The following is a 135,691-nucleotide window of genomic DNA, read 5'->3' as shown; positions in this document are numbered from 1 at the left end:
GCAAGAGGAGAGACCTTCCAAGGGCCAAGAACTGCCAGCTCCAATCCCTCTGCCAGCTCCACCACCTCTGCCAGCCGTGCCAGGCTCTGTGCCACTGCAGCCAGCCAAGGTCAGCCCAAGAGCCTGCACTGCCTCAGGTGAGCTTGGGCAGCTGTGCCCTGTGCAGCTCCTGAGGCTGGGTCAAGGCAAGGCAGAGCTCAGCAGCTCACTGCTCCAGCACTGCAACCCCCTCAGCCCTCTGCTGGGACAGCCTCTTGCCACTGTGAGGAAAGCCAAAGGCCAGAGACCAGCCCAGGCTTGAGATCCAACAGAGCAAACAACCCCAAGGAGCCTGCAAGCAGCAGAAGGGAGGGGAGCAAGAACTAAGGCTGAGAGGTAGCTCAGAGACCACCTCTGCCCTGCACTCCTCAGTCAGTGCCTGAGAGCTGAAGCTCTGGAAGCAATTCAGCTCTTTGCCCATCCAAAGCAGCCAAGCAGGGCACAGAGATCTGCCTGGCAGCTCCCCCCTGAGCCACTCATGGTGCTGAGCTGGGGGTGTGCACTGCCAGCACCAGCAGAGCAGGGCCAGCAACAGCCAGCAGGCTCCTGAGGAACAGAGATCCATGGAATGGGTTGGGTTGGAAGGGATCATTCAGTGCCAAACTCCTGCCATGGGTAGGGACAACTCACACCAGCACAGGGTGCTCAGGGCCTCATCCAGACTGGCACTGAACACCTCCAGGGAGGTTGTGGAGCACAGAAGCACCCAATGTGATCTTTGATCACATTGGGTGCTTCTGTGCTCCACAACCTCCCTGGGAAACCTGTGTCAGGGTCTCACCACCCCCAAACTGTGCCAGGGTCTCACTACCCTCAACCTGTGCCAGGCTCTCTCCACTCTCCCTCCCCCCAATCTCTCCCCTCTCCTAGCTCAGAGCCATTCTCCCTCCTCCTGCCACTCCCAGCCCTTGCCCAAAGTCCCTCCCCAGCTCTCCTGCAGCCCCTTCAGGCACTGCAAGCTGCTCTCAGCTCTCCCTGCAGCCTTCTCTTCTCCAGCCTGAACTGAGCCACTGCCTCCTGCTTGCACCTACCTCTGTCACAGCACAGGAAGATGGATCCATGGAATCCCAGCATCATTTAGCTTAGAGAAGACCTTGAAGCTCATTCAGGCCATTAATTAACCCAGCACTGCCCAGGGCACCACCAAACCATGGCCCTCAGCACCACAGCTTTTAAACCCCTCCAGGGATGGAGACTCCACCACTGCCCTGGGCAGCCAGGGCCAGGCCTTGGCAACCTTTCAGGGGACTAAATCGTTCCTGATGCTCTCTGGCTGCACACTTCTGCTCTGGCTGCTGCTCCTGCTGATTAGTTTCAGGAGGAGCTGAAAAAGAAGTGCAAGGTCCTGCAGCTGGGTGGAGGCAATGCCAAGCACAACTCCAGGCTGGGCAGTGCCAGGCTGGAGAGCATGCCTGAGGAGAGGGACTTGGGGGTGCTGCTGGAGGAGAAGCTCAGCAGGAGCCAGCAGTGAGCACTTGCAGCCCAGAGAGCCAAGCAGAGCCTGGGCTGCAGCAGCAGCAGTGTGGCCAGCAGGGCCAGGGAGGGGATTCTCCCCCTCTGCTCTGCTCTGCTCAGACCCCACCTGGAGTCCTGCATCCAGCTCTGGAGCCCCTGGGACAAGAGGGCTGTGGAGATGCTGGAGAGTGTCCAGAGCAGGGCCAGGAGGATGCTCAGAGGCTGCAGCAGCTCTGCTGTGAGCACAGCCTGAAAGAGTTGGGGCTGTGCAGGCTGGAGCAGAGGAGGCTCCCAGGGGACCTTCTTGTGGCCTGCCAGGACCTGAAGGGGGCTCCAAAAAAGCTGGGGAGGGACTTTTGAGGCTGTGAGGGAGTGCCAGGAGTGGGGGGGATGGAGCAAAGCTGGAGGTGGGGAGAGTGAGGCTGGAGGTGAGGAGGAAGTTGTTGAGCAGGAGAGTGGTGAGAGCCTGGCAGGGGCTGCCCAGGGAGGTGGTTGAGGCCCCATGGCTGGAGGTGTTTGAGGCCAGGCTGGCTGAGGCTGTGTGCAGCCTGCTCTAGGGTAGGGTGCCCCTGGGCATGGCAGGGGTTGGCACTGCCTGCTCCTTGTGGTCCCTTCCAACCCTGCCTGCTTCTGTGATTCTCAAATGGGCAGCTCCCATTCTCCCCAGTCCCTGCAGACACCAGAGCAGGTCTCACACAGGTCTGTGGCAGTGTCCTGGCTCATTGCCAGCACTGGGAGTTGTATTTTCAGCCCTTCTGTAATTTCAGCAGACTGTAAAACTCTTTGCTGCCAGGAAAGCACTTCCAGAGGAGGTAAAAGCAGCCTCACAGTGCTGCACATGATCCCCTCTCAGCCCCTGGCAAGGTAAGAAGATAGCAGCTCCTGGGGCCTCACCACTGTGCTGGGCTGGAGCCCTCTCACCAGCAAGTCACAGGCAGCCAGAGGAGCTCCAGCCTGAGCAGCCCCAACTCTGCCAGCCTGTGCCCACAGGGGAGGTTCTGCAGCCTCTGATCCTCTTGGTGCCCTCCTCTGGAGCCTCTCCAGCAGCTCCAGGTCCTTCTTGTGCTGGAGGCAGTGCTGCAGGTGGGGGCTGAGCAGAGCAGAGCAGAGCAGAGCAGAGCAGAGGGGCAGAATCCCCTCCCTGTGCTGCTGCTCTCCCTGCTCTGCCTGCAGCCAGCACAGGCTGGCTCTGGGCTGCCAGAGACCAGTGCTGGCTCCTGGGCACTTTGTCCCCACCTGGCACCCCCAAGGCCTTCTCCTGCAGGCTGCTCTCAGCCACTGCTCCCCCAGCCTGGCTCTGTGCTGGGCATTGCCCTGGGCCAGCTGCAGCAACCTTGCCCTTGGCCTTGCTGACCTGCATGAGGTTGGCTTTGGGCCCAGCTGTGCAGGCTGTGCAGGTCCCTCTGGGTGGCTGCTTCCCTCCAGAGTGGTGCCAAGGCAGTGAAAGCACTGGGCTGGAGAGAGCCTCTGCCCAGCTCACCTCTGCCCACTCTGAAAACAAACAGCTGAACAAAAGCCACTTCTCCACTGGGGATCTTCTCCATCACCCACCCCTGAGGGACACTCTGGATGCCACCAAGAGCCTCTCCTCCCTCCTGAGCTGCCCAAGCAGTTGGCTACTGAGCCCTTTCCAGCTCCACCTGCTCCACCCCAGGGCTCTGTGTGCCAGCCTGCCCACCCTGCTCGGGCACTGAGAGCCAGGGGACAGCCAAGTGCTCCTCAGCTGTGCCCAGGCACACTCAGGCTCCCGGGGCAGCCTGCAGGGCACTCTGAGCCAGCAGGCACTTCACTTTCAGTGCTCTGCTGAAGCAGGCACAAAACCACTCTGCAGCTGCACAGTGCCAAAGCTTCCCAGCCCTCAGCCATTAAGGATGAGGTCAGGCTGGGCCTTATCTCACCAGCCACAAGCACTTCCTCAGCGTTGACTTTGCCAAGTCCAAGGGGCAGGTCCCTCAGGGCTTTTGTTCCCCCCCCTCAAGGCAGGACACTCTGATCCAGCTGCAGGCAAACCCTCTGGCCTGCCCTGCACAGCCTCTCTGCAGCTCACCACCCCCAGAGCATTACCAAAACCGAGTTCCCAGCATTTATTTCCCTCACAGGCACAGGCACAGGGAGCTGCCACTGCCACTGCCCCTTGCCCAGCACAGGCAGCAGCACAGGCAGCAGCAGACCCACCCCAGACTCGCAGCGTGGGCAGGGGCTGCAAGGGACCTCTGCAGATCACCCAGGCCAAGCCCTGCCACAGCAGCAGCACCCAGGGCAGGGCACACAGGACACATCCAGGTGGGTTTGCAAAGCCTCCAGAGGAGACTCCACAACCTCTCTGGGCAGCCTGCTCCAGCCTCCAGCACCCTCACAAAGTCTCCACTTCTATTGCTGTGGCACCTCCTCTGCTCCAGCTGGCACCCAGTGCCCCTTCTGCTGTCCTTGGCCACCCCTGGGCAGAGCCTGGCTCCAGCCCTGCACATCTCTAGCACAGCACTGAGGGCAGCCCTCAGGCTCCTCTGCTCCAAGCCCCCAGCCCCAGCTCCTCAGCCTGGCCTCACAGGAGATGCTCACTGCCTGCAGCAGCTCTGGCTCTGGGCTGGGCTCTCTCAAGCACTTCCCTGAGCTCCTTCTTGAGCTGAGGGGCTCAGAGCTGGACACAACATTCCAGATGTGGCCTCAGCAGGGCAGAGCAGAGGGGCAGGAGAACCTCTCTGACCTACTCAGCACCCTGCTTCTGATGCACCTCAGGATGGCATCAGCCTTCTCGGCGAGTTCCTGACTCATTTTCTCTGCTGCTGTGCTGAGAACCTTCCTGCTGCTCTGCCTCCTCCCTGGCTGGCACAACACGAAGTCATTGCACACACAGACACCCAAAGCCACACTGCAGCCACTTCTCCCAGCCCAGTCTGTGATTCCAAGCTATGACTCCTACCATAAAGCACCCAGACACTGGAGCATCTTTGCCGGGGGAGGAGGTGGCTGCAGCAAATCTCATCTCTGGCATGGCAAACCCTTGCCCACAAGGGCAGAGGGCCCAGGAGCCCACTTTGGGCAGAGCTCAGCAATGCAAGCAGCTGCAGGACCCCCAGGCAGGGGCCAGGCTCAGCTGGCAGCAGCAGCGAGCGCTGCACGGCAGGGGACAGCACTTGGATGTGCTTCTCTCCTGCAGCTCCCAGCCTCACCTCGCCGGGGCTCAGCAGGGACAAAGCACTCAGCTGTAGGGCAGGGAAAAGCAGCCAAGGGGCCCCAGGGGCCTTTCCTCAGAGCATCAGAGAGTGCTTTGGGATGCAAAACCCCTCTGAGGTCAGCCAGCCCCAGCCAGCAACCCAACCCCACCATGGGCACAGGTTTTGGGGACACCATCACCTCCCTGGGCAGCCTCTGCCAGTCCCTGGCCACTCCTGCAGCAAAGAAATCTTTCCTCACCTCCAACCTAACCCTTCCCTGGCACAATTTCAGGCCATTTTATCTCCTCCTATCACCTGAGACCAGGGAGCAGAGCCCAACCCCCACCTGGCTCCAGCCCCGTCTCAGGCAGCTGTAGAAAGCAATGAGGTCTCCTCTCAGCCTCCTCTTCTCCACGTCCCTCAGCTGCTCCTCCTCATCCCAGACCCTTCCCCAGCCTCTCAATGTCCTTCTTGGAGTGAGTGAGTGGCCCAAAACTGACCCCAGCATTCAGAGTTTGGCCTCCCCAGTGGCCAGCACAGGGGCACCATCACTCCCCTGGCTCCTCAAACCACATCAGAGCTGCTCAGGTGCAGACACCTCCAGAGAAGCTTCCTCTTACTGCTGAGTATCCAGCACTGCTCCTCCTGCTGTCAGGAGGCACCCAGCAGCTCCTCGGAAGCCTCACTCTGTCCCAAGAACACAATGAGGGGAAGGAAAAGGAAGGGACCAAGCCCTTGCTGATCACATCTCCCATGTGAGCATCTTGTGCTTGCCTGCAGGCAGCTCCCTGCTGACCATCCCTCACCTGGGCTCTGCACTCCAGCTCCACTGCACAACTGCCAGAGGCATCACCACTGCAGTGCTGCTTCTCTCTCAGCACTCATCTGCACCCAGAGAGTCTTCCTGGGCTGCCCAGCAAGAGGCCACAGTGCAAATGGATGAGTTCAAATCTCATTCTTCCCCTTTTGGAGGGGATGTCTCCATCAGCTCCATGCTCTTGGCTGCCAGGGCAGGATTGGTTTACCCCCAAGAGAAGGGTTTGGGTTTTGTTCCCATAGTCACAGAATGGTTTAGATGGGAAAAGGACTTAAAAGATCAGCCAGGGGCATGGGCAGGGACATTTCTCACCAGCACAGGGTGCTCAGGGCCTCATCCAGCCTGCTCCTGAACAGCTCCAGGGAGGTTGTGGAGCACAGAAGCACCCAATGTGATCTTTGATCACATTGGGTGCTTCTGTGCTCCACAACCTCCCTGGGCAACCTGTGCCAGGGTCTCACCATCCTCAACCTGTGCCAGCCTCTCCCTCTCACCAATCTCTCCCTCATCTCCACTCTCCCTCTCCCTGAAGCCATTCTCCCTCCTCCTGCCACTCCCAGCCCTTGCCAAAAGTCCCTCCCCAGCTCTCCTGCAGCCCCTTCAGGCACTGCAAGGCTGCTCTAAGCCCCAAATCTCCCAGCCCATCCCCACAGGAGAACTTCTCCAACCCTCTGCTCATCTCTGTTGACTCCTCTGAAGCCTCTCCAGCAGCTTCTTGTGCTGGGGGGGTCCCAGAGCAGGACACAGCACTGCAGTTGAGGTCTCCCAAGAGCAAAGCAGAGGGGCAGGATCTGCTCCTCTGTGCTGCTGCTCTCCCTGCTCTGCATGCAGCCAGCAGAGGCTGGCTCTGAGCTGCCAGCAACCAGTGCTGGCTCCTGGGGAAGTTTGCCACCAATTTTACCCCTTGTTTTAGTTAACAAATGTGCCCCAAAGTGGGATCAGTGTTAGAGTAGAGTTAGAATGGGTTTGGTTGGAAAAGACCTCTAAGATCATCAAGTCCAACCATCAGCCTAGTGTGGCACAGGATTCCAACTGATTCAGCCCCTCCCAGGCAGGCCTGGCAGTGCCCACAGTGCCTCACCCATCCCTTAGCTGCTCTGCTCACACAGTGCTGTTGGAGCATTCTGCTTTGATAGCCAGCAAGGAACTCACAGCATCACAGTACCACAGCATCACAGTACCACAGCATCACAGCATCACAGTCTCACAGTATCACCAAGGTTGGAAGAGACCTCACAGCTCATCAAGTCCAACCCTTTAGCACAGAGCTCAAGGCCAGACCATGGCACCAAGTGCCACGTCCAGTCCTGCCTTGAACAGCTCCAGGGACGGCGACTCCACCACCTCCCCGGGCAGCCCATTCCAGTGGCCAATGACTCTCTCAGGGAAGAACTTTCTCCTCACCTCCAGCCTAAATCTCCCCTGGCACAGCCTGAGGCTGTGTCCTCTCCTTCTGGTGCTGGCCACCTGAGAGAAGAGAGCAACCTCCTCCTGGCCACAACCTCCCCTCAGGTAGTTGCAGACAGCAATGAGGTCTGCCCTGAGCCTCCTCTTCTCCAGGCTAACCAATCCCAGCTCCCTCAGCCTCTCCTCGTAGGGCTGTGCTCAAGGCCTCTCCCCAGCCTCGTTGCCCTTCTCTGGACACGCTCAAGCATCTCAATGTCCCTCCTAAACTGGGGGGCCCAGAACTGAACACAGCACTCAAGGTGTGGTCTAACCAGTGCTGAGTACAGGGGCAGAATGACCTCCCTGCTCCTGCTGGCCACACCATTGCTGATGCAGGCCAGGATGCCACTGGCTCTCTTGGCCACCTGGGCACACTGCTGGCTCATGTTCAGGTGGGTATCAATCAGCACCCCCAGATCCCTCTCTGTCTGGCTGCTCTCAGCCACTCTGACCCCAGCCTGTATCTCTGCATGGGGTTGCTGTGGCCAAAGTGCAGCACCCTGCACTTGGAGCTATTGAACTCCATCCCCTTGGACTCTGCCCATCTGTGCAGGCAGTCAAGGTCCTGCTGCAGAGCCCTTCTGCCCTCCAACCCAGCCACATCTGCCCCCAGCTTGGTGTCATCTGCACACTTGCTGATGTCTGACTCCATGCCCTCATCCAGCTCATCTATGAAGATGTTAAAGAGGATGGGGCCCAGCACTGATCCTTGGGGCACACCACTGGTGCCAGCTGCCAGCTGGATGTGGCACCATTCACCACCACTCTCTGGGCTCAGCCCTCCAGCCAGTTCCTAACCCAGCACAGAGTGTTACCACCCAAGCCATGGGCTGACAGCTTAGCCAGCAGTGTGCTGTGGGGGACAGTGTCAGAGGCCTTGCTGAAGTCCAGACAGACACATCCACAGGCTCCCCACAGCCACCAAGCAGGTCACTGAAGGCTTCAGGATCACTGAAGCATCTCACAACCCCTTCAGACAGAGAATCAGCATCAACACTCCTAAAGACAAACCCAGCAGGTCCCTCCAGGTTTGGCTTTAAGGTGGTTTGAGGTTTAATTAAGAAGCCACAGTAATGAGGCAGACTGTGCTAGGGCAGGGAAGAGGACACTGAGAGCATCTCTGCTCCGCTGAGCTCAACCTGGAACGTTCAACTCTGCTGCCACTGGGATGGAGATGGGCACAAACAGCAGCAACTGGCAAATAAATGCTCTGTTAAGCTCACAAAGAAGCCTGCAGTTGACAAGGGAGGTAAAAAAGCCAAAGCAGCTGCCCAGGGGTGTGGGGCAGTGTGACAAAGCACAGCAGCAGCAGCAGCAGCAAGCCAGGGCCATGCTGACACAGCTCACGTCCCTGAGCTCTGCTCTGCAGACAGCAGCTCTGCAGGCTGGCTCCAGAAAGCCAATCTGTGCTGGAAGGGCACCTTCAGGTGTCCAGCAGGGGAAGGGCAGGCAGAGACCCTTCAAACGACAACAGCCCACGGGAACAGACATCCATGGGGCTGAGGGCTCACTCCAGAGCCCTTCTCCTTACCTTCTGAGCAGGGCACAACAGCTCAGCAGCAGGAACTGTTCCCAGAGGGGTCCCATGGGTGAGGAGATTGAGGCACTCTCAGTATGCCTGCAGATGGCACCAAGCTGGGTGGCTGTGCCCATCTGCTAGAGGGTAGGGAAGCTTTCCAGTGGCCTCTGGACAGGTCAGACCCAGGGGCCAAGGCTCACTGTGTGAAGTTCAACAAGGCCAAGGGCCAGGTCCTGCACCTGGGTCACAGCAACCCCATGGTGAGCTCCAGACTTGGGGATGTGTGGCTGGAAAACAGCAACTCAGAGAGGGACCTGGGGTTGTTGGTTGGCAGCCACTGAACGTGAGCCAGCAGGTGGCCAAGAAGGCCAATGGCAACCTGGCTTGGGTTGGAGTCAGGGTGGGCAGCAGGGACAGGAGGTGCCCATGCCCCTGTGCCAGCACTGGGGCAGCCATGGCTTGAGTGCTGTGTTCAGCTCTGGGCCAGCACTGCAGGAAGGACACTGAGGGGCTGGAGCCTGTCCAGAGCTGGGCAGCAAGGCTGGAGCAGGGCCTGGAGCAGCTGGGGGTGTGCAGGTGGAGAAGAGGAGGCTGAGGGCAGAGCTCATTGCTCTCTGCAGCTCCCTGAGGGGAGGCTGGAGCAAGGAAGGGACAACCTCCTGGGGGCAAGGGACAAGAGCAGAGTTCCAAGCTGCACCAGAGGAGGTTCAGGCTGGAGTCAGGAAATACTTCACAGACAGGATTCCCAAATGCTGGAATGGTCTGCCCTGGGCAGTGCTGGAGTCACCATCCCTAGGGGGGTTCAAGCAAGCTGTGGAGCTGGTGCTCAGGGACATGGCTTAGTGGTGACTCTGCAGTGCTGGGTGGAAGCTTGCAGTGGATGATCCAGATTCCATCTGGATGCTCTCTGTGACTCTGCACCACAAAAGGCCCTGGCTGGTGCCAAGAATCCACTCCTGAAAGTGAGCATCAGATCTGTGTCCTGCTTTGGCCTGCTGGCAGCTCACTCACTGGCCCAGCCCAAGAGCATCTCCTGCCCCTCAGCTGTTTCTGTTTCAGGAGGTGTCTGCCACCACACAGCCTGCAGGCAAAGGGCACTGCAGCCCCCTCCAGCCTCACTGCACTTCACCAGGCAGCTGCAGGGTCCTTAGCATGGCCTCTGCTCTTTTCCTCCCCTTGCATGGCCATCTCCACCTCAGCAGCACCTCAAATGCTGAGCACTTTGGGCCTTCAGACTTTGCTTGCCCTGCAGTTTGATGTCTAAAAGAGAACCTGCAGGGAGGGCAGACAGACAGACAAGGGTTTTATTCCTGCCCCAGTGAAGTCCAGTGGAGGGAGGTCGAGGATCATCAAGATTAATGGCTAAAGGGAGGCCCTCTCCAGCCTCATTTCAGCCTCCCCAGCCTGCAGCAGGATGCTGGTAAGCAGCACTGGGCTGTGCCACCGAGGCAGTGTGGCCCTGGGCAAGAGTAGAGTTAGAATTGGCTTGGCTGGAAAAGACCTCTAAGATCATCAAGTCCAACCATCAGCCTAGTGTGGCACAGGATTCCAGCTGACTCAGCCCCTCCCAGGCAGGCCTGGCAGTGCCCACAGTGCCTCACTCATCCCTTAGCTGCTCTGCTCACACCTTCCCCACATGCTCTGCTGCCCTGTGCCCAGGCTGGTGGCTCCCTTCCTGGCACAAGTCTCACCAAGCTCTCCCCTGACTTGATTTCAACCTCAGATTCTTGCCCCAAAGCTACTGCCAGCTTCTCCACAGCCTCCTGCCCAGCTGGAGGGATGGTACTGGAGTGGCTTTTCCAGCTTCCCTGGCACAAAGAGCCCTGAAGCAGCAGTGGTTGGCCTCGTGCTCTCCTCTGTGTCTGCCTTTTGCTGGCTAATCACTCTGTGCTGGCCCTGGTGATGCTAGGAGGATGAGGAGGGGACTGGAGAACTGCCTGAGGAGGAGAGGCTGAGGGCCCTGGGGCTGCTTAGGCTGGAGAAGAGAAGACTGAGAGGGGATTGAATCAATGTCTGTAACTCTCTGGGGGCTGGGGGTCAGGAGGGGGGGACAGGCTCTGCTCACTGCTCCCTGGCACAGGACAAGCAGCAGTGGATGGAAGCTGCAGCACAGGAGGTTCCAGCTCAGCACAAGGGCAACTTCTTGGCTGGAAGGGTCCCAGAGCCTGGCACAGGCTGCCCAGAGAGGTTGTGGAGTCTCCTTGTGTGGAGCCTTCCCAGGCCTGTCTGGATGTGTTCTGTGTGCCCTGAGCTAGCTTGGATGGTCCTGCTCTGGCAGGGGCTTGGACTGGATGAGCTCTTTGGGTCCCTCCCAACCCCTGACAGCTGTGACCCTGTGACACTTGGGCACTGGGATTTCTTTAATGCCTCTGACTCACTCTCCCACCCAGTTCCACAACCCTCTGGGGTCCCACCAGGGTATTCCCAGGGTATCTGCCAGCCATGCAGGTGAAGATGATTCAGCCTGGCCCAGCACTCACACAGCCTCTGCTAGAGCCCTGCCTCACATCTCAGGAGCACAGGCACACATCTGGGCTTGGCTTCCCAGGACACAGGCTGCAAGAGGAGAGGTTTCTTTACCTAGGCTAAGCTGTGCCAACAGCTCACAAGCTCAGGCACACAGCAGTGACAGGGACTTGGCCAGCAGCTGAAGCAGACCAGGCTCATGGGCAGAAACCCACAGCTCCAAGCGTGACCTGAAGGACTCTCTGGAGGTGGCAACGAGAACAGCAGGGCAGGAGACACTGCAGGCAACAGGGCAAGCTGTGGAGCCTCTGTGTGGAGCCTCTGTGGCAGCAGGAAGCCTGAGCACAGAGCTCCTGGTCTCCCTCCACCCAAGCTGCTCAGTGCTGGTGTGCACACAGGTGCCCAGCTCTGGAGGAGGGCAAAACAAGCCTCATGCCCTGCCAGCAGGCTCCAGCCCAGAGCAGCAGACAATGAGGCTAACCCCAACAGGTCTGCCCTCAGCCCAGACTCTCACCTCACAGGAAATACCAAGCTGCACTCAGCTGCTTTGTTTTAAAGTCACTTGAGTGACACTGAAGCAACACAGAGCCAAGTTGAAGGGACTGCTCCAGCCTAAAAGGCCTGCCCCAAGCAGGGCCTGGAGCAAGCCAAGGTAAACTCTGTGCATCAGGGATGCAAAGCATTGGGCTCTGCAGGGTAGAAACTGGGCTGTCTCTGCAGTGCTTCAGCTGGAGGGCTCTAAAAGACAAAGAGCCAAGTTCTCAAACCCCAGGCAGGCCCAAAAGGCTGTGCAAAACAAAGCCCCACACTTCCCTTCATGCATGGGAGCAGAGCCCCCATGCTATTTGCAAGAGGCAGAGCTCTCAGTGCCTACCTCACCATATTCACCTGCACAGAGAGTTAACCAAAGCCAAAAGCCAGGGGAGATTGTGGTTGGTTCACCAAGCTTTCAGCTGTGGCTTGGTCTGCTCCTTTGAGCTGCTCCCACTGCCCCCAGACAGCACTTTAAAGGCTTTGTGCTGAAGGGGAGCTAGAGCTGCTCTGGGAAACTCAGCAAATCAGATCTTGAAGCATCAACCACCAATTGAACAGGCTGAACATCTATGAGTTATCTTGAGGGCAAAGGGAAAGAAAGCAAACCACTGACTCCAGACTGTGAAAGCAGCACTGGTGACAATCACTGCAATGTCACCCACGTCCTGACTGCCCAGGGCTGTGGGAGAGAGTCAGAGCTTCAGAACAGGAGGGAAAGGAGAGAGCAGCTTGAGAAAGCATAAAGCACACCTCAGATTTCATAGGATCCTAGAGGCAAGCAGGTTGGAAGAGAGCTCCAAGCTCAGCCAGACCAACCCAGCCCCCAGCCCTGCCCAACCAACCAGACCATGGCACTCAGTGCCCCAGCCAGGCTTGGCTGCAACACCTCCAGCCATGGGCACTGCACCACCTCCCTGGGCAGCCCATTCCAGTGCCAATCACTCTCTGCCAACAACTTCCTCCTAACATCCAGCCTCAACCTGCCCTGGCACAGCTTGAGGCTGTGTCCCCTTCTCCTGGCCCTGGCTGCCTGGCAGCAGAGCCCAACCCCACCTGGCTACAGCCTCCCTGCAGGCAGCTGCAGGCAGCAATCAGCTCTGCCCTGAGCCTCCTCTGCTGCAGGCTGCACCCCCCCAGCTCCCTCAGCCTCTCCTCACAGGGCTGTGCTCCAGGCCCCTCCCCAGCCTTGCTGCCCTGCTCTGGGCACCTTCCAGCACCTCAACATCTCTCTGCAATGGAGGAGCCCAGAACTGGACACAGCACTGCAGGGGTGGCCTGAGCAGTGCTGAGCACAGGGGCACAAGAACCTCCCTTGTCCTGCTGCCCACACTGCTCCTGAGCCAGCCCAGGATGCCATTGGCTCTGCTGCCCACCTGGGCACTGCTGCCTCCTCTGCAGCTCCTCTCTGCCAGCACCCCCAGGGCCCTCTCTGCCTGGCTGCTCTCTGCCACTCTGGCCCCAGCCTGTAGTGCTGCTTGGGGTTGTTGTGGCCAAAGTGCAGATCCCTGCAGGAAACTTGAGACAAGCAGCAACAGCAGAAGAAGCAGCTGAAAGCTGCAGCTCCCCACGTGAGATAGGAAGCAGATGGAAACTCAGCTCCAAAAGCACAGGAGCTGCAGAGTGCTCACACTCCAGGCTGAGAGGGACAGCAGCCAGCAGAGCTCTCAGCTGAGCTGAACTTGCAGGCAATGCAGCTTCTCCTGTGAACATTCCTGGGGGTCCTTTAACTAGAGGAACATCCATGCACAGGTTGGGTGTCAGGACATCTGAGGACAGCACCTTCTAGGGCAGGACCAGCTCCTGAAGGAATCCACACACCCTGAAAGCAGCAGCTCCCCCCCGGCCCTGCAGAGCACTCACAGCTGCCTCCTCCCAGCAAAGCTCTGCCCCTGCTGCAGAGCACTCACAGCTGCCTCCTCCCAGCAAAGGTCTGCCCCTGCTGCAGAGCACTCACAGCTGCCTCCTCTCAGCAAAGGTCTGCCCCTGCTGCAGAGCACTCACAGCTGCCTCCTCCCAGCAAAGCTCTGCCCCTGCTGCAGAGCACTCACAGCTGCCTCCTCCCAGCAAAGCTCTGCCCCTGCTGCAGAGCACTCACAGCTGCCTCCTCTCAGCAAAGGTCTGCCCCTGCTGTCAGAGGGGAGCAGTGCTGAGAGCCTGGAGGTGTCCAAGGGCAGGCTGAAGGGGGCCCTGAGCACTCCTGGGCTCGCAGGAGGTGTCCCTGCCCACGGCAGAGCGTTGGCACCAGATGGTCTTTAAGGTCCCTTCCAACCCAACCCATTCCATGCACCCAGGATGCTGGCAGGGCAGGGAGCTCTCCTGGGGTGAAACAAAGGCTGCAGCTGTGGGGTTGGACTCTCAAGAAGCATGAGGCAGGGCCCCAGGCAGCCCTGCACAGATTTGCCACAGCTGAGCCCTAATGTGATTATCCAACATTACCAGCATCATTACAGGCCCTTGCTCAGTGCCATCCTGCACTATCTAGGCCACGACAAGCCAGATTTAGATTCAGAGGCTCCACCCTCTCCTGGGCACAGCTGAAGCAGGCAGGATGCCACAGTTGATGCTGGTCTGGCAGCAACAGCCACCAGTGCCCAAGCTGGGCAGCAGGACACCACCAGACAGCAGGCAGCAGAGCCCTCAGCTCTCCTTGCTTGAGCAGAGCCAGGCTGGCAGTGGGGTGAGCAGGCAGGTGAGCAGCTGTGCTCACAACAAGCAGCCACAGAACATGTTTGTAACCACAGGCATGTGCCCTGCCTGCCTGGCACGGGGAAAGCTCCAAGGGCCTCTGCCCCACTTCCTGGGGCTTGCTTTGGATGGGTCTCCCTGAAAGCTGCTCAGCTGCCCAGGTGGCCAAGAGAGCCAATGGCATCCTGGGCTGGCTCAGGAGCAGTGTGGGCAGCAGGACAAGGGAGGTTCTTGTGCCCCTGTGCTCAGCACTGCTCAGGCCACCCCTGCAGTGCTGTGTCCAGTTCTGGGCTCCTGAATTCAGGAGAGATGCTGAGGTGCTGGAAGGTGCCCAGAGCAGGGCAGCAAGGCTGGGGAGGGGCCTGGAGCACAGCCCTGTGAGGAGAGGCTGAGGGAGCTGGGGGGGTGCAGCCTGCAGCAGAGGAGGCTCAGGGCAGAGCTGATTGCTGCCTGCAGCTGCCTGCAGGGAGGCTGTAGCCAGGTGGGGTTGGGCTCTGCTGACAGGCAGCCAGGGACAGAAGAAGGGGACACAGCCTCAAGTTGTGCCAGGGCAGGTCTGGGCTGGATGTTAGGAGGAAGTTGTTGGCAGAGAGAGTGATTGGCACTAGAATGGGCTGCCCAGGGAGGTGGTGCAGTGCCCATGGCTGGGGGTGTTCAGGAAAAGCCTGGATGAGGCACTCAGTGCCATGGTCTGGTTGACTGGATAGAGCTGGGGGCTAGGCTGGACTGGATGCTCTTGGAGGTCTCTTCCAACCTGCTTGATTCTATGATTCCCTCATCCCACATCCTTAAGAGCCTCTCCTCAGTACCTCTCCAACTCCCTGCCAGTTTCACTGAGGAAGTCCTCAAAAAGGAATCTGTCAATCAAATTACAGCAGAGAAAGGAGGGGAGGAAAAAAACTCACGGTGGGGAGGGGGGGAGGAAAGGAAATGAATCTCTGCCATACAGCATCACATTAGGAGCCTGAAACAATCAATGGGCAAGCCCCACACCGGGCATGAACTCTGCCTTGCCTTCTCCACAGCTCCACTGCAGGGGCAGCAAGAGTTTGCCAGCCCAGCCAGGCTGCCTGGGTACCTTCAGTCCAGGGGATTAAAGTCTCCCAGCACTTGTGACAGCAATTTCATAACACACAGCAGCTCTCCCGAGGCTGGAAGCCTGTTGAGGTGCTCACGTGGGGAGCTGTGCTGGGCATGTGCTCAGCTCCACAGCCCTGTGCATCCAGCTCAGCTCTTCCCTGACAGCCAGACCTGGAAACCCAGAGCTGGTGGAGCAGCACTTTATTACTATGCAGCAAGATCCTCTCTGCCTCCAAGTAGATCACTTGGCAAAGAGACTCAATCCCTCTCTATTGTGACTATTTCAGTCCTTCAACTTCCACTGCTAAGACTGAAGAAGAGCTAAATTATTGGCTGATGAGCAACTCACAGCTTGAATCAGAAGAAAACAATCAAGCAATCACTTGTTTAGTTATCAATCAGCCCTCTCCAAAGCACAGCTCAGCTGCTGTTACCCCAAGCAGCTGCTGACAGCATCCCAGACCTCCCTCAGCTCCAGTGAAGAATCACCAATGGCACAAACATGCTGCAGAGCACAACTGCTTTGGAGTGAAGATGATTGCAAGTGCAAAGCCAGCAAGAAGCTGCTGCAACTGCAGGCAGCTGAAGAGCTTCTTCGGTGACTCACATCAGCAGGAGAGCAAACCCAGCCGTGGAGCACAGGGCAGGGTGCAGCTGGAGGTGCAGGGGAAGCAGAAAGCAAGATGCAGGTTGGGCTAAACAAGTTTTTAAACTGGACTTGCAAGCAAGAGAGGCTTCCTGGGGACCCCAAGTGCTATGGAAACAGCAAACTGCCCTTGGGAAGCAATTATGCAGGGACTCAGAGAGCTCATGGCAACAGACAAGTTTGAGATGTGGGATTGATTGTGCTATGGTAGCACCCAGACAGCCCCACTGAGCAGCACAGGAACCTGAGGGGACCCCTCAAGAGTGCAGCAGAAGCTCAAGCTCACAGCTGACACCAGACTCAAGGAGCTTACAGCAGTGCAGGGAGGTTTGCTTCCAACAGCTGCTTCTGCTCCAGCCCAGGAACCCAGAGTCCAGCCTTGTCAGGGCTCCCAGGTACAGTGAGACACAGCAGGAAAACACAACCTGAGGACTACAAAACATTCCTCCAGCAGAGGAGATTACAGCATCACAGTGTCACAGTGTCACAGTATCAGCAGGGTTGGAAGAGACCTCACAGATCACCAAGTCCAACCCTTTAGCACAGAGCTCAAGGCCAGACCATGGCACCAAGTGCCACGTCCAGTCCTGCCTTGAACAGCTCCAGGGATGGCGACTCCACCACCTCCCCGGGCAGCCCATTCCAGTGTCCAATGACTCTCTCAGGGAAGAACTTTCTCCTCACCTCCAGCCTAAATCTCCCCTGGCACAGCCTGAGGCTGTGTCCTCTCCTTCTGGTGCTGGCCACCTGAGAGAAGAGAGCAACCTCCTCCTGGCCACAACCACCCCTCAGGTAGTTGCAGACAGCAATGAGCTCTGCCCTGAGCCTCCTCTTCTCCAGGCTAACCAATCCCAGCTCCCTCAGCCTCACCTCGTAGGGCTTGTGCTCGAGGCCTCTCCCCAGCCTCCTCGCCCTTCTCTGGACACACTCAAGCATCTCAATGTCCCTCCTAAACTGGGGGGCCCAGAACTGAACACAGCACTCAAGGTGTGGTCTAACCAGTGCAGAGTACAGGGGCAGAATGACCTCCCTGCTCCTGCTGGCCACACCATTGCTGATGCAGGCCAGGATGCCACTGGCTCTCTTGGCCACCTGGGCACACTGCTGGCTCATGTTCAGGTGGGTATCAATCAGCACCCCCAGATCCCTCTCTGTCTGGCTGCTCTCAGCCACTCTGACCCCAGCCTGTATCTCTCCCTACACACCAAGCACAGAGAGGTATCTGCTGCCCCACCAGGCAGGCAATCCAAGCCTCTAGGTGTGGTGAGGAGCACACAGCAGCCTCCCTTCAGCACGAGGAGGCTTATTTCAGCAGGGCTTTGAGTTTCCCCACATCTCCAGAGATGAGGAAGGAGAGACAGAATCACAGAAGCAAGCAGGTTGGAAGAGACCTCCAAGCTCATCCAGCCCAACCTAGCACCCAGCCCTGTCCAGCCAACCAGCAGGCTGCTGGGGTGGAGCAGGGATGGGGACTCTTGTGATGTGCATGGACTATTCCCTGGGGATTCCAGCCTGTGCTGAGTTTAGCTCTTGGGCTGTGTGCTGGCTGCAGCCCTTCCCCAAGTCAGGGAGTGGAAGCTGGAAGCCATCCCCTGGGGAGATCCTGCTGCTTCTTGTGTTCTCCTTCACTGCTGATCATAGAATCAACCAGGTTGGAAGAGAGCTCCAAGCTCATCCAACCTAGCCCCCAGCCCTGTCCAGTCAACCAGACCATGGCACTCAGTGCCTCATCCAGGCTTCTCCTGAACACCTCCAGGCACGGTGACTCCACCACCATCCTGGGCAGCCCATTCCAATGCCAATCACTCTCTCTGCCCATAACTTCCTCCTAGCATCCAGCCTAGACCTCCCCTGGCACAACTTGAGACTGTTGATGGTTGTCTAGGAGAAGAGCCCAACCCCACCTGGCTACAGCCTCCCTGCAGGTAGTTGTAGACAGCAATGAGCTCTGCCCTGAGCCTCCTCTGCTGCAGGCTGCACCCCCCCAGCTCCCTCAGCCTCTCCTCCCAGGGCTGTGCTCCAGGCCCCTCCCCAGCTTTGTTGCCCTTCTCTGGACACCTTCCAGCATCTCAACATCTCTCTTGAATTTAGGACCCCAGAACTGGACACAGCATTCAAGGTGTGGCCTGAGCAGTGCTGAGCACAAGGGCAGAAGAACCTCCCTCATCCTGCTGCCCACACTGCTCCTGAGCCAGGCCACAGGAGCACCTATGTGCTTGGCTCTTCACTTGTCAGCTGTCCAGGAACAGGCAAGGGCTGCAGGGCTCCAGACCCTGCAGTCTTGTGACAGTTGCTCACCATCCCCATCATCACCAGGGAGGGAATTCTCACCTCAGCTGAACTGCCATCACCCCTCAGAGGCCCATCTTAGCTGGATTGCATCAGCAGAAGCACTTCCAGCCTGCTCCACAGCAGACAACTCCAAAGGGACGACCTAAGTGCTTCTTTTGTCTCGTTGAAGCCAAAAGCCAAAAGGTAGGAAAGCTCCACCTGGCCCGCTCCAAGAACAGCTCCCTCTGCACTTCAGAAGGCTCCAGCGGCTGCTAAACCCTGGCGGGTGCTGGGTGGGTGCTGGGCGAGCCAGGCTGAGCCCCTGCACACCAGCGGTGCCGAGCGGCTCCCGCGGCACTGCCTGCGGCCACCGGCACCGAGCCTGCGGCTACGGCGCCACGCAGGGGCTCTCCCTGAGCGGCGCTCCCGAGGCAGCAGCAGCAGCACACCTGGGGGAGGGCAGCGGCAGCAGCACACCTGGGGGAAGGCAGCAGCACACCTGGGGGATGGCAGCGGCAGCACCTGGGGGATGGCAGCGGCAGCACCTGGGGGAGGGCAGCAGCACACCTGGGGGAGGGCAGCAGCACCTGGGGGATGGCAGCAGCGCACCTGGGGGAGGGCAGCAGCAGCACCTGGGGGAGGGCAGCAGCACCTGGGGGATGGCAGCAGCACACCTGGGGGAGGGCAGCAGCACACCTGGGGGATGGCAGCAGCGCACCTGGGGGATGGCAGCAGCGCACCTGGGGGATGGCAGCAGCGCACCTGGGGATGGCAGCAGCAGCACCTGGGGGATGGCAGCAGCAGCACGCCTGGGGGATGGCAGCGGCACACCTGGGGGATGGCAGCGGCGCACCTGGGGGAGGGCAGCAGCACACCTGGGGATGGCAGCGGCGCACCTGGGGGATGGCAGCGGCGCACCTGGGGGATGGCAGCGGCAGCAGCACCTGGGGGATGGCAGCAGCACCTGGGGGATGGCAGCAGCACCTGGGGGATGGCAGCAGCAGCAGCACCTGGGGGATGGCAGCGGCGCACCTGGGGGATGGCAGCAGCAGCAGCACCTGGGGGATGGCAGCAGCGCACCTGGGGGATGGCAGCAGCAGCAGCACCTGGGGGATGGCAGCAGCACACCTGGGGGATGGCAGCAGCAGCACACCTGGGGGAGGGCAGGGAGCTGGGGTTGTTTAGCCTGGAGAAGAGGAGGCTCAGGGGTGACCTTATTACTGTCTACAACTACCTGAGGGGTGGTTGTGGCCAGGAGGAGGTTGCTCTCTTCTCTCAGGTGGCCAGCACCAGAACCAGAGGACACAGCCTCAGGCTGTGCCAGGGGAGATTTAGGCTGGAGGTGAGGAGAAAGTTCTTCCCTGAGAGAGTCATTGGACACTGGAATGGGCTGCCCGGGGAGGTGGTGGAGTCGCCGTCCCTGGAGCTGTTCAAGGCAGGACTGGACGTGGCACTTGGTGCCATGGTCTAGCCTTGAGCTCTGTGCTAAAGGGTTGGACTTGATCTGTGAGGTCTCTTCCAACCTTGGTGATACTGGGATACTGTGATACTGTGTGATACATCTGGGGGATGGCAGCAGCACATCTGGGGGATGGCAGCAGCACACCTGGGGGAGGGCAGCAGCACACCTGGGGGAGGGCAGCAGCACACCTGGGGGAGGGCAGCCAGGCACGGCCCAAGAGCGTGGGCAGTCTGTGTCCCGTGTCTGCAGGACGTGGCACAGGCTCTGGTCCACACTGCAAGCCCCTTCCTGCCCCAGTGCCATGCATGTTAATGGCCCCGCGGGGGCAGCTCCGGCCCAGGACCCGCATTTAACGCAGGGCTCCAGCGCTGCTTCTCTGCAGGGCCCTTATCAGCTCCTGCATCTTCACGGCTTGGGTTTCCCGTGTGTAAGATAATGCCAGGAGCCTTTCTTGCACCAGCTGCTTGCTCTGCAGAGAAGGGAAGAGCCAGGCACAGAGCCACAAGCTGTGTGCCACCCACCGCGGAGGGAGGGGGTGGCCTGCACCGTGCAAAGGGCAGGCAGAGCCAAGCAGCAAAGCCCACATCTGGCAGCAGGGTGAAGAGGAGAGGAGGAAGGTGGCAGGCAGGCAGCTGAGCTCACCTGGTGCTGGAAGGTGCCCAGAGCAGGGCAGCAAGGCTGGGGAGGGGCCTGGAGCACAGCCCTGGGAGGAGAGGCTGAGGGAGCTGGGGGGGTGCAGCCTGCAGCAGAGGAGGCTCAGGGCAGAGCTGATTGCTGCCTGCAGCTGCCTGCAGGGAGGCTGTAGCCAGGTGGGGTTGGGCTCTGCTGCCAGGCAACCAGCAATAGAACAAGGGGTCACAGCCTCAAGTTGTGCCAGTGGAGGTCTAGGCTGGATGTTAGGAGGAAGGTGTTGGCAGAGAGAGTGATTGGCATTGGAATGGGCTGCCCAGGGAGGTGAAGTCACTGTCCCTGGGGGTGTTCAGGACAAGCCTGGATGGGGCACTTGGTGCCATGGTCTGGTTGACTGGACAGGGCTGGGGGCTAGGTTGGACTGGATGCTCTTGGAGGTCTCTTCCAACCTGCTTGATTCTGTGATTCTAAGATTAAGTGAAGGCCAGAAGAAAAGCTCTGGTTTTCAGCACAACTTTTCATGCCACAAATAGAGTCAGGGCACTCCAGGACAGAGCCTGAGCCAAGCCTGTGCTGTCCCCTCCCTGCCATACCATCCCTCCTTCATCCTCTGTCACCCCACAAGCCACACACCAGGGCTTCACGAGGTTCCCTGGGAGGTGGTGGAGTCACCACCCCTGGGGGTGTTCAAGCAAAGCAACTTGGTGCCATGGTCTGGTTGACTGGACAGGGCTGGGGGCTAGGTTGGACTGGATGAGCTTGGAGCTCTCTTCCAACCTGCTTGATTCTATGATCAGCAGGGAAGGAGAACACAAGAAGCAGCAGGATCTCCCCAGGGGATGGCTTCCAGCTTCCACTCCCTGACTTGGGGAAGGGCTGCAGCCAGCACACAGCCCAAGAGCTAAACTCAGCACAGGCTGGAATCCCCAGGGAATATTCCATGCACATCACAGGAGTCCCCATCCCTGCTCCACCCCAGCAGCCTGCTGACACTCCCACACTGCAAGGGGGACAGAAGGCACAGAGATGTCAGAGCTCAGCAGGGAACTCTTTGGTAGGTTGCCCAGCTCAAGTCACAGAAGCACAGCATTTGGGCTGCCCAGGGAGGTGGTGGAGTCACTGTCCCTGGAGGTGCTGAAGCCAAGCCTGGCTGGGGCACTTAGTGCCATGGTCTGGTTGAGTGGATAGGGCTGGGTGCTAGGTTGGAGTGGAGGAGCTTGGAGGCCTCTTCCAACCTGGTTGATTCTATGATCCTATTCTATGATTCTGTGGTAGGGGTTGGAAGGGACCTCTGGACCTCAAGTACTGTGCCCAGTTTGGGTCAGCACAGCACAGGAGGGACACTGAGGTGCTGGAGCAGGGGCAGAGAAGGGAGATGAGGCTGGGGAGAGGGCTGCAAACATGGCCTGAGGAGAGGCTGAGGGAGCTGGGGGTGGTTAGACTGGGGAAGAGGAGGCTGAGAGGGGACCTTAGTGTCCTCTACAGCTACCTGAGAGGAGGCTGCAGTGAGGCTGGAGCTGGTCTCTGCTCCCCAGTTACTAATGGTAGAAGAAGAGGAAATGGCCTCAAGCTGTGCCAGGGCAGGCTGAGGTTGGCTGTGGGAAGCTCTTTCCTGAGCAGGGGGTCAGGCACTGGCACAGGCTGCCCAGGGAGGTGGTGGAGATGCCACCCCTGGAGGTGTTTAGGGGGAGAGTGGCTGTGGTGCTTGAGGCTGTGGTCTGGTGATGAAGGATGCTGGGATGAAGGCTGGGCTGGCTGGTCCTGGGGGTCCTTTGCAACCACAGCCATGCACAGTGCTCAGCTGCTGTGCTGAGGGCTCTGGGCTGGGCAAGGCCCTGGCAGTGTGAAACTGATGATTGGACTCGAGGAGCTTGGAGGCCTTTGCCAATCTAAGCCACCCTGTGAGATCCTCCAGTCCAAGCCCCTGCCACAGCAGGATCACCCAGGGCAGGTCACACAGGAAAGCATCCAGGCAGATCTTCAAAGTCTCCACACAAGGAGACTCCACAACCTCTCTGGGGAGCCTCCTCCAGGCCTCCAGCACCCTCACACCACAAGAAGTTTCTCCTCATGCTGAGGTGGAACCTCCTGATGCCCACCTGTGCCTGTCCTCCCCCAGGGCACCACTGGGAAGGGCTTGGATGGGTGGGCAGAGGCCAAGGGGATGAGACTGAACAAGGCCAAGGGCAGGTTCTGCACTTTGGCCACAACAACCCCAAGCAGCTCCAGGCTGGGGCCAGAGTGGCTGAGAGCAGCCAGGAGGAAAGGGACCTGGGGGTACTGATAGAGAGGAGCTGAAGCTGAGCCAGCAGTGCCCAGGTGGGCAGCAGAGCCAATGGCATCCTGGGCTGGCTCAGGAGCAGTGTGGGCAGCAGGACAAGGGAGCTGCTTCTGCCCCTGTGCTCAGCACTGCTCAGGCCACCCCTGCAGTGCTGTGCCCAGTTCTGGGCTCCTCCATTGCAGAGAGATGTTGAGGTGCTGGAAGGTGTCCAGAGAAGGGCAGCAAGGCTGGGGAGGGGCCTGGAGCACAGCCCTGTGAGGAGAGGCTGAGGGAGCTGGGGGGGTGCAGCCTGCAGCAGAGGAGGCTCAGGGCAGAGCTCATTGCTGCCTGCAGCTGCCTGCAGGGAGGCTGTAGCCAGGTGGGGTTGGGCTCTGCTGCCAGGCAGCCAGGGCCAGAAGAAGGGGACCCAGCCTCAAGCTGTGCCAGGGCAGGTTCAGGCTGGCTGTGAGGAGGAAGTTGTTGGCAGAGAGAGTGATTGGCACTGGAATGGGCTGCCCAGGGAGGTGCTGGAGTTGCCATCCCTGGAGATGTTCAAGCAAAGCCTGGCTGGGGCACTGAGTGCCATGCTCTGGTTGATGGATAGGGCTGGGGGCTAGGTTGGACTGGATGAGCTTGGAGGACTCTTCCAACCTGCTTGATTCTATGATTCCTTGCCCCCCCTCCCTCTGATACTTATAACCACCCATAAGGTCCCCTCCCAGGCTGCTCCTCTCCAGGCTGACAGCCCCAGGTCTCAGCCCCACTCGAGGCAACAGCAACCCTACAAAGAAGGCTTCCCAAGGCAGCCACGGTGCCACCTGTGCTTCCCTCTGCTCCCCCCAGGCTGCTCTGCCTCCTCCCTCCAGCCACCACCTCCTCCTGCTGCCAGCTGCTGGCTCCTCTTGGTGCCTCAGCTGCTCCCCAGGCAGCCTCCTCCTCCTCACCTCCAAGGCTGCTTTCTGCAAGCATTTCACCCCCTCCTGCCACACCACCAACCCTCTGCAGGTCCCCTGGCACTGGACACTTCTTGCCCAAGGTAAAGGAGAGAGCTGAGAGGGCACAGGTCAGCAGCAGCCACGAACCTCTCCACAGGCCCCAGGTGTGGCTTTCCCACCCAGCTCACTGCTCCAGAGCAGCAAGCAGCTAGGGGCTGGAGAGGTCACTTCTGGCCAAGGCAGAAGCAATGAATCCTCCAGAGGCTCATGACAGGTAAAGCATCACCAACTGGGCAGGTAAGTCAGGGAAGGCACAAAGATAGATCCAATCACACAGAGTGGGTTGGACCACCCAGTGCCAACCCCTGCCGTGGGCAGGGACACCTCCCACCAGCACAGCTTGCTCAAGGCCTCACCCAGCCTGGCCTTCAGCACCTGCAGGGATGGGGCAGCCACAGCCTCCCTGAGCAACCTGTGCCAGTCTCCCCCTGCCCTCACTCAACAATCTCTCCCTCATCCCCACTCTCAGTCTCCCCTCTCCCAGCTCAAAGCCACTGTCCCTTGGCCTGGCACTCCCAGCCCTTAGCAGAAGTCCTTCCCCAGCTCTGCTGCAGCCACTTCAGGTACTGGAAGGCTACTCTAAGGTCTCCCTGGAGCCTTCTCTTCTCCAGGTTGAGCAGCCCCAACTCTCCAGCCTGTCCCCATAGGGCCATGAAGCAGTAGGGCTCCACACCCATGCTCCTCTCACATCAGCACAGATTGTCTGTGCTCATGGAAAGGACTTGCAAACACTCTCAGAGTCTTTGTTCTCCATCCTGCAACATCTCAGTAGCTTCCAAGTGGGATCCAGGACAGCAGTAAAACCAAACCAGGTGCACCCCATCGAGCCAAGGGCTCCTCCTGATTGCCCTGGTGCTTTGAACAGAAGCTGGGGTGCAGGGAAAGCTCCCAGGAGCCAGGCTGCAGCACACAGCCCAGAGCACAGCCCCCAGGAGCCAGGCTGCAGCACACAGCCCCGAGCACAGCCTCCAGGAGCCAGGCTGCAGCACACAGCCCAGAGCACAGCCCCCAGGAGCCAGGCTGCAGCACACAGCCCAGAGCACAGCCCCCAGGAGCCAGGCTGCACCATGCAGCCCAGAGCACAGCCCCCAGGAGCCAGGCTGCAGCACACAGCCCAGAGCACAGCCCCAGGAGCCAGGCTGCACCATGCAGCCCAGAGAACAGCCCCCAGGAGCCAGGCTGCAGAGCACAGCCCTGAGCACAGCCCCCAGGAGCCAGGCTGCAGCACACAGCCCAGAGCACAGCCCCAGGAGCCAGGCTGCAGAGCACAGCCCTGAGCACAGCCCCCAGGAGCCAGGCTGCACAATGCAGCCCAGAGCACAGCCCCCAGGAGCCAGGCTGCAGCACACAGCTCAGAGCACAGCCCCAGGAGCCAGGCTGCAGCACACAGCCCAGAGCACAGCCCCAGGAGCCAGGCTGCAGCACACAGCCCAGAGCACAGCCCCAGGAGCCAGGCTGCACCATGCAGCCCAGAGCACAGCCCCCAGGAGCCAGGCTGCACCATGCAGCCCAGAGCACAGCCCCCAGGAGCCAGGCTGCACCATGCAGCCCAGAGCACAGCCCCAGGAGCCAGGCTGCAGCACACAGCCCAGAGCACAGCCCCAGGAGCCAGGCTGCACCATGCAGCCCAGAGCACAGCCCCAGGAGCCAGGCTGCAGAGCACAGCCCAGAGCACAGCCCCAGGAGCCAGGCTGCAGCACACAGCCCAGAGCACAGCCCCAGGATCCAGGCTGCAGCACACAGCCCAGAGCACAGCCCCCAGGAGCCAGGCTGCAGCACACAGCCCAGAGCACAGCCCCAGGAGCCAGGCTGCAGCACACAGCCCAGAGCACAGCCCCCAGGAGCCAGGCTGCAGCACACAGCCCAGAGCACAGCCCCAGGAGCCAGGCTGCAGCACACAGCCCAGAGCACAGCCCCCAGGAGCCAGGCTGCAGAGCACAGCCCAGAGCACAGCCCCAGGAGCCAGGCTGCAGCACACAGCCCAGAGCACAGCCCCCAGGAGCCAGGCTGCACCATGCAGCCCAGAGCACAGCCCCAGGAGCCAGGCTGCAGCACACAGCCCAGAGCACAGCCCCCAGGAGCCAGGCTGCACCATGCAGCCCAGAGCACAGCCCCAGGAGCCAGGCTGCAGCACACAGCCCAGAGCACAGCCCCAGGAGCCAGGCTGCACCATGCAGCCCAGAGCACAGCCCCAGGAGCCAGGCTGCACCATGCAGCCCAGAGCACAGCCCCCAGGAGCCAGGCTGCAGCACACAGCCCAGAGCACAGCCCCCAGGAGCCAGGCTGCAGAGCACAGCCCAGAGCACAGCCCCAGGAGCCAGGCTGCAGCACACAGCCCAGAGCACAGCCTCCAGGAGCCAGGCTGCAGAGCACAGCCCAGAGCACAGCCCCAGGAGCCAGGCTGCACCATGCAGCCCAGAGCACAGCCCCAGGAGCCAGGCTGCAGCACACAGCCCAGAGCACAGCCCCAGGAGCCAGGCTGCAGCACACAGCCCAGAGCACAGCCCCAGGAGCCAGGCTGCAGCACACAGCCCAGAGCACAGCCCCCAGGAGCCAGGCTGCAGCACACAGCCCAGAGCACAGCCCCAGGAGCCAGGCTGCAGCACACAGCCCAGAGCACAGCCCCAGGAGCCAGGCTGCAGCACACAGCCCAGAGCACAGCCCCAGGAGCCAGGCTGCAGCACACAGCCCAGAGCACAGCCCCCAGGAGCCAGGCTGCAGCACCCAGCCCAGAGCACAGCCCCAGGAGCCAGGCTGCAGCACACAGCCCAGAGCACAGCCCCCAGGAGCCAGGCTGCAGCACCCAGCCCAGAGCACAGCCCCCAGGAGCCAGGCTGCACCATGCAGCCCAGAGCACAGCCCCAGGAGCCAGGCTGCAGCACACAGCCCAGAGCACAGCCCCAGGAGCCAGGCTGCACCATGCAGCCCAGAGCACAGCCCCCAGGAGCCAGGCTGCAGCACACAGCCCAGAGCACAGCCCCAGGAGCCAGGCTGCAGCACACAGCCCAGAGCACAGCCCCCAGGAGCCAGGCTGCAGCACACAGCCCAGAGCACAGCCCCCAGGAGCCAGGCTGCAGCACACAGCCCAGAGCACAGCCCCAGGAGCCAGGCTGCAGCACACAGCCCAGAGCACAGCCCCCAGGAGCCAGGCTGCAGCACACAGCCCAGAGCACAGCCCCCAGGAGCCAGGCTGCAGCACACAGCCCAGAGCACAGCCCCCAGGAGCCAGGCTGCAGCACACAGCCCAGAGCACAGCCCAAAGGAGCCAGGCTGCAGCACACAGCCCAGAGCACAGCCCAAAGGAGCCAGGCTGCAGCACACAGCCCAGAGCACAGCCCCCAGGAGCCAGGCTGCAGCACACAGCCCAGAGCACTCTGCACTTCCCCCAGAGAAGCTCCAAGTTGTTTCCTGCTGCCATCAGAGCTCTGCAGCAAAACATGTCAGCCCTGCAAGCATCATTTACCTCACAGGAGTGAAGGAGACAGAACCCCAGCTTGCCATCATGTGTGCAGACAGCCCCAGCAGCTCATGGATTTCACTCCAGAGCAGCATGCCAGCAGCTTTTCGAAGTTCACACAGGCACGTTTTGGGCTCAGCTCCCTGCTACTGCCCCACAAGCACCACCCAGGGAGTAAAATCAGCACAGGCAAGGAATGAAGGTCAGATCTACCTGTTCCCAGCACAGCCCCAGGCAGCTTGGAGCTGAGCTGAGGGCTGGAGGCACAGACAAAGGCTGTGCTGGGGGGGCTCAGCTCGCTTTATTTTTAACCTATGAGCTCACCCAGCACTGCTTTGCAATTTGTTTCTGCAAAACCATGAGGCAAAGCAGATGCTCTGCTCTGAGCATCTTGGTGCAAAGGAGCCTTTCATGCAAGGCCCAGGGGCTCCACGTGGGCATGGGTGCTGGAGCGGGCACCGGGCAGGCGTGTGCCAGCAGCACACCCTGCTGAGAGGCAGGACGCAGCCTGCAGCTCCTGAAGGGACACTGCAGCCAGGTGGGGTTGGGCTCTTCTCCCAGGCACCCAGCAATAGAACAAGGGGACACAGTCCCAAGCTGTGCCAGGGCAGGTCTAGGCTGGATGTTAGGAGGAAGTTGTTGGCAGAGAGATTGATTGGTATTGGAATGGGCTGCCCAGGGAGGTGCTGGAGGCACCAACCCTGGAGGTGTTCAAGCAAAGACTGGATGAGGCACTCAGAGCCATGGTCTGGTTGATTGGATAGGGCTGGGGGATAGGCTGGACTGGATGAGCCTGGAGGTCTCTTCCACCCTGGTTGATGCTGTGAGTCTGTGATTCCTGCACTCCCTCTGCCCGGCCAGGGACAGGTCCCGCACTCTGCACTGCCTCCCCTGCGAGCCCAGGGAGCTACTGCCCAGCAGCCCTGAAAGGCACAGAAGGACACACTCAGGCTGTGCCAGGGCCCAGGTACTCTGACAACAGGGCAGGGAGAACTCCTCACACCAGAGAGGTTGCCTCAGCTCTCTGCTTTCCTTAGAATCATAGAATCAACCAGGTTGGAAGAGACCTCCAAGCTCATCCAGTCCAACCCAGCACCCAGCCCTATCCATCAACCAGAGCATGGCACCAAGTGCCCCAGCCAGGCTTTTCCTGAACATCTCCAGGGATGGCAACTCCACCACCTCCCTGGGCAGCCCATTCCAGTGCCAATCACTCTCTCTGACAACAACTTCCTCCTCACAGCCAGCCTGAACCTGCCCTGGCACAGCTTGAGGCTGGGTCCCCTTCTCCTGGCCCTGGCTGCCTGGCAGCAGAGCCCAACCCCACCTGGCTACAGCCTCCCTGCAGGCAGCAATGAGCTCTGCCCTGAGCCTCCTCTTCTCCAGGCTGCACACCCCCAGCTCCCTCAGCTTCTCCTCATAGGGTTTGTGTTCCAGGCCCCTCCCCAGCCTTGCTGCCCTTCTCCAAACACCTTCCAGCACCTCAGCATCTCTCTGCAGTGGAGGAGCCCAGAACTGGACACAGCACTGCAGGGGTGGCCTGAGCAGTGCTGAGCACAGGGGCAGAAGCAGCTCCCTTGTCCTGCTGCCCACACTGCTCCTGAGCCAGCCCAGGATGCCATTGGCTCTGCTGCCCACCTGGGCACACTGCTGGCTCAGCTTCAGCTACTCTCTATCAGCACCCCCAGGTCCCTTTCCTCCTGGCTGCTCTCAGCCACTCTGGCCCCAGCCTGTAGCTGCTTAGGGTTGTTGTGGCCAAAGTGCAGAAACCTGCACTTGGCCTTGATAAATCTCATCCCCATTGGCCTCTGCCCACCCATCCAGCATGTCCAGATCCCTCTGCAGGGATCTCCTTCTACTACCTCATGCTGTAGGCAGCTAACAATAATCATAGAATCAGTCAGGGTTGGAAGGGACCACAAGGACCATCCAGCTCCAACCCCCTGCCATGGGCAGGGACACCTCACACCAGAGCAGGCTGTGCACAGCCTCATCCAGCCTGACCTGAAACACCTCCAGGGATGAGGCTTCCACCACCTCCCTGGACATAACCTGCTGTGCACCCAGGGGCCACTCCTGGAGTTCCTACAACAGGGAGTTTCCATAATGATTACAGGTCACAAACGTGAGAAAATGACCTTGCAACCAAGCTTCACTTCCAGATCTTCTCCTTGTGCCTGTGAACCAGCAGCAGCAGCATTGCTCCTACACTCACAGCAGTGCAGCAGCCAGAGCCAGGTGCAAAGAGGGGTGGCCATAAGGACAGCCTGGGATGCTCCCATCCAAGGGCAGCATCCTCTGCTGGGACACAGAAAGGGATCTGGGGGTGCTGATTGATACCCACCTGAACATGAGCCAGCAGTGTGCCCAGGTGGCCAAGAGAGCCAGTGGCATCCTGGCCTGCATCAGCAATGGTGTGGCCAGCAGGAGCAGGGAGGTCATTCTGCCCCTGTACTCTGCACTGGTTAGACCTCACCTTGAGTGCTGTGTTCAGTTCTGGGCCCCCCAGTTTAGGAGGGACATTGAGATGCTTGAGTGTGTCCAGAGAAGGGCAACGAGGCTGGGGAGAGGCCTCGAGCACAGCCCTACGAGGAGAGGCTGAGGGAGCTGGGATTGGTTAGCCTGGAGAAGAGGAGGCTCAGGGCAGACCTCATTGCTGTCTGCAACTACCTGAGGGGAGGTTGTGGCCAGGAGGAGGTTGCTCTCTTCTCTCAGGTGGCCAGCACCAGAAGGAGAGGACACAGCCTCAGGCTGTGCCAGGGGAGATTTAGGCTGGAGGTGAGGAGAAAGTTCTTCCCTGAGAGAGTCATTGGCCACTGGAATGGGCTGCCCGGGGAGGTGGTGGAGTCGCCGTCCCTGGAGCTGTTCAAGGCAGGACTGGACGTGGCACTTGGTGCCATGGTCTGGCCTTGAGCTCTGTGCTAAAGGGTTGGACTTGGTGAGCTGTGAGGTCTCTTCCAACCCTGATGATACTGGGATATTGTGATACTTATCAGCTACCTCTGCTGATCAAAAGGGACCTCCTCTGTACACAGCCTTGGCTTGGGGCATGTTTCTTCTCAGTCTCCTTCCACACGTGGCACAGGAGCCAACACTCACCAGGCACCAGAGAAGGGCACCTGGCACCAGTGAAGGGCACCTGGCTATGACTCTCCAGCAGAGCAGCAGCCAGGGCTGCAGCTGCCAGGCTGCTGTTCCAACAGGCACAGCCTGGGGCTGGCCCAATCACTCTCCTCCACTGAGTAAAAGTCACCTCCAAGAGGAAGCAGCCTCCAGCCCCGTGCCCAGCGTGCAGCACTGAGTCACTCCTGACCCCTCCTTGGCCGTCATTAAGGTGGTGGGCAAGGGACTGAGTGGCTGAGAGCAGCCAGGAGGAAAGGGACCTGGGGGTACTGATAGAGAGTAGCTGAAGATGAGGCAGCAGTGCCCAGGTGGGCAGCAGAGCCAATGGCATCCTGGGCTGGCTCAGGAGCAGTGTGGGCAGCAGGACAAGGGAGGTTCTTGTGCCCCTGTGCTCAGCACTGCTCAGGCCACCCCTGGAGTGCTGTGTCCAGTTTTGGGCCCTTCAATTCAAGAGAGATGTTGAGGTGCTGGAAGGTGTTGAGAGAAGGGCAGCAAGGCTGGGGAGGGGCCTGGAACACAAACCCTATGAGGAGAGGCTGAGGGAGCTGGGGGTGTGCAGCCTGGAGAAGAGGAGGCTCAGGGGAGACCTCATTGCTGCCTACAACTACCTGAAGGGAGGTTGTAGCCAGGTGGGGGTGGCCTCTTCTCCCAGGCAAACAGCAATAGAACAAGGGGACACAGTCCCAAGCTGTGCCAGAGGAGGTCTAGGCTGGATGTTAGGAGGATGTTGCTGGCAGAGAGAGTGATTGGCACTGGCATGGGCTGCCCAGGGAGGTGCTGGAGGCACCGTGCCTGGAGGTGTTCAAGCAAAGCCTGGATGAGGCACTCAGTGCCATGGTCTGGTTGACTGGATAGGGCTGAGTGCTAGGTTGGACTGGATGAGCTTGGAGGTCTCTTCCAACCTGGCTGATTCTATGAGGGGGCTCCAGCCTGTCCTCAGCACAGCAGTGACTTCCCCCCTGCTCCCCTCGACGGCTGCCAAGCAGAGGGCAGAGGGCCCAGGGCACAGTGAGAGCATGCATGCAGTGCACCCTCCCCCCAGCCCCACCACGGCACCGCTGCTGGTGCAGCCAGAGCCTGGCAGCCTCTTCACACCCAGCCACCAGCACACAGCTGCAGGGCCAGAGTTAAACCCCAGCCAGAGCCCCCAACCTGAGCCTCCTGCTGCTGACACCTTGGGGAGGCTGCTGCAGGACTGCTGGCACTAGGCAGGAGTTTGTTCTCCCACGGGAGGCTCTTTGCTGGGAAGATGCCTGCAGGGCACTCGTCCTGCCCTGGCTCCCCTGGGCTGGCAGCACCACCAGGGCTGCCCCAGCCCTGGCATAAGCACACAGCCACCCCCTGGCACAGCCCCAGCCCCGCTCCCTGCCCTCAGTGAAGCCTGCAAGCCAGGCCAGATGATGCCAGTTAAACCCACTACCACCTGCCCTGCCTTCCCAGTGGCACCTGGGGACAGGCCCTGGCAGACCTGTGCCACCGCAGCGCTTGAGCTACTTCAGCACTCACCAGCAGCTCCCTTCAGGCTCTCCACCACTGTGCCTGCTCCCTGCACTCCAAAAACCAGGCCACCAAGCCCCATGCCCACCGTGCTCTGCCCACCTCCCACGCAGCAGGGCAGAGCCCAGTGGGCATGCCCTGCCTGACAGGAGACAGGAGAAGCAGCAGAGGGGGGACAGAAATCACATGGCCTGCTCCAGGAGGAGAGTTTAATTCCTAATCCAAATGTCACTGCTCAGCAGCTGGCACTGGGCAAGAGCTAGAAAGCAATCATCAGCCTGGAGATGAGGAAGGAATCCCTAAGAGTGAAGTGACACTGGCACAGGTTGCCCAGGGAGACTGTGGCTGTCCCTCACTGCAGGTGTTCAGGGCCAGGTTAGATGAGGCCTTGAGCAAGCTGTGCTGGTAGGAAGTGTCCCTGCCCATGGCAGAGCTTTGCCACTGGATCCTTTCTGACCCAAACCACTCTGTGATCTCTGAACTGACAGAATGTACCTCAAAGAGAGGTCTTCAAGCCAGGCACACTGGGTGGAGGATCACTGACCTCAGCTGGGGTCTGTGCTCAGGTCAAACAGTGCCAGAAGCAGCTCAGCTTTGGGTTTCGATGCTGCGCACTGCAGCGACAGGAGGTGCCGAGGGTAAAGCCAGGCAGGGGCCAACAGAAGTCCTCTGCAATTAACCCTACCACTGATCCAGGCAGCCCAGGGCCCTCCTTGCCCCACTTCACAGCCTCACCAAGCTCTTCACATCTGTGGTGGCCTGCAGGTCTGCTACAGAAAACCACAATGAAACCTTCCCCGAGCATCCATCTGCTCAGAACAGAGCTGGCAAGAGCTGCTCCTGCCTTGGTTTTGAATGGCTACCAGTAGAGAGTGTGACAGACAGGCCAGCAGCACACCCAGGCCTGCAGCTGGAACACTCAGTGATGGATCTGACAGCTACTAAACCCCCAGCCCCTGGCTGCCACGGTTCAAGGGGACAAGACTACCAGAAGCACCTCCAGACAAATGCTGCCGACTGAGGAAGGGCCTGGTCACAGTCCTGAGGAGGCACAGCCTCTGTCTTTGGCTAGAAGGACACCAAAGAACCAAAAGTCCAGCTCAAACACCACCCCCACCCCCACCCACACATCTGGGAACAAGCCAGCAGCCTCTGACATCTGACTGGCAGAAGGTCAGTGGCAGCCTGGGCTGCATCCACAGCAGATGCAGAGAGGTGACTCTGCCCTCTGCTCTGGAGAGACCTCACCTGCAGCACAGCTCTGGAGCTCTCAATGCAGCCAGGACCTGGACCTGCTGGAGCACAGCCACAAAAGTGATCAGAGGGTTGGAGTAGCTCTGCTCCAGGACAGGCTGAGGGAGCTGGGGGTGTTCAGCCTGGAGAGGAGAAGGCTCCAGGGAGACCTAATAGCAGCCTGCCAGTACCTGAAGGGGCTACAAGAAGGATGGAGAGAGACTGTGCAGAGACAGGATGAGGGCAGTGGCTTCAAACCACAGCAGAGCAGACTGAGACTGAATTGAGGGAACAAGTTCCACACCACGAGGGTGCTGGAACACTGCAGCAGGTTGCCCAGGGAGGTGATGGAGGCTCCATCCCTGGAGATGCTCAAAGGTGAAGCTCAACAGGGCTCTGGACAACCTGATCTAGTGGAGGATGTCCTTGCTGAGTGCAGAGGGGTTTGGATTGGCAACCCTTTGAAGGCTCCCTTCTACCCCACCCATTCTGTGGCTGTGAGAACACCTTCCCCTGAAGGGGCAATCTCCACCTCCTTTGGGTTAGCTCAGAGGAGCACATGGGGCTGGTGGTACTTTGGCACACATGCACACCCCACAGACTCCTCGGGAGCTGATCTCTAGCTGTTCCTGCTGCTTGGGTCCTCAGCAGAGGGGCAGCTTCCTCCTGATGGCTCCAGCGAGGAGGCTGGGGGGGGGTTATTGAGGCAGAAACAAAAAGCAGCATCCAATTTGCTCCTCCTGTTTCTGTTCCTTTTCACAAGCACAGCAGCAAGCCAGCAGCCTGACTCACCGACAGGAGCACTCCCCCCAGCTCCCCAGGCCCCTCCAGCCTCAGCCAGGAGCCCTCTCAGCCCATACCATGATGCTGCTGGGTTCAAGCACGGCCTCACAGAGCTCTCAGGCCAGCAGTGCTGACCTCCCACAGGCAGTTAACCCTCAGGAAAACCCCGAGGGGAGCTTTATTCCAGAGGTGATTTGTGCTTTTGTAAGGACCAGGGCAAGGCAAAGACTCAGCTAAGAACCACCTCTTGCAATATGTAAATAAATAGTGAATCACCAGCACTGAAACACCACAGACAAGCAACCTCCCAAGCTCCTTCTCTGCTATTCCCATCTACTTCCTTCCAGACAGGAGGAATCTTCTTCCCCTCCCAAGGAAGTGAGCATCCAGACAAAGGAGTGTCTATACTGGGGGGGGATCTACCCAGGAGACTGTGAGCACATGGAGACACCTGGCACACCTCTGGGCTCCTGCAGTGGAGGCCTGGCCCAGACCAGGCATCTTCCTCAGGGTTGCTCAGCAGAATTGAGGCTGACCAAGGCACAGCTTGGGCAGATAAAGGTAAAACCCAACCCTTTCAAAGTTCTGGTTCAACCAGCTGCTCAAGTTTGCAACTCAAGTCTCCCCCACACCATCCAGCATCATCTCAGAGGCTTTGGCTTCAGGTTCCCCCCCACCACCACCTTCCAATCTCATTTGTTTTCTGAGCTGCACCAAAACACAGCCCTGGCCTCTCCTTAAAGCAACGGAGATGAGAGATGTTTCCTCTCCAGACAGGATACTCCTCCTCCAAAGTGCTTCCCAAGGGACTTTTCCTTTTAGCAGAACCAGCCAAGACTTCACAAGTTGCCTTTTCAACACTGCTGAACCCACCAAAATTCACTGCAGAGGCAGAAGAAGTTTTCCAGCTGAGGACTGAGACGTCAGGAGAGCAGAGAGCAGGCTGCCAGAGAGCTCCCCGGGTGTCCAGCTGAGCCAGGCAGCACCGGGGAGCCCCAAAGCCTCTGACCCACCCTCACTCCCCAGGGGTCCCATAGAGGGAATGGCACTTCCAGCCCTTTCTTCCCAGCAAAACCTCCAAGCCACCTTGCTCTTATCCTCTTGGAGACTCTGCTCACCACACAGAGCTGGCTCAGACTGCCCACACCAGGGACGTGTCAGGAAATCCCCAGCAAAGCACCAAACCACCTCCTCGGGCTCACGGCTCGGGCAGAAGGCAGCACAGCTCCCGTTCCACAGCACCCACTCCAAGAGCTGCAGCCAGAGCTAGGCCATGCTCCATCCCAGAGGCCAGCCAAGAAACATGGAGTCAGAGGGAAAAGCTCCTCACAAGCAGGAGCTGCTCCAAAGCAGCAAGGTACAGAGGGGAGAAGCCTCTCCTGCATAACCTGCACTGCCAGCTCCCAGCCTTGGTGGCTGTAGCCGAGGCAGGAGAGAGCCCAATGACACACAGCCTCACCTCCTGCTGCTGTCAGCACCAGGCTAGAACCTGCCAACAGATTACTCATCAGCAAGAACAGTCTCTGCTTTCCCTTGTCACCAGGATGAGGCCAACCTGCTTGTGACAGCCCCTCAGGTTTAGCTCAGTTCCTAAGCTTCTGGGGCCAGAAGGGCCCTGGAAACCTCAGCCAAGGCAAAGCCATAGCACAGGATTCAGGCAAGCAAATCATTCTGGTTGCTGGCTGAAGGACTGCTTTGGGTGCTGCCCTCAGCTCAGCACACAGAAGGTATCAGAAACCACATCTGAAGGATGGTGCCAGCTGCATTCTGCTGCTGGCCGCGGTGGCTCCCGGCGAACCTGAAGGCACAGAGAGCACAGAGTCCCTCTTCCATCTCAGGGTTACTGCTGTGAAAGCCAACACAGGTCCCTCCCCTCAGCTCCCCTCCCCTCGGCAATCACAGGAGCCAAACAAAACACTGTTCTGACTGAAACTGCAAAGGATGCTGTGCAGGAGAGGACCAGGAGGGACTCTTCCATCTCAGGGTTACTGCTGTGAAAGCCAACACAGGTCCCTCCACTCAGCTCCCCTCCCCTTGGCAATCACAGGAGCCAAACAAAACACTGTTCTGACTGAAACTGCAAAGGATGCTGTGCAGGAGAGGACCAGCAGCAAGTCCAAGGAGGCCTCTCCGAAGGTCGAGGCTAAGGTTACCAACCAGAGGCAGTCAGGAGGCTCCTGAGAGCCCACACAAACCCAATGTAAAAGGATAGTGAAGGCAGCAGTGCTGCTTGCAATGAAAAAGCACCACCAGCAGCTTGCTGCACCACAAGGGCTGGAGATGTAGAGAGGTTTGGAATCTCTGCTGTACCTTTGGAGTTCTCCAATTGTTTTATTTCAGGGAGGGAAACAAAACAAACCCCAAAGCAAAGAGAAATGAAAGCAGCACTGGGGATTACTGCTTGCCCTGCACACCTCTCACCCCACAGCACAGCCAGCTCTGCTCAGCCTCTGTGCATGATACAGCCACGAGGGATTTACTCCAGCCTCTGATCCTCTCTGCTTAAGGTAGGAAAGGAGGCAGCCAGAGGAAGAAAGTTAAGAATTAAGGCCTCTGCCTGCTTTATTTACAGCAGCTTGGCCCACACCAAAACATCTGACAGACAATCCTGGCTTTGTTTTTCCTTCTTATAAAACCTCTCAGCTTAAGGAAGGTGAGAAACAAATCAACATAGGAGCTGCAGAGGAGGCAGCAGTGCCCAGGTGGGCAGCAGAGCCAATAGCATCCTGGGCTGGCTCAGGAGCAGTGTGGGCAGCAGGACAAGGGAGGTTCTTGTGCCCCTGTGCTCAGCACTGCTCAGGCCACCCCTGCAGTGCTGTGCCCAGTTCTGGACTCCTCCATTGCAGAGAGCTGTTGAGGTGCTGGAAGGTGTTGAGAGAAGGGCAGCAAGGCTGGGGAGGGGTCTGGAGCACAGCCCTGTGAGGAGAGGCTGAGGGAGCTGGGGGGGTGCAGCCTGCAGCAGAGGAGGCTCAGGGCAGAGCTGATTGCTGCCTGCAGCTGCCTGCAGGGAGGCTGTAGCCAGGTGGGGTTGGGCTCTGCTGCCAGGCAGCCAGGGACAGAAGAAGGGGACACAGCCTGAAGCTGTGCCAGGGCAGGTCTAGGCTGGATGCTAGAAGGAAGTTGTTGGCAGAGATTGAGATTGGCACTGGAATGGGCTGCCCAGGGAGGTGGTGCAGTGCCCATGGCTGGAGGTGTTGCAGCCAAGCCTGGCTGGGGCACTGAGTGCCATGGTCTGGTTGGTTGGGCAGGGCTGGGGGCTGGGTTGGGCTGCAGGAGCTTGGAGCTCTCTTCCAGCCTGCCTGATTCTGCGACTCTAACTTCTGCAATCACCTCCATCCCCAAAGCGTTTCAGGAAAACACTACTCAGGCAACCCCACGCTGGGTTTTACACAGGGGAAGCCCAAACCTGTCAGCTCGCAGCCGGCCCTGGACGGCAAAGAGAACGAAACACTGCGGGAGAGCAGGGGAGGCAGAGCGCAGGGCCGAGGCCTCCCTCCGCAGCCCTGCGAGGGGAGAGCAGCGAAGGCAGAAGGCTCCGCCACAGCCGCCGGGCTCCTACCTTCCGCCAGCACCTCGTCCACCGTCACCTGGCAGCGGCCGATGCTGAAGACGCGGCCGATGTAGCCGCTGCCGGGGCCGCCGCTGCCGCCGCCGCCGCCGCTGGTGCCCGAGCCGGGGCCAGAGCCTGCCTGCTCCCGACGCGAGTCGAAGAACTTCTTCATTGCTCAGGAGCCAGCAGCGGCTGCCTGCGCTCGGGGGCGACGCCGGTGTGAAGCTCCCGAGCCCCCTGCCTCGTCGCTCGGCTGAGGGGGGGGCCCGGGGCCGCAAGCCCTGCGGGGGCCGAACGGAGCCGGCGCCGAGGCCCTCCGGGAGACTCGCACCTGCAAACCACCGCGGGGACGGCCAGAAGGCAACAGCGGCTCCCCCGCAGCCCCCTCAGGGCAGCCCCCGGCAGGGCCCCCCGCCCGGTAGCTGTCTGCGGGCGGGGGCTGCCTCCTCCATGCACCCGCGCAGCGGCTCCCGGGGCCGCCCGGCTCTGCCGCAGCCCCTCCGGCTTGCCCGCGGCGAGTCACGGCGGGGGCCGCCTGCGCTCCGGGCCCGGGGCCCGCATCGTCGCTTGGCGGAGCTCCCGGCGGCCTCCGAGCCCGTCAGGCACCGACCCCAGCGCCGCCGCCCCCGGCCGGCCCCATCCGAGCAGGAAATAGGCTGGCACAGGAAGTCCCGGCCGCAGCGCCGCCCCCGCCGCCACGGACAGCACAGCACGGCCGCGCCGCCCCGCACGCCGCCGCCACCGGGCAGCGAGGCCGCCCCCGCCTGGCCCCGCAGCGCAGCGCAGCGCAGACACCGGCGGGCAGCGGCGGGGGGGGGCAGGCGGAATGGCTGCCGCGGGCCGGGCGCGCGGGGCACGCTGGGAGCGGCGGGGACTACAACTCCCGGCATGCAGCGCGGGCGGCGGCGGCAGAGGCGGCAGAGGCGGCAGAGGCCTCGCTCGCTGCCGGGGCCGGGGCGGCGGCGGCGGCAGAGGCGGCAGAGGCGGCAGAGGCCTCGCTCGCTGCCGGGGCCGGGGCGGCGGCGGCGGCAGAGGCGGCAGAGGCCTCGCTCGCTGCCGGGGCCGGGGCGGCGGCAGAGGCGGCAGAGGCCTCGCTCGCTGCCGGGGCTGGGGCGGGGGCAGAGGCGGCAGAGGCCTCGCTCGCTGCCGGGGCCGGGGCGGGGGCAGCCCTGCCGGCCGGGAGAGCGGCTCCGGCGGGCCCCGCAGAGCGGCGGCGGCAGCCCACGGGGCCTATCTGAGCCCCTCCGGCAGGGACGGGCGCGGCAATCTCGGCCTGCGCCGGGGGGCTCGGTTCCGCTGTCGCGGCTGTGTGCTCGCAGCTGGCGCCGGCCTCCCGCAGCAACGGCAGGGCCCGTGCGGAGCCAGGCCCAGGCCCGGCAGAGTGCGGCCGCTGCGGGCAGCCCCCGGCCGCGGGCGCCCTGAGGGCTCTGAGCCCAGCAGCGGCTTTGGAAAGCCTGCGCCTTGCCTGCGCGGCTGGGGCCGGCTCCTGGCTGCAGGGAGCCCCTTCCAGCGAGTTCCAGCTCTGCTTCTAGCGACTTCCTCCTTTCCCTTTTATCCAGTTCCATCTTTCCCTCTATCAAGCTCCATCTTCCCCTTCCATCGAGTTCCATCTTTCCCTTCCATCAGGCTCCATCTTTCTATCAAGTTCCATCTTTCCATCAAGCTCCATCTTCCCTTTCCATCAGGCTCCATCTTTCCCTTCCATCAGGCTCCATCTTCCCTTTCCATCAGGCTCCATCTTCCCCTTCCATCAGGCTCCATCTTCCCCTTCCATCAGGCTCCATCTTCCCCTTCCATCAGGCTCCATCTTCCCCTTCCATCAGGCTCCATCTTCCCCTTCCATCAGGCTCCATCTTCCCCTTCCATCAGGCTCCATCTTCCCCTTCCATCAGGCTCCATCTTCCCCTTCCATCAGGCTCCATCTTCCCCTTCCATCAGGCTCCATCTTCCCCTTCCATCAGGCTCCATCTTCCCCTTCCATCAGGCTCCATCTTCCCCTTCCATCAGGCTCCATCTTCCCCTTCCATCAGGCTCCATCTTCCCCTTCCATCAGGCTCCATCTTCCCCTTCCATCAGGCTCCATCTTCCCCTTCCATCAGGCTCCATCTTCCCCTTCCATCAGGCTCCATCTTCCCCTTCCATCAGGCTCCATCTTCCCCTTCCATCAGGCTCCATCTTCCCCTTCCATCAGGCTCCATCTTCCCCTTCCATCAGGCTCCATCTTCCCCTTCCATCAGGCTCCATCTTCCCCTTCCATCAGGCTCCATCTCTCCCTTCCATCGAGTTCCATCTTTCCATCAGGCTCCATCTTTCCCTTCCACTGAGTTCCATCTTTCCTTACTATCAAGCTCCACCTTTCCCTTCTGTCAAGCTCCATCTTTCTCTTCCATCGAGTTCTGCCTTTCCTTCCTGCCAAGTCCCCTCTTTCCTTCCTACCAGGTTCCATCCTCCTCACCCCAGCAGCTCACCCACCTCGCAGTGAGATGCCCCCGGGCAGTGAAGTGCCTCATCTGAGGAGCACAAAGCCCTTGGGTCAGGCTCCAGAGAGGTTTAGTTTAGCATAGCCCTGTGGGATTTCCTTTAAGTGCCTTTTGGGTTCTCTTCAGCCTCTCCTCTCCCTCAGGAGCTGGGAAGGGGTTTGTCCCAGCTTACAGCATCCCAGCCAGCTGGCTCCTCTCCTTTCCATTGAGACAGAAGGGATTTGGAGCAGCAGAGGGCAACATGAAGATGGCAAAAATTGTTTTCCTCAGCCTGAGGCAGAGAACACAGAGCCCTGAGGAGCCTGTGCCTGCCAGAGGCATCCTGCATGCCAGCACTGCCCTGCTTCCTGCCCCCTGGCTGGGGCAGAGGAGGAATGCAGCACACCCTCCCCTTTCCCCATGCCCAATGTAGGGCATCTGACTTAGTTGGGGCAGTTACTGAGGCAGCAATTACAGAGCACACAGCTATTTCTGCTTCTGGGAAGCCCTGCCCATAACTATACACTGGTGAGTCACATTTGGGCTCTAATTCGGCTGGGGAAAGCTTCCCAAGGCTGCTTCTGGGCAATTCATTCCTCTGGGAGAATCAGGAGAATTGGAAAAGTTTAGCCACAGAATGGTTTTGCCTCACACATAAACAGGCTGAGGGAGCTGGGGGGGTGCAGCCTGCAGCAGAGGAGGCTCAGGGCAGAGCTCATTGCTGTCTGCAGCTGCCTGCAGGGAGGCTGTAGCCAGGTGGGGTTGGGCTCTGCTGCCAGGCAGGCAGCAGCAGAAGAAGGGGACCCAGGCTGAAGCTGTGCCAGGGCAGGCTCAGGCTGGATGTTAGGAGGAAGTTCCTGGCAGAGAGAGTGATTGGCACTGGAATGGGCTGCCCAGGGAGGTGGTGGAGTGGCTGTGCCTGGAGGTGTTGAAGCCAAGCCTGGCTGGGGCACTGAATGCCATGGTCTGGTTGGTTGGACAGGGCTGGGTGCTAGGTTGGGCTGGCTGAGCTTGGAGCTCTCTTCCAACCTGCTTGATTCTATGATTCTAGGCAGCCTGGAGCCCTAGGGCAAGTCTGTTCTACTCACTGCAGTGGAGAAGACATTTCAAGCCAGTCCCTGGCTCCTTTGTGGCAGTGTTGGAACTGCTCAGCCATTGAAAGTCTTCCAGATCTTCCCAGGGTGCTGGGAAAGAGGCAGACAATCTCTGACCTGCCCCTGGTTCCTCTTGGCACGGAGGCTTGCAGAGGTGCAGGCAGCATCTCTTGCAGATGTGCAGAGAGCACCATGGCAGTGGCACTGCTTGCCACAGCTTGAAGCACTTAAATGCCTTCTGCTGGGAAACTTGAGGCACTTAAGCTTCCAGGTAGTTCAGGCCCAAAATATCAGGGCTAAGCTGGTCTGAAGAACGAGGCAGAGCAGAATACACTGGCCAAGAGCAGTGAGGAAGAGGCAGCTCTGTGAGGCAGAGGCAGCCAGGCAGAAGCAGCACACAGTGAGGCAGAGGCAGCCAGGCAGAAGCAGCACACAGTGAGGCAGAAGCAGCCAGGCAGAGGCAGCACACAGTGAGGCAGAGCAGTGAGGCAGAAGCAGCCAGGCAGAGGCAGCACACAGTGAGGCAGAGCAGTGGGGCAGAGGCAGCCCACAGTGGGGCAGAGGCAGCCCACAGTGGGGCAGAGGCAGCCCACAGTGGGGCAGAGGCAGCCCACAGTGGGGCAGAGCAGTGAGACAAAAGCAGCACAGTGAGGCAGAGGCAGCCAGGCAGAAGCAGCACACAGTGGGGCAGAGCAGTGAGGCAGAGGCAGCACACAGTGGGGCAGAGCAGTGAGGCAGAGGCAGCACACAGTGGGGCAGAGCAGTGAGGCAGAGGCAGCACACAGTGAGGCAAAAGCAGCCAGGCAGAGGCAGCACACAGTGGGGCAGAGGCAGCACACAGTGGGGCAGAGGCAGCACGGCAGAGGCAGAAGCAGCCAGGCAGAGGCAGCACACACTGAGGCAGAGGCAGCCAGGCAGAGGCAGCACACACTGAGGCAGAAGCAGCACACACTGAGGCAGAGGCAGCCAGGCAGAGGCAGCACACACTGAGGCAGAAGCAGCACACACTGAGGCAGAGGCAGCCAGGCAGAAGCAGCACACACTGAGGCAGAAGCAGCACGGCAGAAGCAGCACACAGTGAGGCAGAAGCAGCACACACTGAGGCAGAGGCAGCCAGGCAGAGGCAGCACAACTGCTTGCACCTTAGCTCCACTTCTCTTACTTGCCCGAGGGCAAAGGCTCTTTTGGCCACCAAGCAGATGGCATTTGTCAAACTGACCATGTTAGGTGAGCCCAGACCCTGCTCCCCCTTATTTGAGCTGGACACCAGCGAGCACCTAAACACCTCTGGGTCCCTGTTTATCACTCTGGGAGGGGACACAATGGCCCAAGCCTTTGTTTTCCTCACACCCTTGCTTCCCCCATCAGCAGAAGGCTGGGGCAAGCCAGGACATCTCATAGGCCTATTGCAGCCTTCCAGGACAGCCTCCTGCTGCCAGGCTCCTGCCCCAGGCTGGGCAAGCTCTGCTTCCTATGGGACAGCAAAAAGACTTCTCCTTTGCCCTACCCTGTTTCCTGCACCTCTTTTGACTTCCAGCAATGCCAACAGGACTGCATCAGCATGCTTCAGGCAGCCCTAATTGGTTTTCTGCCCTGCCAATGTCTGAAGGCTCTTTTAAGATGCATAAAGCTCCCAGGATGGTCAGGTCAGATTGCTGATGGGAACATTTAGCCTCTTGGAGACATGGATCTCAAAGTGCATCTCTGCAGCTGCTTTTCTGCTGAGCCACCAGACCTTATCTCTTGTGCTTAATGGAGCAGCTCTGCCACCAGCCAGGCCTGCTCATCAATACCTAAAGGGCAAGGGATAAGAGGTTGCCATGGGCAGGGACACTTCCCACCAGCACAGGGTGCTCAAAGGCCTCATCCAGGCTGGCACTGGACACCTCCAGGAAGGTTGTGGAGCACAGAAGCACCCAATGTGATCTTTGATCACATTGGGTGCTTCTGTGCTCCACAACCTCCCTGGGAAACCTGTGCCAGGGTCTCACCCCCCTCAACCTATGCCAGTGCCTCACCACCCTCACTGTCTGTGCTCCACAACCTCCCTGGACAACCTGTGCCAGGCTCTCCCCACCCTCACTCTCACCAATCTCTCCCTCATCTCCACTCTCCCCTCTCCCAGCTCCAAGCCATTGTCCCTCAGCCTGGCACTCCCAGCCCTTGCCCAAAGTCCCTTCCCAGCTCTCCTGCAGCCCCTTCAGGCACTGGAAGCTGCTCTAAGGAGCCTTCTCCAGCCTGAGCAGCCCCAACTCTGCCAGCCTGTGCCCACAGGGGAGGTTCTGCAGCCTCTGCTCAGATCTGTGGCTTCCCCTGGAGCCTCTCCAGCAGCTCCAGATCCTTCTTGTGCTGGGGACTCAGAGCTGCAGGTCGGGGCTGAGCAGAGCAGAGGGGCAGAATCCCCTCCCTGTGCTGCTGCTCTCCCTGCTCTGCCTGCAGCCCACGACGTGGTCTGGTACTTGTGGCTCAGCCTGGGCAGGGTGCTCAGAGAAGGGCAATGAGGCTGGGGAGAGGCCTTGAGCACAGCCCTACGAGGAGAGGCTGAGGGAGCTGGGATTGGTTAGCCTGGAGAAGAGGAGGCTCAGGGCAGACCTCATTGCTGTCTGCAACTACCTGAGGGGAGGTTGTGGCCAGGAGGAGGTTGCTCTCTTCTCTCAGGTGGCCAGCACCAGAAGGAGAGGACACAGCCTCAGGCTGTGCCAGGGGAGATTTAGGCTGGAGGTGAGGAGAAAGTTCTTCCCTGAGAGAGTCATTGGCCACTGGAATGGGCTGCCCGGGGAGGTGGTGGAGTCGCCGTCCCTGGAGCTGTTCAAGGCAGGACTGGACGTGGCACTTGGTGCCATGGTCTGGCCTTGAGCTCTGTGCTAAAGGGTTGGACTTGATGAGCTGTGAGGTCTCTTCCAATCCTAATAATACTGTGAGACTGTGAGATGTGTCCCAACACTGCCAGCTGCCAACAGCAGGCTTGGGCTGTGCCCGCGGCAGGCAGTGCCATGCTTACCCCAGCCGTGCCCGGCAGAGCCGAGTGCCCGCACGGCGCCTCCCTGAGCCCTTCGCCCCGCTCCAGGCCCCAGGAAGCAGCAGATGAAGGCAGCTCCATCCCTCGCGGTCAAACTTTCCAGACAGCTCAGCGGTTTCTAAATAAAGCCCTCTCCGTGGGGAGGCTTCGCTCGGCAGCCAGCAGCGAGCGCGCAGTGTCCTCTCCTGGCCGCGCCGGGCGGGCACCGCTCGGGTCCGCCTCTCTTCAGAGCGTTAACAGCATCACAGCATCACAGCGTCACAGTACCACCAAGGTTGGAAGAGACCTCACAGCTCATCAAGTCCAACCCTTTAGCACAGAGCTCAAGGCCAGACCATGGCACCAAGTGCCACGTCCAGTCCTGCCTTGAACAGCTCCAGGGACGGCGACTCCACCACCTCCCCGGGCAGCCCATTCCAGTGGCCAATGACTCTCTCAGGGAAGAACTTTCTCCTCACCTCCAGCCTAAATCTCCCCTGGCACAGCCTGAGGCTGTGTCCTCTCCTTCTGGTGCTGGCCACCTGAGAGAAGAGAGCAACCTCCTCCTGGCCACAACCTCCCCTCAGGTAGTTGCAGACAGCAATGAGGTCTGCCCTGAGCCTCCTCTTCTCCAGGCTAACCAATCCCAGCTCCCTCAGCCTCTCCTCGTAGGGCTGTGCTCAAGGCCTCTCCCCAGCCTCGTTGCCCTTCTCTGGACATGCTCAAGCATCTCAATGTCCCTCCTAAACTGGGGGGCCCAGAACTGAACACAGAACACAGAATAATCGGAGAACCACTCAGGTTGGAGAAGCCCTCTGAGGTTTAGGAAGGGCAGGTCCTGTCTCACCAACCTGAGCTCTGTCTATGATCAGGCTCCTGCCTGCTGCATGTGGGGCAGGCTGTGGATGTAGTCTACCTGGGCTGCAGCAAAGCCTTTGGCACTGTCTGCCACAAGAAGCTCCTGGCCAAGCTGGCAGCTCATGGCTGGGACAGATTCACTCTGTGCTGGGTCAGGAACTGTCTGGATGGCAGAGCCCAGAGAGTGGTGGTGAATGGTGCCACATCCAGCTGGCAGCTGTCACCAGTGTTGTTCCCCAGGGATCAGTGCTGGGCACAGTCCTGTTCAATATCTTCATTGATGATCTGGAGCAGGGGATTGAGTCCAGCAGCAGTGAGTTTGCAGCTGGCACCAAGCTAGGAGCAGCTGTGGAGCTGTGGGAGGGTAGCAGAGCCCTGCAGAGAGACCTGGCCAGGCTGCATGGGTGGGCAGAGGCCAAGGAGATGAGACTGAACAAGGCCAAGGGCAGGTTCTGCACTTTGGCCACAACAACCCCAAGCAGCTCCAGGCTGGGGCCAGAGTGGCTGAGAGCAGGCAGGCAGAGAGGGACCTGGGGGTACTGATAGAGAGTAGCTGAAGCTGAGCCAGCAGTGTGCCCAGGTGGGCAGCAGAGCCAATGGCATCCTGGGCTGGCTCAGGAGCAGTGTGGGCAGCAGGACAAGGGAGCTGCTTCTGCCCCTCTGCTCAGCACTGCTCAGGCCACCCCTGCAGTGCTGTGTCCAGTTCTGGGCTCCTCCATTGCAGAGAGCTGTTGAGGTGCTGGAAGGTGCCCAGAGCAGGGCAGCAAGGCTGGGGAGGGGCCTGGAGCACAGCCCTGTGAGGAGAGGCTGAGGGAGCTGGGGGGGTGCAGCCTGCAGCAGAGGAGGCTCAGGGCAGAGCTGATTGCTGCCTGCAGCTGCCTGCAGGGAGGCTGTAGCCAGGTGGGGTTGGGCTCTGCTGCCAGGCAGGCAGGGCCAGAAGAAGGGGACACAGCCTGAAGCTGTGCCAGGGCAGGTCTGGGCTGGATGTTAGGAGGAAGTTGTTGTCAGAGAGAGTGATTGGCACTGGAATGGGCTGCCCAGGGAGGTGGAGTCACTCTGCCTGGAGGTGTTCAGGAAAAGCCTGGATGAGGCACTCAGTGCCATGGTCTGGTTGACTGGATAGGGCTGGGGGCTAGGTTGGACTGGCTGAGCTTGGAGCTCTCTTCCAACCTGGTTGATTCTATGATTCTGAGGTCATCCAGCCCAGCCAGCAACCCCACCCCAGCGCAGGCACCAAGGCATGGGCACAGGTTTCCTGCACACCTCCAGGTCCCTGTGGATGATTGGGGTTTTGCACTGGTGCAGCCTGGCCACGGCCTCGCAGGTGTCGCAGAAGATCTGCAGCACTTCGCTCTCGCTGAAGCCTGTCTGCAGGCGCTGGTTCATCAGGTTCACCACCTGACCCCCTGCGGAGCACAAAGCCCAAGAGCCACAGTCAGAGCAGGGCTTGGAAAGCCCCAGGCAGGGGCCAGGCTCAGCTGGCAGCAGCAGCGAGCGCTGCACGGCAGGGGACAGCACTTGGATGTGCTTCTCTCCTGCAGCTCCCAGCCTCACCTCGCCGGGGCTCAGCAGGCACAAAGCACTCAGCTGTAGGGCAGGGAAAAGCAGCCAAGGGGCCCCAGGGGCCTTTCCTCAGAGCATCAGAGAGTGCTTTGGGATGCAAAATCCCTCTGAGGTCAGCCAGCCCCAGCCAACAACCCAACCCCACCATGGGCACCAAACCATGGGCACCAAACCATGGGCACCTGCAGGCATGGGCACTCCACCACCTCCCTGGGCAGCCTCTGCCAGTCCCTGGCCACTCTTGCAGCAGAGAAACTTTTCCTCATCTCCAAACTAACTCTTCCCTGGCACAATTTCAGGCTGGTTCCTCTCCTTCATCACCTGAGACCAGGGAGAAGACCTCAACCCCCACCTGGCTCCAGCCTCCTCAGGTTGCTGCAGAGAGCAGTGAGTTCTCAGCCTCCTCTTCTCCAGGCTGGACACCCTCAGGTTCCTCAGCTGCTCCTCACCAGCTCCAGACCCTTCCCCAGCTTTGTCAGCATTCTCTGGCCCTGCTCCATCCCCTCAATATGCTTCTTGGAGTAAGGGGACCAAAACTGACCCCAGGATTTGAGGTGTGGCCTCACCAGTGCCCAGCAGAGCAAGGCCTGGGTTCTGTTCTCAGTGCTGGTGGCATCCTTTGCTCCTCACTGGCTTTCTCCTCTGCTCCTGCAGCTTTTCAGCACCAGACCCATCATGTGCAGGTGCCTGACCTGGTACCCTCCCTCCAAGCACTGCCTGGGCCAAGAGTTCCTACGACAGAACCATTCAGGTTTGAAGAGACCTCTTAAGATCCCCAAACCCAACACTGAGCCAGCAGTGCCAAAACGAAGCAGCTGAATATCTGTGTGCCTCAGACACCCTCTCAGCTGGGCAGCCTCAGCTCTGCCTCCATCCCCTAGAGCTGGGTTACAGCCAGATCACAGAGCAGCTAAGTGAGATCAAGCTACACAGAGGCAGATATTAATTAAGAGGGGGGGAAAAATGAAAGCTCCTCATTTCCTCCTCAGAACTATCTGTGTGCTAATTGGAGTAAACACTCATTAAGCCCATTAAATGAGAGTTAGGGCTGATAATGCTTTTAGGGCTGCTGGCAGCAGTGTTGCAGCAGTTCATAGCCTGCAGCCAGCTCTGGGGAAGGAAGCTTTAGCTTCTACCACAAATCGTCTGCAGCTTCCCCAGGGACATCAGGACTTTGCCCCACTGGAAGTCTCTCTGTGGAGCTGGAGCATGCCCTGAGGCCTGGGGATAAATGGTACCAATTAGGCTTGGGGTCACAGGAACCATGGGGTTGGAAGGGACCCTCCAAGGGCAGCTTGCCCAGAACCCTGCACTCAGCAGGGACACCTCCAACTGGAGCGAGTTGCTAAGGTCCCCATCAGGTTTGACCTTGAATGTCTCCAGGGATGGAGCCTCAAGCACAGCCCTGGGCAGCCTGTGCCAGGCTCTCAGCACCCTCCTGGTGCACAACTTCCTCCTGATGTCCAACCCAACCCTGCCCTGCTCCACTTCCAAACCACTGCCCTCATCCTATGCCCACAGCCCCTCCTGAGCAGTCCCTCCCCAGCCTGCCTGCAGCTCCCCTTCGGGTGCTGGAAGGCTGCTCCAAGGGCTCCCAAGAGCTGTGCTGAGGCAGCCACATGGACAAGCTCCCTGGAGCCTGCCTGCAGCCCAGCTGCTAAATTTAGGTCTCCTGCAGCAGGAGAGCTTGTGCAGTGCACTGGGCTGAGGCACGAGTGTGGGATCAGCTGGGAAAGAGCCTCAGAGGGTTGCTTTACTCCTTCTAACAGCTGCACTTTGACATCAGCAGCCAGGCAGGGCTGAGCTCCCTCTGTCACCACCATGGTCTTGTCCAAGGCTGACACTGGCAGTGCCACAGCAGGATCAGACTGAAGTGAAATTGAAGTCCCTTTGCCCCAAGTGTCTTGACCTGAGCATGGTGTTGCTGAATGGGGGGGGGGGGAAATAATAACCTTTCTGAACAGACCATGGCTCTTTGCAATGCCAAGGTCTCAGGCAAGGGGGAAGGCTGCTGGAGACCAGGAGAGGTGCTGTGGGAGCAAGGGGAGCAGAAGCACAGAATGGCCTGGTTGGAGAAGAGCTTAAGGCTGAGTTCAACCATAAGCTGACATCTGCTTGCTGCAGGAGGGGTTGCTGTGGCTGATCTTTGAAGGTCCCTCCCAGCCCAAACCATCCTCTTGTCTCACCTGTGCTACCTCAGGACCCTCAGCAAGCAGCTCTCAAATGCCTCTTACTTAGTGGTGACTCCACCAGCCCCCTTGGGCAGCCTGCTCCAGCCCACAGTGACCCTTTCAAGGCAGAGCTTCCTCCTAACATCCAACCCAAACCTCTCCTGGTGCAACCTGAGGCCATTAAGGAGACACAATACAGGTAAGAAAGCAGCAAACCATGTCCTGGGCTGCAGGCAGAGAGCAGCACAGGGAGGGGATTCTGCCCCTCTGCTCAGCCCCCACCTGCAGCACTGCTTCCAGCTCTGGGCCCCCAGCACAAGAAGGACCTGGAGTTGCTGGAGAGGCTCCAGAGGAGGCCACAGAGCTGAGCAGAGGCTGCAGAACCTCCCTTGTGGGCACAGGCTGGGAGAGTTGGGCATGTTCAGGCTGGAGAAGGCTTCAGGAAGAGCTCAGAGCAACCTGCAGAGCTGGGGAAGGGACTTTGGACAAGGGCTGGGAGTGCCAGGAGGAGGGAGAATGGTTTGGAGCTGGGAAAGGGAAGAGTGAGAGTGGAGATGAGGGAGAGATTGGTGAGAGGGAGGGTGGGGAGAGACTGGCACAGGTTGAGGGTGGTGAGACCCTGGCACAGGTTGTCCAGGGAGGATGTGGAGCCCTGGCACAGGTTGCCCAGGGAGGTTGTGGAGCACAGAAGCACCCAATGTGATCTTTGATCACATTGGGTGCTTCTGTGCTCCACAACCTCCCTGGAGGTGTTCAGTGCCAGCCTGGATGAGGCCCTGAGCACCCTGTGCTGGTGTGAGCTGTCCCTGCCCCTGGCAGGGGCTTGGCACTGGATGCTCTTTGAGGTCCCTTCCATCCCAACCCATTTGAAGAGGCCTCCCACAAACAGCCCCAGAGGGATGCTCAGGAGCTGCATCTCCAAGCCTGGAGCTGCTTCCCTGCCCCTGCCACCCCCCGGACCCCACCTCGGGCTCTGTGCGCCGCATGCGGCAGCGGGCACGGAGCCCTCCGCTGAGCTCTAGGGGCTGCCACAGGCTGTGCCAGGGCATCAGGAGAGCTTCTGGGGCACGGCAATGGGCGTGGGGCTCGGCCGGGACCTCCCCCGGGTCAGAAGCGGCAGCCGCGGTGCGGGCGGGGGATGGGGGGGAGCTGGGAGCGGCTCTGCGGCGCCACCGCCCCCGCACCGGGCGGGGACTGCGCGGCCAGGGCGAGCCCCGCGCAGCTCTGCCAGCCCTGCCCAGGGACCTTGCCGGGCACAGCAGGTGAGTGCCGAGCCGGCCGAAGGGGGGGGGGGGGGGGGGGTCCCCTTAGCATGGGGAAGGGGTCCCGCGGCTAGCGGAGGGGCTCGGGAAGGTGCCCGGGAAGGTGCCCGGCGCCGGCCCCGCCTGCGGAGCGCAGCGGCTGGTGCGGAACGGCCCCGGGGTGGCGGTGCCCGTGGGGGTGGCAGTGCCCGTGGGGGTGGGCGATGCCCTTCGGGGTGGCGGTGCCCGTGGGGGTGGCGGTGCCCTTCGGGGTGGCGGTGCCCAGGCGCTGCGGAGCCCTGGGGGGGCGCGGGGCTGGGGGCAGGGAGGCGGTGGGTGGGAAGGACGAAGATGGCTGACGCGGCCCTGGCACCGGGAGCCTGGCGCTGGCCGCCGAGCCCTGCCCTGCCCAGCCTGGCACGGCCCTCCCGCGGGGTGCTGGGCACGGCAGGCGCTGGTGCCAGGCCGAGGGGAGCAGCGAGAGGCTCTGCTGGCTCCGGACTCTGTTTGTGATCCCTTCGAGGGCAGTTGGCCGAGCGAAGGGCACCGTGCGGGAGGTGCTGCCCGGGGCTGGCCGTGCCCTGAGCTGCTGGCATCAGGCGGGCGGAGCCGCTGGGGCGCTCAGGCTGCCCACGGCCCGGCCAGATGTGCGGGCAGCAGCTGGCTCCGGCGCGCTGGGACGGCGGAGGGTGGCGGAGCCGTGGAAGATGTGAGCTGGAGCAGGGTGTGGGCTTGGGGCACCCAAGAACCTGCCAGACGAGTCCAGGCTTCGCCTGCCTGGCAAAGGTCACCCAGCGCTGCTGGCCCGTGCCAGGCGTGCGGCTGGCAGCGTGGCCGTGAGCTCAGGGGTGGGCATGGGAGCCCCTCTGCGTGGGTGTGCCCTGGGAGGCTGCTGGGCACCCTGCTGGCAGCTGGGGCGCTCGGTGCCATCAGGGGAGCTGCCTCCTGAGCCAGCCTGCCCGGGAACTTGGGCACGCACGGCAGTTTCAGCTGGAGCCTCAAGTTCATCCTGGACTGAGCTCTTCATGGAGGCTCTGAACTGCCTGAACACACAGGATCACCGCGGGGGGGGCACAGAAACGATGAGAGCTGGAACACCTCTGCCGTGGGGAGCGGCACAGAGAGTGAGGAGGAGCAGCACAGAGAGAGAGGAGGAACAGCACAAAGTGAGGAGGAGCAGCACAGAGTGAGGAGGAACAGCAGAGAGAGTGAGGAGGAGCAGCACAGAGTGAGGAGGAGCAGCACAGAGAGTGAGGAGGAGCAGCACAGAGAGTGAGGAGGAGCAGCACAGAGAGTGAGGAGGAACAGCACAGAGAGTGAGGAAGAGCAGCACAGAGTGAGGAGGAGCAGCACAGAGAGTGAGGAGCAGCAGCACAGAGAGTGAGGAAGAGCAGGACAGAGAGTGACGAGGAGGAGCACAGAGAGTGAGGAAGAGCAGCACAGAGAGTGAGGAGGAGGAGCACAGAGTGAGGAGCAGCACAGAGAGTGAGGAGGAGCAGCACAGAGAGTGAGGAAGAGCAGCACAGAGAGTGAGGAGGAGCAGCACAGAGAGTGAGGAGGAGCAGCACAGAGAGTGAGGAAGAGCAGCACAGAGAGTGAGGAGGAGCAGCACAGAGAGTGAGGAAGAGCAGGACAGAGAGTGAGGAGGAACAGCACAGAGAGTGAGGAGGAGCAGCACAGAGAGTGAGGAGGAGCAGCACAGAGAGTGAGGAGGAGCAGCACAGAGAGTGAGGAGGAGCAGCACAGAGAGAGAAAAGGAACAGCACAGAGAGTGAGGAAGAGCAGCACAGAGAGTGAGGAGGAACAGCACAGAGAGTGAGGAAGAGCAGCACAGAGAGTGAGGAGGAGCAGCACAGAGAGTGAGGAGGAACAGCACAGAGAGTGACGAGGAGGAGCACAGAGAGTGAGGAAGAGCAGCACAGAGAGTGAGGAGGAGGAGCACAGAGTGAGGAGCAGCACAGAGAGTGAGGAGGAGCAGCACAGAGAGTGAGGAGGAGGAGCACAGAGAGTGAGGAAGAGCAGCACAGAGAGTGAGGTCGTTCAGGCTGGAGGAGGCTCTGAGGTGACCTCTTGCAAATGGCAGTGTCAGGGCTGCTCAGTTTGGAGAGAAGGCTCCCAGGTGACCTTATTGGGGCCTTGAAGTACCTTAAGGAGGCTACAAGAAAGCTGAGGGGAGAGCTGGGAAGGGACTGTTGAGGCTGTCAGGTAGGGATAGGACTGGGGGGAATGGAACAGAGCTGGAAATGAGGAGATTGAGACTGGAGGTTAGGGAGAAGTTGTTCAGCAGGAGGGTGCTGAGAGCCTGGCAGGGGCTGCCCAGGGAGGTGGTGGAAGCCTCATCCCTGGAGGTGTTTCAGGCCAGGCTGGATGAGGCTGTGGGCAGCCTGCTCTAGGGTAGAGTGTCCCTGGCTATGGCAGGGGGGTTGGAGCTGGCTGAGCCTTGGGGTCCCTTCCAACCCTGCCTGATTCTGTGATCACAGCTGTCAGGGGCTGGAAGGGACCCAAAGAGCTCATCCAGTCCAAGCCCCTGCCAGAGCAGGACCATCCAAGCTAGCTCAGGGCACACAGAACACCTCCAGACAGGCCTGGAAAGGCTCCACACAAGGAGACTCCACAACCTCTCTGGGCAGCCTGTGCCAGGCTCTGGGACCCTTCCAGCCAAGAAGTTCCCTCTTGTGCTGAGCTGCAACCTCCTGTGCTGCAGCTTCCATCCACTGCTGCTTGTCCTGTGCCAGGGAGCAGTGAGCAGAGCCTGTCCCCCCCTCCTGGCCCCCAGCCTCAGAGAGTTGGAAACATTGATTAGATCTTCTCTCAGTCTTAGAACCACAGAGCCAAGCAGGCTGGAAGAGAGCTCCGAGCTCCTGCAGCCCAACCTAGCCCCCAGCCCTGCCCAACCAACCAGACCATGGCACTCAGTGCCCCAGCCAGGCTTGGCTGCAACACCTCCAGGCACAGCCACTCCACCACCTCCCTGGGCAGCCCATTCCAGTGCCAATCACTCTCTCTGCCAGGAACTTCCTCCTAACATCCAGCGTAGAGCTCCCCTGGCACAGCTTCAGGCTGTGTCCCCTTCTTCTGTCCCTGGCTGCCTGGCAGCAGAGCCCAACCCCACCTGGCTACAGCCTCCCTGCAGGCAGCTGCAGGCAGCAATCAGCTCTGCCCTGAGCCTCCTCTGCTGCAGGCTGCACCCCCCCAGCTCCCTCAGCCTCTCCTCATCAGGCACCAGCTGATAAATCCTGCCGGGGAAGGTGATCCATTGGGAAATGGGAGCGGTGGGAGGGAAGCCTCCGGCAGCTGTGCTCTGCCCGCAGGGCTCTGAGCCTGCTCCCAGCCTGGTTTCCTGGATCACCTCCCCCAGGCCTTTGTGCTGGAGGTGAAGCAAATAAGATCAGGACAGGGGCTGGGGCAGGGGCACCTCAGCACCTCTGCCTGCCTCTCGGTACCCACTTTAAGCCCTCCAAACCCAGAGCTGGCTGCTGCTGCTCCCCAGGAGCCTGCTTGAGCTGCAGAGCACTGCCAGGGCTGCCTGGCTACTAGCTGAGGGGGGCAGAGGAGAGTTTGAGTCACCTGAGCCCCCAGCCTGAGCCCTTCCTGGGGACACCTGCACCCGGGAGAGGCAGCAAGGGGGTCAGCAGGGCAGGGGGAGCTTGCTGGGTGCTGCCACTTCAGTGCCACACAGCCAAGTGCTGGGCACAGGGCTCAGCACTGCTGCCTGTTGCAGGGCTCTGCTCTTTCTGTCCCCAGTGCCATTGGCAGGGTGAAGGAAGCAGAAATCTTCCAACCTCTGCTCTGGGATGGCTGCAATTGGATATTGCAGCAGCATTTGCCCTGACTCCAGTCCAGGCTCCCTGCCCTCATGGTTTGCTTTCTTGCTGCCAGCTCATTCCCACTCAGATCTTCTGCCTCCTGCCCTCTCTCCTTTGTCTGTTGCCCTTTCTTTGGCCCTCTCAGTGTCCTGCTTAGACCCAGCCTGTCTGACACTGCTGCTGCTGCTGCTGAGCACAAACCATCAGTGAGATCTGGAGCCCTTCTCTGGCACCTGCCTGGAGCTAAGCAGGTTGGCTCTGTGCTGCTGTGAGGGATCAGAGAGGAGCAGAGGGCCTGGCCCTGGGGCCAAGAGGACCACTGCTGCCCTGGGCTGCATTCAGGACAGCCAAGGGAGGCTCTTCTGCCCCTCTGCTCTGCCCTGGTGAGGCCACAGCTGGAGTCTTGTGCCCAGCTCTGGGCTTCTGAGCTCAGGAGGGGCAGAGACCTGCTGGGGTGAGTCCAGCACAGGGCTAGAAGGGTGATGAAGGGACTGGAATGTGTCTGATGAGGAGAGGCTGAGGCCTGGGGCTGGTCAGTCTGGAGATGACTGAGGGGAGATCTGCTCAGTGTTTATGAACATCCAAGGGCTGGGGGGCAAGAAGAGGCCAGGGCTAAAGGGTGGGGGGCAAGAGGATGGGGCCAGACTCTTGGCCACGGTACCCTGTGACAGGACAAGGGGCAATGGGCACAAACTGGAACCCAGGAGGTTCCACCTGAGGAGGAGGAGGAGGAGGAGGAGGAGGAGGAGGAGGAGGAGGAGGAGGAGGAGGAGGAGGAGGAGGAGGAGGAGAAGACAGTTTGGTGTGAGGGTGCTGGAGGCCTGGAGAGGCTGCCCAGAGAGGTTGTGGAGACTCTCAAGACCTGCCTGGCTGTGCTCCTGGGTGCCCTGCCCTGACTGCTCCTGCTCTGGCAGGGGACTTGGTCTGGATGCTCTCCAGAGGTCCCTCTCACCCCCTCCCAGCTCTGCTCCTGTGACTTTTGCAAGGCCAAGTTCATCATTTGCCTGCTGACCTCAGTCCCCACGGGAGGGGAGGAAGCTCAGCACCACTCATTTGCCTTGCACAAGGCACAGGTGACCTGCAGAGCCCTGGGGAGTGCCTGTGTGTGACACAGCTGTGGCCAGCATCCTGCTGCCAGACCAACAGCACCTTCCAGCTTGGTCAGAGTCATGTGGGGCATGAGCACAGGCAGCACAGGGCTTGCACAACTGCCTGGGCTCCCTGAGGGCTGCCAGCCAGCAGCATCAGCAGGATGCAGGAGAGATGTGGAGAGGGAGATTGAGACACCCTCAGCAGTGCAGTGGATGAGCCCAAGCTGTGTGCTGTGGGTGACACCCTGGAGGGAAGCAGCCACCCAGGGGGCCCTGCACAGCCTGCAGAGCTGGGCCCAAAGCCAACCTCATGCAGTTCAGCAAGGCCAAGGGCAAGGTTGCTGCAGCTGGCTCAGGGCAATGCCCAGCACAGAGCCAGGCTGGGGGAGCAGTGGCTGAGAGCAGCCTGCAGGAGAAGGCCTTGGGGGTGCCAGGTGGGGACAGATTGCCCAGAAGCCAGCACTGGTCCCTGGCAGCCCAGAGCCAGCCTGTGCTGGCTGCAGGCAGAGCAGGGAGAGCAGCAGCACAGGGAGGGGATTCTGCTCTGCTCTGCTCAGCCCCCACCTGCAGCACTGCCTCCAGCACAAGGACCTGGAGCTGCTGGAGAGGCTCCAGAGGAGGGCACCAAGCTGAGCAGAGGCTGCAGAACCTCCCCTGTGGGCACAGGCTGGCACAGTTGGGGCTGCTCAGGCTGGAGAAGGCTGCAGGGAGAGCTGAGAGCAGCTTGCAGTGCCTGAAGGTCTCCAGGAGAGCTGGGGAGAGACTTTGGCCAAGGGCTGGCAGTGCCAGGCTGAGGGCAGTGGTTTGAAACTGGGTCAGGGGAGGTTCAGGTTGGGCATCAGGAGGAAGTTCTGCATGAGGGTGTTGACATCTGCAACATTCAGGCTCAGCCTGGCTGTGTCCCTGGGCAGCCTGCTCCAGCTGGAAGTGTCCCCAGTGAGTGCAGGGGGTTGGACAAGATGCCCTTGGAGGGTCCCTTCCAACTGGGAGGGTCCCAGTCTGTGCCCCTGTGGGTTACTGGTGCTGCCCTCCAGCTTGCAGCACATCCCTGCTGGGGCAGGGCAGATGCCCTGGCCCTGTGCTGGGGCAAGCAGCCTTTGGTGCAGGGCAGGGCTGTGCCATGGGTGCTGAGCAGGGCAGCTTTTGGGTGCTTGGAGGACTGGGATGGTTGCTCAGCCAGCCCCAGGAGCTGGCAGGGGCAGGCTGGGAATGGTCTGTGGAGGTCTAACCCTGCCTCTGCTTTTTGTGACAGTTCTGCACCTGCCTGGGCACACAGCCCCTGAGAGCCTGACCCAGCACCATGGTGAGTGTTTGCTGTGCCAGCCTGTGCCAGGGTTTGTGCTGATCAAAGAGGGGAGTGGAGCTGAGATAAGGACACAGCAGGAAGAACACTGCCACTGTCTGTGCCTGCGTGGGGGGGGGAGGTTGTCACTTCTCCACCTCCTGCTGCTGGAGAACAATCCACACATCCAGCTGGGGGCTCCTGGGGCACGCAGGCAGGGCTGGGGGCAAAGAGCATTCATCCCAGAGAAGCTTCCTCTGCCTCTTCTTCTGTCCAGGTTCAACCTGCAGGGATTCATCTCTCTGGGACTTAATGATCTGAAAGGTCTCTCCCAGCCAAAACAGCTCCACCACCCTGTGCCCATGTCAGGAAGCCCAACCCACAGCAGTGTTTGCTGAGCAAACAACCCCTGGCACATACCAGCCCAGGCTGGGGGTGAGGAGGATGAGAGCAGCCCTGCAGGGAAGGACTTGGGGGTGCTGGTGGGGAAGGAGTTGGGCAGGAGCCAGCAGTGGGCACTGGCAGCACAGAAGGCCAAGGGCAGCCTGGGCTGCAGCCAAGCAGTGTGGGCAGAGCTGCAGAGAGGAGCTCCTGCCCCTCTGCTCTGCACTGCACTGCACTGCACTGCTCTGCACTGCACTGCACTGCTCTGGGGAGAGCTCAGCTGCAGGGCTGGGGGCAGCCGTGGGGGACACAACACAGCAGAGACCTGGAGCTGCTGGGGAGGGGCCAGAGGAGGGCACAGAGCTGGGCAGAGGCTGCAGCAGCTCTGCTGTGGGCACAGGCTGGCAGAGCTGGGGCTGAGCAGCCTGCAGAGGAGAAGGCTCCAGGGAGAGCTCAGAGCTGCAGGTCAGGAGCTGCAGGCAGCTGGGGAGGGACTGCTCAGGAGGGGCTGTGGGGATAGGCTGAGGGCAATGGTTTGGCAGTGGAGCAGGGCAGGGCTGGGTTGGACACCAGGAGGAAGTTGTGCACCAGGAGGGTGCTGAGAGCCTGGCACAGGCTGCCCAGGGCTGTGCTTGAGGCCCCATCCCTGCAGCCCTTCAAGCTGAGCCTTGCTGTGCCCCTGTGCAGCCTGCTCTGGCTGGAGGAGTCCCTGCTGGGTGCAGGGGGTGGGCAAGATGCCCTTGGGGGGTCCCTTCCACCCCGGGGCAGGCTGTGGCTCTGGGATGATGTTCGTGGGCACAGGCAGAGCTTTGCCCAGGGCAGGGTGGCCCCAGAGAAGTGGCAGTGGGCAGGAGGAGGCTCTTGGTGGATCCTCAGCCTGAGCAAACCCTGCAGTGCCTGAGGGCTGCTCCTTGGCTGCACTTGGGGAGGTCAGGAGCAAGGCTCTGGGAGCAGCTTCTGTGACCTCCACGGAGAAGGGCTGGGGAGAAGCTGCAGCTGGGCTGGGCAGAGATGTTGGGATCTGGAAACCAGACCCTGCAGGGCAGCTCTGGGAAGAGTTTTCCTCTCGGAGCTGTGTCCCTGAGGCTTCTTTCTGAGGTGGCTGAGAGGTCCCTCAGGAGGGAGCTGTTCCCCTGCAGGGCAGGATGCAGTCAGGTCCCCGGTGCTGGGTGGGTGGACTGCAGTTGCTGCCACTGAGTTTGCTGCTTCTGACTTGTTCTTTAACTCAGCTGCTCTGTCCCTGTGCATCCCTTTGAGTCCTCTCTTTGTGGGCTTAGGCAACCATCAAGGGGGTGTCCAGCTTCAGTGCTGAGCAGGAAGCACAGGCCCTGAGGAAGGCTATGAAGGGGCTTGGTAAGTTGTCTCTCTGCCTTCTTTAACCCTGGGAATGTTTGCTGGGGGGGTTGGAGGGGAAGCCCAAACAGCTGAACCCCAGCCCTGAGGAGGGGACATTGCAAACAGCCAGGGCCTTGATCAGGCTGCCAGTGGCATTGAGGCACCCTCAGCAGGCACCAAGCTGTGTGGTGCTCTGGACTCACTTGAGGGCAGGGATCCATCCAGAAGGATCTTGACAGGCTTGAGAAGTGAGCCAGTGCCAACTGCATGAGGTTCAGCAAGTAACAGGGCAAGGTCTTGCAGCTGGGCCAGGCCAAACCCAGGCACAGACCCAGGCTGGGTGCAGAGTGGGTTGAGAGCAGCCCTGAAGAAAGAAGCTTGAGGGTGTTGGGTGCTGAGAAGGTCCCAGGAGCCAGCAGTGCCCTCCTGCAGCCCAGCAAGCAGCTGTGTGCTGGGTAGCAGCCAGAGGAGTGTGGGCAGGAGAGCAAAAGAAGGAGATCTGCTGCTTGGATCTGCTCTGCTGAGACCTCAGCTCCAGGCTGTGTAAGGAGCAGATGCTAGGAGCAGGCTGGAAGGAACAGATGCTGGAAGGAGTAGATGGAAGAAGCAGGCTGGAAGGAGTAGATGCTGGAAGGAGCAGGCTGGAAGGAGTAGATGGAAGGAGCAGGCTGGAAGGAGCAGATGCTGGAAGGAGCAGGCTGGAAGGGGTAGATGGAAGGAGCAGGCTGGAAGGAGCAGATGCTGGAAGGAGCAGGCTGGAAGGAACAGATGCTGGAAGGAGCAGGCTGGAAGGAACAGATGCTGGAAGGAGCAGGCTGGAAGGAACAGATGCTGGAAGGAGCAGGCTGGAAGGAACAGATGCTGGAAGGAGCAGGCTGGAAGGAGCAGATGCTGGAAGGAGCAAGCTGGAAGGAGCAGATGCCAGGAGCAGGCTGGAAGGAGTAGATGGAAGGAGCAAGCTGGAAGGGGTAGATGGAAGGAGCAGGCTGGAAGGAGCAGATGCTGGAAGGAGCAGGCTGGAAGGGGTAGATGGAAGAAGCAGGCTGGAAGGGGTAGATGGAAGGAGCAGGCTGGAAGGGGTAGATGGAAGGAGCAGGCTGGAAGGAGCAGATGGAAGGAGCAGGCTGGAAGGGGTAGATGGAAGGAGCAGGCTGGAAGGAGCAGATGCCAGGAGCAGGCTGGAAGGAGCAGATGGAAGGAGCAGGCTGGAAGGAGCAGATGCCAGGAGCAGGCTGGAAGGAGCAGATGGAAGGAGCAGGCTGGAAGGAGCAGATGCCAGGAGCAGGCTGGAAGGGGTAGATGGAAGGAGCAGGCTGGAAGGGGTAGATGGAAGGAGCAGGCTGGAAGGAGCAGATGCCAGGAGCAGGCTGGAAGGAGCAGATGCCAGGAGCAGGCTGGAAGGGGTAGATGGAAGGAGCAGGCTGGAAGGAGCAGATGCCAGGAGCAGGCTGGAAGGAGCAGATGCCAGGAGCAGGCTGGAAGGAGCAGATGCCAGGAGCAGGCTGGAAGGAGCAGATGGAAGGAGCAGGCTGGAAGGAGCAGATGGAAGGAGCAGGCTGGAAGGAGCAGATGCCAGGAGCAGGCTGGAAGGAGCAGATGGAAGGAGCAGGCTGGAAGGAGCAGATGGAAGGAGCAGGCTGGAAGGAGCAGATGCCAGGAGCAGGCTGGAAGGAGCAGATGGAAGGAGCAGGCTGGAAGGAGCATATGGAAGGAGCAGGCTGGAAGGAGCAGATGGAAGGAGCAAGCTGGAAGGGGTAGATGGAAGAAGCAGGCTGGAAGGAGCAAGCTGGAAGGAGCAGATGGAAGGAGCAGGCTGGAAGGAGCAGATGCCAGGAGCAGGCTGTGTCAGGGCCAGGAGGTAGCCAATGGCAGTGTGGAGCACAGCAGAGCCTGTGCCTGGTGCTGGTGCCAGCAGCCTGCTGGACCCTGTTGGTCTCTTGTTGCAGGCACAGATGAAGATGCCATCATTGACATCCTGACCAAGCTGAACACTGCCCAGAGGCAGCAGGTTCTGATCACCTATAAGAGCACCATTGGCAGGGTAGGTGGCCCTGGGAGAGGAGGCCCTGAGAGATGGAGCCCTGAGAGAGGTGGCCCTGGGAGAGGGAGCCCTGGGAGAGGAGGCCCTGGGAGATGGAGCCCTGGGAGATGGAGCCCTGAGAGAGGAGGCCATGAGAGATGGAGCCCTGGGAGAGGAGGCCATGAGAGATGGAGCCCTGGGAGAGGAGGCCATGAGAGATGGAGCCCTGGGAGAGGAGGCCATGAGAGATGGAGCCCTGAGAGAGGAGGCCCTGGGAGATGGAGCCCTGGGAGATGGAGCCCTGAGAGAGGAGGCCCTGGGAGATGGGACCCTGAGAGAGGAGGCCCTGGGAGATGGAGCCCTGAGAGAGGAGGCCATGAGAGATGGGACCCTGAGAGAGGAGGCCTTGAGAGATGGAGCCCTGAGAGAGGAGGCCATGAGAGATGGAGCCCTGAGAGAGGAGGCCCTGGGAGAGGAGGCCATGAGAGATGGAGCCCTGAGAGAGGAGGCCATGAGAGGAGGAGGCCCTGAGAGATAGAGCCCTGAGAGAGGAGACCCTGGGAGATGGAGCCCTGGGAGAGGAGACCCTGGGAGATGGAGCCCTGAGAGAGGAGGCCCTGGGAGATGGGACCCTGAGAGAGGAGGCCCTGGGAGATGGAGCCCTGAGAGAGGAGGCCATGAGAGATGGGACCCTGAGAGAGGAGGCCTTGAGAGATGGAGCCCTGAGAGAGGAGGCCATGAGAGATGGAGCCCTGAGAGAGGAGGCCATGAGAGATGGAGCCCTGAGAGAGGAGGCCATGAGAGGAGGAGGCCCTGAGAGATAGAGCCCTGAGAGAGGAGACCCTGGGAGATGGAGCCCTGGGAGAGGAGACCCTGGGAGATGGAGCCCTGGGAGGGGAGGCCATGAGAGATGGAGCCCTGGGAGATGAAGCCCTGAGCCATGGGCCCTGAGCCATGGCTGTGGCTGGGAGTGCAGACATTGGTCAGGTCCTGCCTGGGCTGGGACGTGAGCAGCTCCCTGCTCCCCACAGCAGCAAGGGCAGCACAGCTTGGCCCTGGCCAGGCTTATTCTGGGCTTGCTCACTTCGTTTGCTCACCCAAGGAGGGCTGGAGAGTGAAGAGGAGAAGGAGTTTTGTCTGTTCTCAAGGGCTGAAGCTTCACCCAGAGTCCTTTCTGCCTCCAGGACCTGATTGATGATCTGAAGTCTGAGCTGAGTGGGAACTTCGAGAGGGTGATCGTGGCCATGATGACTCCAAGCACCATGTATGATGTGCAGGAGCTGAGGAGGGCTCTGAAGGTTTGCTAATCCTCCTCCTCCTCCTCCTCCTCTGTTGCTTAAGTTCTGACCTCTTCAGTGTGCTGAAGGCCTAAGGATGCATTTGCCATTCCTTTGTTCCTGTGAGAGCAGAGAGAGCTGGGGGCAGGGGAATGCTGCTGGCATCACAAGCTCAGGGATGAGCTGCAACACCTGGAGGGAGCCTGCAGGAAGGCTGCAGAGAGACTTCTGCTGAGGGAGCCTGAGCCAGGCCAAGGGCAATGGTTTGGAGCTGAGGCAGAGCAGGCTGAGAGTGGAGCTGAGGCAGAAGCTGCTGAGTGTGAGGGTGGTGAGAGCCTGGCACAGGCTGCCCAGGGAGGCTGTGGCTGCCTCCTGCCTGGGGGTGTTGAGGGCCAGGCTGGGTGAGGCCATGAGCAGCTGAGTGTAGCTGAGAGGTGTCCCTGGGCGTGGAGGGCAGGGTGGGGAGGATGAGCTCTGAGCTCCCTTCCAGCCTGAGCCATTTGATGATTCTATGAAGAAATTCTCTCCAGTGAGGGTGGTGAGAGCCTGGCCCAGGCTGCCCAGGGAGGCTGTGGCTGTCCCCTCCCTGGGGGTGTGCAAGGACAGGCCTTGTGCTGCTGGGAGGTGTCCTTGCCTATGGAAGTGGATGGTCCTGAAGGTCTGGGATTGGTTAGCCTGGAGAAGAGGAGGCTCAGGGCAGACCTCATTGCTGTCTGCAACTACCTGAGGGGAGGTTGTGGCCAGGAGGAGGTTGCTCTCTTCTCTCAGGTGGCCAGCACCAGAAGGAGAGGACACAGCCTCAGGCTGTGCCAGGGGAGATTTAGGCTGGAGGTGAGGAGAAAGTTCTTCCCTGAGAGAGTCATTGGGCACTGGAATGGGCTGCCCGGGGAGGTGGTGGAGTCGCCGTCCCTGGAGCTGTTCAAGGCAGGACTGGACGTGGCACTTGGTGCCATGGTCTGGCCTTGAGCTCTGTGCTAAAGGGTTGGACTTGGTGAGCTGTGAGGTCTCTTCCAGCCCTGGTGATGCTGTGACACTGTGACACTGTGTGATACTGTCTCTTCCAGGCTAAGCCATCCCATGACCCCTGGCTCATGTCTTTGCCCTTCCCTAGGGTGCAGGAACAGATGAGGGATGCCTGATCGAGATCCTGGCCTCACGCTCCAACCAGGAGATCCAACACATCAACCACAACTACAGACTGAGTGAGCACAGGGCTGGGGAAGGGGCACAGGCACAGCAGCCAGGGGCTGGGGGAGAGGCACAGGCACAGCAGCCAGGGGCTGGGGGAGAGGGACAGGCACAGCAGCCAGGGGCTGGGAGAGAAGCGACAGGCACAGCAGCCAGGGGCTGGCAGAGGGGCACAGGCACAGCAGCCAGGGGCTGGCAGAGGGGCACAGGCACAGCAGCCAGGGGCTGGCAGAGGGGCACAGGCAGAGCAGCCAGGGGCTGGGGGAGAGGGACAGGCACAGCAGCCAGGGGCTGGGAGAGAAGCGACAGGCACAGCAGCCAGGGGCTGGCAGAGGGGCACAGGCAGAGCAGCCAGGGGCTGGGAGAGAAGGGACAGGCACAGCAGCCAGGGGCTGGGAGAGAGGCACAGGCACAGCAGCCAGGGGCTGGGAGAGAAGGGACAGGCAGAGCAGCCAGGGGCTGGCAGAGGGGCACAGGCAGAGCAGCCAGGGGCTGGGAGAGAAGGGACAGGCACAGCAGCCAGGGGCTGGCAGAGGGGCACAGGCAGAGCAACCAGGGGCTGGGAGAGAGGCACAGGCACAGCAGCCAGGGGCTGGGCGAGACAGGCAGAGCAGGCAGTGCTGTGTGAGCAGGCACAGGCAGAGCAGCCTTGGGCTGTGTGTGCAGGCAGAGGCAGAGCAGGCACAGGGCAGAGCAGGCAGTGCTGTGTGAGCAGGCACAGGCAGAGCAGGCACAGGCAGAGCAGGCAGTGCTGTGTGAGCAGGCACAGGCAGAGCAGGCAGAGGCAGAGCAGGCACAGGGCAGAGCAGGCAGTGCTGTGTGAGCAGGCACAGGCAGAGCAGGCACAGGGCAGAGCAGGCAGTGCTGTGTGAGCAGGCACAGGCAGAGCAGGCAGTGCTGTGTGAGCAGGCACAGGCAGAGCAGGCACAGGCAGAGCAGGCAGTGCTGTGTGAGCAGGCACAGGCAGAGCAGGCAGAGGCAGAGCAGGCACAGGCAGAGCAGGCAGTGCTGTGTGAGCAGGCAGAGGCAGAGCAGGCAGAGGCAGAGCAGGCACAGGGCAGAGCAGGCAGTGCTGTGTGAGCAGGCACAGGGCAGAGCAGGCAGTGCTGTGTGAGCAGGCAGAGGCAGAGCAGGCACAGGGCAGAGCAGGCAGTGCTGTGTGAGCAGGCAGAGGCAGAGCAGGCACAGGGCAGAGCAGGCAGTGCTGTGTGAGCAGGCACAGGCAGAGCAGGCACAGGGCAGAGCAGGCAGTGCTGTGTGAGCAGGCACAGGAGCCTTGGGCTGTGCCAGAGCAGCCACCACAGCTGCTGCAGCTGTGCAGAGAGCCCATGGCAGGGGCAGGAGTCACAGCAGGACTGCAGAGTGCCTGTGGGAAGCCAGGCAGGACCCAGGGCTGTGCCCCTGGCTGCTGGGTGGGTGTCTGCCCAGGGGGCCTCCTGCCAGTCCCATCCTGGCTCAGCACCCAGGGTGGAGCTGCTCTGGCCTGCAGCAGCAGTGGTGTGGGCAGGAGGAGCAGGGCAGGGACTGTGCCCCTGTGCTGGGGGGGGCAGTTTTGGGCCCCTCACTCCCAGAAGGACATTGAGGAGCTGGAGCATGGAGGGCAGCAAAGGTGGGGAAGGGGCTGGGGAGGAGCAGCTGAGGGAGCTGGGGGTGGGGAGGCTGGAGGAGAGGAGGCTGAGAGGAGACCTCACTGCCCTCTGCAGCTCCCTGAGAGGAGGCTGGAGCCGGGTGGGGGTTGGGCTCTGCTGCCAAGGAAGAAATAAGCATCAGATGAGGGGGAACAGCCTCGAGTTGATCAATGGCAGGTTTAGGCTGGACAGGAGGAACACAAAAAGCATTGCCAGAGGCTGGCAAAGGCTGCCCAGGGCAGTCCCCAGCCCTAGAGGGGGGGCTCAAAGCCACGGAGCTGTGGCTGGCACTGGCTGAGCTCGGAGGTCGCTCCCAGCCTGAGCGGCTCTGCGATGCTCTGAGCGCGGAGCTGCTGCCAGGCGCTGCGGGCAGGGCGCAGCTGGGAGCTGTCCCTCACCGCTGCTCGCTCTGTGCCCCCCCCAGAGTACGGCAGCAGCCTGGAGGAGGACATCGTCTCGGACACCTCCTCCACCTTCCGCAGGGTCCTCGTGTCCCTGGCCACGGTGAGCGCGGGGCAGTGGGGCAGGGTCTGGGCAGGGTCTGGGCAGGGTCTGGGCAGGGATCCGGGCAGGGATCCGGGCAGGGAGCGACCTCCCGAGCCTCAGTGAGGACCAGGGCAGGGTCCTGTGTGGGGGGGGGACACCCCCAGGGTCCTGTGCGTGGGGGGGACACCCCCAGGGTCCTGCATCTGGGGAGGACACCCCCAGGGTCCTGTGTGTGGGGAGGACACCCCCAGGGTCCTGTGTGTGGGGAGGACACCCCCAGGGTCCTGCATCTGGGGGGGGACACCCCCAGGGTCCTGTGTGGGGGGGGGACACCCCCAGGGTCCTGTGTGTGGGGAGGACACCCCCAGGGTCCTGTGTGTGGGGGGGACACCCCCAGGGTCCTATGTGTGGGGAGGACACCCCCAGGGTCCTGTATCTGGGGAGGACACCCCCAGGGTCCTGCATCTGGGGAGGACACCTCCAGGGTCCTGTATCTGGGGAGGACACCCCCAGGGTCCTGCATCTGGGGAGGACACCCCCAGGGTCCTGTGTGTGGCGAGGGACACCCCCAGGGTCCTGCATCTAGGGAGGACACCCCCAGGGTCCTGCATCTGGGGAGGACACCCCCAGAGTCCTGTATCTGGGGGGGACACCTCCAGGGTCCTGTATCTGGGGAGGACACCCCCAGAGTCCTGTATCTGGGGGGGACACCTCCAGGGTCCTGTATCTGGGGAGGACACCCCCAGAGTCCTGTATCTGGGGGGGACACCTCCAGGGTCCTGTATCTGGGGGGGGACACCTCCAGGGTCCTGCATCTGGGGAGGACACCCCCAGGGTCCTGTATCTGGGGAGGACACCCCCAGGGTCCTGCATCTGGGGAGGACACCCCCAGGGTCCTGTGTGTGGGGAGGACACCCTCAGGGTCCTGTGCCTGGGGAGGACACCCTCAGGGTCCTGTGCCTGGGGAGGACACCCCCAGGGTCCTGCATCTGGGGAGGACACCCCCAGGGTCCTGTGTGTGGGGAGGACACCCTCAGGGTCCTGTGCCTGGGGAGGACACCCCCAGGGTCCTGCATCTGGGGAGGACACCCCCAGGGTCCTGTGTGTGAGGAGGACATCCCCAGGGTCCTGCATCTGGGGGGGACACCCCCAGGGTCCTATATCTCGGGAGGGGGGACACCCCCAGGGTCCTGTATCTCGGGGGGGGACACCCCCAGGGTCCTGTATCTCTGGGGGGGACACCCCCAGGCACCACTACAGGGCAGAGCTTGTCCTGCTGGACAGCAGCTCCCTGGAGAAAGGCCTTGGGGTGCTGGTGGGCAGCAGGCTCTGGATGGCACAGCAAAGTGTCCTCCTGGCCAGGAGGGCCAGTGCCAGCCTGGGGGGTGTCAGTAAAGGTCTAGCAGATGCAGAGAGGTTCTCCTCATCCTCTGCTCTGCCCTGCTGAGGGCACAGCTGCAGTGCTGTGTCCAGCCTGGGGCTCCCCAGGTGGAGAGAGAGCTGCTGGAGGGAGCTCACTGGAGGCTGTGAGGATGCTGAAGGGCCTGGGGCAGCTCTGCTGTGCAGAGAGGCTGAGCCCTGGAGGTGCTCAGGCTGAAGAGGAGAAGGCTGAGAGGGATCTGAGGGGTGGGTGTCAGGATGGAGGTGCCAGGCTCTGTGTGGCAGTGCCCAGTGATAGGACAAGGAACAGCAGGTGGAACCCAGGAGGTTGTGCCTGAAGATGAGGACAAAGTTCTTTGGTGAGAGGGTGCTGGAGCCTGGAGCAGGCTGCTCAGAGAGGCTGTGGAGCCTCCTGCTCTGTGTTCCTGGGTGCCCTGCCCTGGGTGATGCTGCTCTGGGGCAGGGGAGGTTGGACTGGATGAGCTCTGGAGGTCTCTTCCAGCCCTACCTTGGGATGATTCTGTGGTTCCCTGGCTGCATTTCATGCCCTGCTGCTGCAGGGTGAGGAGCCTGACCCTGCCCATGCCCAGTCCAAGGGACTTGCAGGGGCAGCACAGGTGGCACCTGAGCCACACTGGGCTGTGCTTGGCAGCTGCTGTGCACTGGGACCACCTCAGGATGCACCTCCAGGGCCTTGTCTTGAAGGGGGCAGCTGCAGGAGGGGCTCTGCTGAGCTGTTCACCCTTGCATCTCTGCTGAGCTGTTCACCCTTGCATCTCTGCAGGGCAACAGAGATGAAGGCACTTACGTGGACAGTGCCCTGGCACAGCAGGATGCTCAGGTCTGTGGCCTCTGCTGCCTCCAGAGCTCTCTGTTCTGGGAGGGCTGAGCTGGGGGAGGGCCTGCAGATAGCTGCTCAGAGGGCTGCAGGCAAGCTGGCTCCTGGGGGAGAGGCTGCCCTGGGGAGGGGAGGAGATGTCTGGGGGGGAGATGGTGTCTGGGAGGGGAGGAGATGTTGGGGGGGGAGATGGTCTCTGGGAGGGGAGGAGATGTTTGGGAGGGGAGATGGTGTCTGGAAGGGGAGGAGAGATGATGTTTGGGGAGGAGGTGGTGTCTGGGAGAAGAGATGTCTGGGGGGGAGGTGGTGTCTGGGGGGGGAGATGTCTGGGGGGGAGATGGTGTCTGGGAGGGGAGGAGATGTTTGGGGGGGGAGGTGGTGTCTGGGAGGGGGGGAGATGTCTGGGGGGGAGGTGGTGTCTGGGAGGGGAGATGTTTGGGAGGGGAGGTGGTGTCTGGGGGGGGAGATGTTTGGGAGGGGAGGTGGTGTCTGGGGGGGGAGATGTTTGGGAGGGAAAGGAATGTTTGAGAGAGAAAGGGATGTCTGGGGGGGAGATGGTGTCTGGGATGGGAGGAGATGTCTGGGGGGGAGATGGTGTTTGGGAGGGGAGGAGATGTTTGGGGGGGAGATGGTGTTTGGGAGGGGAGATGTTGGGAGGAGAGGTGGTGTCTGGGGGGGAGATGTTTGGGGGGGAGGTGGTGTCTGGGGGGGAGATGTCTGGGGGGAGGTGGTGTCTGGGGTGGAGATGTCTTGGGGGGGAGATGGTGTCTGGGGGGGAGATGTGAGGGGGGGAGATGGTGTCTGGGGGGGAGGTGGTGTCTGGGGGGAGATATCTGGGGGGGGGAGGTGGTGTCTGGGGGGGAGGTGGTGCCTGGGGGGGAGATGTCTGGGAGGGAGATGTCTGGGGGGGAGGTGGTGTCTGGGAGGGAGATGTCTGGGAGGAGAGGTGGTGTCTGGGATGGGAGGAGATGTTTGGGGGGGAGATGTTGGGAGGGGAGGTGGTGTCTGGGGGGGATATATCTGGGGGGGAGGTGGTGCCTGGGGGGGAGATGTCTGGGAGGGAGATGTCTGGGAGGAGAGGTGGTGTCTGGGATGGGAGGAGATGTTTGGGGGGGAGATGTTGGGAGGGGATGTGGTGTCTGGGGGGGATATATCTGGGGGGGAGGTGGTGCCTGGGGCTGGCATTGGCTGCAGCAATAGGCCAGCAGTGCCCAAGCACCCAGAGCTGTGAGCCTCCTGGCTCGTGTCCCTGGTGGGATGCTGTGGGCTGGGAGGGACCTCCCGGAGCCTTCTGACTCAGCCTCACTTCGTTCATGTCTCCCAGTGCCTGTACGAGGCTGGGGAGAAGAGGTGGGGGACAGACGAGGTCCAGTTCATGTCCATCCTCTGCACTCGGAACAGGCAGCACCTGCTGATGGGTAGGAGCCTCTGCAGCTCCCCCTCTGTGAGGAGAGTGGAGGAGCTCTCTGCAGGACCTGCCTGGGAACCCTCCCTGGGGCAGCAGGGGTAGAGTGATGGAGTCACAGAATGGCTCAGGTTGGAAGGGATCATCTGCTCCAACCTCCCTGCCTTGGGCAGGCACTTGGCTGGCCACAGCCTCACCCAGCCTGGCTTTGAATGCCCCCAGGGAGGGGACAGCCACAGCCTTCCAGACCATCTGCAGGGATGGAGCCTCAAGCACAGCCCTGGGCAGCCTGTGCCAGGCTCTCAGCACCCTCCTGGTGCACAACTTCCTCCTGGTGTCATAGATTCATGGGTTGGGTTGGAAGGGACCTTCAAGGTCAGCCAGTGCCAACCTCCTGCTGTGGGCAGGGACACCTCTTACCAGCACAGGGCCTCATCCAGCCTGGCACTGAACACCTCTCCAGGGAGGTTGTGGAGCACAGAAGCACCCAATGTGATCTTTGATCACATTGGGTGCTTCTGTGCTCCACAACCTCCCTGGACAACCTGTGCCAGTGTCTTACCACCCTCAACCTGTGCCAGGCTCTCCCCACCCTCCCTCTCACCAATCTTTCCCTCTCCCAGCTCAAAGCCATTGTCCCTTGGCCTGGCACTGCCAGTCCTTGTCTCCAAAGTCCCTCCCCAGCTCTCCTGCAGCCCCTTCAAGTCTCAGCAGGCTGCTCTTGAGCTCTCCCTGCAGCCTTCTCTCCTCCAGCCTGAACAGCCTCAACTCTCTCAGGCTCCTCAAGCCCCTTCCCCCTCCTCCTGTCCCTGACTGGCTCCGTGTTTGTTGCTGCTTCTGCTCCTAGTTTTTGATGTGTACAGAAGCATTGCCAACAAGGACATCACAGACAGCATCAAGTCAGAGATGTCAGGAGACCTGGAGGATGCTCTCTTAGCTGTGGGTGAGTGCTCTGCCTTCCAGCCCTGTCTGCAAGGTCCTGGCAGAGCTGGAGGGGTTGCTTTGCCCAGCCTGGCTGCTTGCATGCCCTCAGGTGTGCCTGAGTGTCACACTCCTTGCCACATCCACTCTGCTTTCTCATCTCCTCTGCTTCCCCCAGCCCTGCTTTGCTGTCAGGAAGCATTCAAAGCCCCAAAGAAATCAATCCCCCTGGGCACTGGGCATGGAGAGAGCAGTTCACAGCAGGTCACTGACTGCAGATGTCAGCATCACAGAACCAGTGAGGCTGGAAAGGACCTTTAAGAGCAATGAGTCCAACCACAGCCCAACTGCCATGACCCTTAAACTGCATCCTGAAGCACCACATGGACACAGCTGCTTGAACCCCTGCAGGGATGGAGACTCCACCACCTCCCTGGGCAGCCTGTTCCAACATCTCACCACCCTCCCAGTAAAGATTTGCCTCAGGTCCAGCCTAACTCCCCCTGGCACAACTTAAACTTCCCCTGGCACAACTTAAACCTCCCCTGGCACAACTTAAACTTCCCCTGGCACAACTTAAACCTCCTCTGGCACAACTTAAACCTCCCCTGGCACAACTTAAACTTCCCCTGGCACAACTTAAACCTCCCCTGGCACAACTTAACCCCCTCCAGCACACCTTAACCCCCTCCCCAGCACACCTTAACCCCTTTGTCTGCATTGTCCTCACTGTTTGCTGGGCCTGAGTTGCACCTCCACAAGCCCCTGCACTGAGGAAGCACTGGGAAGGTTTGGAAAGCCTTCAGTGTTCACTGACCTTAACTCTCCTCTTCTTGTCCCCCCTGCAGTGAAGTGTGTGAGAAACAAACCTGCATACTTTGCTGAAAGGTTGTACAAATCCATGAAGGTAAAGAGCTGCTGCTGGGGGAGGGTTTGCTCTTTCCACCCCTTCCTTGCCTCATAGAATGGTCTGGGTCAAAAGGACCTTTCAAGCTCATCCAGGCCAACCCCCTGCAGCCAGCAACCAGAGCAGGTTGCTCACAGCCCCAACCAACCTGACCTGCACTGGTGCCAGGCTTGGGGCAGCTTCACCTCTTTGGGCAGCCTGGGCCAGGCTCTGCCCACCCTCAGTGCCAAACATTTCTCCCTTCTCTCCACTCTGAGTCTCCCCCTTGGAGCCCAAACCATCCCCCCCTTTGGAGCCCAAACCATCCCCCCTTAGAGCCCAAACCATCCCCCCCCTTGGAGCCCAAACCATCCCCCCCCCCTTGGAGCCCAAACCATCCCCCCCCCCTTGGAGCCCAAACCATCCCCCCCTTGGAGCCCAAACCATCCACCCCTTGGAGCCCAAACCATCCCCCCTTGGAGCCCAAACCATCCCCCCCTTGGAGCCCAAACCATCCCCCCTAGGAGCCCAAACCATCCCCCCCTTGGAGCCCAAACCATCCCCCCCTTGGAGCCCAAACCATCCCCCCCCTTGGAGCCCAAACCATCCCCCCCTTGGAGCCCAAACCATCCCCCCCTTGGAGCCCAAACCATCCCCCCTAGGAGCCCAAACCATCCCCCCCTTGGAGCCCAAACCATCCCCCCCCTTGGAGCCCAAACCATCCTCCCTTGGAGCCCAAAGCATCCCCCTCTTGGAGCCCAAAGCATCCCCCCCTTAGAGCCCAAACCATTCCCCCCCTTGGAGCCCAAACCATCCCCCCCTTGGAGCCCAAACCATCCCCCCCCTTGGAGCCCAAACCATCCTCCCTTGGAGCCCAAAGCATCCCCCTCTTGGAGCCCAAAGCATCCCCCCCTTAGAGCCCAAACCATTCCCCCCCTTGGAGCCCAAACCATCCCCCCTAGGAGCCCAAACCATCCCCCCCTTGGAGCCCAAACCATCCCCCCCTTGGAGCCCAAACCATCCCCCCTTGGAGCCCAAAGCATCCCCCCCCTAGGAGCCCAAACCATCCCCCCCTTGGAGCCCAAACCATCCCCCCTAGGAGCCCAAACCATCCCCCCCTTGGAGCCCAAACCATCCCCCCCTTGGAGCCCAAACCATCCCCCCTTGGAGCCCAAACCATCCTCCCTTGGCCTGTCCTAGCAGGCCCTGATCAAAAATCTGGTCCCAGCTTTCTGCTCAGCTCCTTGAAGCCCTGGAAGGCCTCCAGAAGGTCTCTCTGGAGCCTTCTCTCCTCCAGGCTGACCAAGCCAAACTCTCCCAGCCTGACCTCCTAGCAGAGCCCTTCCAGCCCTGCTGTGCCCTCCTCTGCCTCTGCTCCAGCAGGTCCCTGTCTGTGCTGTGCTGAGGGCTCCAGAGCTGCCCCAGCACCGCAGGGAGGGTCTCAGCAAGGCACAGCAGAGAGGCAGAATCCCCTCCCTGACCTTGCTGCCTACACTTGTGGCTGCACAATTCCTCCACCAACAGGACAACCCCAAACGTCTGAGCTTTCCTAAGGACTCTTCCCAGACCCACAGAGTTGGTTTGGTTGGAAAAGACTCTTCAGGTCACCAAATCCAACCATGGGCTAAGAGGAAGCTCACAGCAGTACTCCCACCTGGCAGCAAAGCTGCTCCTGGATCACTCCCTCAATACAATAATGCTCTGATGAGGATCAGATCCAACAGAAGACCCAAGGGACAAAGCCTTTGTGTGTCAGGAAGGAGCTGGAGCTGGCTGCTTTGTCCCTGCAGGGCCTGGGCACAGATGACAGCACCCTGATCCGGGTGATGGTGTCCCGCTCCGAGCTGGACATGCTGGAGATCAGGAGAGAGTTCCTGAGCATGTATGGCAAATCTCTGCACTCCTTCATCAAGGTGAGCTCTGTGCTGCAGCAGGCAGAGCTGCCCTTGCAGACAGGTCCCCACTTGACACCTACCAGGGGTGGCATTAAGGAGACTTAGAATGGGTTAGGTTGGAAGGGAGCTCAAAGCTCAGCCAGTGCCAACCTCCCCCTGCCGTGGGCAGGGACAGCTCCTGCTAGAGCAGGCTGCTCAAGGTCTCATCCAGCCTGGTCCTGAACACCTCTTCAGGGAGGCTGTGGAGCACAGAAGCACCCAATGTGATCTTTGATCACATTGGGTGCTTCTGTGCTCCACAGCCTCCCTGGGAAACCTGTGCCAGGGTCTCACCACCCTCTACCTGTGCCAGGGTCTCACCACCCTCAACCTCTGCTAGTCTCTCACCACCCTCACTGCCAAGAACTTCTTCCTCACATCCACTCTCAATCTCCCCTCTGCCACTTCAAACCCATTCCTCCTCCTCCTCTCATCCCCAGACCTTGTCCATAGTCCCTCCCCAGCCCTCCTGGAGCCCCCTTCAGCTCCTGCAAGGCCACTCCAAGCTCTCCTGGAAGCCTTCTCCTCTCCACCCTGCACAGCCCCAACTCTCTCAGCCTGTGCTCAGAGCAGAGCTGCTGCAGCCCTCTCAGCATCTTGGTGGCCTCCTCTGGGCTGGCTCCGACACTTCCATGTCCTGCTTGTGCTGGGGGCTGCAGAACTGCCCCCAGGACTGCAGGTGGGGTGTGAGGAGAGCAGAGCCAAGGGGCAGAATCCCCTCCATGGAATCCAACCTCTCACCCAACACCTTCTCCCCTCCAGGCTGCACAGCCCCAACTCTCTCAGCCTGTGCTCATAGCAGAGCTGCTGCAGCCCTCTCAGCATCTTGGTGGCCTCCTCTGGGCTGGCTCCAACACTTCTGTGTCCTGCTTGTGCTGGGGGCTGCAGAGCTGCACACAGTGCTCCAGCACTCAGTACTTCCCTTGATGGGCTGAAAGTGTTCCTTGAATGTTCACCATCTCCCAACCAGGATACAAACCCTGCTGGAAATTGCACCTGCTGGGACCAGAGCAGCCTTGGATGGAGCTGTGAAACTCACTCACTGGCTTCTGGTTTTTGTCTTTCTATAGGGAGACTGCTCAGGAGACTACAGAAAGGTTCTGCTCAGGCTGTGTGGGGGAGAGGATTAAAGGAGGCTGCAGTGCCTGGGTGATGGGAAGCAGCTGATCCACAACCATTTCTTCCTCTTCAATTCCTCTCAAGTGTCTTCTTAGTTGCTAAAAGCATGGAGTTGGGTTGGTTCCTGCTCTGGTTACTCAGTGGCCATTCTGGCTGGCCCTTTTAGGACACTTCTAGGCTTGCAACAGCTTCTTCTCTGCCAAGCCCAACTTGAACAGTGCTGGAACCAGAGAAAGGAATCCCAGAATCAAAGGGTTGGGTTGAAAAGGATCTTAAAGGTCATCCAGTCCCAACCCTCTGCCATAGGCAGGGACACTTCCCACCAGCACAGGCTGCTCAAGGACTCATCCAACCTGGCCCTGAACACCTCTCCAGGGAGGTTGTGGAGCACAGAAGCACCCAATGTGATCAAAGATCACATTGGGTGCTTCTGTGCTCCACAACCTCCCTGGGCAAACCTGTGCCAGGGTCTCACCACCCTTAACCTGTGCCAGTGGCAGCTCACAGATCCATGAGAAGGGTTGGAAGGGACTTTCAGCATCATCCAGTCCCAAACCTCTGCTAAGTTTGCTTCCCTGCAGCTCAAGTTCATTATAGCCTGAGCTGGAGATCTCCATTAAAGCCTTTCAGCAGCAGCTGATGGCAGCTCACAGACCCATGAGATGGGCTGGGTTGGAAGAGACCTTCAGGATCATCCAGTCCCAACCCTCTGCCATAGGCAGGGACACTTCCCACCAGCACAGGCTGCTCAAGGACTCATCCAACCTGGCCCTGAACACCTCTCCAGGGAGGTTGTGGAGCACAGAAGCACCCAATGTGATCTTTGATCACATTGGGTGCTTCTGTGCTCCACAACCTCCCTGGGCAAACTTGTGCCAGGGTCTCACCACCCTCAACCTGTGCCAGTCATCCATTGGGGGGTGCCTGATTTGCACACCCAGCCCTGCCCAGGATGCTTCCCCCAGACCCTTCACACCTGCCCCCTTCAGCTGAGCTTTGTTTTTCACTCCCAAACCCTGGTTCTGGCTGCCTTAGCAATCTCTGCCCCTTCAGCTGCTCTTGTTCTGAAGGTGTCAGACCAGCACAGCCCCCACCCACTTCTGCCACTCAATTTCTCAGCTCTTAGCTCCAAGAAGACTTCTGTGGCCTTAAATAAAAGCATTTCTTTTGCTTGCTTTCTGTGCTGCTGTTGGAGACAGCATTCCTTAGCTTGGGAGGGAGAGGAGGCAGAGCTTCCTCCCCTTCTCCTGAAGCCTTCTGCTCAGTGAAACATTGCCTTACCCTGCACAGGAGATGCACTCAGGCTTGGCTTTGGGGTTGAAATGCTCCTGTGTGACCTTGCTGCCTTTTTACAGGTGAATAAAGAGTTCATTTCCTTACCTTCTGCCCTGGGTGTGCTGGGAGAGAGGAAATTCCCTGCTCCTTGTTTTCCCAACAGCTTCTGTGCTCCACAAGCTGCTTTTTTTCTCCCAAGCATCCTCCAGCTGCATGGGGAGAGGCTGCAGGGAGAGGTTTTGGAGCTCTCCAGCCTCAGGTTGGGGTGTGCAGGGCTCTGGATGGGTGAGGGAGAGGTTTTGGAGCCCTTCAGCCTCAGGTTGGGGTGTGCAGGGCTCTGGGTAGGGGAGGAAGAGGCTGCAGGGAGAGGTTTTGGAGCTCTTCAGCCTCAGGTTGGGGTGTGCAGGGCTCTGGATGGGTGGGGAGAGGCTGCAGGGAGAGGCTTTGGAGCCCTTCAGCCTCAGGTTTGGGTGTGCAGGGCTCTGGATGGGTGGGGAGAGGCTGCAGGGAGAGGCTTTGGAGCCCTTCAGCCTCAGGTTGGGGTGTGCAGGGCTCTGGATGGGTGGGGAGAGGCTGCAGGGAGAGGCTTTGGAGCCCTTCAGCCTCAGGTTGGGGTGTGCAGGGCTCTGGATGGGTGGGGAGAGGCTGCAGGGAGAGGCTTTGGAGCCCTTCAGCCTCAGGTTTGGGTGTGCAGGGCTCTGGATGGGTGAGGGAGAGGCTGCAGGGAGAGGCTTTGGAGCCCTTCAGCCTCAGGTTGGGGTGTGCAGGGCTCTGGGTAGGGGAGGAAGAGGCTGCAGGGAGAGGCTTTGGAGCCCTTCAGCCTCAGGTTGGGGTGTGCAGGGCTCTGGATGGGGGAGGGAGAGGCTGCAGGGAGAGGTTTTGGAGCTCTCCAGCCTCAGGTTGGGGTGTGCAGGGCTCTGGATGGGTGGGGAGAGGCTGAAGGGAGAGGCTTTGGAGCTCTTCAGCCTCAGGTTGGGGTGTGCAGGGCTCTGGATGGGTGAGGAAGAAGAGGCTGCAGGGAGAGGCTTTGGAGCTCTTCAGCCTCAGGTGGGGGTGTGCAGGGCTCTGGATGGGGGGGGAGAGGCTGCAGGGAGAGGCTTTGGAGCCCTTCAGCCTCAGGTTGGGGTGTGCAGGGCTCTGGATGGGTGGGGAGAGGCTGCAGGGAGAGGCTTTGGAGCCCTTCAGCCTCAGGTTGGGGTGTGCAGGGCTCTGGATGGGTGGGGAGAGGCTGCAGGGAGAGGCTTTGGAGCCCTTCAGCCTCAGGTTTGGGTGTGCAGGGCTCTGGATGGGTGAGGGAGAGGCTGCAGGGAGAGGCTTTGGAGCCCTTCAGCCTCAGGTTGGGGTGTGCAGGGCTCTGGGTAGGGGAGGAAGAGGCTGCAGGGAGAGGCTTTGGAGCCCTTCAGCCTCAGGTTGGGGTGTGCAGGGCTCTGGATGGGGGAGGGAGAGGCTGCAGGGAGAGGTTTTGGAGCTCTCCAGCCTCAGGTTGGGGTGTGCAGGGCTCTGGATGGGTGGGGAGAGGCTGAAGGGAGAGGCTTTGGAGCTCTTCAGCCTCAGGTTGGGGTGTGCAGGGCTCTGGATGGGTGAGGAAGAAGAGGCTGCAGGGAGAGGCTTTGGAGCTCTTCAGCCTCAGGTTGGGGTGTGCAGGGCTCTGGATGGGTGGGGAGAGGCTGCAGGGAGAGGCTTTGGAGCCCTTCAGCCTCAGGTTGGGGTGTGCAGGGCTCTGGATGGGTGGGGAGAGGCTGCAGGGAGAGGCTTTGGAGCCCTTCAGCCTCAGGTTGGGGTGTGCAGGGCTCTGGATGGGTGGGGAGAGGCTGCAGGGAGAGGCTTTGGAGCCCTTCAGCCTCAGGTTGGGGTGTGCAGGGCTCTGGATGGGTGGGGAGAGGCTGCAGGGAGATGCTTTGGAGCCCTTCAGCCTCAGGTTGGGGTGTGCAGGGCTCTGGATGGGTGGGTGACTGCTGCAGGGCAGGGAGATGGATGGAATCTGGGGGCAGTTGTGTGCCCCTGAGTGCCAGGAGGACATTGAGAGGCTGGAGCAGGGCCAGGGAAGGGCAGCAAAGGTGGGCAAGGGTCTGGAGAAGAGAGCTGGGGAGGGGCAGGGGAGGGAGCTGGGGGTGGGGAGGCTGAGGAAGAGGAGGCTGAGAGGAGACCTCCTTGGCCTCTGCAGCTGCCTGAGAGGAGGCTGGAGCCAGGTGGGGGTTGGGCTCTGGGGCCAAGAAGTGATGGGAGGAGAGGAAATGGCCTCAGGCTGTGCCAGGGGAGGTTCAGGCTGGGCATGAGGAACAATTCCTCCCTGGCAAGGGTTGCCCAGGGCAGTGCTGCAGTGCCCATGCCTGGAGCAGTGGTGCTGAGGGCCATGGGTTGGTGGTGCTGGGCTCAGGGCTGATCTGAAAGGTCTCTTCTGAGCCAAACCCTTCCAGGATGCCAGGCTCGGTTCTGTGCTGCTTTGCTTCCCTCCCAGCCCTGCTGGCTGCAGAGCTGCAGCTGGTACCAGCCCTGCCCGGGCAGGGTCTGGGGAGCAGCAGCTGAGGGTGGGGAGGCTGAGAGGAGACTTGTCGCTGTTAGGCGCTGTTAGCATGCTGACTGTTCCCAAAGTTGAGGAAATGGACTTACAGAATCCAATATGGATTGTAAATGTAAGACGTTTAATACACAAATCAGAAGGCTTTTTATACTATTACAGGATTACATGTCGATTTCTAATTGGTCCATGCAATACATTTTTGTGGTTTAAAGCATAATCATTAGTAGATACAAAAAGGTATTTTTATAAGCAGCACGTGTGCTCATATATCAAACCCTACATTTCCAGATGTGCAGATCCTTTGTTCTAAGGTATATTCATGACTGATTCATTACTTGTTTTACTTTGCACAGCTGTATCACAAGGACGCAACATCCTCAGGCCAACTCTGCTTTTTTTTTTCATAGAAAGCACGAAGCGGACACAGTGTCCTTGGGCTGAGCGGTGTCTTACCCGCTGTGTTCCAATCGCCTACATATCGATTGCAAAGCAACAGCCCCTACAAAATTCCCCACATCTCCCCCTTTCTTTTCAAACACTGTAGCAGCAATCCGATGCATCTGCCAGGATAGACATCGGAAGATGCAGGGTCCTAAAAATAACACAACAATAACAATAAGTAATACTATTCCTACAGTTTTGATTAACTCTTTTGCCCAAGCTGAAATTCCCCATGACATTAGCCAATCATCAAAGGGGTTATGATTCGTTGTAATTTTCTCTGTATGATGCTGAAGCCAGTCTACCTTTTTATGGATTGAATCACTATGATCAGACAAGTTAAAACAACACATTCCTTCTACCTCTTCACAGCCTTTTCCTTGTACTAAAAGCAAGTAATCTATAGCTGCTCTATTTTGCAGGGTAGCCTTTCGCAAACTATTTTGATCTACTGCAAGCTGAGAAATAACACTAGTAGTAACATTAGCTTGTTTTGCTGTCCAACATGCTAATCTCTGAATGGCTGACAAGGCATGTGCTGTTCCTATAGGAGGAAACAATGCTCCAAAAACTCTTGCTGTATGAGACCAAAGTTCCACTTCATCATTACAATCAGAGGTTAACATTTCTACATTTCTACGATTTCTTAATAGAGTTGCACTACTTGCAATATGATTTCGGATAAATTCTGAAGTAGGAGTTAGCAAAGAAAGGTGACCAATGTAACATGGCCCTCCGTTACTTTCTTTTGGGATTCCAGGCCACGCTCTTCTACCACAGATCAGGAACACATTTCTAGGCAATCTTAAGGCTTTGGTAATGTTAAGGCACATACCATTTGTGTTCCAACCATAAACCGTGTCTTTAGCACAAAAATCAGAGGTACTCCAATAAGGAAAATGATAGGATGTTAGATCTGTTATTTGACGATTCGTCAGATTGTACGAGCCAAATATCAGACATCCTGACTGATTTGGCATTCTACTTCCTAACAGGTTGAACTCTTGAGGATCCCATGGTAAAGGGTCATTGAGGCTTGCAACTATTAATGCCATACAATGACTTATACTTTTTGCTGTAGAACAATCTTGATGTGTGAGAGATGAAAAGGAGGCTACCAAAGTGCGTTGATCATCAAATGGCAACCCTATCAGGCATGTTTTAAATGGGTCTGTGGCTGCTGATAAGTGTAAGCAAAAGGATGGGTTATTTGTCTCCTTTGCCCAATTCACCCAAAAGTTGTCTTCACTACCCCACCCAAAATTCTCCTGCACCACAAAAATAATTACAATAGCAGATAACCAATACATATTGTTCAACATTTAGCTCAGATCAGTTGTCTCTGGTGACGTTGTGTGCAGCTTCTAAGTCAGCAATTTCTTCTATCGCCGTTTGATCATCCTCCTTGTTTTCCTTGGTTTCAGCATGTAGCCAGGGTCGCACCCACTTGGCTGGCAACCACCGCTCTCCGTCCTCTGTAATGACACAAGCATACCCACGACCCCAAGTTATTAATCTCCATGGTCCATTCCAGGTGGCTGAAGAGGGGTCCCAAACTTGCACAGAAACGTGTGTTTCTTTTAAAGGATTGTTTTGAGTAAAATGTCTAAAGATAGGGGTTGACCCAACTTCTTGATTCGACTTTTGTGACCAGAGTTTCCAATTTAAAACATAAATGGCCTTTGAAAGAATATCGTGGGGGGAGTGGGAATGGGAAAACTCCCCCTGTCTTTGAAAAATGGCAATATATCGTTTGAGATCAGAATGCTTTCTTTCAACAATTGCCTGTCCTGTGCTATTGTAAGGAATTCCAAATAAATGTTTGATATTCCAGGCTGAAAGAAACACTTCAACAATTTGGCTTTTATAATTTGGACCATTGTCTGTCTTAATTGTTTGGGGGTTTCCTAATACAGCAAATGCCATTCTCCAATGTCGACACGTTGCTGACGCCCCTGATGATGTCATGGCAGATGCCCACAAGGCTGAACTATAGGTATCTACTGTGACATGAACATATTTTAGACGTCCAAATGACGGAACAATTGTAATGTCTGTTTGAAATAACTCTCTTGCCTCAGTCCCCCTAGGATTAGTGCCTTCTGATTGTAGGGGTGAGACCTTGGCACAATCAGGACACGAGGCAATAATGCCACGAGCAGTTTGCAGAGATATAGAGAATTCCTTAGACAAACTTTTTGCAGATTGGTGAAAGAATGCATGACTTACTTGTGCTTGCTTAATTGCCTGAGTGGCTGATTTGATAGAAACAGAAGGTTCATCAGTATCATTTTGCTGGGCTCCAGCACTCACCACCTCATCGGCTTTCGCGTTTCCTTCTGACAAGAATCCAGGCAAGTTAGTATGACTACGAATATGAGTACAAAAATATAAACATTTTCTGTTTAGAATCAAATTCAACAATTGAATAATCACAGCTTCAATAACCTTGTTAGAAATGTGTCCAATAATTGACTCCTCTACTCGATTCACAACAGAAGCTACATACATAGAATCAGTAATAATATTTACAGGGATATTTACAAAGTCTTCAAACACCATTGTTACTGCTTTGAGTTCAAGGCATTGAACAGAAACTCCTTCTAGTTCTTTCACTACAGTCTTCCATTGTTTGGAAGTGTCACACCATTTAGCATAGCCATATTTGTGTGTTTTCCCAGAAGCATCAGTAAAAACTGTAACACCATTTTCAATAGGTTGTTCACATTTCAGTGCTTTCTGGTTTAACATCAATTGAGTACCAAATAGAGGAAATGCAGGATAATGATTATCAATAGATGTAGCAATCACTGCAGTAGCAAAAGAATATGACATGTTACACCATTCTTCCACCACTGATTTCATTGCAAATGGTAACACAATCTTAGTTACTTCTACCCCAAAAACATGACGTACTCTACGTTTTGCCTTTAACAGCAAGGAACCAACAAGGTCAAGTTTGTGTAACAGTGATGCATGAGGCTGACTTTTTGGAAATAACCACTCCAATAGTAGGAATGTCTTCTGATCCTGTTCCTGTCCTATTGCCAAATAATAATCATTGTCTTGTTGGCATAAATAAACATTGATTGGCAAGGCAGTATTGTAACGATATGCTTGTAATTCAGCTATTTTGTTATTAATTTTTTCAAGTGCCTCATAGTGCTGGTTTTGCAAAACTCTAGGTTCTGCTGGATGTTTTGATCCTTTTAGCAACTCTCTAAGGGGTTCAAGATCTTTATTAGTAATCCCTATCCATTGTCTGATCCATTGCAATTCTCCTAATAATTTTTGGACATCATTCACTGTTTCTATTTTCACATGTAGTGTAATTTTTTGAGGTCTGATTCTGCTTTCTGTCACTATCAGTCCTAGATAATTCCATGGTTCTTGGGCCTGAATCTTATCTTTTGCAATTGTCAATCCCCAGTGCTTAAGAGTCTGTGATAATGTAGTCTTTTCAGTTTCTGTTAAGGGAATGGGAGAAGCAATCAAGATATCATCCATATAATGTAATACCACATATGTAGGGTGTGAACTCTTCCAATTTTGTAATGCTTGGTTAACATACCATTGACATATGGTTGGGCTATTACGCATTCCCTGTGGCAGAACTATCCATTCAAATCTTCTCATGGGGGCACTGTTATTCTTTGATGGTATACTAAAGGCAAATCGTTGAGTATCAGCAGGATCGAGTGGAATACTAAAGAAACAATCCTTAAGATCAATAATGTAGACAGCCCAATTAACAGGTATTGCAGCTGGAGAAGGTAGGCCTGGTTGTAACGCTCCCATTGGCGTCATTTGCTCATTAACAGCACGAAGATCGTGCAAAAATCGCCATTTTCCTGATTTTTTCTGTATAACAAAAACTGGAGTGTTCCAAGGACTAAAAGATTCTTTTATATGGCCTTTCTCTAATTGTTCATCCACAAGCTGGTTCAGGTGCTCCAATTTTTCATCAGTGAGCGGCCACTGATCAACCCACACAGGCTTATCAGTTTTCCAAGTCAGCTTAATAGTGGGAAGAGCACCTTTGTCAGTGGCCGCTATGGAAAAGGAGTAGACAAAACAAGTTGCCATTGGGAGAGTACATCTCGACCTAGCAACCATAAGGGTGTGTCCATGATTACAGGTGTTACTTTTGCAATGTTCCCCTCATTGTCTTTGATGTCCAATAACACAGCACTTTTTCTCATTTCTGCTAGTCCTGCTATTCCCAAAACCTTCTCAGATGAATTTACAATTGGCCACGCTTTTGGCCAATATGCAGCTGGCACTATAGTGACATCTGCACCCGTGTCAATCATCATCTCAACTGTAATGGTTTTAGGGGTGATCTGAGTGTCGGGATGGATAATGGTAACAGAACGTGTAGGTTTGTTGTTAGTTATCACCTCAGAGAAAGCTATTAGTGGCTCTGTAGACCCAAACCCTCCTGTTCCTCTGATTTTAGGTGTTGAATGTGGTACACAGGCTTTGAAAGGAATCAATTGTGCTATCTTACTGCCTTTTGGAATGGTAATTGGTGGTGTAAAAACATTAACCATAATGTGAATAACTCCTGTGAAGTCACTATCGATTAATCCTGGTTGTACAAAAATTCCAGTTCTTGTAGCTGAAGATCTTCCTATTAGCAAGGCAGAAAGTCCATACCCTAATGGTCCTTTACTGGTAGTAGGGATTAGTGTAACCTCCTGTGTTGTGATTGTTATTGTTTCACTTACGACCAAATCGAGGCCAGCGCTTCCTCTGGTGGCGGCGAGTAGATCGTCGAGGCAGCCTCCGTTGTGGGGGGTCCGGTCGCTTAAGATGAGGTCTGAGCCGCGCCCCCCACGCGGCCTCCCCCGTTTCCCTGCTGGGGCACAAGAGGTGTTCCATCCTTCTTAAATCGGGATTTGCAGTCTGATGCTCTGTGTCCGAACTTGTCACACTTGTTGCAGGTACCTGCGAATGGAGAACTCATCGACGATACTTGGTTAGTAACAGCCTTAATTGTAGGACAATGCTTTTTAAAATGTCCCGTCTGTCCACATTTAAAACATACAGGATTTGAGCCCTTGTCCCCCTTTCCTTGTGGCGAGCATTTGGACAATGCAGCTGCTAATGCAGAGGCATGTATTCGAGCCTTTTCCTTCTCTTCTTCCATCGGGGCTCGAGAACATTGTTCTACCATTTGCAGTAAAGAAGCAGCAGGGGGTAAAGTGGCAATTAACCTCCGACAGGCAGCATTGGCATTTTGCATAGCAATCTCTTTTACCAATGTCTCTTTCATGTTGGCTGGAATGTCAGGTGCCATTTCAACACCTTCTGTAATTCTGTCAACAAATGCCATAAATGACTCATTATCTTTCTGTTTAATTTGCAAGTATGGTTGTTTTGGAGTGCCGACCTGTGGCAAACTGGCGAAAGCTTCAAGGGCAGCCACTTTGCTTTGAGCCAGAATTCGCAAGTCTAGCGCAGCTTGCCGCTGTGGGTCAACGTACTGACCGTTCCCCATCAATTGCTCTAGGGAGGCCACCCGTAAGGGATCTCCGTGCGGCAGTGTCAAGTTATCAAGCTGTTTCTGCTCTAATCTTTCCTGCCACTTGCTAACAAACATCATATAACTCGTAGGTCCCAGCATCAGTTCAAACAGATGTTTAATGTCTGTGGGTATTAGTGTCTGATGTTTTATAAATGTTTCCATCTGTCTTCTGACCAGTCGATTGTCTATTCCATAATCTAAAATTGCTTTCTGTATTTTGGCAACTGTGGTCCAATCTATAGGCTGCCAGTTTCTCTGTCCATTATTATCAATAGTTACTGGTGCAGCTGTAAACTGAAAATCCCCAGTAATTTCAGCATTGGTTACAACTCCCTTCCACCGGTTTGACATGTCAAAGTTGGGATCTTTTGGAATGTAATCCGAATTTCTCTGTTTAGGAGTCTCCTTTGACTTTTCCTCATTCGCTTTCCCTCTCCACCACTTCCAGACATCATCCACCATTCCACTTGCTGAATCCTCTTTCCTTTTATACTGAGGATACAATGCAAACCAATCTGCAAGCTTTCTCTTATCCTCCGCAGACAGTCTCGCTTCTGAACCATACTTAGACCGCAAATACCAATCGCCCTCCTCTATGTTCATTTCACCATCTCTGATACTTTGTAACACCCGTTGACGAACCCCTTCCACTGACATTTTACCATCTGTATTTTTCTCTTCAGTAACAGCAGCAGGGTGAACACAATTACCAGACTCAATCTTTGTTAATTGTTTCTCAACATTTTTCAGACCTTCAACAATAGACTTATGTGCCTTGCGATAACTCTCTTTAACCACCCTTGATTTGGAACCTTTATCCAACCGTTGCATCTCATTCAATAGTTTAGTCATTGCATCTGCCTGCTCATGTAAAAGAGTCTTTAACTCCTCTTCCTCAGGAGGCAGAGGGACAGTTGCAGGATCTATTTGCGGAGCTGATGGTACCGCTTGTCCCACTTCCATAGGCTCGGGGACTTGTGAACCTCCCGCTCCCTTATCGGGGTCCCAATCAGGAATGAGATAATCGTAAGGACCTTGGGTAGCAGGGCAAACAGTTTTCGTCTCAGTTTTTATCTCCGCGGCAGTTTTTGTCTCCGCCCCCGATCCCGATGTTACTTTATTTTTAGCGTCTTTCAAGATGGTCTGAATTATTGCTTCAACTTCTGCCTCCGCTCCTATTTTTTGTACTAAGAGACTGATCTGTCGATAGGTTGAAGCAAGTCTTTTTGCTTCTTTATTATCAGTCTGGACAGATTCCCATATTTCCTCCCCTATATGCTTCCACGTCTCGTCTTTAAAAACTTGTGCAGTTTCCTTGAGTAAGCCTCTACGGCGTGCCCAAGACAACAAATCTGTCACTAGAGCCCGATCCAGCGGGTCTCCAGCTTTCTGTCCAAATTTCAACAAGGCTTCAACAGAAGCTTTTTCTATTCCCGGGGCCGTATTCCCCATTCCGCGCCTTTTCCCTGCTCAAGGCAGCCGACTCACCCGCTGAGTCGAAAATCCGTGGTACCACTCACGCCTCTCTCGGACGTCCGGCCGCAGCCGCCGCGGAATTTCTTTTCTTTTTCCCCGCTTTGCAGTCAGCTCAGCTCTCTTCCCGGGTATCAGGTCTCTTGCTGATCACGTCGGGGGTCACCAGATGTCGCTGTTAGGCGCTGTTAGCATGCTGACTGTTCCCAAAGTTGAGGAAATGGACTTACAGAATCCAATATGGATTGTAAATGTAAGACGTTTAATACACAAATCAGAAGGCTTTTTATACTATTACAGGATTACATGTCGATTTCTAATTGGTCCATGCAATACATTTTTGTGGTTTAAAACATAATCATTAGTAGATACAAAAAGGTATTTTTATAAGCAGCACGTGTGCTCATATATCAAACCCTACATTTCCAGATGTGCAGATCCTTTGTTCTAAGGTATATTCATGACTGATTCATTACTTGTTTTACTTTGCACAGCTGTATCACAAGGACGCAACATCCTCAGGCCAACTCTGCTTTTTTTTTTCATAGAAAGCACGAAGCGGACACAGTGTCCTTGGGCTGAGCGGTGTCTTACCCGCTGTGTTCCAATCGCCTACATATCGATTGCAAAGCAACAGCCCCTACAAAATTCCCCACAGAGACTTCCTTGGCCTCTGCAGCTCCCTGAGAGGAGGCTGCCGTGGGGCAGGGCTGGGATCACCTCCGGACCAGCAAGCGACGGGAAAAGAGGCAGCAGCCCTCAGCTGCCACAGGGGAGCTTAGGATGGAACAAGTTCTCCTCCTACGAGGAGAGGCTGAGGGAGCTGGGATTGGTTAGCCTGGAGAAGAGGAGGCTCAGGGCAGACCTCATTGCTGTCTGCAGCTACCTGAGGGGAGGTTGTGGCCAGGAGGAGGTTGCTCTCTTCTCTCAGGTGGCCAGCACCAGAAGGAGAGGACACAGCCTCAGGCTGTGCCAGGGGAGATTTAGGCTGGAGGTGAGGAGAAAGTTCTTCCCTGAGAGAGTCATTGGCCACTGGAATGGGCTGCCCGGGGAGGTGGTGGAGTCGCCGTCCCTGGAGCTGTTCAAGGCAGGACTGGACGTGGCACTTGGTGCCATGGTCTGGCCTTGAGCTCTGTGCTAAAGGGTTGGACTTGGTGAGCTGTGAGGTCTCTTCCAACCTTGGTGATGCTGTGACACTGTGATCTGATTGCTGCCTGCAGCTGCCTGAAGGGAGGCTGTAGCCAGGTGGGGTTGGGCTCTGCTGCCAGGCAGCCAGCAACAGAAGAAGGGGACACAGCCTGAAGCTGTGCCAGGGCAGGTCTAGGCTGGATGTTAGGAGGAAGTTGTTGTCAGAGAGAGTGATTGGCACTGGAATGGGCTGCCCAGGGAGGTGCTGGAGGCACCATCCCTGGAGGTGTTGCAGCCAAGCCTGGCTGGGGCACTGAGTGCCATGGTCTGGTTGGTTGGGCAGGGCTGGGGGCTAGGCTGGGCTGCAGGAGCTTGGAGCTCTCTTCCAGCCTGCTTGGTTCTATGAGTCTGTGATTCCCGAGGCCAGCCCAGGCGGAGTCCCCACGCCTGGAGGGGCTGCGGAGCCGCCGGCGGTGAGTTGCCGAGGGTTCGGCTGCGCCCCGGCTGGGGCTGCCTGAGCCCCAAAGGCCTCTTCCCGCCGCAGCCGCTCGGCGGCTCCGCGCCCGGGAGGCCTCCTTGGGCAGCGCCGCAGCCTCCCCGCGCAGCCGCACAGCCGCGGGGCCCACGGCCGCCCCCGGGCCGCGCTGAGCTGCCGCCGAGCGCCGCCGGTTCCCGCTGCGGCCCCGCTCCGCTCCGCTCGGCTCCGGGCGGCCTGATGAGGCGGCGGCGGCGGCGGCGGCGGCGCTGGGGCGGCGATGGGCTCGCTGAGCAGCCGGGTGCTGCGGCCGGCGCTGCCGCGGGGCGATGGCGCGGCCGGGGACGGCGGCGGCCGCGGCGGCAAGAGGAAGCGCGGCGGGGCCGAGGGGCCCGGTGACAGCGACAGCGACGGCGAGGCCGAGCGGGAGGAGAGGCTCCTCAACACCCCCCGCAGGTCCGGCCCGCGGTGGGGGCTGCTGGCCGCGGCCCGGGGCGGTGAGGGGCAGGGCGGCGGGAAGGGGCTGCGGGCGGCGGCGGCGGCGGCCGCGCTGCGGCTCCGCGGGGCTGAGGCAGACGAAGGCACCGTGCGGGGCTGAGCGGCCCGGCGGGGTCGAGGGGAGGAGGTCGTAGGGACAGGGGTTGGGGCGCTCGGGGCCCAGGTCTGCGCTTCGGGGCCTGAGCGGCCTGGCAGGGACGATGTGGGGACGGAGGTTGGGACGCTGGAGGCCTGGGGCTGAGCTTCGGGGCCTGGCAGGAAGGAGGTGAGGGGAGAGGGGAGCCGGGAGCCGGGAGCCGGGAGCCGGGCTGTGGTGCGGGGCCGAGACGGGGCTTGGTGCGGGGCCGGGAGTAGTGGGACCGGGGCCGGGGGTAGTGGAGCCGAGGCAGGGCTTGGTGTGGGGCCGCGATAGGGCTTGGTGTGAGGCAGGGGTTGGTGCCGAGCCGAGGATAGTGGGACCGAGACAGGGGTTGGTGTGGGGCAGGAGGTAGTGGGACTGGGGCCGGGGTTGGTGCCGAGTCGAGGATGGTGGGACCGGGGTTAGTGGGGCCGAGACAGGAGTTGGTGTGGGACTGGGGATAGTGGGACCGAGACAGGAGTTGATGTGGGGCAGGGGGTAGTGGGACTGGGGATGGTGGGACCGAGACAGGAGTTGATGTGGGACAGAGGACAGTGGGGCCGCGGTAGGGCTTGGTGTGAGGCAGGAGATAGTGGTGCCGAGACAGGAGTTGGTGCTGAGCCGAGGATAGTGTGACCGAGACAAGGGTTGGTGTGGGGCAGGAGGTAGTGGAACTGGGGCCGGGGTTGGTGTGGAACTGGGGATAGTGGGGCCGAGACAGGGGTTGGTGTGGGACAGGGGACAGTGGGGCCGCGGTAGGGCTTGGTGTGAGGCAGGAGATAGTGGTGCCGAGAGAGGAGTTGGTGCCGAGCCGAGGATAGTGTGACCGAGACAAGGGTTGGTGTGGGACTGGGCTTAGTGGGACCGGGGCAAGGGATAGTGGGACCGAGACGAGGCTTGGTGTGGGGCAGGGGGTAGTGGGGCCGGGGCCGGGGTTGGTGCCGAGCCGAGGATAGTGGGACCGAGTCAGGGGTTGGTGTGGGGCAGGGGGTAGTGGGGCCGGGGTTAGCGTGACCGAGACAAGGGTTGGTGTGGGACTGGGTTTAGTGGGACCGGGGCCGGGGTTAGCGTGACCGAGACAAGGGTTGGTGTGGGACTGGGGGTTAGTGGGACCGGGGCCGGGGTTAGTGTGACCGAGACAGGGGTTGGTGTGGGACTGGGGGTTAGTGGGACCGGGGCCGGGGTTAGTGTGACCGAGACAGGGGTTGGTGTGGGGCCGGGACAGGAATTGTCGTCGTGTAGCTCTGGAAAGGTCCCAGCAGCAGCTTGCAGTAAACAAGAGAGGGGAAGTGAGGGCGGGGATGCAGGGAGCGACCACAACGACCCAAGACAGTTTGTGCTGGGGAGGAAAAAGGACTCTATAGGAACGTGAGTGAAAAAACTGCAAGGAAGTTTACCTTCGTTTGGGGTTGTTTTGGGCAGGAAAAAGTTGAAGAGCACCTCTAAGTACATTTACCAGACTCTGTTCTTGAATGGGGAGAACAGTGACATCAAAATCTGTGCTCTGGGAGAGGAGTGGAACTTGCATAAGATCTACTTGTGTCAGGTAAGCTGCTTGCTTCTTACCCACCGCAGGAGCTGTGGTTGTTTAGTGTTGAGAAATGCCTGAGAAGTGTTAAAGTGTGACCTGAGATTGTTTTCTGCCTCCCATGTGGTTCAGATTCATCACTATTAGGATGGAATTGTTGAGAGGGAGAGTGAGCAGAGATTGGGCACAGGTTGCCCAGGGAGGTGGTGGAGCACAGAAGCACCCAACGTGATCTTTGATCACGTTGGGTGCTTCTGTGCTCCACAACCTCCCTCTTCTGTGCTCCACAACCTCCCTGGAGGTGTTCAGTGCCAGCCTGGATGAGGCCCTGTGCTGTTAGGAGATGTCCCACACATCTGTGGGGCTCTGGGGGGGTGGCTTAGGTCTAGGGACCTTAGAGCTGCCTTCCAGTAGCTGGTTGGGTCCTTCAGCAAAGCTGCAGAGGGACTTTGCCTGAGGGGGTCTAGAGACAGGCCAAGGAGGGATGGTTTGAAGCTGAGGCAGAGCAGGGTTAGAATGGAGCTGAGGAAGAACTTCAGTGTGAGGGCAGTGAGCTGCTGGAACAGGCTCCAGAGAGGCCTTAGAGCAGCTTCCAGTACCTGAAGGGGCTGCAGGAGAGCTGGGGAGAGACTTTGGGCAAGGGCTGGCTGTGGCAGGCTGAGAGACAATGGCTTTGAGTTGGGAGAGGGGAGATGGAGAGTGGAGATGAGGGAGAGATTGTTGAGAGTGAGGGTGGGGAGAGACTGGCACAGGTTGAGGGTGGTGAGACACTGGCACAGGTTGCCCAGGGAGGTTGTGGAGCACAGAAGCACCCAATGTGATCAAAGATCACATTGGGTGCTTCTGTGCTCCACAGCCTCCCTGGAGGTGTTCAGGACCAGGCTGGATGAGGCTTTGAGCAAGCTGTACTGGTGGGAAATGTCCCTGCTCATGGCACTGGATGATCTTTAAGGTCCCTTCCCACTCCATCAATCCCTCTTTCTGTGGATGCAAACACTTAAAAGAGCTTTGGTTGTGCTTTGCATAGGAAGGTCTGGAAGCAGAGCTGGAGCTTGAAGTTTCTCCTTGAGAAGTTTCTCCTCTGTCTCTTGCTGTTTCATTTTCTTTCATCTCCTCAACTTAAGCTCAGTGAAGGCAGTGCAGGAGGTGATCTGTTGCTGCCCTGAGAACGTGTCCTGGTTTGCTGTACGTGGCCAAGAGTCTCCTGAGATGTTAAATGTCCTTGCAAGGCAGAGGAGGCTCTTCCTGGGGCTGGCCCAGTTCAGTTTGACTCTTTGGTGGCATCCAGTGTAGAGGAGCCTGAAGTGAAGCTGCTGGAGCCAGATCTCTGTGTTTATGCTCATCTAGGAATGGAGGCTGCTTTGCTGCTTGAGGAGGGTAGCTCTGGGAAGGAATTAATCTTGGTGCCTGCCTGGGAGCTGTCTCTGCAAGGGCTTTGTGTGAGCCTTGCACTAAGGTGAAGCTCTGGGTCTTGCTTTTGGGTTCGGGGAGCGGCGCAGTGCGGTTCCCTTTGCTCTCTGTTCTCTCTCTTCCCTGTGCTGTGGCACAGGCAGGGATGAATTGTGGCTGTGTCTAGAAAGGTCCAGAAGGGAGTTTTCATAAGGGTGCCCAGCAAAGGGCAAGGGGGAACATTTTGGAGCTGAGGCAGAGCAGGGTTAGGCTGGAGCTGTGGAAGGAGTTGTGCAGTGTGAGGGTGGTGAGGGTCTGGAACAGGCTCCAGGGAGGCCTTAGAGCAGCTTTCCAGTACCTGAATGGGCTGCAGGAGAGCTGGGGAGGGACAAGAAGAGGCTGGGTGAGGCACTTAGTGCCTTGGTCTAGTTGACTGGATAGGACTGGGTGCTAGGTTGGGCTGGATGATCTTGGAGCTCTCTTCCAACCTGGTTGATTCTATGATGACTTTGGACAAGGGCTGACAGTGCCAGGTTGAAGGACAATGGCTTTGAGCTGGGAGAGGGGAGAGTGGGAGTGGAGATGAAGAAATTGTTGAGAGTGAGGGTGAGGAGAGACTGTCACAGGTTGCCCAGGGAGGTTGTGGAGCACAGAAGATCACATTCTGTGCTTCTGTACTCCATGACCTCCCTGGAGCTGTTCAGTGCCAGGCTGGATGAGGCCTTGAGCAACCAAGCCTACATGAGAGGTGTTCCTGCCCATGGCTGGGGGGTTGCAGTAGATGATCTCTGAGCTCCCTTCCAACCTGAGCCATCCTGTGATGCTGTGCAGCATAATCAGGGTGAGCCTGTTGCAGGTTTGTCCTCAGGTGGTTGTCAGTCATGAGGTGTTAAATTGTCATTGCAATGCTGTGGCTGCTGCCTCTCAAGTTCTTGAAGCTACTCCTTACACATCAGTGGGGGTTGGTGACCAGCACTGAGTGGTGAATCCTTTCTGTGGGTGCTTTGGAGGGACTTGGGTTCAGCAGTCAGTAGCTGGACTCTATAATCTTTAAAGCTCCTCCATGGCTTTGAGAACTGTGGTGCTGTTCTGTGGAGAGCTTTGGGAGGTGAGATTTTGTGGCTGGCTGTTCTCCCAAGATAGATTTTCATGCCTGCTCCCTGGAGTTGTCTTACTCTAGGCAAATACTTTCAGAGGTTAAAGATCTTTGTCTGTATATGACTCTTCATGAAGCTCCTCCTCTGCCCTCTTGAGCAGCAGGTATCTCAGCCCAGATGTTTCTGTAGTCCCCCTGCAGCTTGATAAGGGACAGTAAGGTCATTTTGCTGCTGCTGCTGTTACTGGAATCATCACTTCTCATGGAGCTGAGCAGCTGGCCCAGCTAAGCCTCCTGAGGGCTGCCAGGCTGAATGAAGTCCTGTTGGGGAGTACAGCAGCAGAGAAGATGGGTCAGGAAATGGCATTCTGGGGTGGATCAGAAGCAGGGTGGTGAATAGGTCAGAGAGGTTCTCCTGTCCTGCTGAGGCCACATCTGGAATGTTGTGTCCAGCTCTGAGCCCCTCAGCTCAAGAAGGAGCTCAGGGAAGTGCTTGAGAGAGCCCAGCCCAGAGCCAGAGCTGCTGCAGGCAGTGAGCATCTCCTGTGAGGCCAGGCTGAGGAGCTGGGGCTGGGGGCTTGGAGCAGAGGAGCCTGAGGGCTGCCCTCAGTGCTGTGCTAGAGATGTGCAGGGCTGGAGCCAGGCTCTGCCCAGGGGTGGCCAAGGACAGCAGAAGGGGCACTGGGTGCCAGCTGGAGCAGAGGAGGTGCCACAGCAATAGAAGTGGAGACTTTGTGAGGGTGCTGGAGGCTGGAGCAGGCTGCCCAGAGAGGTTGTGGAGTCTCCTCTGGAGGCTTTGCAAACCCACCTGGATGTGTCCTGTGTGCCCTGCCCTGGGTGCTGCTGCTGTGGCAGGGCTTGGCCTGGGTGATCTGCAGAGGTCCCTTGCAGCCCCTGCCCACGCTGCGAGTCTGGGGTGGGTCTGCTGCTGCCTGTGCTGCTTCCCTGTGCTGGGCAAGGGGCAGTGACCTACAGAGGTCCCTTCCAACCCCCTAGCATTCATTGTGTGCCAGCCAGGGCATGTGCTGGAGGTGCCAGAGCTCTTCAGCCAGGGCACTGCAGCCCCAACTGGATTTGAGCTGCTGAGTGAAGGGCTCAGGGCAAACGGTGCTGTACAACTAGACTTTATTTTTCTGATCTCTCAGGTAAACTTCAGTGAGTGATAGCCTCATAATGGGCACAGCTGCTGCTGAGGAGGAAAAGCAGGATCCTTAGTAGCCCAATGTTTTGGGATGGAATCCTATCCAATTCTAGTTTTATTTGCCTTACACTGTATGATCCCAGGTACCTCTCCATCAGTGCTCTGTGTGTGTGTCCTCACTATGAGACTCTGACCTTGTACTTGAGTTTGTGTCTTGCATGCTTCCTTGCTCCCCTCCACACCCCCCCCCCCCAAACTGGCATTCCCCTGCTGCCTGCAGGGTTTGGTGTCTGCTGATAACATTAAGGACTTAATTCTTGGACTAATTATATCCTCGTTAGTGGTGTGCTTTGTAGGGAAGCAGCTTAGGTGGCTTTTCTGGCCTCCAAAGCTCTTTACTGCCTGATTAGAGACCTGCAGTCCAAATTTCCTCTCTGTGTTCTCCCCTGTCAGAAATGGAACAGCCACAATTAGCCCTTCCTCAAGCCTGTCAAAAGGGGGTTAGCTTGTGGGAAGGTTCCCTTCTTGCACTGGGTTGTGCAGGAGGGTAATTAGTGATGGTTTTTAATTGTGGTGGTTTTCATTTGAATGCAGCCTCTGAGCTCTTTTTCTCTCCTCTCCTCTAGTCAGGCTACTTTTCCAGTATGTTCAGTGGGTCTTGGAAGGAATCAAACATGAATGTCATAGAGCTGGAGATTCCTGACCAAAATATTGATATAGAAGGTAAGTGAGAGCCTCCTGCTTGAACAGAGATGGAGGCAGAGGTTAGGCTGAACCTGGCAGCAGATCTTTCAACTAGGCTGTTAGCTAGAAGGCATGGACCAGGTGGGCCTTGGAGTCCCTTCCAGCCTGGCATTACTCTGCTCTGGAGTGCTGCATCCAGCTCTGGAGTCCTCAACACAGGAAGGACATGGACCTGATGGACAGGGTCCAGAGGAGGCCACAAAGATGGTCAAGGGGCTGGAGAACCTCTGCTGTGGGGACAGGCTGAGGGAGCTGGAGCTGGAGGTGTGCAGCCTGGAGAAGGCTCCAGGGAGACCTCAGAGCTGCTGCCAGTACCTGAAGGGGCTCCAGGCAGGCTGCAGAGGGACTGTGCACAAAGGCCTGCAGGGACAGGAGCAGGGGCAGTGGTTTGACATGAGAGCAGAGCAGGATGAGATGGAATGTGAGGAACAAGTTCTGCACCAGGAGGTTGCCCAGGGAGGTGTTTGCGGCCCCATCCCTGGAGATACACAAGGCTGTGAGCAACCTGCTCCAGTGGAGGATGTCCCTGTACCCTGTACTCTGCACTGGTTAGACCACACCTTGAGTGCTGTGTTCAGTTCTGGGCCCCCCAGTTTAGGAGGGACATTGAGATGCTTGAGTGTGTCCAGAGAAGGGCAACGAGGCTGGGGAGAGGCCTTGAGCACAGCCCTACGAGGAGAGGCTGAGGGAGCTGGGATTGGTTAGCCTGGAGAAGAGGAGGCTCAGGGCAGACCTCATTGCTGTCTACAGCTACCTGAGGGGAGGTTGTGGCCAGGAGGAGGTTGCTCTCTTCTCTCAGGTGGCCAGCACCAGAAGGAGAGGACACAGCCTCAGGCTGTGCCAGGGGAGATTTAGGCTGGAGGTGAGGAGAAAGTTCTTCCCTGAGAGAGTCATTGGCCACTGGAATGGGCTGCCCGGGGAGGTGGTGGAGTCGCCGTCCCTGGAGCTGTTCAAGGCAGGACTGGACGTGGCACTTGGTGCCATGGTCTGGCCTTGAGCTCTGTGCTAAAGGGTTGGACTTGATGAGCTGTGAGGTCTCTTCCAACCTTGGTGATACTGTGAGACTGTGACACTGTGATGCTGTGATTTGGACTGGGTGCCCTTGGGAAGTCCCTTCCAAGCCATTCTGTGTAAGGATTCTCTGTTTGCCCTTGCTCAGTGCCGTGCTTGGGCTGAGCCTTGTCCTTCTCCTCAGCTCTGCAGGTGGCTTTCGGCTCTCTCTACAGAGACGATGTCCTGATCAAGCCCAGCCGAGTGGTGGCGCTTCTAGCAGCAGCCTGCATGCTGCAGCTTGTGAGTACCAACCACTTCCAGAGCCAGCCAGAACCCAGCCCTCCCTCCCACCTCCCTGCTGCTTCACCCACACAAACCCAGCACTCCCCTCAGGCCAAGAGGGGAAAACCCCAACCTTAACAGCCTGGCTTCGTGTCAAAGCCCATGAGTAAGACTCAGCTCTGATGCTCAGGGCTGCTTGGACAATCCTCTCTGGAAGTAAAGCAGATCTGAGCAGCTCCTTTGTGCTGCCCTGCAGGTACTCATTAACCTCCTCTTAGCCATGATAGAGTCTTTCTCAAGGCTCTCTTTGCCTGGGCCATGTTGGGTTGCATTTTCTGGCCAGCACCCGTGGGGCAGGCGTGAAAATTGGCTACGAACTGCTCAATCTGTGACACTTCCTCTTGGAACCTTGGAATGTTTGGGGAGTTTGGGGCTGAATTTTTTTTCCTCCCTTCCTCCCCACAGGATGGCTTAATCCAGCAATGTGGTGAAACAATGAAGGAAACCATTAATGCCAAAACTGTCTGTGGTTATTACAACTCAGCAGGGACCTATGGGCTAGACTCTGTGAAGAAAAAGTAAGGATCCCTTTCTCCAGGCTGCTTCCTGCATTGCTAATTGACAGTTTGGGGTCCCAAACAGGAAAAAAACATCACCCAAGTGAGTTATTCTCTCTCTCTTTCAGCTGCCACTTCTGCTGTCCCCAGCAGAAGGAGGATGCAGAGCTGTTGGAGTGAGCCCAGAGGAGGCCACAAAGATGATCTGAGGGTTGGAGCAGCTCTGCTCTGAGCATAGGCTGAGGGTGTGCAGCCTGCAGAGGAGAAGGCTCTGTGGGGGTGGCTTAGGTCTAGGGACCTTAGAGCTGCCTCCCAGTAGCTGGTTGGATCCTTCAGCAAAGCTGCAGAGGGACTTTTCCTGAGGGGGTCTAGAGACAGGCCAAGGAGGAATGGTTTGAAGCTGAGGCAGAGCAGGGTTAGAATGGAGCTGAGGAAGAACTTCAGTGTGAGAGCGGTGAGCTGCTGGAACAGGCTCCAGAGAGGCCTTAGAGCAGCTTCCAGTACCTGAAGGGGCTGCAGGAGAGCTGGGGAGAGACTTTGGGCAAGGGCTGGCAGTGGCAGGCTGAGAGATAGTGGCTTTGAGGTGGGAGAGGGGAGATGGAGAGTGGAGATGAGGGAGAGATTGTTGAGAGTGAGGGTGGGGAGAGACTGGCACAGGTTGCCCAGGGAGGTCATGGATCATGGGCACAGGTTGCCCAGGGAGGTTGTGGAGCACAGAAGCACCCAATGTGATCTTTGATCACATTGGGTGCTTCTGTGCTCCACAACCTCCCTGGAGGTGTTCAGTGCCAGGCTGGATGAGGCCCTGGGCAGCAGAGTCTAGCTGAGAGGTTCCCCTGCCCATAGCAGGAGGCTTTAGAGAGATGAGCTCTGAGTTCCCTTCCACCTTGAGCCCTTCTATGACTTGGGCTCTGCTTCTCCTGTTTAGTGTTTGAGTTTCTACTGCACTCAGTCACCCCCTGAGTGCTGTGGCTGCTGGGAGGCTGTTTGGCCTGTACTGTGAATGAATTCATTACTGAAGTACAGGACTAAAATACCTTTGGTCTCCTCTACTCATCAGTGCCTGCTTTGTCACTTTGGTATTCAGGACTTGACCTTAAGCAGGAGAGAGTTAACCAACTGGGAGCAGAATCCCCCAGTGCTGAGGTTGTGCTAACTGCTTCCTGCTGCTGGGAGGTGATACAGGCTGGGGTCAGAGTGGCTGAGAGCAGCCAGACAGAGAGGGATCTGGGGGTGCTGATTGATACCCACCTGAACATGAGCCAGCAGTGTGCCCAGGTGGCCAAGAGAGCCAGTGGCATCCTGGCCTGCATCAGCAATGGTGTGGCCAGCAGGAGCAGGGAGGTCATTCTGCCCCTGTACTCTGCACTGGTTAGACCACACCTTGAGTGCTGTGTTCAGTTCTGGGCCCCCCAGTTTAGGAGGGACATTGAGATGCTTGAGTGTGTCCAGAGAAGGGCAACGAGGCTGGGGAGAGGCCTTGAGCACAGCCCTACGAGGAGAGGCTGAGGGAGCTGGGGTTGGTTAGCCTGGAGAAGAAGAGGCTCAGGGCAGACCTCATTGCTGTCTGCAACTACCTGAGGGGAGGTTGTGGCCAGGAGGAGGTTGCTCTCTTCTCTCAGGTGGCCAGCACCAGAAGGAGAGGACACAGCCTCAGGCTGTGCCAGGGGAGATTTAGGCTGGAGGTGAGGAGAAAGTTCTTCCCTGAGAGAGTCATTGGCCACTGGAATGGGCTGCCCGGGGAGGTGGTGGAGTCGCCGTCCCTGGAGCTGTTCAAGGCAGGACTGGACGTGGCACTTGGTGCCATGGTCTGGCTTTGAGCTCTGTGCTAAAGGGTTGGACTTGGTGAGCTGTGAGGTCTCTTCCAACCTTGGTGATACTGTGATGGTCTCAGAACTTGCTGTGACATTAGTAGTGCTTTGACCTCTCACTTGTGTCCTGAGAGGAGCTAAATGGAAGCTGAAGAGCTGCAGAGGGCTTGCTGCTGGTAAAACTGCTTCTGAAGAGCTCTCCTTGCTCTGTGTGTGTGTGCCCATGGCTGCAGGAGTGCTGCCAGAGGTAAAAGATGAAGGTGCTAATTGCTTGCTCCCAATCCAGGTGCCTTGAGTGGCTCTTGAATAACCTGATGACTCACCAGAGTGTTGAACTCTTCAAAGAACTCAGGTAGGGAGCCTTTGGGTGACTTCCAGTGTTGAAGCAGCTGATCCTCTGATCCTGCTCTGCAGCACCTCTGCTCTGGGGACAAGCTGGGAGAGTTGGGGTGGTTCAGCCTGGAGGAAGAAAGGCTCCAGAGGGACCTTGGAGAAGCCTTCTAGGATTTGCAAAGGGCTGCAGGAGAGCTGGGGAGGGACTTGTGATAAAGGCATGGAGTGATGGGACGAGGGCTGATGGCTTCAGACTGGCAGAAGCTGGATTGAGACTGGAGATGAGGAAGAAATTCTTGGCAGTGAGGCACTGGAACAGGTTGCCTGGAGAAGTTGTGGAGGCTCCAAGCCTGCAAGTGTTGAAGGGCAGGTTGGATGGGGCTGGAGCAAGCTGGGCTGGTGGGAACTGTCCCTGCCCATGGCAGGGGGTTGGCACTGGATGAGCTTTAAGGTCCCTTCCATCACAGACTGTTCTAAAGCACAGAGCTCGCTGCAGGTCACCTCCTGGGCTGTTGCTTCCTTCCCTGCTTTCCTCTCTGTGATCTCATCCATTCTTTTCCAGCATAAACCTCATGAAGCAGCTGATCAGCTCCTCTAACCTGTTTGTGATGCAAGTGGAAATGGATGTCTACACTGCTCTCAAAAAGGTACTTAGCAGAGGGGGTAGGCTGCAGAGCTTCAACCTTTTGCTGCTTACTGAAAGTCTTTAGCAGAGCCTTTAGCAGATCAAAACCTCTGGAGGAATAAATGGGTTATAAAAAACCCTATCCCTGCAGTATTAAACCAGTTTCTTGTTTGCAAACCTTCCTGGTGGCCTCACCTGCCTTTGTTTCTTTCCCCAGTGGATGTTCCTTCAGCTTGTGCCTTCCTGGAATGGCTCTTTGAAGCAGCTCTTAGCTGAAGCTGATGCCTGGTTTGCCAAGAGGAGGAAAGGTGGGACTGACTGGCACTGCCCTGGGTTAGGGCTCAGGCAGGACAGTCCTGCCTCATTCTTTCCTGGGAAGGCTCCCAGCAGCAGATTCTCAGCAGCTATAAAACCCTGAACCACTTTGTCCCTGGTTCTGCAGCTGCTGGGAGGGAGCAGGCAGCTGGCACTGCTCTGTGCCTGGGTGCTGAAGGGAGCAGCCATAGCCACTCTCTGCCTGCTTTGGCTCCTCCACTCAGGAGGAGCTTTTGTTGCCTTCTCACTAGTGGAATGCAAGTGTGGGAGTGGGTCAGGAGGCCACAGAGATGGGTAGAGGCTGCAGATCTTCCCCTGTGGGGACAGGCTGAGAGAGATGAGGCTGTTGAGCCTGGAGAAAAGAAGGCTCCAGGGAAACCTCAGAGCAGCTTCCAGTACCTGAAGGGGCTGCAGGAGAACTGGGGAGGGACTTTGGACAATGGCTGGGAGTGGCAGGAGGAGGGAGAATGGCTTTGAGCTGGGAGAGGGAGAGTGGAGATGAGGGAGAGATTGGTGAGAAGGAAGGTGGGGAGAGACTGGCACAGGTTGAGGGTGGTGAGAGACTGGCACAGTTTGAGGGTGGTGAGACCCTGGCACAGGTTTCCCAGGGAGCTGGTGGGAGGTGTCCCTGCCTATGGCAGAGGGTTGGGACTGGATGATCCTGAAGGTCCCTTCCAACCCTACCCAACCCTTCTCATGGATCTGAGCTGCCATCAGCTGCTGGCATCACTGCTGCTGCTGAAAGGCTTTAATGCAGACCTTCAGCTCAGGCTATGATGAACTTGAGCTGCAGGGAAGCAAATTTAGCAGAGGGTTGGGACTGGATGATGCTGAAGGTCCCTTCCAACCCTTCTCATGGGCCTGTGAGCTGCCACTGGCACAGGTTGAGGGTGGTGAGACCCTGGCACAGGTTTCCCAGGGAGGTTGTGGAGCACAGAAGCACCCAATGGGATCTTTGATCACATTGGGTGCTTCTGTGCTCCACAACCTCCCTGGAGGTGTTCAATGCCAGTCTGGATGAGGCCCTGAGCACCCTGTGCTGGTAGGAGGTGTCCCTACCCATGACAGGGAGGTTGGCACTGGATCATCTTTGTGATCCTTTCCAACCTAACCCATTCTGTGATTTGAAAGAGGAAAATTACATCTCCCTGGAAGAATTTCCCTCATTTTAGCTGCCAGAAGTGGGGGAGGTGTGGGGCTGGGGTGAGATTTGCCTGCTCATTCTTTGCTGAGCTTTAAAACTCAGCCCTCAAATATAAACAGGGAAAAGGATTTAGGGGGGGGGAGGAAAAAAAACCCCAAGCCCAGGTTGTGATGAGGTCTGTGCCCTGCAGATTTTGAGGAGGAGATGGCATTCCTGGAGTCAGAACAGGGCAGTGCCTTCCTGCCTGTCTTCTCCCACCTGAGGCTGCAGTACATCATCAGTGACTTGGCATCAGCCAGGATCGTGGAGAGGGATGCCCTGATCCCCTCAGGTGAGTGAGCACTCAGCCAGCCACTGCTGCTTGCTTCTTTCCACCACAACTGGCAATTATCTGGGGCCCTTCCTGGCTCTTGTTGCACCTGTGTTTAGCTCAGGCCTCTCTGTGCCGTGGCTGAGGCCCCCAGCAGAGCTGGCAGCAAATTGACAGCTGTGGAAACTTGGGAGGCAGACACCTGGAGGGGGTTAAAAAGCCTTTTGTTATCAACACACAGCACATTAGTGGCCTGGAAATGACCCCGGGGCCCCACACAGCAGCGGGCTCCTCAGAAGAGCAGCAAAGCCCCCCCTCTAAAGGGCCAGAACCCCCTGAAAAGAGCAGGAGAGCCCTGAAAAGAGCAGGAAACACCTCAGAAGAGCAGGAGACCCCTGAAAAGGGCCAGAACCCCCTGAAAAGAGCAGGAGAGCCCTGAAAAGAGCAGGAAACACCTCAGAAGAGCAGGAGACCCCCCAAAAGGGCCAGAACTCCCTGAAAAGAGCAGGAGAGCCCTGAAAAGAGCAGGAAACACCTCAGAAGAGCAGGAGACCCCCTCAAAAGGGCCAGAACTCCCTGAAAAGAGCAGGAGAGCCCTGAAAAGAGCAGGAGACCCCTCAAAAGGGCCAGAACCCCCTGAAAAGAGCAGGAGAGCCCTGAAAAGAGCAGGAAACACCTCAGAAGAGCAGGAGACCCCCCAAAAGGGCCAGAACCCCCTGAAAAGAGCAGGAGACCCCACAGAAGAGCAGGAGAACACTCAAAAGGGCCAGAACCCCCTGAGAAGAGCAGGAGACCCCACAGAAGAGCAGGAGAACACTCAAAAGGGCCAGAACCCCCTGAGAAGAGCAGGAGACCCCTCAAAAGAGCAAGAACCCCCTGAAAGGAGCAGGAGATCCCTCAGAAGAGCAGGAACCCCCTGAAAAGAGCAGGATACTACTCAAAAGAGCAAGAAGTCTCTCTGAAAGAACAGCAGATCCCTCAAAAGAGCCAGAACCCCCTGAAAAGAGCAGGAGACCCCCACAAAAGAACAAGAGCTCCCTCAGAAAGAGCAGGAGACCCCTCAGAAGAGCAGGAGAGCACTCAAAAGGGCCAGAAGCCCCTGAGAAGGGCAGGAGACCCCTCAAAAGAGCAAGAACCCCTTCAACAGAGCAGGAGACTCCTCAAAAGAGCAAGAATCCCCTGAAAGGAGTGAAAGACCCCTCAAAAGAGCAAAAAAGCCCTGAAAGGAGCAGGAGATAGCTCAGAAGAGCAGGAACACCCTGAAAAGAGCAGCAGGTCCCTCAAAAGAGCCAGAACCCTCTGAAAAGGGCAGGAAACCCCTAAAAAGAACAGGAGCTCCCTCAGAAAGAGCAGGAGAGCCCTCAAAAGAACAAGAACCCCCTGAAAAGAGCAAGAGACCCCTCAAAAGAACAGGAGCTCCCTCAGAAAGAGCAGGAGACCCCCTCAAAAGAACAGGAGATCCCTCAAAAGAGCCAGAACCTCCTCAAAAAGAGCAGCAAGCCCCTCAGAAGAGCAGGAACTCCCTGAAATGAGCAGGAGACCCCCCTCAAAAGAACAGGAGCTCCCTCAGAAAGAGCAGGAGAGCCCTCAGAAGAGCAAGAACCCCCTGAAAAAGAGCAGGAGACCCCCTCAAAAGGCAAGAACCCCCTGAAAGGAGCAGGAGACCCCTTTAAAGAACAGGAGCTCCCTCAGAAGAGCCAGAACCTCCTCAAAAAGAGCAGCAAGCCCCTCAGAAGAGCAGGAACTCCCTGAAATGAGCAGGAGATCCCTCAAAAAAGAGCAGGAGACCCCCTGAAGAGAGCAGGAGACCCCTCAGAAGGGCCAGAACCCCCTGAAAAGAGCAGGAGAGCCCTCAAAAGAACAGGACCTGCCTCAGAAAGAGCAGGAGACCCCTCAGAAGAGCAGGAACTCCCTGAAATGAGCAGGAGACCCCCCTCAAAAGGGCCAGAACCCCCTCAAAAGAGCAGGAGACCCCCTCAAAAGAACAGGAGCTCCCTCAGAAAGAGCAGGAGACACCCTCAAAAGAACCAGAACCTCCTGAAAAGAGCAGGAGACCCCTCAAAAGAGGAAGAACCCCCTCAAAAGAGCAGGAGATCCCTCAAAAGAGCCAGAACCTCCTCAGAAAGAGCAGCAAGCCCCTCAGAATAGCAGGAACTCCCTGAAATGAGCAGGAGACCCCTCAAAAAAGAGCAGGAGACCCCCTGAAAAGAGCAGGAGACTCCTCAAAAGGGCCAGAACCCCCTGAAAAGAGCAGGAGACCCCTTCAAAAGAACAGGAGCTCCCTCAGAAAGAGCAGGAGACCCCTCAAAAAAGAGCAGGAGACCCCCTGAAAAGAGCAGGAGACTCCTCAAAAGGGCCAGAACCCCCTAAAAAGAGCAGGAGAGCCCCTCAGAAGAGCAAGAACTCCCTGAAATGAGCAGGAGACCCCCCTCAAAAGGGCCAGAACCCCCTGAAAGGTGCAGGAGACCCCCTCAAAAGAACAGGAGCTCCCTGAGAAAGAGCAGGAGAGCCCTCAAAAGAGCCAGAACCCCCTGAAAAGAGCCAGAACCCTCTGAAAGGGGCAAAAGGTCTCTCTCAATAGAGCAAACCTTGCTGGTTCTCAGCTGTTTTCTCCCTGTTGCCTTTCCAGCAAGTGCCAGGTAGCTTTGGGTGGGATTTGGGGTCCCAGCTGAGAATGAAAAGCAACAGCAGGAGGTGCTGGGAACTCTTCTCAGCTCTTCCCAGGCAGCTGTTGTTTGCTGCCAGATGTTTCAGATGCTGTGGAGGAGAGGATGTAAATATTGGTGATTGCTTTAGCTCCAAATCAATGTAATGAATGATTAAGCTGGAAATAAGCTCTCCACGTTGAGCTCCTCCACCTCCATCCCTACCTCTTCTCACATGCATCACCCACCCCTGCCTTTCCTGCTTGGTTTTCCTTTGCTCTCTTTCTTTTCCTTGCTCTGGGAAGGGAAGGAGGGAAGGAATTGTGCTCCTTGGGACAGTCTTTGCACCCCTCAAGCTCTTACCTTTGAGTTTGGCACCTGGGTTCCTTGCTCCCTATTTCAGTGTCCCCTTGGCACAGCTCAGTCCTGGCACTGAACTTTGCATTCACCCTTCTGGTTGTTGGGTTTCCAACTCTCATCTGCACACCTTTAAGTTCTTTATACCTCTCCTTGCCATAACTCTCCACCTTTCCTGTGTCTCTGATGTCTCTTTCTGGGTGTAATTGGCAGATGGTAATTAACTGTGGTGTTAATCAGCTCTTTGGCACTCTTGGAACCTCTTGACATCAGTGTGCTTGGCATAGAAGCATGGAATGGGTTGGGTTGGAAGGGAACCTTCGAGGTCATCCAGTGCTATGGGCAGGGACACCTCCCACCAGCACAGGGCCTCATCCAGACTGGCACTGAACACCTCCTGGGAGGTTGTGGAGCACAGAAGCACCCAATGTGATCTTTGATCACATTGGGTGCTTCTGTGCTCCACAACCTCCCTGGACAACCTGTGCCAGGGTCTCAGCACCCTCAGCCTGTGCCAGTGTCTCACCACTCTCAATCTGTGCCAGTCTCTCCCCACCCTCCCTCTCAACAATCTCTCCCTCATCTCCACTCTCCCTCTCCCAGCTCAAAGCCATTGTCCCTCAGCCTGCCACTGCCAGCCCTTATCCAAAGTCCCTCCCCAGCTCTCCTGCAGCCCCTTAAGGTAATGCAAGGCTGCTCTGAGCTCTCCCTGCAGCCTTCCTTCTCCAGCCTGAACATCCTCAGCTCTTCCAGCCTGTCCCCACAGGGGAGGATCTGCAGCCTCTGTTCACCTCTGTGGCCTCCTCTGGACTCTCTGAGCAGCTCCAGGTCCTTGTGCTGGAGACCAGCATTTGGCTATCCCCAGATCCTTTTGGTGCCTTCCAACCAAAACCATTCTGTGCATTGAAATATTTGGCAGGATGTGGCTGTCAGGAGCTGATTCACAGCTCCCTGGGGCAGAGGTGGTTGTGTTGGGTCCTTCCTCACTAGAAATCTGTCCAGCTCTTGAGGAAGAGGAGCAGCCTCTGCTGCCTGCATGTCCTGGCTCCCTGCTCCTACCTTGGTTTAAATTAAGAGATGGAGAAGGAACTGATTCTGCACTGGTCCTGACAGAGTGAAGTAGAGAGGAACTTGGATGTCTGGGCTCAAAATTAGACCTCACTGCCAGAAGGACGTTGAGAGGCTGGAGCAGGGCCAGAGAAGGGCAGCAAAGGTGGAGAAGGGTCTGGAGAAGAGGGCTGGGGAGGAGCAGCAGAGGGAGCTGGGGGTGGTGAGCCTGGAGAAGAGGAGGCTGAGACCTTACTGCTCTCTGCAGCTCCCTGAGAGGAGGCTGGAGCCAGGTGGGGGTTGGGCTCTGCTGCCAATGAACAAGTGATGGGAGGAGAGGAAATGGCCTCAGATTGTGTCAGGGGAGGTTCAGGTTGGCCATGAGGAACAATTTCTCCCTGGCAAGGGTTGCCCAGGCCTGGCCCAGGCTGCCCAGGGCAGTGCTGCAGTGCCCATCCCTGGAGGAGTTTCAGAGGAGGAGAGGAAATGGCCTCAGGTTGTGCCATGAGAGAGGTAGGTTGGAGATGAGGAAATTTGTCTTTGCTGCCAGAGTGGTCAGGGCCTGGCCCAGGCTGCCCAGGGAGGTGGTGGAGTCCCCATGCCTGGAGGTATCCAAGAACCCTGTGGCCATGGTTTGATGTCCATGGTGGGGTTGGGCTGATGTTGGCCTGGATGACCTCAGAGGCTTTGCCAAGCCAACCCTCTGCAGTCACTCCCAATGTCCTCTGCTTCCACCTCCCATTCCTACTCAGCTTTCTGCCAGGCAGGCTCCAGAGCCCTGCCAGAGCACAGCTGCCAGCCTCTGGCTTCCCACCTCCTGCGGGGAGGCTGGAGCCAGGTGAGGGGGTTGGGCTCTGCTGCCAAGGAACAAGTGATGGGATGAGAGGAAATGGCCTCAAGTTGTGCCAGGGGAGGATTAGGTTGGAGCTAAGCAAAAATGTCTTTGCTGCCAGCGTGGTCAGGGCCTGGCAGAGGCTGCCCAGGGAGGTGGTGAAGTCTCCGTGCCTGGAGGTGTGCAAGAAACCTGTGCCCGTGGTTCGGTGCCCACGGTGGGGCTGGGTTGCTGTTGCCCCTGATGCTCTCAGAGGCGTTTCCAGCCCAGCCAGCAGTGCCCGCAGGGGCTGCTGCTGAGGCTGCCGAACAGCAGGTGGAGGCAGTGCCTCGTAGAGCCGAGGAGCAGCTGCGGGCCGGCAGATGGGGCAGTTCCTGACCTTCAGCGAGGCCCAGCCGGGTGTGCTGTGCAGAAACAGCCCCGGGGGAGCAGCCCTGCCCTTTGGCAGGGGCTGTTGGATGTGCTGCAGTGATGTGCAAAGTAAGCAGGGTGGGTGCAGGTGGTGCTGAAGGTAAAAGGCATCTTCATTTGCTCGTAAAAAAGGATAGTTTTGGGTGAATGACCCCCAGGAACCTCAGCTTAGTGCTGGCTCAGGAGAGCTGGGCCTTTATTTCCTTGTGAAGTGGCTTTATCAGCAGGTGAATCAGAGGCTGCCACCCAGAAAGTCACCAGTCCTGCACCTGACTTCCTTCTCTTCGTGTCCCTGCTGGTGTCATTTGGCAGAGCTGTGATTCAGAGTCACAGGTTGCAGCGGGCTGGAAGGCATCCTCCAAGGGCATCTTGCCCAGCCCCCTGCACTCAGCAGCTGGAGCAGGCTGCACAGGGGCACAGCAAGGCTCAGCTTGAAGGGCTGCAGGGATGGGGCCTCAAGCACAGCCCTGGGCAGCCTGTGCCAGGCTCTCACCACCTTCATGGTGCACAACTTCCTCCTGGTGTCCAACCCTGCCCTGCTCCAGTATCAAACCATTGCCTTCAGTCTGTCACTGCAAACCCTTCTGAGCAGTCCCTCTCCAACCTTTCTGAAAGTCCCCTTCAGATATTTAGATCTTGAAGTGCAGCTCTGAGCTCTCCCTGGAGCCTTCTCTTCTCCAGGCTGCTCAGCCCCAACTCTGCCAGCCTGTGAGGGGCAGCCTCTGCTTGGTGCTCTTCAGGAGCTAAGTGTTGTCTCCTCACTCAAAGGCTTCCGAGGAGGAATCCTCCTTCAGATGTCAGAGGATTCACTGCTTGGCCTTCCTGAGCAGGAATGTGCAATTTTCACCTAGTTCAGAAGGTGTCAGAGAGCAAAGTGTTTGCTGTTGCCTGGAGGAACAGTTCCTGAGCTGTGGGAAGTGCTGAAGTAGCCTTGACTGGACTAGGAGGAAGGTGAAGTGATGGCAGTGTCTGAGTGGCTGCTTGGTGCAGCAGAGTGTCTGAGGCTTGCACTCTCCCACTGGTTGCTGATTGGGGGAGAAAAGGAAAGATGAATAAAAACTTGAATTCTAAGAGCTGGGAGGGAAGAAAAGCACCACAGAGACCTCTGGGGGTGCAGTGAAGGGCTGCTGACTGCTTGCCAGCCCTTGAGACCTGCTGGTAGCAGCTTGTGGCCAAAAGCTCTTAAGGTGAGAAACTCTCATAGAGTCCTGGAATGGCTCAGGTTGTGAGGGAGCTCAGAGCTCATCTCCTCCAGCCCCTCTGCCACGGGCAGGGACACCTCTCAGCTGGACTTGGATGAGGCCTGGAGCAGCCAACCTGGCCTTGAACACCCCCAGGCAGCCTCCTTGGGCAGCCTGTGCCAGGCTCTCACCACCCTCACACTCAACAACTCCTTCCTCAGCTCCACTCTCAGCCTGCTCTGCCTCAGCTCCAAACCATTCCCCTTGGCCTGGCTCAGACTCTCTCAGAAGAAGTTTCTCTGCAGCCTTCCTGGAAGAGATCCTCCAAGGGCATCTTGCCCACCCCCTGCACCCAGCAGGGACTCCTCCAGCCAGAGCAGGCTGCACAGGGGCACAGCAAGGCTCAGCTTGAAGGGCTGCAGAGATGGAGCCTCAAGCACAGCCCTGGGCAGCCTGTGCCAGGCTCTCACCACCCTCCTGGTGCACAGTTTCCTCCTGGTGTCCAACCCTGCCCTGCTCCAGTATCAAACCATTGCCCTCGGCCTGCCACTACAAACCCTTCTGAGCAGTCCCTCCCCAGCCTGCCTGCAGCTCCCCTGCAGCTCTGAGGTCCCCCAGGAGCCTCCTCTGCAGGCTGCACCCCCCCCAGCTCCCTCAGCCTGTGCTCACAGCAGAGCTGCTCCAGCTCTTGCCTCATCTCTGTGGCCTCTTCTGGCCTCCCTCCAGCAGCTCTGTGTCCTGCTGGGGACAGCAGAGCTGGAGGCAGGGCAGGAGGTGAGGTCTGAGCAGAGCCAAGGAGCACAATCCTCTCTCTTGCCCTGCTGCCCACACTGCTCTGGCTGCAGCCAGCACACAGCTGCCTGCTGGGCTGCAGGAGGGCACTGCAGGTTCATCATGACTGAGGAGACTTCTGCAGCTGTTGGTAGTGAACTTCCAAACAGGTTGTTGGGTTCCAGCCCCTCGTGTCTGGGGGCAGGGAGTCCACAAAGGTGGAGGCTGATGAGTGGTTTGTGCTGGAGGGGGAGGCTGAGCAGCTGCAGGAAGGGAGCTCTTCTGCTCTTTCCTCCCCTCTCCCTGCCTCTAGGGCCTGCAGAAGAAAGCACCAAAGCTGCACCAGGTGCTCAGAGCAGGGAGTTTGTTCTTCTGTGCACAGGAAAGGTTTGAGAGAGAAACACCCAAGGTAGTTGAGTCTGGAAGGAGGCTCAGGTTGAACCATGGCAGCTGAACTAGTTTGGTGCATAGAGAGAAACTGCTCTGTCTCTGAGTTGATTTTCCTTCTCTTACCTCCATTCTCTGTTCCTCACTTCCCTTTTGCACTTTCCACAGTGCTCTGATCAGTCCTTGCTCCTGGTGCACTCTGATCTTCACTCCAGAGCTGGCAGGGCAAGGGCTGGCTTTAATTCTTGCATCTGGGACCTCCAAGACTCTTTCAGCACTTTGCTCTCACTGCTTCTGCCTTCTCTCCCCTCCATCAGTGCCTGTTCTGTGGGGAGAGGGCTGCTCCCTCTTCCTGCCATCCCAATCTGCTCCTCCACAGGCTTTGTTCTGCTCCATGACCTTGTGTGCTCACTGGAACTCACAGCCTGTGCTGCTGGGTGCCTCTGACCCCTTCTGTGGACCTGCCTTAGGAGCTGGAGTAGTTTCTGTTTAGGTTTACCCCTTGGCTGCAGCTGATACAATCTTGATGGCTCTCAGAGGAAGGTCTGGTTTGTGGCTGGTGCTGGTAGGGGACAATTCCTGTTTGCTTCTGCTGTGTCCCTGCTGAGTCACTGCCTCCTTTAGCCTTTGCTTCCCTTTCCATCTTGTTTAACTTGGCTGGAATTCTGGTGGGGGTTAGAAAGCAGCATCTCCTCCCCAGAGCTTGTGAGCAGAGCTCTGTGTGCTGAGGACATGAATTGAGAAGAGCTTGAGCAGGAGCTGAGCAGAACTCTGTGTGCTGAGAGCAGGAGCTGAGCAGAGCTCTGTGTGCTGGGACATGAGAAGAGCAGAACTTGAGCAGGAGCTGAGCAGAGCTCTGTGTGCTGGGACATGAGTGGAGCAGAGCTCTGTGTGCTGAAGATGTGACTTGAGCAGGAGCTGAGCAGAGCTCTGTGTGCTGGGAGTGAGCTGAGCACAACCTGAGCAGGAGCTGAGCAGAACCTGTGTGCTGAGGACATGAGTGGAGCAGAGCTCTGTGTGCTGGGACATGAGTGGAGCAGAGCTCTGTGTGCTGAAGATGTGACTTGAGCACAAGTTAAGCAGGAGCTGAGCAGAGCTCTGTGTGCTGGGAGTGAGCTGAGCACAACCTGAGCAGGAGCTGAGCAGAACCTGTGTGCTGAGGACATGAGTGGAGCAGAGCTCTGTGTGCTGAAGATGTGACTTGAGCACAAGTTAAGCGGGAGCTGAGCAGAGCTCTGTGTGCTGGGACATGAGTGGAGCAGGAGTTGAGCAGAAGTCTGTGTGCTGGGACATGAGTTGTGCAGAGCTTGAGCAGGAGTGGAGCAGAGCTCTGTGTGCTGAAGATGTGAGTTGAGCACAAGTTGAGCAGGAGCTGAGCAGAGCTCTGTGTGCTGGGACATGAGTTGTGCAGAAGTCTGTGCTGGGAGTGAGTTGAGCAGAGCTTGAACATGAGCTGAGCAGAGCTCTGTGTGCTGAGAGCAGGAGCTGGGCAGAGCTCTGTGTGCTGGGACATGAGAGGAGCAGAACTTGAGCAGGAGTGGAGCAGAGCTCTGTGTGCTGGGACATGAGTGGAGCAGAGCTTGAGCAGGAGCTGAGCAGAGCTCTGTGTGCTGGGACATGAGTGGAGCAGAGCTTGAGCAGGAGCTGAGCAGAGCTCTGTGTGCTGGGACATGAGTGGAGCAGAGCTTGAGCAGGAGCTGAGCAGAGCTCTGTGTGCTGAGGACATGAGTGGAGCAGAGCTCTGTGTGCTGGGACATGAGTGGAGCAGAGCTCTGTGTGCTGGGACATGAGTGGAGCAGAGCTCTGTGTGCTGGGACATGAGTGGAGCAGAGCTCTGTGTGCTGGGACATGAGTGGAGCAGAGCTCTGTGTGCTGGGACATGAGTGGAGCAGAGCTCTGTGTGCTGGGACATGAGTGGAGCAGAGCTCTGTGTGCTGAGGACATGAGTGGAGCAGAGCTCTGTGTGCTGAGGACATGAGTGGAGCAGAGCTCTGTGTGCTGAGGACATGAGTGGAGCAGAGCTCTGTGTGCTGGGACATGAGTGGAGCAGAGCTCTGTGTGCTGGGGACATGAGTGGAGCAGAGCTCTGTGTGCTGGGGACATGAGTGGAGCAGAGCTCTGTGTGCTGGGGACATGAGTGGAGCAGAGCTCTGTGTGCTGAGGACATGAGTGGAGCAGAACCTGTGTGCTGAGGACATGAGTGGAGCAGAACCTGTGTGCTGAGGACATGAGTGGAGCAGAGCTCTGTGTGCTGAGGACATGAGTGGAGCAGAGCTCTGTGTGCTGGGACATGAGTGGAGCAGAGCTCTGTGTGCTGGGGACATGAGTGGAGCAGAGCTCTGTGTGCTGGGGACATGAGTGGAGCAGAACCTGTGTGCTGAGGACACGAGTGGAGCAGAGCTCTGTGTGCTGGGGACATGAGTGGAGCAGAGCTCTGTGTGCTGAGGACATGAGTGGAGCAGAACCTGTGTGCTGAGGACACGAGTGGAGCAGAGCTCTGTGTGCTGAGGACACGAGTGGAGCAGAACCTGTGTGCTGGGACACGAGTGGAGCAGAGCTCTGTGTGCTGAGGACACGAGTGGAGCAGAACCTGTGTGCTGAGGACATGAGTGGAGCAGAGCTCTGTGTGCTGAGGACATGAGTGGAGCAGAACCTGTGTGCTGGGACATGAGTGGAGCAGAACCTGTGTGCTCAGCCCATGAGCTGAGCTGCATCCCTGGCAGGGTGAGTGCTTGCTCAGCTGAAGGGAGCCCTGAGTTACCTGCTGTGAGCTGCTGCTCTGCCTGTCCTGCTGCTCCTGAGACCTGGAGATGGAGCCCCCCAGGGCTGGCTTGGCTCAGCCCATCAGTGAACGTCACTTGCTGAGTTCCCTGTCCTTTGGTTCCTGCATTTCCAATGTTGATGCCCCCCCATGCCCCCTCCCCAGCTGCAGAGACCCCTCCAAGCTGATCTGTGTTTTCTCATTGTAGAGTGGCTGTGCTCTGTTTACAAACAGCAGTGGTTTGCCATGCTCAGAGCAGAACAGGACAATGACATTGGGTAGGTATTTTACAGGTTGCCTTCCTCTCCCTCCTCAAATAGAGCCCTTCCCCTGCCATCACTTCTGACCTGAGTGGAGCTCAGCTGCAGAGCAGTGGGGGTGAAGCACCCCTGAGTGGTTGTGAGCTCTCTGGAGCAGGCTGTGCCCTTGGGCTGGTTGATCTCCTGGCCCTCAGAGAGCAGAGCTCTGGGCAGCCTGAGTGCTGTGAGCAGGGCTGGGGGGGATGTGCTGTGCTGGTTACCACTTCTCAGCAGGCTTTGCCCTGAGCTGTGTGGCCAGGCCGTGCAAGGGGAACTCTTCAGTCTCAGCTCTGAAGGAGGAGTGCAGCAGATGGAGAAGCCTCTGCCCTGCTGCTGCCCCCCTCCTCTGCCCTGCTGCCGCCCCCCCTGCCCTGCTGCCGCCCCCCCTGCCCTGCTGCCCCCCTCCTCTGCCCTGCTGCTGCCCCCCTCTGCCCTGCTGCTGCCATCCTCTGCCCTGCTGCTGCCCCCCTCTGCCCTGCTGCTGCCCCCTTCTGCCCTGCTGCTGCCTCCCCCTCTGCCCTGCTGCTGCCCCCCTCTGCCCTGCTGCTGCCCCCTTCTGCCCTGCTGCTGCCCCCTTCTGCCCTGCTGCTGCCCCCTTCTGCCCTGCTGCTGCCTCCCCCTCTGCCCTGCTGCTGCCTCCCCCTCTGCCCTGCTGCTGCCTCCCCCTCTGCCCTGCTGCTGCCTCCCCCTCTGCCCTGCTGCTGCCTCCCCCTCTGCCCTGCTGCTGCCTCCCCCTCTGCCCTGCTGCTGCCTCCCCCTCTGCCCTGCTGCTGCCTCCCCCTCTGCCCTGCTGCTGCCCCCCCCTCTGCCCTGCTGCTGCCTCCCCCTCTGCCCTGCTGCTGCCTCCCCCTCTGCCCTGCTGCTGCCTCCCCCTCTGCCCTGCTGCTGCTGCCCCCTTCTGCCCTGCTGCTGCTGCCCCCTTCTGCCCTGCTGCCTCCCCCTTCTGCCCTGCTGCTGCCCCCTTCTGCCCTGCTGCTGCCCCCTTCTGCCCTGCTGCTGCCCCCTTCTGCCCTGCTGCTGCCCCCCTCTGCCCTGCTGCTGCCCCCTTCTGCCCTGCTGCTGCCCCCTTCTGCCCTGCTGCTGCCCCCTTCTGCCCTGCTGCTGCCCCCTTCTGCCCTGCTGCTGCCCCGTTCTGCCCTGCTGCTGCCCCCTCTGCCCTGCTGCTGCCCCCTTCTGCCCTGCTGCTGCCCCCTTCTGCCCTGCTGCTGCCCCCCCCTGCCCTGCTGCCCCCCTCCTCTGCCCTGCTGCTGCCTCCCCTTCTGCCCTGCTGCTGCCCCCCCCTGCCCTGCTGCCCCCCTCCTCTGCCCTGCTGCTGCCCCCCCCTGCCCTGCTGCTGCCCCCCCCGCCCTGCTGCTGCCCCCCTGTGCCCTGCTGCTGCCCCCCCCCGCCCTGCTGCTGCCCCCCTGTGCCCTGCTGCTGCCCCCCCCGCCCTGCTGCTGCCCCCCCCGCCCTGCTGCTGCCCCCCTGTGCCCTGCTGCTGCCCCCCTGTGCCCTGCTGCTGCCCCCCTGTGCCCTGCTGCTGCCCCCCTGTGCCCTGCTGCTGCCCCCCCTGCCCTGCTGCTGCCCCCCCCGCCCTGCTGCTGCCCCCCCCCGCCCTGCTGCTGCCCCCCCCGCCCTGCTGCTGCCCCCCTGTGCCCTGCTGCTGCCCCCCTGTGCCCTGCTGCTGCCCCCCTGTGCCCTGCTGCTGCCCCCTTCTGCCCTGCTGCTGCCCCCCTCTGCCCTGCTGCTGCCCCCCTGTGCCCTGCTGCTGCTGCCCCCTTCTGCCCTGCTGCTGCTGCCCCCTTCTGCCCTGCTGCTGCTGCCCCCTTCTGCCCTGCTGCTGCTGCCCCCCTTCTGCCCTGCTGCTGCCCCCCCTGCCCTGTTGCTGCCCCCCCCTGCCCTGCCCCCTCCCCCTGTGCCCTGCTGCCCCCTCCCTGGGCTGGCTGTGCAGGAGGCTGTGCTGTGCTGCACTCGGTGTGTGGGGCTAGCAGGCAACCTGTCAGGTGCTGCTGAGACAGGACCTAGCTCCATGCTAACCTTTGTCCTGCCTCTCCCCTGCCAGGCCCAGCACCCAGCAGGGCTTGGCATCTTGTGCCCTGTTCACCTTGTTCCTGGCTGAGGGCACAGCCTCCCCCCTGCCAGTGCTGCTCTTTGCTAGCTCCCAGCACTGCCAACTGCTGCTGCTCCTCCTGGGCACTGAGTGCAGCCATCTGCACTGCACAGACCCTCTGCTGCCCTGCCTGTGCCCTGCCTGTGCCCTGCCTGTGCCCTGCCGGTGCCCTGCCGGTGTCCTGCCTGTGTCCTGCCTGTGCCCTGCCTGTGTCCTGCCTGTGTCCTGCCTGTGCCCTGCCTGTGTCCTGCCTTTCCTCCTTCCCAGACTCTGCTGCCCTCTGGGCATTGCACTGCCGTGAGGAGCCTGCCTGGCAGCTGAGCCTTTCTCTTGCTGCCTGTGTAATGTGGACTTGGGGTTCTGGAGCTGCTGCTGGTGGTGTTTCGGCAGCAGAGCACCTGAGTGAGTGCTGCCTGTGTGTGCCCACAGGCTGCTGCCCTTGCTTGGTGCCACCTGGCACTGAGCCAGGTCTCTTCTTCTCTGTTAAATATGAAAACCATGGCAGAGACCCAACATGGTGAGGTTGGGAAGGGACCTCTGGAGCTGAATCCAACCCCCCCTGCTCCAGCAGGGGCCCCCCAGCAGCTCAGCCAGCAGCACAGTGCCCAGGCTGGGGGTTGGCAGCTCTGCACACAAGGAGGCTCCACAGCCTCTCTGGGCAGCCTGCTCCAGGCCTTGGCACCCTCACACCAAACCACTTTCTCCTGCTGCTCAGCTCCACCCTCCTGGGCTCCACTCTGTGCCCCTTGGCAGCGCTCAGCAGAGCCTGGCCCCAGCCTCTTGCCCCCCACAGCTCCTTCAGCTCTGCCTGGGCACTGCTCAGCTGCCCTCTGGGGCTGCTCTGCTGCAGGCTCTCAGCCCCAGGGCTCTCAGCCTTTGCTGCTGCCAGAGCTGCTCCAGGCCCCTCAGCACCTGCCCAGCCTGCCCTGCACTCTCTGCAGCCCTTGCCAGGCTCTGCCGTTGGGCAGCCCAGAGCTGGAGCCAGGCCTGCAGCTGGGGGGGCTTGGGGCAGAGCAGAGGGCAGCAGAACCTCCCTTGCCCTGCTGCCCACACTCTTCTTGGTGCCCCTCAGGACAGCCTTGGAGCCTTCAGGGGTGCAAGGAGGTGCCCAGGAGACACACTGAGGGCACACTGCTGTCTCCTGGGCACCTTCTTGCCCCCCAGCCCTGGCAGCTGCTGCTCCTTGGAGCTGCTCCCCAGCAGCTCCCCCCTCAGCTGTGCTGCTGCAGGAGGTTCTTACTCCCCAGGGGCAGGATCCTGCCCTTGCCCTGCTTGAGCCTCCTGAGCCTGCTCTGCCCCAGCTCTGCAGCCTGCCCAAGGTCTCTCTGGATGCCAGCCCAGCCTGGGGGTGCCACCACTGCTCCTAGTTTTCAGTGCCATCAGCACTCTGGCTGAGGGTCCTCTCTCTTCCTGCCTTTCTCTTCTCTCTCAGCTCTTGAAGTGCTTTCTAAATAACAAGAGTCAGGTCAGGAGGCTACAAACTGCTCCTGAAAGGGAGCAAACTTCTTCCTGTTCTGCCATGGCTTCCCTTGGCCCAGCAGAGGCTGCTCAGAGGTGAGGGAGTTTGATCAGTGATGAGCTGCACCTCACTGCAGGCTGAAAATCAGTAGAGGCATGGAACTGTTTGGCCTGGAAGAGACCTTTAGATCATTAAACCCAACCATTGACACTGCCAAGTTCACCTCACCCAGCCTGGCCTTCAACACCCCCAGGGATGGGGCAGCCACAACCTCCCTGGGCAGCCTGTGCCAGTCTCTCCCCACCTTCATCCTTAACAATCTCTCCCTCATCTCCACTCTCCCTCTCCCCTCTCCCAGCTCAAATCCATTCTCCCTCCTCCTGCCACTCCCAGCCCTTGCCCAAAGTCCCTCCCCAGCTCTCCTGCAGCCCCTTCAGGCACTGGAAGCTGCTCTCAGCTCTCCCTGCAGCCTTCTCCAGCCTTGAGCAGCCTCAACTCTGCCAGCCTGTGCCCACAGGGGAGGTTCTGCAGCCTCTGCTCAGCTCTGTGGCCTCCTCTGGAGCCTCTCCAGCAGCTCCAGGTCCTTCTTGTGCTGGGGGCAGTGCTGCAGGTGGGGGCTGAGCAGAGCAGAGCAGAGGGGCAGAATCCCCTCCCTGTGCTGCTGCTCTCCCTGCTCTGCCTGCAGCCAGCACAGGCTGGCTCTGGGCTGCCAGGGACCAGTGCTGGCTCCTGGGCACTCTGTCCCCACCTGGCACCCCCAAGGCCTTCTCTTGCAGGCTGCTCTCAGCCACTGCTCCCCCAGCCTGGCTCTGTGCTGGGCATTGCCCTGAGCCAGCTGCAGCAACCTTGACCTTGGCCTTGCTGCACTGCATGAGGTTGGCTTTGGGCCCAGCTGTGCAGGCTGTGCAGGGCCCCCTGGTTAATGAAGCAGGCCCCACAGGGTGATGCCATCCCCCATAGTCAGCCAGGTCCAGCCAGGAGCTGTGTTTGCAGGTTTTGGCTCTCTGGAGGCAGGGTGAGTGGAGCAGCTGGCAGCTGGCAGCCACTCCTGAAGTGCCCCTTCTCATGCAGGCCTGAAGGGAGGGTGCTGGGCTGAAGGGAGGGTGCTGGGCTGAGGTGAGGGTGCTGGGCTGAAGGGAGGGTGCTGGGCTGAAGGGAGGGTGCTGGGCTGAGGTGAGGGTGCTGGGCTGAAGGGAGGGTGCTGAGCTGAGCTGAGGGTGCTGGGCTGAAGGGAGGGTGCTGGGCTGAAGGGAGGGTGCTGGGCTGAGGTGAGGGTGCTGGGCTGAAGGGAGGGTGCTGGGCTGAGGTGTGAGGGTGCTGGGCTGAGGTGAGGATGCTGAGCTGAAGGGAGGGTGCAGATCTGAAGGGAGGGTGCTGAGCTGAGGTGAGGGTGCTGAGCTGAAGGGAGGGTGCAGATCTGAAGGGAGGGTGCTGGGCTGAGGTGAGGGTGCTGAGCTGAAGGGAGGGTGCAGATCTGAAGGGAGGGTGCTGGGCTGAGGTGAGGGTGCTGAGCTGAAGGGAGGGTGCTGGGCTGAGGTGAGGGTGCTGAGCTGAAGGGAGGGTGCTGGGCTGAGGTGTGAGGGTGCTGGGCTGAGGTGAGGATGCTGAGCTGAAGGGAGGGTGCAGATCTGAAGGGAGGGTGCTGAGCTGAGGTGAGGGTGCTGGGCTGAAGGGAGGGTGCTGGGCTGAAGGGAGGGTGCTGAGCTGAGGTGAGGGTGCTGGGCTGAAGGGAGGGTGCTGGGCTGAAGGGAGGGTGCTGGGCTGAGGTGAGGGTGCTGGGCTGAAGGGAGGGTGCTGAGCTGAGGTGAGGGTGCTGAGCTGAGGTGAGGGTGCTGGGCTGAAGGGAGGGTGCTGAGCTGAGGTGAGGGTGCTGAGCTGAGATGAGGGTGCTGGGCTGAGGTGAGGGTGCTGGGCTGAAGGGAGGGTGCTGGACTGAGGGGAGAGTGCTGAGCTGAGGTGAGGGTGCTGGGCTGAAGGGAGAGTGCTGGGCTGAGGTGAGGGTGCTGGGCTGAGGTGAGGGTGCTGGGCTGAGGTGAGGGTGCTGGGCTGAAGGGAGGGTGCTGGGCTGAAGGGAGGGTGCTGGGCTGAAGGGAGGGTGCTGAGCTGAGGTGAGGGTGCTGAGCTGAGGGTGCTGGGTTGAAGGGAGGGTGCTGAGCTGAGGTGAGGGTGCTGGGCTCACTCCAGCCTTGCAGTGAGCTGCTGCCCTCCCCAGCTGCAGCACTGCTGCCCTCCCCAGCTCAGGGGCTCAGCAGGATGCTTTTCCTGCTGCCTTTGTTTCCCCCTTACAGCACAGGGTTTGCATGGGGCTTTGAGAGCTCAAAGTGAAGCTCTGGGGCAGATGGAGTTGTGCTGAGCAGGAGCCCTCCAGCCCTGGGTAGCTCCTGGCCTCACACTGGGCCAGGCACACTCCTGCCGTTCACAGGCTCCTGGAACTCAGGAGTGGCTCAGGCTGGAAGGGAGCTCAGAGCTCATCCACTCCAACTCCCTGCCGTGCCCAGGGACACCTCTCAGCTACACTCAGCTGCTTAAGCTCTAATCCAAGCTAGACTTCAACACCCCCAGGCAGGAGGCAGCCACAGCCTCCCTGGGCAGCCTGTGCCAGGCTCTCACCACCCTCACACTCAGCAGCTTCTGCCTCAGCTCCACTCTCAGCCTGCTCTGCCTCAGCTCCAAACCATTGCCCTTGGCCTGGCTCAGGCTCCCTCAGCAGAAGTCTCTCTGCAGCCTTCCTGCAGGCTCCCTCCAGGCTCTGGCAGCAGCTCTGAGCTGCCCCTGGAGCCTTCTCCCCTGCAGCCTGCACCCCCCCAGCTCCCTCAGCCTGTGCTCCCAGCAGAGCTGCTCCCAACCCTTGGCTCCTCTTTGTGACCTTCCTTCACCAGCTGTGCCCTTCTGCTGCTGGGGACAGCAGGCCTGGGTGCAGTGTTCTTTGCCAAGGTCCTTCCCTGGCAGCAGGGGCAAGGAGGGACTGAAATGCAGAGTTTCTGCTCTCTGCCTTCAGCAGCTTCCCTGGCAGCATCCAGACTGCTGTGTTTAAGGCTGGGCTGCTTGGCCTTGGACATGCTGTTCTCTGTGGGAGGCAGAGGGAGGTGCCTGTGGAGTGCTCCCTGTGGCTCTGTGCAGCTCAGCTCTGCTGGCTCCAGGCCACAGCACAGCATCTCTGAGCAGATAAATGGCAGTGATGTCCTGAGCTCATTCCTCTGGCTGCTTCTGGCAGGCTGAGCTGCCACCCTGCAGCGAGCTGCCTGTGGCCCAGGGGGCTGGGGAGGGAAGATGTGCAACTGTTCTTTGTGCTGGAGCAGAGAGTGGTGGGCACTGGGCCAGGCTGCAGCTGAGGGCAGAGCAGTCCTGCTTTGGGCACCCCTGCTTGGGTGCAGCTCTGCCTGCACTGCCACCTTAGCTCCTGTGTTCCCACAGGCAAGGCTCTGGAGCAGGACTCTGTTCTTGAAGCTCTGGGAGCTGAAGCATGGCCAGAGAAGGACTTGGGGGTGCTGGTGGGGAAGGAGCTGGGCAGGAGCCAGCAGTGGGCACTGGCAGCACAGAAGGCCAAGGGCAGCCTGGGCTGCAGCCAAGCAGTGTGGGCAGAGCTGCAGAGAGGAGCTCCTGCCCCTCTGCTTTGCTCTGCTCTGGGGAGAGCTCAGCTGCAGGGCTGGGGGCAGCTGTGGGGGACACAACACAACAGAGACCTGGAGCTGCTGGGGAGGGGCCAGAGAAGGGCACAGAGCTGGGCAGAGGCTGCAGCAGCTCTGCTGTGGGCACAGGCTGGCAGAGCTGGGGCTGAGCAGCCTGCAGAGGAGAAGGCTCCAGGGAGAGCTCAGAGCTGCAGTTCAGGAGCTGCAGGCAGCTGGGGAGGGACTGCTCAGGAGGGGCTGTGGGGATAGGCTGAGGGCAATGGTTTGGCAGTGGAGCAGGGCAGGGTTGGGTTGGACACCAGGAGGAAGTTGTGCACCAGGAGGGTGCTGAGAGCCTGGCACAGGCTGCCCAGGGCTGTGCTTGAGGCCCCATCCCTGCAGCCCTTCAAGCTGAGCCTTGCTGTGCCCCTGTGCAGCCTGCTCTGGCTGGAGGAGTCCCTGCTGAGTGCAGGGGGTGGGCAAGATGCCCTTGGGAGGGTCCCTTCCAACCTGTTGCAATCTCTGACTATTTTTGTAGCCCCTGAGCAGGGCTCTGTTTTTGTAGCCTGCTTGGTGCAGCTACAGGAGAGCTGCCAGGGGCATGCCTGGAATCCTTCCTAGCCTGTCCCTGGCAGTGGAGCAGAACTTGACAGTTCACTTAGCACCTCCTGGGCTGCTCTGAGTGGTTGGAGCTGGGGGGGAGGTTGGAGCAGGTGGATGTTCATGGGAGAGTTTGGAATGGAAGGAATTCAGGGAGGTCATCTGCTGGAAGCTCTGCTCAGGGAAGGGTTGGAGCAGTTGTGCTCAGGTCTGCTCATCTTTCCCTTCCTTCCCAGAAGGACATTGAGAGGCTGAGGCAGGGCCAGAGAAGGACAACAAAGCTGGGGAAAGGTCTGGAGAAGAGAGCTGGGGAGGGGCAGGGGAGGGAGCTGGGGGTGGGGAGGCTGAGGAAGAGGAGGCTGAGAGGAGACCTCCTTGGCCTCTGCAGCTGCCTGAGAGGAGGCTGGAGCCAGGTGGGGGTTGGGCTCTGGGGCCAAGGAGGAAGTGATGGGAGGAGAGGAAATGGCCTCAGGTTGTGCCAGGGGAGGTTCAGGTTGGCCATGAGGAACAATTCCTCCCTGGCAAGGGTTGCCCAGGCCTGGCCCAGGTTCCCCTGGGCAGTGCTGCAGTGCCCATGCCTGGAGGAGTTTCAGAGCTGGGGTTGCTGAGGCTGCTGGAGGAGGGCAGGGAGAGAACAGGGGGGGCTGGGGGCTGCACTCTGCTTAAACAGAGGGACATGATTGATCCCTGGCCCTGGAATTGAGGTCAGCTCCATCAGCAGGGCTGCTGGGAGATGGGGAGGGAGCAGAGCCTGAGTGGCTTTGGTTAGCTTGGGGACCTCATGGCTTAGCTCACAGAGTGGAATGATGGAATGGGTTGGGTTGGAAGGGACCTCCAAGAGCATCCAGTGCCAAGCCAGGGACACCTCCCACCAGCACAGGGTGCTAAAGGCCTCATCCAGACTGGCACTGAACACCTCCAGGGAGGTTGTGGAGCACAGAAGCACCCAATGTGATCAAAGATCACATTCTGTGCTTCTGTGCTCCACAACCTCCCTGGGCAACCTGTGCCAGGGTCTCACCACCCTCAACCTGTGCCAGTTTCTCCCCACCCTCCCTCTCACCAATCTCTCCCTCATCTCCACTCTCCCTCTCCCCTCTCCCAGCCCAAATCCATTCTCCTTCCTCCTGCCACTCCCAAGCCCTTGCCCAAAGTCCCTCCCCAGCTCTCCTGCAGCCCCTTCAGGCTCTGGAAGCTGCTCTGAGCTCTCCCTGGACCTTTCTCCTCTCCAGGTTGAACAGCCTCAAATATCCCTTGGCTGAGCCCACAGGGGAGGTTCTGCAGCCTCTGCTCCTCTCTAGCTGCTCCAGGTCCTTTTTGTGCTGGGAGCCCCAGAGCTGGAGGCAGTGCTGCAGGTGGGGGCTGAGCAGAGCAGAGCAGGAGGGCAGAATCCCCTCCCTGTGCTGCTGCTCACAGTTCCCATAACAACACTTTGACCCTTCCAGGGTTTGCTTTCACAGGAGCAGGGCAGAGAAAGTTCCCAGCCTGGGGTTGTCCATCCAGGCTCTAGCCCCAGGTTCTGCTGGTGTGTGCCCAGCAGGAAGGCAGCAGATGCTGCATTGCTGCTTGCTTGTGTGGCTTGTAGAGGGTTTGTGATGTCCTTGAGGGGGTGGCAGGGGGGGTCAGGGAGTTGCCTTCCAGCCTGAGGCCAAACTGTTCCCTGGAGGTGTTTGTTCTCAGTGGGACTCCAGAGGCTTTCTGCTTGTTTGGTTAATGAGGTCACCCAGGGCAGCCAAGGGAGACTCGAGGCTGTTCAACCTGGAGGGGAGAAGGTTCCAGGGAGAGCTCAGAGCAGCTTCCAGTGCCTGAAGGGACTCCAGGAGGGCTGGGAAGGGTCTTTGGACAAGGGTTGGCAGTGGCAGGAGGAGAGAGAATGGATTTGAGCTGGGAGAGTGGAGATGAGAGATTGTTGAGAGGGAGGGTGGGGAGAGATTGGCACAGGTTGAGGGAGAAGGTGTTGGGTGAGAGGTTGGACTCCAAGGAGGGGATTCTGCCCCTTGGCTCTGCTCTCCTCAGACCCCACCTGCAGCCCTGGGGACAGCTCTGCAGCCCCCAGCACAAGCAGCACATGGAAGTGTTGGAGCCAGCCCAGAGGAGGCCACCAAGATGCTGAGAGGGCTGCAGCAGCTCTGCTGTGAGCACAGGCTGAGAGAGTTGGGGCTGTGCAGGGTGGAGGGGAGAAGGCTTCCAGGAGAGCTTGGAGTGGCCTTGCAGGAGCTGAAGGGAGCTGCAGGAGGGCTGGGGAGGGAATATGGACAAGGTCTGGGAATGACAGGAGGAGGAATGGGTTTGAAATGGCAGAGGGGAGACTGAAAGTGGATGTGAGGAAGAAGTGAAGGTGGTGAGAGACTGGCAGAGGTTGAGGGTGGTGAGACCCTGGCACAGGTTGAGAGTAGTGAGACCCTGGCACAGGTTGAGGATAGTGAGACCCTGGCACAGGTTTCCCAGGGAGGTTGTGGAGCACAGAAGCACCCAATGTGATCTTTGATCACATTGGGTGCTTCTGTGCTCCACAACCTCCCTGGAGGTGTTCAGTGCCAGCCTGGCTGAGGCCCTGTGCTGTTAGGAGATGTCCCATGGCAGGGAGGTTGCCAGTAGATGATCTTTGAGGTCCCTTCCAACCCATCCCATTCTGTGATCTATGAACACAGCCCAGGAATGCCAAGGCTGGGAACTGCTGCTGGCTCTGCCAGATTCTTTGGGTGGCAAAGCAGCAGTGGATGCTTTGGAGTGCAGTCAGTTCACTTTGGTGTAGGGTGACAGCTTCCAGAGCCTTGCAGCACTCCATGACCACTGTGCTGAACTGTTTTTAGCCAAGCTGCATACTCAGCTGCTTGAGAAATCTTTCCCAAGCTCTCCCCTGGCTGCTTCTCCACAGCTCTGCAGCAGCTCTGAGGTGTGCCTGTGCCCAGCAGATGGGCTCAGGTCACAACTCAAGTGCTGGGGTCAGCTTGGGGCTCTTAGATCCCAGGAGGACGTTGAGAGGCTGGAGCCAGAGTCAGAGAAGGACACCAGAGGTGGGGAAAAGTCTGGGGAGAGGTTTGGTGAGGCTGGAGAAGAGGAGGCTGAGACCTTACTGCTCTCTCCAGCTCCCCGAGAGGAGGCTGCAGCCAGGTGGGGCTTGAGCTCTGCTGCCAATGAACAAGTGATGGGAGGAGAGGAAATGGCCTCAGGTTGTGCCAGGGGAGGTTCAAGTTGGCCATGAGGAACAATTTCTCCCTGGCAAGGGTTGCCCAGGCCTGGCCCAGGCTGCCCAGGGCAGTGCTGCAGTGCCCATGCCTGGAGGAGTTTCAAAGCCCTGAAGATGTGCTGAGGGCCATAGGTTGGTGAGGCTGCCCTGGGGCAGTGCTGGCTTCAGAGTTGGTCTCCACAGAACCATGGAATGGTTTTAGGTTGGAAGGGACCTCAAGGATCAGCCAGTTCCAAGCCCATGCTGTAGGCAGGGACACCTCCCACTAGAACAGGTTGCTCAGCCTGGTCCTGGATACCTCCAGGGAGGTTGTGGAGCACAGAAGCACCCAATGTGATCAATGATCACATTGGGTGCTTCTGTGCTCCACAACCTCCCTGGGCAACCTGTGCCAGGGTCTCAGCACCCTCAACCTGTGCCAGTCTCTCACCACCTTCACTTCTTCCTCACATCCACTTTCAGTCTCCCCTCTGCCACTTCAAACCCATTCCTCCTCCTCCTGCCATTCCCAGACCTTGTCCATATTCCCTCCCCAGCCCTCCTGCAGCTCCCTTCAGCTCCTGCAAGGCCACTCCAAGCTCTCCTGGAAGCCTTCTCCCCTCCACCCTGCACAGCCCCAACTCTCTCAGCCTGTGCTCAGAGCAGAGCTGCTGCAGCCCTCTCAGCATCTTGGTGGCCTCCTCTGGGCTGGCTCCAACACTTCCATGTGCTGCTTGTGCTGGGGGCTGCAGAACTGCCCACAGTGCTCCAGGTGGGGTGTGAGGAGAGCAGAGCCAAGGGGCAGAATTCCCTCCTTGGAGTCCAGCCTCTCACCCAACACCTTCTCCCCTGCAGGCTGCCCCAACTCTCTCAGCCTGTGCTCAGAGCAGAGCTGCTGCAGCCCTCTCAGCATCTTGGTGGCACCAACAGCCTTCCTGTAGGTCCCTTTCCAGATCCTGGAAGGTCTCTCCCAACCTAAACAACTCTGTGATCCTCTGAAAGCAGCACCCAGAAGCTCTTCAGCTGCCCTTAAAGATTCACTTTTGGTTTTCTTGTAGGCCTCAAGAGATAAACAAGGAAGAACTGGAAGGAAACAGCATGAGGTGTGGGCGGAAGCTGGCCAAGGATGGTGATGTAAGTGTGGCCCATGGCTGAGCCTCTGCACTGTGGACGTGGCTTGGGTGTGTTGAGTGCTTGCAGATTGCCAGGCTGCAGCACTCAGCTGTGTGCTGAGGGCACTGAGTGGGTCCCTGGGTGCTGCTTTCCTTCTGCTCCTGTCAAGCTCTGGTGTGATAACCTCTTGGAAGGTAGCAGAGCCCTGCAGAGGGACCTGGCCAGGCTGCATGGGTGGGCAGAGGCCAAGGGGATGAGACTGAACAAGGCCAAGGGCAGGTTCTGCACTTTGGCCACAACAACCCCAAGCAGCTACAGGCTGGGGCCAGAGTGGCTGAGAGCAGTCAGGAGGAAAGGGACCTGGGGGTACTGATAGAGAGTAGCTGAAGCTGAGCCGGCAGTGTGCCCAGGTAGCCAAGAGAGCCAATGGCATCCTGGGCTGGCTCAGGAGCAGTGTGGCCAGTAGGACAAGGGAGGTTCTTGTGCCCCTGTGCTCAGCACTGCTCAGGCCACCCCTGCAGTGCTGTGTCCAGTTCTGGGCCCCTCAATTCAAGAGAGATGTTGAGGTGCTGGAACATGTCCAGAGAAAGGCAACAAAGCTGTGAGGGGCCTGGAGCACAAATCCTATGAGGAGAGGCTGAGGGAGCTGGGCCTGTTTAGCCTGGAGAAGAGGAGACTCAGAGGTGATCTTATTACTGTCTACAACTACCTGCAGGGAGGCTGTAGCCAGGTGGGGTTGGGCTCTTCTCCCAGGCACCCAGCAACAGAACAAGGGGACACAGTCTCAAGTTGTGCCAGGGGAGGTATAGGCTGGATGTGAGGAAGAAGTTCTTCACAGAGAGAGTGATTGGCATTGGAATGGGCTGCCCAGGGAGGTGGTGGAGGCACCAACCCTGGGGGTCTTCAAACAAAGCCTGGATGAGGCACTCAGTGCCATGGTCTGGTTGACTGGATAGGGCTGGGGGCTGGGTTGGACTGGATGAGCTTGGAGCTCTCTTCCAACCTGCTTGATTCTATGATTCTATGAAAGAGGGAACCAGAGAGCTCCAGGCCAGGCAGTCTCAGCTGTGTGCTGAGGGCACTGAGTGGGTCCCTGGGTGCTGCTTTCCCTCTGCTCCTGTCAAAAAGTATAGGAAAGAGGCAGCCAGAGAGCTCCAGGCCAGGCAGTCTCACCTCTTGTGTCCAGAGGGATCATGGAGCAGATCCTCCTGGAGGCAGTGAAGTGATTTGGTACAGTCAGCAAGGCTGCAGCAAGGGCAAATCCTGCCTGAGAGAGCTGGTGGCCTTCTATGAACAGGTCACATTGGCTGCTGCTGTGCTCCATAACCTCCCTGGAGGTTGAGGAGACACTGGCACAGGGTGGTGAGACACTGGCACAGGTTAAGGGTGGTGAGACACTGGCACAGGTTGAGGGTGGGGAGACACTGGCACAGGTTGAGGGTGGGGAGACACTGGCACAGGTTGCCCAGGGAGGTTGAGGGTGGGGAGAGACTGGCACAAGTTGAGGGTGGGGAGACACTGGCACAGGTTGAGGGTGGGGAGACACTGGCACAGGTTGAGGGTGGGGAGAGACTGGCACAGGTTGAAGGTGGGGAGAGATTGGCAGAGGTTAAGGGTGGTAAGACACTGGCACAGGTTGAGTGTGGGGAGAGACTGGCACAGGTTGAGGGTGGGGAGACACTGGCATAGGTTGCCCAGGGAGGTTGAAGATGGGGAGACCCTGGCACAGGTTGCCCAGGGAGGTGTTCAGTGCCAGTCTGGATGAGGCCCTGAGCACCCTGTGCTGGTGTGAGTTGTCCCTACCCACAGCTGGCAGGTTGGCACTGGCTGCTCTTTGTGGTCCTCTTCCCCAACCCAACCCATTCTGTGCCTCCACTCGGTGCTCCTCAACCCTCCGTGCGCTCAGCCCTCACCTTTGTTCCCTTCCCCTGCAGTACTGCTGGCGCTGGACTGGCTTCAACTTCGGCTTTGACCTGCTGGTGACCTACACCAATCGCTACATCATCTTCAAGAGGAACACTCTGAACCAGCCCTGCAGCGGCACCGTCAGCCTGCAGCCTCGCCGCAGCATCGCCTTCAGGTCAGCCCTGCTGGGCACCCTCCGGGAGTGCAGCGAAGGGAGGGAGGGAGGGAGGGAGGAACCCTCCCGAGGGAGGAACCCTCCCGAGGGAGGAACCTTCCCGAGGGCGTCTTGCCCAACCCCCCCTTGCACTCAGCAGGATCGCAGCTAGGGGAGGGGACTTTAGTTTCTACACCAAACATCTGCAGCTTGCCCAGGGACATCAGCCTGGAGAAGAGGAGGCTCAGGGGGGGAGACTTCTGTCAGGCTGGAGAGGAGGAAGCTCCGAGGTGACCTTGTTGTGGCCTTTCAGTGTCTTAAGGCTACAAAAGAAAATGTTGGGGAGGGACTTTTTTGGCTGTCAGGTAGGGATAGGACTGGGGGGGATGGAACAGAGCTGGAAGGGGAGAGATTGAGACTGGATGTGAGGAGGAAGTTGTTCAGCAGGAGGGTGCTGAGAGCCTGGCAGGGGTTGCCCAGGGAGGTGGTGGAAGCCTCATGCCTGGAGGTGTTTCAGGCCAGGCTGGCTGAGGCTGTGCACAGCCTGCTCTGGTGTGAGGTGTCCCTGCCCATGGCAGGGAGTTGGAACTGGCTGAGCCTTGGGGTCCCTTCCAGCCCTGACTGGTTCTGTGGTTATTGCTCTTTACAGCTGCCTGAAGGGAGGTTGCAGCCAGCTGGGGTTGGGCTCTGCTCTTTGGCACCCAGGGACAGAACAAGAGGACACAGCCTCAAGCTGTGCCAGGACAGCTTCAGGCTGGATGTTGGGAAATTCTTCACAGAGAGAGTGATTGGCATTGGAATGAGCTGCTCAGGGAGGTGGTGCAGTGCCCATCCCTGGAGGTGATGGCAGTGCCCATCCCTGCATGAGGCACTTAGTGCCAGGGGTTAGTTCATTAGAAGGGTTAGGTGAGAGGTTGGACTCGATGAGCTCAGAGCTCTTTGCCAACCTGCTTCATTCTGTGATCAGGACTTTCCCCCCACGGGAAGTCTCTCCGTGGAGCTGGAGGATGCCCTGAGGCCTGGGGGGTAAATGGCACCAATTAGTCGTGGAATCTCCGTGGAGGTCACAGAAGCTGCTCCCAGAGCCTTGCTCCTGACCTCCCCAAGTGCAGCCAAGGAGCAGCCCTCAGGCACTGCAGGGTTTGCTCAGGCTGAGGATCCACCAAGAGCCTCCTCCTGCCTCCTGCCCACTGCCACTTCTCTGGGGCCACCCTGCCCTGGGCAAAGCTCTGCCTGTGCCCAGGAACATCATCCCAGAGCCACAGCCTGCCCCGGGGTGGAAGGGACCCCCCCAAGGGCATCTTGCCCACCCCCTGCACCCAGCAGGGACTCCTCCAGCCAGAGCAGGCTGCACAGGGGCACAGCAAGGCTCAGCTTGAAGGGCTGCAGGGATGGGGCCTCAAGCACAGTCCTGGGCAGCCTGTGCCAGGCTCTCAGCACCCTCCTGGTGCACAACTTCCTCCTGGTGTCCAACCCAACCCTGCCCTGCTCCACTGCCAAACCATTGCCCTCAGCCTATCCCCACAGCCCCTCCTGAGCAGTCCCTCCCCAGCTGCCTGCAGCTCCTGAACTGCAGCTCTGAGCTCTCCCTGGAGCCTTCTCCTCTCCAGGCTGCTCAGCCCCAGCTCTGCCAGCCTGTGCCCACAGCAGAGCTGCAGCAGCCTCTGCCCAGCTCTGTGCCCTCCTCTGGCCCCTCCCCAGCAGCTCCAGGTCTCTGCTGTGTTGGATGGCCCAGTCTGGATGTCTTGCTGCCAACAGGTTCCTCACACTTGAGTGTTTTGTTCTGCCTCCTCAGGAGGAGCTCCTGGTGCTGGAAGCCTTCAGCCCTGGGAGGCTAAAGCAGCTGCTGTTGTGTCCCTAGGTTACGTCTGGCCTCCTTTGACAGCAGTGGGAAGGTTATCTGCAGCAGAACAACAGGATACCAGATCCTAACCCTTGAGAAGGACCAGGTAGGTGTGGGGCTCTTGGAGCTGATCAGCTTGAATGGTGGAGCCCAAGGCATGAGGAGAATGCTGGGAGCTGAGCAGTGCTGCTGGAGAGGACTTCTGCTCCTTGCCCTGGCTGCTGGGGTGGAATCTGAAGCAGGTGGTGGAAGGTGTGGGGAGGGCCTGGCAGGGTAGGCAGAGCAGGGCAGTGTTAGGGCTGATGGGGTCACAGATTGCATTGGAGTGGAAGGGACCCCCCAAGGGCATCTTGCCCACCCCCTGCACCCAGCAGGGACTCCTCCAGCCAGAGCAGGCTGCACAGGGGCACAGCAAGGCTCAGCTTGAAGGGCTGCAGGGATGGGGCCTCAAGCACAGCCCTGGGCAGCCTGTGCCAGGCTCTCAGCACCCTCCTGGTGCACAACTTCCTCCTGGTGTACAACCCTGCCCTGCTCCACTGCCAAACCATTGCCCTCAGCCTATCCCCACAGCCCCTCCTGAGCAGTCCCTCCCCAGCTGCCTGCAGCTCCTGAACTGCAGCTCTGAGCTCTCCCTGGAGCCTTCTCCTCTGCAGGCTGCTCAGCCCCAGCTCTGCCAGCCTGTGCCCACAGCAGAGCTGCTGCAGCCTCTGCCCACCTATGTGCCTTCTCCAGCAGCTCCAGGTCCTTACCCTGGTGACCAGCACCTGAACTGGCTGCCCACAGATCCCTTAAGGTCCCTTCCCACCCAGCCCATTCTGTGCTTTGAAGTCAGCTGCCAAGGTGTGGAGCTGTGCTGGGTGGTTGCTGCCCTTTGCCTTTGCCTTGGGCAGGACACATCCATGGGCTCAGCTTTTGGAGAGGCAGGTTGGGAGTTAGCTTGAGCTGAAAGGTTAAGAGCACCTCTGGCAGTTGCTCAGGGATGGTGTCCATGACACTGTGAAATAGAAACCAAAGCCTCAGAGAGGAGTGGCCTTGGCAGAGCAGAATGTGCCCATTGGCACCTCCCTGGCACAGAAGAGCTCAGCAAGGTCCTTAAATCCTGATCAGCAGTGACATGGAGCTGGGCAGGGCAGAAGAAACTTCTCTCAGCACCTTCCTTCCTGCAGGGTCGAGTTTCTTCTTTGCTCCTACCACAAAACCACTTCCTAGAGTGAAAACCAAAATGCCAGGAAGCAGCCTGGCACTGCCCCCAGAGCCTGGGTACATGCCCTGGCACTGGGAGCAGCAGGGAGGTTCTCCTTTCCTTGCAGTGGCCTTGAAGGTAAAGCTTCCCAGAATGCCAGCATGGAGGGGTGGGAAGGGACCTCTGGAGCTGAATCCAACCCCCCCTGCTCCAGCAGGGCCCCCACAGCAGCTCAGCCAGCAGCACAGTGCCCAGGCTGGGGGTTGGCAGCTCTGCACACAAGGAGGCTCCACAGCCTCTCTGGGCAGCCTGCTCCAGGCCTTGGCACCCTCACACCAAACCACTTTCTCCTGCTGCTCAGCTCCACCCTCCTGGGCTCCACTCTGTGCCCCTTGGCAGCGCTCAGCAGAGCCTGGCCCCAGCCTCTTGCCCCCCACAGCTCCTTCAGCTCTGCCTGGGCACTGCTCAGCTGCCCTCTGGGGCTGCTCTGCTGCAGGCTCTCAGCCCCAGGGCTCTCAGCCTTTGCTGCTGCCAGAGCTGCTCCAGGCCCCTCAGCACCTGCCCAGCCTGCCCTGCACTCTCTGCAGCCCTTGCCAGGCTCTGCCATTGGGCAGCCCAGAGCTGGAGCCAGGCTGGGGGCAGAGCAGAGGGCAGCAGAACCTCCCTTGCCCTGCTGCCCACACTCTTCTTGGTGCCCCTCAGGACAGCCTTGGAGCCTTCAGGGGGGCAAGAAGGTGCCCAGGAGACACACTGAGGGCACACTGCTGTCTCCTGGGCACCTTCTTGCCCCCCAGCCCTGGCAGCTGCTGCTCCTTGGAGCTGCTCCCCAGCAGCTCCCCCCTCAGCTGTGCTGCTGCAGGAGGTTGGTGGTGCCCAGGGGCAGAGCAGAGGGCAGCAGAACTTCCCTTGCCCTGCTGCCCACACTCTTTCTCATGCCCCCTAGAATGCCCTCAGCCATTTCCTCTGTCAGTTCCCATGGTGTGAAACATCTGTGCCAGGGAATGACTGCCCGAGGGGTGGGGGGGGCAATCTTTGTACCAGCACAGCTGGCAGTGCCAGTGCTGTGACCAAGAAGGCCACCAGCACCCTGCCCTGTGGGACCAAGGCAAACACTGTGCCCCCTGCACTGGGCACTGGTGAGGCCACACCTTCAGTGCTGGGCTTAGTTTTGTGCCACTCATGCCAAGAAGGACATTGAGAGGCTGGGGCAGGGCCAGGGAAGGGCAGCAAAGGTGGGCAAGGGTCTGGAGAAGAGGACTGGGGAGGGGCAGGGGAGGGAGCTGGGGGTGGTGAGGCTGAGGAAGAGGAGGCTGAGAGGAGACCTCCTTGGCCTCTGCAGCTGCCTGAGAGGAGGCTGGAGCCAGGTGGGGGTTGGGCTCTGCTGCCTGGTCTCAGCTGATAAGGAGGAGAGGAAATGGCCTCAGGTTGTGCCAGGGGAGGGTTAGGTTGGAGATGAGGAAGAGTTCCTTTGCTGCCAGAGTGGTCAGGGCCTGGCAGAGGCTGCCCAGGGAGGTGGTGGAGTGCCCACCCCTGGAGGTGTCCGAGGAACCTGTGCCCATGGTGGGGTTGGGCTGGGATGACCTCAGAGGCTTCTCCAGCTCCAGCAGCTGTGTGACTGCTGCTGCCTGTGCTTGCCTTGCAGGAGCAGGTGGTGATGAACCTGGACAGCAGGCTCCTGCTTTTCCCCCTCTACATCTGCTGCAACTTCCTCTACACCTCCCCGGAGAAGAAGGCTGAGGGGGAGGCCCTGCCAGAGCTCCCTGAGCCCTGAGGCCTCTGCCCAGGGCAGCAGCAGGGCTGGGGCTGCCCAGGGCTGGGGCAGCAGCCAAGGCCTTACACTGTAGCAAACATTCATGGCCTTAGTACCACCTATGCAGCTCTGAGAAGAGGATCAGAACCTCTCTAGGCCAAAACCTGTTCCCCCTCAGCTCCTGTCCCTGCTGCTGGCCGTGCCCTGCCTGCAGCCATTCTGCTTCTGCTGCTCCTCATAGCTCTGGGCCAAGAACTGAGCCAAGCTGGAGAGAGGGAATTGGTGTGAAGGACACCTCAGCAGCTTCCCTGACCCACTCTGGCACCTGTGGTGGCTTCAGGCAGGCAGTTTGGTGGCTTTGGGGCTTTCCATGGCTGAGTTTGAGCCCCAGACCCTTCCTCCTGCTGCTCTCCTCTGCTCCTCTTCCTCTAGGTCTGAGCCCAGCCCTAGGAGCATTGCCCTGGCAGCTTTAGCTGGGGCTGTGCACCACTTCTCCAACCCTTGCTTGGTTCAGAGCCTTTCAGCCAGTCAGTTTGGCTTTGGGGCATTCCATAGCTGAGTTCTGAGCCCCAGACCCTTCCTCCTGCTGCTTTGCTCTGCTCCTCTTCCTCTAGGCCCGAGCCCAGCCCTGGGAGCGTTGCCCTGGCAGCTTTTGTTAGGCCTTTGCACCACTTCTCCAGCCCTTGCTTGGTTCAGAGCCTTTCATTCTGTCAGTTTGGGGCATTCCATGGCTGAGTTCTGAGCCCCAGACCCTTCCTCCTGCTGCTTTGCTCTGCTCCTGTTCCTCTAGGTCCAAGCCCAGCCCTGGGAGCATTGCCCTGGCAGCTTTAGCTGGGTCTTTGCACCACTTCTCCAGCCCTTGCTTGGTTCAGAGCCTTTCAGCTCAGCCCTGCACATTCTCCTTTGTGTTTCCCATGGCAGCAACCATTTCTCCTTTTCCTAGCAGAGGAATTTGCTGATGAAGATGCTCAGTTTCAGCCAGTCAGTTTTGGGGCTTTCCATGGCTGAGTTCTGAGCCCCAGACCCTTCTTCTGCTGCTCTCCTCTGCTCCTCTTCCCCTAAGCCTGAGCCCAGCCCTGGGAGCATTGCCCTGGCAGCTTTAGCTGGGGCTGTGCACCACTTCTCCAGCCCTTGCTTGGTTCAGAGCCTTTCAGCCAGTCAGTTTGGTGGCTTTGGGGCATTCCATAGCTGAGTTCTGAGCCCCAGATCCTTCCTCTGCTGCTCTCCTCTGCTCCTCTTCCCCTAGGCCTGAGCCCAGCCCTGGGAGCATTGCCCTGGCAGCTTTAGCTGGGGCTGTGCACCACTTCTCCAACCCTTGCTTGGTTCAGAGCCTTTCAGCTCAGCCCTGCACATTCTCCTTTGTGTTTCCCATGGCAGCAACCATTTCTCCTTTTCCTAGCAGAGGAATTTGCTGGTGGAGATGCTCAGAAGTGAATTGGTTTTCTTTTTACCCCTCCCCTCCTCCAAATCTGCTTGGCTTTGCCTCTGTCCTTCAGCAGCCTTCCAGTTGGCATCCACCTGCTGAATGCTTCCTGCACTCCCCTGTCCCCAAGCCCCAGGTTTGAACCCTGAGGTGAGTTAAGTTTTAAGTGTTCTGTTGGGAATGTTCTACCCCCAACCCCCCCCACCCCTGTTTTTAGCTCAGGAACTTGTGACCTTTGAGTGCCTTTTGAGTTGGAGGTGTCCACAAAGGCTTCACAGCAGCTCAGCAAGGTCACAGGATCCCCAAAAGTGAGAGTTGGGAAGCAAGGGATTGCTTCCCAGCTGGCTGTTGGGAGGGTCAACCTCTCTCTGCTTTTCTGTTTGGGTTTTGTGTTTGGCCTGGTGCAATTTTGGATTCTTCCAGCTGGATTTTTGTTTTTTGTTGGGATTCCAAGGGTGGAATTGAGCCTCTTGAGCCTATTTTTTTAAGGTTAACCAAACCATTTGTACTTTGTAACAAAAAAAAATACCCAACCCAAAGGTGTTGGGTGAGAGAGAGACAGAAAGGTGGCAGCTGGTCAATAAAGGGTTTTCCACTGGAGCTCTCTCACCTCTGCCTGTCCTCACTGCCAGGAGCAGCTTCTGCTGCTGACCTCAGCCCTGGGCACAGCTCTCTGTGGCCTTGGCCTGTGGCACACTTGCTGGGAAGCAGAGAGCAGGGCTGGCAGGCAGCTGCCTGCTGCATCAGCCTTGGGCTTTGGATCCCTCAGGAACCCCAAATGTGGGGTGGGAAGGGACCTCTGGAGTGAAAACTGAAATGCCAGGAAGCAGCCTGGCACTGCCCTCAGAGCCTGGGTACATGCCCTGGCACTGGGAGCAGCAGGGAGGTTCTCCTTTCCTTCCAGTGGGCTTGAAGGTAAAGCTTCCCAGAATGCCAGCATGGAGGGGTGGGAAGGGACCTCTGGAGCTGAATCCAACCCCCCCTGCTCCAGCAGGGCCCCCCCAGCAGCTCAGCCAGCAGCACAGTGCCCAGGCTGGGGGTTGGCAGCTCTGCACACAAGGAGGCTCCACAGCCTCTGGGCAGCCTGCTCCAGGCCTTGGCACCCTCACACCAAACCACTTTCTCCTGCTGCTCAGCTCCACCCTCCTGGGCTCCACTCTGTGCCCCTTGGCAGCGCTCAGCAGAGCCTGGCCCCAGCCTCTTGCCCCCCACAGCTCCTTCAGCTCTGCCTGGGCACTGCTCAGCTGCCCTCTGGGGCTGCTCTGCTGCAGGCTCTCAGCCCCAGGGCTCTCAGCCTTTGCTGCTGCCAGAGCTGCTCCAGGCCCCTCAGCACCTGCCCAGCCTGCCCTGGACTCTCTGCAGCCCTTGCCAGGCTCTGCCATTGGGCAGCCCAGAGCTGGAGCCAGGCTTGGGGCAGAGCAGAGGGCAGCAGAACCTCCCTTGCCCTGCTGCCCACACTCTTCTTGGTGCCCCTCAGGACAGCCTTGGAGCCTTCAGGGGTGCAAGAAGGTGCCCAGGAGACACACTGAGGGCACACTGCTGTCTCCTGGGCACCTTCTTGCCCCCCAGCCCTGGCAGCTGCTCCTCCAGAGCTCCAAGCAGGGTTTGTTCCTTCATCCAGGGCTTGCCTGGGCTCAGGGTGATTTCCAGGCTGCCCTATAGCAGTGCAGGAGAGCCCCAGGGGCCTTTGGCAGGCAGGGTTGAAATCCAGGTTGTGCTGGGGGCTGGAGCTGCCCCAGAACTCCTGCTTTGTGCTGAAGGCTCAGCACCTTCCACTGAGAGCCAGATCCTGCTGTGCCCTTGCTGCCAGGGCTGCCCCTCCTTACCCAGCAGCAGTGAGTGGGCACAGCCCTGGCCTGCACCCCCTGCAGCGTGCTGGGGACATGGGCTGTGGAGCAGCAGCTTGCAGGAGGCTCCTCTTGGGCTCAGTGCCTCCATCCCTTGGGCTCTGGGTCTCCTGATCCTGCCTTAGGTTGGATATGAGGGAAAAGTCTTTGCTGCAAGAAGAGGCTGAGAGGAGACCTCCTGGATCTCTGCAGCTGGAGTCCTGGGGGCAGAGCTGTGCCTTTCTCTCCAAGGAGGGCATTGAGAGGCTGGAGTAGGGGCAGAGAAGGGCAGCAAAGGTGGGCAAGGGTCTGGAGAAGAGGGCTGGGGAGGGTCAGCTGAGACTGGTGAGGCTGGAGAAGAGGAGGCTGAGAGGAGACCTCCTTGGCCTCTGCAGCTGCCTGAGGGGAGGCTGGAGCCAGGTGGGGGTTGGGCTCTGCTGCCAGGTGGATAGGAGGAGGAATGACCTCAAATTGTGCCAGGGGAGGGTTGGGTTGGAGATGAGGCAAAAAGTCTTTGCTGCAGGAGTGGCCTGGGACTGGCAGAGGCTGCCCAGGGAGGTGGTGGAGTTCCCATGCCTGCAGGTGTGCAAGAACCCTGTGGCCTTGGCACCTGTGCCCATGGTTTGGTGCCCACGGTGGGGCTGGGCTGATGCTGGCCTGGATGACCTCAGAGGCTTCTCCACCCCAACCAACTCCATGGTTCCCTGGTTGTGTGGTGAGAGGAGAGGGCACCAGAGGGGGATCAGGTTGGGTACTGGGCAAAGTTCAACCAAAGGGTCATTGGGCACTGGCACAGGCTGCCCAGGGAGGTGGTGGAGTGCCCAACCCTGGGGGTACTCAAGAACCCTGTGGCCATGGCAGCTGTGGCCATGGTGTGGTGCCCATGGTGGGGTTGGGCTGATGCTGGCCTGGATGTCCTCAGAGGCTTCTCCAAGCCAAACCAATTCTCTGCTCCACAGGACCACAGGGTCACAACCACAGGGTCACAACCACAGGGTCACAACCACAGGGTCAGAGGACCACAGGGTCACAACCACAGGGTCACAACCACAGGGTCAGAGGACCACAGGGTCACAACCACAGGGTCAGAGGACCACAGGGTCAGAGGACCACAGGGTCACAACCACAGGGTCAGAGGATGCCAGGGGTGGGAAGGGACCCAAAGAGCTGATCCAGTCCAAGCCCCCTGCCAGAGCAGCACCATCCAAGCACACAGCAACACATCCAGACAGGAGCAGCCTTTGCTCAGTGACTTTGGTGGTCACATCCCTGGAGAGGCAGAGGGGAGGTCTTGGCAGCAGCCTTGCCCTGCTGGAGGGCTCAGTGCCCTCCCTCACCCTCCTGCTCACGCAGGGACCTTAACCCCTCCCCGGTGGGCAGGCTGGGGCCGGGGGGGGGGCAGGGGCAGAGTTGCTCTTCCCGAGGGCAGTCGGAGGGGCAGAGAAGACATCAGAGCCTCCCCCAGCAGCCGCCGCGGGGGTTGGGGTTGGTGTTGTTCTCTCTCTTTATTTGTCGCTAGGAGCAGCAGTGGTGGCACAGGGGAGCTGAGGAGCACAGCAGCACACTGGGGGGGGGGGGGTCGGGGGTGGGGGTGGGGGAGGATGAAGAGTACAAAAATAAGGAGACCTCTATCAGAGAACTGCAGTCGAGTCCTACAAATAAATACTGTAAACACCGAAGGAGGACCCCAGGGGCAGCTGCCCTCGCTGCTGCCAGCAGCCCCTACCCTCTTTGGCTTTATCGAGCCCCCCCCCCCCCCCCCCGCCACGGAGCCCACCCCCACCTCAGGATGCATTTTCTTTGCTTGGCCTTTGCCAGGGAGGTCGCAAAGGACCTGGGTTTGCCCTGACCTGCGCTGCCTGCTTGGCTCCGGCAGCAGGAGCTGCCCCCCCCCGGGAGGTCTCCTGCGGTGAGGATGGGAGGGCAAAGGCTGTGCCCACTGCAGGGGCACCTGGCAGCTCTCTCACTCTCGCCTGGGCCTTCTCACCCTCTTATCTCTCTGATAGCCCAGGGCTGTTTGCACTGCCTGATAAGAGATGGCAAACGATGGTGGCACCGAGCCATGGCAGGGCAGAGGACACCTGAGCTGCCTCTGGCCAGGAGCTCTGCACAGTTGGGTGCTCCTGGTGCAGCTTGGCTGCTCCTTATCCTCCCTGGGGGCTCTTCATCCACCCTGAGTGCTCCTCATCCTCCCTGGCTGCTCCTCATCCTCCCTGGGTGCTCCTCATCCTCCCTGAGGGCTCTTCATCCACCCTGGGTCCTCCCGGTCTACCCTGGAAGCTCTTCATCCCCCCCTGGGACCTCCTCATCCCCTCTAGGAGCTCCTCTTCACCTCTGGGTGCTCCTGGTCTACCCTGGGAGCTCTTCATCCCCCCCTGGGTCCTCCTCATCCTCCCTGGGAGCTCCTCTTCACCTCTGGGTGCTCTTGGTCTTACCCTGGGAGCTCTTCATCCCCTCTGGGACCTCCTCATCCCCTCTAGAAGCTCCTCTTCACCTCTGGGTGCTCCTGGTCTTACCCTGGGAGCTCTTCATCCCCCCCTGGGACCTCCTCATCCCCTCTAGGAGCTCCTCTTCATCTCTGGGTGCTCCTGGTCTTACCCTGGGAGCTCTTCATCCCCTCTGGGACCTCCTCATCCCCTCTAGGAGCTCCTCTTCACCTCTGAGTGCTCCTGGTCTACCCTGGGAGCTCTTCATCCCCCCCTGGGACCTCCTCATCCTCCCTGGGAGCTCCTCTTCACCTCTGGGTGCTCTTGGTCTTAACCCTGGGAGCTCCACATCCACTCTGGGTCATCAAAGGTGATTCTGTCCCTACCCAGCCTTGGACTCCCAAAGGGGAAGAGGCAAATTCCTGCACCAAGGTTCAGTCATTTGCTATTTTCAGCTCCTGTTATCATCTCTATTTTAAAGTGACAATAAAATGCTGCCCTGAGTGCCACAGGAGCTGCCAGGGAGGCAGGGTTGGTGCCCTCCAGCTGGCAGGAGCGTGGGGCCCTGTTCCCATCCCGCTGGGGCTGGCCAGAGAGGGCAGCAGGAGAGCAAAGAAAATGCATCCCGATGGGAAGAGCCAAAGAAAGGCAAAGAGCCCTCCTGAAATCCACACAGCAGCAACTTCCCCCCGCGGGGCAGGGCCAGCCCGGCCGAGCTGAGCTGCCTGGCCCCGTCCCTGCACGGGAGGGAGGATTGGAGCTTCCCTTCATATCCAGAGTTAGGATTGGATCTTCCCTTCTTCATTTGCACCAGCCCAGCCCACGGCCACCTTCTGCCGAGGGCTCACAGCCCCACCCGGGTTCCAATCCTGTACAGCAGCATCTCAGGGGCTCAGCCCCTCTGGGACCAACGGGAGCACAAACCTCTCCCGGTGCCTGCTCAGAGCCTCCCCTGACACCCAGGGTGGCAGTTGGGGCACCTGGGGACGCCTCAAGCATTGCTCTGCAGCTGGGGACGTCTCAGACCTACCTCACTGCCAGCAGAGGGGAGGCAAAAAGCCTTCGAGCATCGCAGGAGCCTGCAGGGTGTCCAGGCAGGTGCCCAGCCACAGCCCTTCCCTGCCCTTCCCTGCCCTTCCCTGCCCTTCCCTGCCCTTCCCTGCCCTCACACAGCCTCAGATCCCTCTCCTTGAGCTCCAGCTCCTGCTCCTTCACTTTGTCACCCCACGGAGCTGCTGCAGCTGCTGCCCCAGGCCAGAGCCTGCACCTCGGGGTGTGCTTGGGGCTGCTCTGCTCTGCTCCAGGAGAGAAGAAAGTGCTCAGACTCCTCTCTGTGAGCTTGGAGCTGCTCTGCTCCAGGAGAGGAGAAAGTGCTCAGCCTCCTCTCTGTGAGCTTGGAGCTGCTCTGCTCCAGGGGAGGAGAAAGTGCTCAGACTCCTCTCTGTGAGCTTGGAGCTGCTCTGCTCTGCTCCAGGAGAGAAGAAAGTGCTCAGACTCCTCTCTGTGAGCTTGGAGCTGCTCTGCTCCAGGAGAGGAGAAAGTGCTCAGACTCCTCTCTGTGAGCTTGGAGCTGCTCTGCTCTGCTCCAGGGGAGGAGAAAGTGCTCAGACTCCTCTCTGTGAGCTTGGAGCTGCTCTGCTCTGCTCCAGGGGAGGAGAAAGTGCTCAGCCTCCTCTCTGTGAGCTCAGTGCTCACCCTTCCTGCCCCTGCAGAGCTGCAGCCAACCCTTTGCTGCACAAGGAGCTCTCTGACCCTGCTGCTCACTCACCAGCTCCTGCCCTACCCTCCTCCTCCCCTGCTCTTCCTCCAACCATTTGCTGAACCAGAGCCTGAGCCCACTGCAGAAGCTGCCTCACAGCCCCAACGTTCCCCATTCTACCCCAGACTGGAGCTCTCTGGGCACTCAAACTGCTGCCTGCTCCAGAAGGGGTCCAGCTGGGCAGGAGCCACTGATGCCAGCAGGCTGCAGCAGGCCATGCCAGGCTATGCCATGCCAGGCCATGCCAGGACAGTCTGAGAAGGTCTCAACATTCCCCACTCTACCCCAAAACTGCAGCTGCAGACTGGAGCTCTCTGAGCACTGAAGCTGCTGCCTGCTCCAGAAGGGGTCCAGCTGGGCAGGAGCCACTGATGCCACCTCAGGCACGCTGCAGGAGGCCATGCCAGGCTATGCCAGGCCATGCCATGCCAGGGTTGTCTGAACAGGTCCTAACTTTCCCTATTCTACCCCAAAACTGAAGCTGCAGACTGAAGCTCTG

General features: G+C 58.9%; 4 protein-coding genes across 12 annotated transcripts in view; 2 read left to right on the top strand and 2 right to left on the bottom strand.

Moving 5' to 3' along the window:
• The window catches only part of AAK1 (AP2 associated kinase 1), a 117,589-nt gene extending 79,829 nt beyond the window's left edge, over window positions 1-37,760 (bottom strand). For 2 of the 6 annotated variants that reach the window (XM_064175588.1, XM_064175589.1), the window contains exon 1: window positions 37,113-37,760. In XM_064175588.1, coding sequence (XP_064031658.1) covers window positions 37,113-37,275 — 163 coding nt within the window. In that variant the 5' untranslated portion in view covers window positions 37,276-37,760. The remainder of the gene's footprint in view (window positions 1-37,112) is intronic. The other 4 variants (XM_064175590.1, XM_064175591.1, XM_064175593.1 and 1 more) reach the window with 3 other exon arrangements.
• Window positions 37,761-49,401: 11,641 nt separating this feature from the next.
• Window positions 49,402-72,583, top strand: ANXA4 (annexin A4). Its single transcript, XM_064175604.1, has 13 exons — window positions 49,402-49,508; window positions 55,637-55,687; window positions 57,328-57,403; window positions 59,332-59,426; window positions 60,590-60,703; window positions 61,794-61,884; window positions 63,923-64,002; window positions 66,149-66,205; window positions 67,527-67,620; window positions 68,455-68,550; window positions 69,377-69,435; window positions 71,205-71,327; window positions 72,419-72,583. Exons 2-13 carry the CDS (start codon window positions 55,685-55,687, stop codon window positions 72,476-72,478), a joined length of 948 nt encoding a protein of 315 aa, XP_064031674.1. The 5' UTR covers window positions 49,402-49,508; window positions 55,637-55,684; the 3' UTR covers window positions 72,479-72,583.
• A 3,780-nt stretch (window positions 72,584-76,363) lies between these two features.
• On the bottom strand, window positions 76,364-84,360 carry LOC135192455 (uncharacterized). 4 transcript variants are annotated; one of them, XM_064175597.1, is made up of 3 exons: window positions 80,276-84,360; window positions 78,934-79,072; window positions 76,364-78,179 (listed from the first exon to the last, which is right to left on the bottom strand). In XM_064175597.1, the coding sequence occupies exon 1, from the start codon at window positions 83,684-83,686 to the stop codon at window positions 81,515-81,517; it is 2,172 nt and encodes a 723-aa protein (XP_064031667.1). In that variant the 5' UTR covers window positions 83,687-84,360; the 3' UTR covers window positions 76,364-78,179; window positions 78,934-79,072; window positions 80,276-81,514. The 4 variants fall into 4 exon arrangements, with proteins under 4 accessions (XP_064031667.1, XP_064031665.1, XP_064031666.1 ...); XM_064175595.1 differs by having other exon boundaries at window positions 76,364-79,072; XM_064175596.1 differs by having other exon boundaries at window positions 76,364-79,072; window positions 81,435-84,360.
• Window positions 84,361-85,590: 1,230 nt separating this feature from the next.
• GMCL1 (germ cell-less 1, spermatogenesis associated) lies at window positions 85,591-129,781 on the top strand. Its single transcript, XM_064175603.1, has 14 exons — window positions 85,591-85,766; window positions 87,349-87,472; window positions 91,707-91,803; window positions 93,020-93,117; window positions 93,565-93,677; window positions 95,754-95,819; window positions 96,363-96,447; window positions 96,643-96,733; window positions 98,075-98,215; window positions 108,795-108,864; window positions 120,869-120,944; window positions 122,858-123,003; window positions 124,844-124,931; window positions 127,651-129,781. Exons 1-14 carry the CDS (start codon window positions 85,591-85,593, stop codon window positions 127,777-127,779), a joined length of 1,500 nt encoding a protein of 499 aa, XP_064031673.1. The 3' UTR covers window positions 127,780-129,781.
• Window positions 129,782-135,691: the final 5,910 nt, after the last annotated feature.

This window comes from Pogoniulus pusillus, chromosome 42 (assembly GCF_015220805.1).
Source record: "Pogoniulus pusillus isolate bPogPus1 chromosome 42, bPogPus1.pri, whole genome shotgun sequence".
Classification (NCBI taxonomy): domain Eukaryota; kingdom Metazoa; phylum Chordata; class Aves; order Piciformes; family Lybiidae; genus Pogoniulus; species Pogoniulus pusillus.
The sequence above is the reverse complement of the archived record's forward strand: the minus strand, read 5'-3'. Positions and strand labels throughout refer to the sequence as shown.

What these genes read in the sequence shown, in the direction of transcription:
- ANXA4 (XM_064175604.1), top strand. An exon ending in TGGCACAGCAGGATGCTCAG is followed by an intron (nt 66,206 to 67,526) that starts GTCTGTGGCCTC and finishes CATGTCTCCCAG; the next exon opens with TGCCTGTACGAGGCTGGGGA. An exon ending in GGATGCTCTCTTAGCTGTGG is followed by an intron (nt 68,551 to 69,376) that starts GTGAGTGCTCTG and finishes TCCCCCCTGCAG; the next exon opens with TGAAGTGTGTGAGAAACAAA.
- LOC135192455 (XM_064175595.1), bottom strand. Translation starts at nt 83,686, where the DNA reads ATGGGGAATACGGCCCCGGGAATAGAAAAAGCTTCTGTTGAAGCCTTG.
- GMCL1 (XM_064175603.1), top strand. Translation starts at nt 85,591, where the DNA reads ATGGGCTCGCTGAGCAGCCGGGTGCTGCGGCCGGCGCTGCCGCGGGGC. An exon ending in CCAAAATATTGATATAGAAG is followed by an intron (nt 91,804 to 93,019) that starts GTAAGTGAGAGC and finishes CCTTCTCCTCAG; the next exon opens with CTCTGCAGGTGGCTTTCGGC. An exon ending in GAACTCTTCAAAGAACTCAG is followed by an intron (nt 95,820 to 96,362) that starts GTAGGGAGCCTT and finishes ATTCTTTTCCAG; the next exon opens with CATAAACCTCATGAAGCAGC.